Genomic DNA, 121,896 nt, shown 5'->3' with positions numbered 1-121,896 from the left:
GAAACCTCCTCAGCCGAAACCGGTCTGTGGACTGCACAGAAAATATCAGATCAAACTGCCCTCCCAGGAGGTCCCAGGTTCGATTCCGGTCAAGGGCTTGTACATTGATTGCGGGCACATCCCCAGTGGGGAGTGTGCAAGAGGAAGCTGATTGATGATTCTCTCATCAATGTTTCTAACTCTCTGTCCCTCTCTCTTCCTCTCTGTAAAAAATCAATAAAATATATGTATATATTTTTAAAAGAAGGCCCCCTGAAAACCATCGCAGACAGCCCAATCCATGATGCTCTGCTTTTTCCCTGGTCTCTCTGCCAGAGCTGGAGCTTGGCCCCCAGTCTTGCTCACGACAGGGCAGCGTCTGTGGTGAAGGTCACCTGTCCTTCTGTTCCAGCCCCGCACCTCCACTCACAGCTTCTGTGTCCTGGGACAGAGTCTCAAGCTGTAGGAACGGACTGATTGCCATCAGTTCCATTTTCCACCTAACTCCAATACCCAAGGTGGGGTCCCTTAGCCCAGACGTGTCTACCTAAGCGAGGAGAGGGCATTCATGACAGAAGAGTCCGAGCTTTTGTTCTCTTCAGTAAGAAATCGTTCATCTCCAGGATAAAGGAATTCACAGCTGTGCAGCACCACCCCAAGACCTAAGAAGGTTAGCTCATATGTTATAGAATTCAAAGTTTCCATTAAAAAACAACTCATGCCCTGGCAGGGTGGTTCAGTTGGTTGGAGTGTCCTGTGCACCAAAATGTTGCGGGTTCAATTCCCGGTCAGGGCATTTCTAGGTTGTGGGTTCAAATCCCTGTCGGGGTGCATACGGGAGGTAACTGATCAGTGTTTCTCACATCGATGTCTCTCTCTTCTTTCTTTCTCTCTCTCTCTTCCCCTTCCTCTCTCAAAAAAATCAGTAAAAACATATTGTTGGGTACAGATTAAAAATAATAATAATAATAATAATAATAAAGACAACACATGTTTCTTATAAATATATAACTTTATATATTATATATATTCACAATATATACAAGTTACAAACGTTTTGTAATGTAATACTAATGGCATGTTTTCAAAACAAAAGATGGGTACGTCCAATGTGGTTCCTGATTCCTCCACATCAGATGGTGCCCCAGGCCCAGATTGCTGTGGAAGTGAAGGGGAAGAGACGGGTTGCTGAAGCCTGGCTCGCACACCCGTGCCCTCCCCAAACTCCACTGGCACCAGCCAGCATGGCCCAGGTGCACCCTCAAGGGGGTGATCCGGGGGCCTCGGCATGGCACCCCCATGGGCACGGAAGCCTGTGGAGTGCCTGAGTGCTTTTAACCACCATCTCTGAGGCAGCATCTCCATGACCTGGAGTCCTCAGTCATGGGGCTCAGGACAGTCTAAAAGCAGAGGCGTTAGGTGTTTTCAGTTTATCAGTAAAAACAACCTGCACATCCACGCGCTAAATAAATTAAGAGTGAGCTACAAAGTGCCGTTTCTTCCTTGTGCTGCGGAATCCGGAAGCCACCGTTCCCAGCACCGCTTATCTTCCAAAAGTTTCCTCGCACTCCACTAGCTCATCGATGGTGCGCAGCAGGTCTTCAAAGGAAGGCCTCCCTTCAGGTTTCTACAATTAAAAACCAAAGAGAAGCAGTGGGTTCCAGGCTCTATTCCAAAAATGATTTCCCAAACTCATATAACGGAGCGCTCTAGAGCAAGGTACTCGTTGCTTTGGGACTGGAACATGCAGGCACCTCCAAAAGGGTCTGATCCAGCCTGCATGTACTGCCACTGGCCTGCATCCTGCTTCTGTTTTTGTGCTCCCACTCAAGAACCGACTGCAAAATCAAGTCCTGCTAATCAGCTCTCTATAACCTGCCCACCCCCACCTCCTTGGGACCAATTTCATTTCCCTGAAAAAAACGCTCACATGGCCTCTCTGCTCAGTCAAACCAATCTCCACCCTCGAGTCCACACACCAGGGTCATTACCACCTCCCTGCCTTTGCTCATGCTGTCCTCTCTCCCCCTGACCACTCCCTGGCCAGAGCCTCTGCCCATCCTAGTCAATGTGCTTAGGAGGCTTATGGCAAATGACTGGGAGCTTTGGAGTCAGATGGGACTCAGGTCCTCTGTAGCCAGGTGGCCTCATCAGCTTCATGAGTCTTGGCGTTCTCATCCAGAGTCATCACAGCACCTCCAAGGGTTATCTTTGAAAACTAAATCTGAAGCATTTAGCATATGATACCTGGGAGCTGATGTTATTATCTTTAATTATTGTCATCTTTCAAAAGTCATTTTGGTCTTTAATCTCGTCTATAAGATGACATTTCAATGCAGTCGGAAGGTAAACTTCCAAAGAATGTGAGTAAAAAGACCCGAGAAAGTTGAGGGCTGGAGTCAGGAACCCTCACTGGAGAAAGAGTGATACTTCAACCATAAGAGACTCCCAATGAGAGAAGAGCCCCCTCTGCAGGCTGGTTCCTGGGTCCCTAACTCAGAGGCAGGGTCCGCACTCCGTCGTGGGGCAGCCTGAATCCATCATCTTAATTATTAGTATTTTCCACTTCTCCCAATTCTTCTTCTCATTATTCAGAACTGAGTCCAGTTCTGAGACTTGGTTTCCTACCTAAGCTCAAACCACGTAAAACATGCACTCACCCACAACTCACTGAACCATAAAGACTATACGTTATTCATCTACCAAGACAAGATCCACCAATGGTTTAAAGATTCCAAAATTAAAAGCACACAAAAGAAATCCCATACCTCCTGCCAACATCTCAGCATCACTTCGTAGACATATTTGGACGCCAGCTTGGGCCGGTGGAGGCGGTGGCCGCGAGTGACCATGGTCACCACCTCGTAGTTGGTGTTCTTCTCGAAGGGCATCCTGCCCTCAGTGAAGACCTCCCACATGAGGACACCTGGAAGGGGCGCGGGTTACCACGGGAGGCACCGCTTCCCCTCCAGAGCGGGCGGAGGGAACGGGCCGGGGCTTACCGAAGGACCAGACGTCCGATTTGCTGCTGAAGCGGCTGTAATTGAACACCTCGGGCGGACACCACTTCACAGGGAACTTAGCGCCGGAAGAACTTGTGTACTGGTCATCCAGAACGTACCTAGAGTGAGAAAGACACAGCACCGGTTTACACCTCTGAGTTCTGATCTGCATCTGTACGATGTTCTTGCTTTCCACCACCCTCTCCCTCCCTTAGAATAAAAATGAAAAACACAGTTGGCTGAAGTCCAACAAGCATCCGGTGAAGCTGAATGCTTGCTTTGGTGGCCACGCCCGGTGATTTCCACCTCAGCTTTATTTACTTGGAATGGATGGACGTATCTGTACTTTCACTTTTGTCTTTTCTTTTTTTATAAGCAACAGAAGCAGAACACAATAAAAAGAGCTCGCAAACGTTTCTCTGTGAGCAGTTCTGGTACAGAGTTTTACCCAAAGGCCCCGCCTGTAAAACATCTGAAGCAAAGCTGTGCGAAAGGAAGTGGTGAAAGGCACTTGGAGACATACGTGGTTTTAGCCCCCACAATTCCGCAGAGCGCAACTTAAAACTACAGCGAATTAAAAAAGCAAATTGCAAAATGACATGTGTAAATGGTGGAGTATATATTCAAAAACCAATGACATTGCTCCTACACACACACACACACACACACACACACACATACACACACACACAACAACAACAACAAACTATTATATACTTTTTCTATGGGCACATACTTCTATCTTTCTGGAAGAACAGATTCAAACTGATAACACTATGTCTTGGGAGAATCCTTGATTGGCATGGTACACATGGGAACTTCAGCCCTTTCTGTCACGTGTTCAGTATGTATGTACAAGAGGAATGTGTTTGTGTGTTACATAAACATAGAAAGTTAATTTCTAAAAGCTCCTTGTTCCTGGAGGAAATATTCAAACCATCGCAAGGGGCTCCTTTGCTGTATAGACAAAGATGGTGACGATGCCACCAGGGGCTGGATTAACCTGTCTGTCCATCGGAGGAGACTGAATTTGTGTATAATGAGTGTGTTAGAGGGGCTGACACAAAAGCACACATTTTCTGAAAGCCAACCACATGAAAATGGAACATGAAGACCTGCCTGTCAGATACAAAACATCTTTGTACAAAGCAAACCAAGAGCAGTGGGTAACTAACCCCCTGACTGCCAGCAGTCCCGATCCCTTATATTTTATTGATTTTTTTACAGAGAGGAAGAGAGAGGGATAGAGAGCTAAAAACATAGATGAGAGAGAAACATCGATCAGCTGCCTCCTGCACACCCCCTACCGTGAATGTGTCTGCAACCAAGGTACATGCCCTTGACCGGAATAGAACCTGGGACCTTTTAGTCCGCAGACTGGGGCTCTATCCACTGAGCCAAACTGGTTTCGGCAGTAACAGAGCTTTCTAACCTCCCAGGCCCCGAGTCTCCTTAGGAGCTGACCTTGACCTGTATGTCTGTTCCTGCGTCCCTTTATTGTTGCTCTTTGTGCTGGCCATGGGCGAGCCACCCTGGCTCTTTCAATTCCTTGGCCAAGCTTGTCCCAGATTCCAAACTTTTTAAAAAATATATATGTGTTCTTTTCTTTTTTCCATCATCATCCCCCCATCCTCTCCTCCACCTCCACCAGCTTTCAAACTTTTATACTTGCTGTTTCTCCACCTGAAATATTTTACCCTCAGGTTTTCACCATACTGGCTACTTTCTGCCTTTTTTGGTTTCATTTAAATATCTGGGTCTCAAAGAGGCCTTCCGGAGTGCCATCACCCCTCCCTTACTTCATCACCCAGCACCTGCCTCACCTCCAACGCCAAGCTTCTCTATCACAGGGGCCAGCAAACTTTTTCCACAAAGGGCCAGATAATGAGTATTTCCGATTTTGCAGGCCGGTTTCTGTCACAACCACTCCACTCTGCCTTTGTGCTGTGAGAGCAGCCACAGTCAACACAAAAGCACAAGCAAGGCTGTGACCCAGTCACGCTTTACTTATGGACTCTGACACCGAATGCCAGAAAACTTTCACGTGTGTATTCCTCTAATTCTTTCCCAACCATTTAAAAACGTGCAGCCCTAGCTGGTCTGGCTCAGTGGACAGAGTGCTGGCCTGTGGTCTAAAGGGCCCTAGGTTCAATTCCAGCCAAGGGCACATGCCTGGATTGCAGGCTCAATCCCTCCCCACCCCCCACTAAGGGGTGTGCAGGAGGCAGCCAATCAATAATTCTCTCTCATCACTGATGTTTCTATCTCTCTCTCTCTCTCCCTTCCTCTCTGAAATTAACCAATATATATATATATATATATATTAAAAATAAATAAGATAAAAATGTGAAAATTGTTGTTGACTCACAGGTCATACAGAAAGAGGGGGAGGTCAGATTTGGCCCAGGGGCTGTAATCCGCTGAACCCCTGCTCCATCACATCACTCCGTCCTCTGTGTTTGCCCCTCTGTGTGTCTCAGGTCCTAAGTCTCACCTTCCTCTTGAATATAAACTGCATGTGGGTGGGGACTCGTATGTCTTCCTCTCTACTATGGTTCAGTCTAACACTGTGCTTGGAACATAGGAGGCACCTAATCTCTTAATGATGGATACATGGATGAATGAATGCAAACAGAGGAAGAAGGACAAACTATAGAAGGACAAATTAAAATTTCAAAAATTAAGCAAATACAAACAGAACAGATTTGGGTATTCTAAGAACTTTACCCCAAAACAGATTTCTGTGAAAACAAAAGATTCTAAAAATCTAATCCACACCAGGGAGAAAAGAAAGTAGTGTATTTAACAGGCTATACCACCACCTAGTGGGGAGGATTAACAATAATTAACAAAAATGTATCCACATTTTAATGAATATATGTGTCTCAAAAGAGCCAGCTAATAAGCTTGCCTTTCTGCTTCATTAGTGCAGATTATCCCCATGCTTATTCATTCTACATGCCAATATGAACATCACATAATAAAGCATTAAGCAATCATAATTTCTCAACAATTTGTTTACCTGAGGAAAAGCCACAGCTAACAGTAATGGACACGCTCAGCAAAGAAATCTTCCAAAAAGGCAAGTAATTTATTTTATTAGCTTATATAATAAATACTAATAAATGGAAAAATCAATTAGTTCCTCTATAAAAAATGAAGGGTACTACCAATATTTTTGCTAATGTAACAAAACATGTGGTTTCAGAACAGCGCTTACGAAGGCTTCCGAGGAAGAAGCTGACAGTCAAACTGCAAGAAAAAGTCAGGCTTTCTGTACTTTCAAGGGAAAGGTCACAGTTTCACATTAATTTAATCCAAAAGTTATAATAAAAATGGTCACATATACTCAGACTTACCTGGCCATTCCAAAATCAGATACTTTCACAACTCCTGCCTCATTTACTAGACAATTTCTGGCAGCCTGGGAAACAACAATATAATGGTATGTTAGTTACAAAGTTCTACAATAACAGTGGGAAAATATAAGTTCTGTTTATATTAAGTTTAGGATGGCCCAGTCAGCATCTGCAGTGGGTGGAAATGTCTTCAACATACAGTTGATCCTTGAACAACATGAGTTTGAACTATATGGGTCCAGTTACACATGAACTTTTTTTTCAATAAATACATAGAGTACTGTAAATGTATTTTATCTTCCTTACTATCTATAATAATAAAAGCATAATATGCTAATTAGACCAGACATCCTTCCAGACAACTTCCGGACAAAGCCGGGGCTACGAGGGAAGCCGTGGGTCCCGGGTGCCAGAGGGAAGCTGGTGCTGGCAACCAGGGGAAGGAAGGCCTGCTCTTACACAAATTCTGTGCACTGGGCCTCTAGTTTTCTTAATAAGATTTTTTACTAATTTATTTTATTGTAAGAATACAGTAAATAATACATATAAGATATGTATTAATAGGCGGTATGTTATTGGTAAGGTTTCTGGTCAACAGTAGGCTATTAGCAGTTAAGATTTGGGGGAGTCAAAAGTTATACACAGATTTTTAACTGTGTGGGAGTGGGATTCCCCTAACCACAGGAGGCAACCAATCAATGTTTTGTTCACACATCAATGCTTCGCTCACTCTCCCACCCCTCTTCCTCTCTGTCTGAAATCAGGAAGGAAGAAGTCAAATTGTCACTATTTGCTAACAATATGATCTTACATATAGAAAATCCAAAGTCAATAAAAAAAAAAAAACTGTTGGAATTAACCAGTAAAGTGGCAAGTTACAAAATCAACTTATAGAAACCAGTGGCATTCTTTTACACTAATGATGAAGCATCAGGGGGGAAAAAAAACCTATTCTCATTCACAATAGCATAAAAGCCAATACAATACTTAGGAATAAATTTAACCAAGGAAGTGTAAGATCTGTACAATGAAAACACATGATTTTGCTGAAAGAAATAAAAGAAGACACAAACAAGTGGAAAGATATCCCAAATTCATGGATTGGAAGAATAAATATTGTTGAAATGGTTATACCATCCAAAGCCCTTTACAAATTCAACACAATCCCCATCAAAATAACAAAGGTATTACTCATAGAAATAGAAAAAACAATCCTAAAACTTGTGTGGAACCACAAAAGACCCTGCATAGACAAAGGAAAAATGAACATAGCCGAAGTTATCACCCTTCCTGATTTTAGTACAAAGCCACAGTAATAAAAACAGTATGGTACTGCCATAAAATAGACCATGGAACAGATCAGAGAACCTGGAATTAAATCCTGGCATTTACAGTTAACTAATATGCCACAAGGGAGCCAAGAATACCCAACTAGGGATGAATAATCTCTTCAACAAATGGTGCCAGGAAAACTGGAGAAACACACAAACAACAGTGACATTGAACCTCTATCTCACACAACTCATAAAAATTAACTCTAAATGGATCAGACTTAAACATAAGACTTGACAACATAAAACTCCTAGAAGACAACCTGGGGAAGAAACTCAATAATATTGGTCTTGGCAAATTTTTTTTTTTTTTTTTTTTTTTTTATAACACCAAAAGTACAAACAACAAAAGCAAAAATCAGCAAATGGGACTATATCAAACTCGAGAGCTTTTGGATGGCAAAAGTAATAATCAACAAAATGAAATAACAGCCTACATAATGAGAAAAAAATGTTTGCAAACCACATATTGGATTAGGGTTTAATATTCAAAATATTTAAAGAACTTAAAAAAATTAAAAAATGGGCAGAAGAAATAAATAGATATTTTTCCAAAGACATCAAAATGGCCAACAGGAACATGAAAAGATATTCAACATCTATCTATCATCAGAGAAATGCAATTCATAACCACAATGAGATGTCTCTTTACACCTGACAGAATGCCTATCATCAAGAAGACAAGAGACAACAAGTGCAGGCAAGGATAAGGTGAAATGGGAACCCTTGTGCATGTAAATTAATGGATGTAAATGAGTCCAACCACTATGAAAACAAAAAGTTAAAAAGAGACCTACCATATGACCTAGCAATTTCACTTCTGGCTGAATACTCAAAGGAAAGGAAAACAAGATTTTGATGAGATACATGAGCACCCATGTTTATTGCAGCATTATTCACAATAGCCAAGATATGGAAACAACCCTAAGGCTCATCAATGAATGAGTAGATTTTTAAAAAGATGCAGTATATTATATACACAATGAATATTATTCAGCCCATGAGAAAGGAAGATATTCTGGCATTTGTGACAATATGTGTGGACAGGTACCTTGGATATCACTTAAAAGTGGAATCTAAAAAAAGTCAAAACTGAAAAAAAAGTTGAGAATAAAATTGTGGCTTTAGGGGAACTAGTGGTTCTACCAATAGACACATTTTGGAAAATAAGCAGAGAAGAAAAAGAGAAAGAAAACAATGAGACAGAGGGGGCAAATGAGTAAGAGAAAGTAAAAATAAGGAAGTGTCTCCATCACAATCATTTATAACCAATAATAAAAGATTTACTTTTTCTGGTATCTTCAGGAATTAACATGGGTTCCATCTTTTGAGAGATTAAAACAATAATAATAAACCAAGGATTTCTGTTATATCCTTTCTGCTGGTAGTGCTTAAGGTAGAAAACAGCTTAGTATTTAGTTAAAACATGAATCAAGCTTAACTTCCTAATTTACCACCATTTGCAAGTCCTTTTGTGTCTCTAAAGTTAATTTTATCTATAAAAGAATAATGGTCAGAAACACTCTCATGATTAGCTATTTCATGAGATTCTTATGGAGATCAAAGAATCTATGCATGGTAACTTGCTGGGACATATTACCTTTGTCATTATGTATTATTTATACAACTGCCTATGTACCGTATTTTTCAGACCATAAGACACACTTTTTTTCCCCCCAGAGGTGGGGTGAAAAAGTCCCTGCGTCTTATGGTCCAAATATAGCCTACACATATACTTTAAAAAAAAAGTTTTTTTACTTGCCCGGCTCTGTGTGGTCTCTGTGTGCTTGCCCTGCTCTAAAATGGTTCTAAATGCTGCTGTTTACTTTACAGGGTTGATTACATGTGTTTATGACTGTGATGTTGGGTTTTAATGCACATAAAATATTTTAGGACACTATTTGTTTCAGAATCTTTTTTTCTTCATTTCCCTTCTCTAAAAACTGGTGCGTCTTATGGTCCGGTGTGTCTTATGGTCCGAAAAATACGGTAATTATCTATATAGATAAAAGCCCAGCAACTGGAACAGTGTAATGACCAGAACGACTGGCCGCTATGACATGCACTGTGGTGGCAAACGGGACCCATCTGGGCCCCAATCAGCCCCCACAACCTCCCGCTGCCCCACCCCCCAGCCAGCCCCGCCCCCAATAGGGGGCAGAGCCAGCTGACTAACTGCCCTTGGCCCTTTCCCCGGAGCTGCCCCCCCCTCTAATCAGGGGAGGGGCTGGCCAGCCAACCTCCCACATCCCCTCCCTCATCCTAGCCCCACCCATTCACGAATTCATGCACCAGGCCTCTAGTGTAGCATATAGAATTTTAAAAGATCTTTCTGTTAAAATTATGGCACATTAAACTTACCAAGTTTAAAAATAATAGTGAAATATTGCTGACAATAAAAATTGGATATTAACAGATTATTGCTCATTGGCAGACCCCACATTACAAAGGAATTTGGACAATGAAGGGGAATTGGATGGCTCATAATTTACCAGATCTCTGTGGATGAAGCTGTTTCGCTCCAGGTACTCCATCCCTTCGCACACATCTTGGCACATGCTCAGCAGCACATCTCTACTGAAATGCCCTTGCCTCTGCCGGAGGAAGTTCAGCAGGCAGCCCCTCTCCATGAACTCGGTAACGATGTAAATCGGCTTCTGCTGGGTGCACACGCCATAGAGCTGCACTAGCTTCGGGTGTGTCAGTTTCCTGGGAGGGAAGTCAGGCACACACACTGTTACTACAGGAAAAGGAACCATCGGGGCTCAGGCCGCGGAGGGGACACTGTTTAGTGCAAAAAGGGGAACCGGAAAGAACGCAGAAACTTACATCATCACTTTGGCTTCTTCTATAAAATCTTCCTCACACATCGCGCCTTCCCGAATAGCTTTGATCGCCACTTTGTACTGAGCTCGCCACTTGCCGAGCCTCACCACTCCGAACAGTCCACTCCCCAGCTCCCTCATAAAGGTCAGCTCTGAAGGGTTGATCTCCCATTTCTCTGTGAGACAGACGGGGAAAGTGATAAAATCTCATAAAGAGAACAAAGCACACATCAGTGGGAAATAAAGAATTATAGCTCATGTCCATCTCATAGTCACAGGGTGGAGGTCAGTGTATTAACAATGACTGGTAAAAAAAAAAAAAAAAAAAAAAAAAAAAAAAAGAGTAAACTTGCAGAAACCAGTTTGGCTCAGTGGATAGAGCTTCGGCCTGCAGAGTGAAAGGTCCCAGGTTCGATTCCAGTCAAAGGCATGTACCTTAGTTGAGGGCAATCCCCAGCCGGGGGTGTGCGAGAGGCAGCTGATCGATGATTCTCTCTCATCGATGTTTCTAACTCTCTATCCCTCGCTCTTTCTCTCTGTAAAAAAATCAATAAAATATATTTAAAAAAAAAAAAAAAAAAAAAAAAGAGTAAACTTGCAGCCTGCATTGAAACTGCATATGTGTCATGGACACGGACAACAGTGTGGTGACTATCGGGGGTGGGGCGGAGGTAGAGGAGAGTAGAGGAGGACATATGGTGATGGACAGAGACTTGCCTTGGAGTGTGAACATACATTGTGCAGATGACATGTTGTGTAATTGTGCACCTGAAACCTGCACCATTTTGTTAACCAGTGTCCCCCCAATTGAAAAAAAAAATTTTTTTTTTAACTGCAAATGGTGGCTCTCCACTCTCTGATGAAAGTGTACCTCTTTCTAAGTTGTCACAATACAAGCAAAGTGAACTGATCAAGGCAAGAAGATGCTGCATAACAGGCTAATCACAACAGAGCTTGAAAGTTAAACCTTAAAAAAATTCCTCCTTTACCACTCTTTCCCCTCATATATTTTTGTTGTTGTTGTTTGGTTTGGTTTTGTTTCCAATTCCAGCAATTCCTGCTATTTAAAAGTTTTATGCTGGAAGCAACAGAGACAATCGAGTGGAATGCCTTCTCTATGATCACCATCCTTACTTTTCTGGGAGTAACCAACAAAGCCAGTGAGAACCAGGAAAGGCTCTGATTCGTTTTAGGTGTAAGATGGTAACTAATGCCTATTTTCCATTGACAGAGAGTTTTCTGTCGAAGTATGTCTATGATGACAATAGAAAACCGAGGGTAACTACAGCTGTTAAGTATACTACTGTAGTAATCACCTAAAAACCCAGACTACAAAACTTATCAAAACAGCTCTGCTGTGTGGAATGCCACTCATCTAAAAGGCCTTGCGCTGATGGCTTCTTTTGAGGGAAACCTGGAAGGGCAAGAACAAACGCGAGTTACCGTAGCTGAATCCCGCAGTGGTGGGTGCCTTCTTCTCCTTTGCACTGACAGGGTACCGCAGCCTTGTGACAAGCCCTAGAAATCAAAGAAAGTATTGCCGTCAAATTCATTCATAATTGACCTGCATGGCCAAGTGGGAAGCTAAAATACATAAAATCCATTCGTTTAGTCACCCAGTGCTCGTCCTCTGTGTGTGCATACAGCTCTGTGCCATATCCTGGCAAGAAGAAAGAGGATGAGCCTACTGTCTGAGCTGACAATTTCATATTTTTATGTAGCAGGAAAAACTTGAATATATATGTATATCCACACTTTTATTAATTCAATAAACATTTTTAAAAATACTACAGTGCTTATCAATATGCAATCTGTACTATGAAAGGGAACTACAATATTTAATAATAATTGATTCTCTGGCCCGGTTGCTGTGGCTCAGTGGATTGAGAGTTGTCCCATGGACCAGGAGGTCCTGGGTTCAATTCCTGGTTAGGGCACATGACCAGGTTGTGTGCTCAATCCCCAGTAGGCGGTGTGCAGGAGGCAGCCAATCAATGTGTCTCTCTCATCAATGTTTCCATCTCTCTCTCCCTCTCCCTTCCTCTCTGAAATCAATAAAAACAAAATATTTTTTTTTAAATAGATTACCCAGAAATAATATTAGGAATCTTAACATAAAAAAATCAGGCTCTAAAATATCAACAACTGGTAATACCAACTACTGGAAATCAATGAGGAACATTAAATCTTTTCATCTAAATTGCTAAAACACCAAATAAGAAGAAATGGCAGATATCTCTCCTATAAACACCCATTATACACTGTATTTTCTCTATTACAGCATATCTCATACTAACTTAATATCATTATATACTTCTCTGCCTCCCCTGCCAGGTGGTAAGATCTGAGAGAGACAGAAGATCTGGGAGAGACAGAATCAATGACTACCTAATCCACCATAGTCTCCCTAGAACCTAGCACATTTCCCAGCATGCACTAGACAATACATGTTCATTAAATGAATGGAGATAATGGTGAAAGAAATAGTGTTATACAAACACTGAAAATAACATAATATAGTCTAAAAAAAAGTCCTTTGTGGAATATATTGATAGGAAATGTTCAACATTGAGTTACCAAATGACCCAGAAAATCCATTTTACCAAAGGAAAATGAAAGATATTTCCATGCCAAGACTTGTATACAAATATTCATTGCAGCATTATTCATAATAGCCAAAATATGGAAACAACCCAAATGTCTATCAACCGATGAATGATAACAAAATGGATAAACAAAGACCATACAACGATTTATTACTCATCAATAAAAAGGAATCGAGTACTTATATAAACTACATAATAAACTAACATCAAAAACATTATGGTAAGTCAAAAAAGGTAGTCACAATTGAGCACACATTGTATGATCCCATTTATATAAAATATCTAGAAAAGGCAAATTTGTAGAGACACAAAGATCAGTGGCTGCCCAGGGCTGGACTGTTGAAAGGATACAAGACTTCTTTTGGGGTGATGGAAGTTTTTTATAGATTATGGTGAGAGTTGGCACAACTCTGTAAATATTTTAATGACCACTGAATTGTACACAACTCTGTAAATATATTAATGACCACTGAATCTCAATAACTGTTCCAGTCATTATCTGAGAAAAGTGAACAGTCACAAGTAGAAACAGACTTTGTAAAAGGTTCCTTCAAGCCGAAACCGGTTTGGCTCAGTGGTAGAGCATAGGTCTGCAGACTGAAAGGTCCCGGGTTCGATTCCGGTCAGGGGCATGTACATTGGTTGCGGGCACATCCCTGGTGGGGGGTGTGCAAGAGGCAGCTGGTCGATGTTTCTCTCTCATAGACATTTCTAGCTCTCTATCTCTCTCCCTTCCTCTCTGTAAAAAGTCAATAAAATATTTTTTTTTTTTTTAAAAAAGGTGCCTTCAATAAAATTTCAAAAGTTACTTTTTCATAAATTGGGTTAGACACTTGGCTATCCCCTGTTCGTTACATCTTTGAAGTCAAAGGCTAGACATGTTTCCTCTCTTACCCTGTGAAGCCTCAATGGGCATAAATGTGGTTTCTGGTGTTTGGTTAGTTCCCACTCTGCATGGTGAGGGTAGCAGAGATCCGGGAAGAGGGAAACTCTGTCTGGGACATGATTACTCTTATCTTTGGAAGCCTCTAGCCCAAGCCTAAACCCTGAGCTTGTCTGGAAGCTTCTGTGACAACTCTGACATATATATATCTCGGATTTTATTGAAAAAAAGAAAAAAATCCAATGACACTTCGAAAAATGTTATGGCAGGCTTCATTCAGGACCATTGTGATAGGATCAGAGACCACAGCAATGGGATTTTAGAGTCAGGGAGACAGGCTGGAATCAACCCCAAATACAACATGGGCAAGTGGGAATATATATCCAGGAACGGGATGGAGGTCAAGAGAAACATCAGAGGTAAGGGAAGTGGGCAGTTCTGGCTAAACCAATCTAACAGGATCTTGTGGATGATGAGGAAGTTGCTCAGATATTGAGGGTGATCAGACATCAGATATCGAGGGTAGGGGGTTCTGGTTCAGCTGACTTAGCAGACCTCCAGCTAAAACTGGATTTTACAAAAAGCGCATGGCCTAGGACAGCAGTTGCCAACCAGTGGTCAGTGAACTGCTGGTAGCCCATGAGGTCCGAAAGGCTGGCGACCACTGGCCTAGGCGACAGTTCAGAAGTCTGACTACAGTCTGGTCAAGCAAAAAATCTTTGTCAGTACCAAGGATATAAACCCCAGAAATGTGACATTTACCATACACAATAAAAATAGCTCATGCCCTAAGGTCCAGACTGAGCATTTTATGGGACTTGATATTATTTCTGATTTTTCTTTGTATATAGCACTTTTTAAAAATATATTTTTTTGATTTTTTACAGAGAGGAAGAGAGAGGGATAGAGAGTTAGAAACATCGATGAGAGAGAATCATCGATCAGCTGCCTCTTGCACACCTCACTGGGGATGTGCCCGCAACCAAGGTACATGCCCTTGACCAGAATTGAACCCGGGACCTTTCAGTCCTCAGGCTGATGCTCTATCCACTAAGCCAAACCGGTTTCGGTGTATAGCACTTTCTTAATATGCAATAATTTTAAGTCAATCAATCACATTCTACAAGTAATTACAAAAAACAACTGCTCAGTGAAGAATTCATATAAATTCTGATCATTTTAACCTCTCCCTCTATTGAAATGGGCTCTAACAGCTCACCTACCTGCTGCATTGTGCCTGTGATATTCAATGATCTCAGGAATGGAACCAAATGCGTGTTTTTCAGCCAGATAATACTTCTTGGGGGAGGTTGTTGTTTCCTTTATATGATAATGCCTGAAACCCGATGAGCCTTCTCTACAACAAAAATCAAAGTGTGTTAGAACCAAGCTGGAAGAATGTAACTTCACTCTGAAGACATGTTCTACCAGGTCACCACAGGGTCCCTACATATGGCCCCTCCTACTTGCTGCACACATTTTGTTTCTCCCCATGCCCACCTTAGCTTTGCTTTTCACATGTAAAGGCAGAGTTTTTACAGTGGTCACTGATAACATTATTGGCCCCTTGCCTGAGATTGTAACAGAGAGCATTTACCAATTTTGTTTACCAGCAGTTAAAGTCTTAACAATAGCTATTAGCTGGCTACCTCTGTCTGTCCCTGTTGTTGGAGTAAAATTGCAAATATTTAGAGGACTTACATCCACTTAAAAGTGAATAAACTAGACTCGTAAAAAAATGTACAAAGTTCTATTTTAGATATCTTTCTAGAACACAGAGATTCTGCAGTCATCTCTTGCTAATAATATTACAAAGATAACTCTCACTGCCCTTAAGATAAAGCTCAGACCCAGATGATGTGGCCCAGTGGTCGAGCTTCCACCTATGAACCAGGAAATCACAGTTCAATTCCCCATAAGGGCACAGGCCCAGGATGCAGGCTTCATCCCCTGCAGGAGGCATGCAAGAAGCGGCCAGTCAATGACTCTTTCTCATCATTGATGTTTCCATCTCTCTCTCCCTCTTCTTTCTTCTCTGAAATCAATAAAAATATAATTTTTTAAAAAATATATAAAACTCAGACTCCTTGACATTGACATGACCTATCCTCCACGTTTATTTCTCAGGTTCTCTCTCCTCTCTTCATCCTGTCTCCCTCATTCTACAATCCAGCTGCAACACTCTTGTCAGTTCCTGGTACTCATTCTATCTCCCCGCCCCCCCCCCCAACCCCCCTCGCCCCCTGCTTCTGGGCTCAGGCAGTTTCCTGGGTCTGAAACATTCTTTCCCCTCCCTCCAATTTTTGCCAGCCTCACCTGTCATGTCTGTTTGAATGTCACTAGACAACATTAACAACTAACTCAGAGGTGTTGGGCTATGTACCTCATTTTCCCCATCCTACCCCAGCACACAAGCACTGCCCTCCTAGCATAGCACTTATTCATATACTATCCTGACTGTTACCTTTTCTGAAGCAAATTTGCTCACTGTATCTGCACTGGTATCTGTAGTGCTTAACACACTGCTCAGTAATTATTTGTTTAATATTGCTAACATTTTTATAGCTATTCTCAACATATATATATGAAGCAAATTATTGAAATATCAATTAAAAATTTTTAAAGTACAGACTTTAAAAATCAAGTTCAGATTTTCTTTTTAATGTTAAAAATTAGGAATCCATACGAACTATAGAGGAACTTCATACCAAAACTATAAATTTAAAAGAGAGGGAGAGAGAGAGTAGGATTACTTACCCTCCAAACTTTGTATAAAGGGAGACTGTGTACATGCCCGGTTGACTGGAATCCCTTACCATAAAACCGCCTTCTTTATCCTGAAATGCAAGTGAAGAGAATTGTTTCAGTTCAGTAACACATACCAATGCCATAGAGAAGAGTCAAGAACCCAATCTTGAACAATTATTAGCTTTTATCTAGAAAATCTGCTTTGGAGAAGCACAGCTTCTAGGAGGTTTCCTCCACATGACTTCCCACGAGATCAGAGAAAGCACACCCACAATCCCCCATCCACAATCACACACTCAGGATGAGAAGTCTCAAAAGGATCCTCTCTCGGGGCCCTTTCAGAGCAGCAGACCAGATTCTGCGACTCCTTCAAGACCTGGACATGAGGGGGGACAAGTTACTGAAAAATGTATTTCTTAATGATTGGGTTTCATTTCATTCATCTTTAATATCTGCTAAAGGTCTGATCCTGACCCAATATCCTCTTCTATCCAAACAGCATTTTTTTTTCTGTAAATATCTCAGTGCTCTTTACAAACACGTGTTAAAAAATCCTGAGTTCCCCTGGAAATCGGTGTTAAATATCATTCTTTACAAAAGGAGAAATGGAGGCACAAGTGATGTAAGCAGAGAAAACCAAAAGGCAGAAGCGACAATAAGTGACTCAAGGATAAATCCTCATAGGTTCCTAGCCAAAGAGCAAGAGAGACAATGGAGTTAAATAAAACCCCACAAATATTAATAAATCTGATAAGAACAATTAGGGACAATGGTATAACATTTCTTTGGTAAACAGAATAGTAGCTACCATATGTTTACTAAGAATTTACTCTATTTTAATATGTTCTAATCTGTGGATTTACTTAATCCTCAAAACAGTCCAATGAGTAGGTACTAATGCTACCGTGTTTCCCCCAAAAATAAGACATCCTCCGAAAATAAGACCTAGCGCATGGAAAGATAAGACATCCCCTGAAAATAAGACCTAGGGCAACTTTGGGAGAAAAAATTAATATAAGACACTGTCTTATTTTTGGGGAAACAGGGTATCCCTGCTTTACTTCACAAGTAGGGAAGCTAATAAGTAGCAGACCCAAGATTAGAACCCCAGGTCGTCTAGCTACCCACTCCCCTAGAGTTGCTGCTAATTGTGGGGTCACCAGGGAGGCATGTAAGAATCCTGCAAGAAGTCACGTGGTTAGGTGTCATTTGAATCAAGCAAAGTCACCTGCTATTGCTCTCTCAACATAAACTATAGAAACAATTGCCCAACAAAACCTTGACTGGTGGGGAGAAGCAATAGATAAGATGAGAAAGCATGAGTTTAAAAGACTGGAAACCATTCATAAATGGAATAGCAAGATACAAAATGCAGAGGTCACCTCCTAATCCAACTCCTCACCTCACAAATGAGAAATGGGCTAGAAAAGTCACTGTTAGACTTGGGTCACCTTACTTATTAGCCTATTATAGTTCCCTCGATATTACATGTTATCCTTTCATGTTAACCCTTTTTAAAGTGTAAGAATTTCAGCACATTTATCTCCAAAGGCAACTAAATACTTTATAAAAAGCTAATTTCTAAAAGCTATCATGTACTTGTCACTAAGGGAAATGTGGGTCTCTGACTCCATCTTGTCCAAGGCTGTCTGTTCCTTTGGCCTCAGGCGATTAGCCCTGCTTTGTTGCATATGGACATGCTAATCACTAGAAGAATTCTGCTAGCCCCTGAGTTTTACCAAAAACAGCCCCTCCCATTTCCCTTTCCCTGGACATAAAAAAAGCCTGAACTCTCTACTTTCTTAGGATGAATTTGAGGGTTGGTCTCCCATCTTCTCGGTTGGCACTTTTGGATCAATAAAGCTTTCCTTACTCCAAAGTCTGAGGTTTTGAGTTTTGGTCTTTCAAAGTATCAGGCACACAGCCTTTGGGCTGGTAACATACTATTGATATTAATTATTTTAAAACAAATAACTTCAAATAAAAAAGGAAAAACACATTCTAGTACCAAAGCAAACAATAACTCAGTAAAAGAGTAAAGAAAACGTTACCCATCTATAGCTATTACCTACTGTTATGGGTTTAACCTATTGTTAAAAGCTGGGTGGAGTCCTAACCCTCAGGACTTCAGGATGTGACCTTATTTGGAGACTTACAGAAGGAATCAAGTTAAAATGAGGTCATGCAGGGCAGCCCCTACTCTTAATGACTGGAGTCCTTAGAGAGGATAAATAGCGACACGAAGCCAGACATACACAGGGTGAGAAGCAGAGAGACCTGGAACAGCTCCTTCCCTCAGAGCCCTCAGAAGGAGCCAACCCTGCTGGCACCTCGATCCCAGACTTCTCGCCTCTAGAACATGAATGAAATAAGATATTTCTACTGTTGAAGCCACTTGGTTTGTGGGGCTTTGTTACAGAAGCCCCAGGAAACTAATACACCAGTGTTCACTATTAAATGGTTAAGAAAACAGACCTTATACTTACAGTATTTTTTAGGCTTTAGGGACAAGAATACATTAAATGATTGGATTCATTACAATTAACTAGTGCTAAAACCAAAACCATGAAACAAGTATAAATACTTACTTCACTCCTGAGGAGTAGTTCAGCTTTGCTTCTATTCATATTTCTGCAGTACCATCTGAACAGAAAAAGATACATTTAAGACCTCAGATTTCTTAAATTATTTGCTATTCTTTTTAGACTTAGCAAGGTGATATTTCTCATTTATTACAAATACAATAAATAAGAACAAGATATTACTCATAATCTCAGTAATACAGACAACCACTAGCAACATTTCATGTATATACTTCCAGATATTTTCTACCCATATTTTTATGAAAGTGGGATCAAACTATATTTGTTATAGCATAACCTAAATTTTTCATAAACTGCATGACTGACATCTTTGCAAAAACAATATAGTTCTATGTATCATGGTATGGCTGTGCCATAATTTACTTAAGCTATTCTTCCTTATTTAACATAAAAATGATTTCCAATTTTTCACTATTATAATAATAGCAAGAATAAAATTTCCTCCACCGACTCAAATGTGCAGGAATGTCACTTAACATTATTGTCTTGAATTCAATTAAATCTTATCCCAAGCCCCCATCTCACCAATAATCAATAGATTTTTAAAAATATATATTTTATTGGTTTTTACAGGGAGGAAGGAAGAGAGATAAAGAGCCAGAAACATCGATGAGAGAGAGACATCGATCAGCTGCCTCCTGCACACTCCTCACTGGGGATATGCCCGCAACCAAGGTACATGCCTTTGACCAGAATCGAACGTGGGACCCTTGAGTCTGCAGGCTGACACTCTATCCACTGAGCCAAAACTGGTCAGGGCAGTCAGTAGATTTTTATCTCAAGTCATCATGGAGGCGTCCCCATTGAATTTCAGGAAGAGTCAAAAGAAACAGAGCAAAACAGAAGAGCAGGCTTCCTGCGTCCTCCAGACTCACTGGTTCTAGCCCTGGAGGTCCCCAGAGGCTCTGCTGTAGGAATCCGCCATGGCGAGGCAGCAGAGCCTGCCCTCCGTGCCACAACCCCAAGTGCCTGCTGATCTGTGTCACTCATTAGCCCTCAGGAAATCTTTCCTGAGGAAAGATGGATACTGCCATCGCCCAACTCATCCTCAGAGGTGCTCCACACTCTCTGCTGCCCCACCCCAACCTCTCCATGAGATATTAGTTGACCCTTGAACACACACACACACACCTTCTCACCCCAGAAGTCAAAAAAGTTATTCTAGTATAACTTTTGACTGTTCCAAGACTTTACTAATAGCCCACTGTTGATCAGAAGCCTACGGAACAGTCAATTCATACATATTGTATACATTATATACTGTATTCATACAATAAAGTAAGCTAAGAAAAAAATGTTACTCAGAAAATTATGAGAAAATACATTTACAGTATTTAGTGTAAAAAAAAAAAAATCCGTGTAGAAGTGGACCTGCGCAGTTCAAACCTATATTGTTCAAGGGTCAACTGCATAAGCAAGGAGGCCAAAGAGCATGAACTCAGATTTTCTTTGGACTTTTGTTTTAAACTTAACTTCTTTTGTTTGTTTTTAATGCCCTTCAGTGGGCAAAAACTCTCTACCAAGGTCATATTTCCTGAGGTTCCAATGTTATGAAATCAGGCTGGCCCCTCTGGACATCTGAATTTTCCACCATTGGGTCGGCCTTTTATTAAAGAGCCAGCACCTGAGACAAGCAAACACAAAGGCCTTCCCAGATGGAGGAAGGTAAAGATACAAAGAACAAAATACAATACAAGGTCTTTCTTGGTCTGGGTTCTTTTATGCAGCTGTAGAAGCCAAACGCAAATTACGAGCTGATGACTGTTATTTCACTGGGAGCCTGAGGTGATTACCCGGATCTCAACATTATGGGCACCGAGATCTCACTGCGAGGACCGCACTCTGTGAACTGAGCCCAAGTTCAACAAAACTGCAGTTCTGATCAATCAACTTCTGAATGCAATTAAGAAATATAATAACTGAGAAGAGAATGGATCCTCTCCCTAAAGCTTTTCCATTGATACAAGAAACATTGTCAGATGCCAAAAGCAGTCACAAAAATTAATTAAGGAAAGATAACTGGAGCTCTCATTATGCATTATAAATCAGCAAAAAGGTTGAAAATAAAAAACAAAAATCGGCATCACAACCAAACAACTGGTCAGAGGTGGGACCCACAACTCTGTAAGGTGCAGAGGGTCTGGGCCTAGTGCAATTTCATGCGCTGGGCCTCTAGTTAGATATACGATACTCAGAGAAAGAAAGAGGCCTTTCCTCACCCAGTGTATTCAAGCTCCCAGGAAAAGATAAAGGAAATAAGGAGCAAACAGCATTGCTGTTCTGAGGGGTTATTTTTATGCAAATTCCCCAAAAAGTCCATGTTCCCTCCCTAGGTATCAACTCAGAGTTTTAAGGATGCGATGAAGGAAGAAGAAAAGGAAGATGTGGTGAACACACAAACAGATGAACCAATTAGTGGTGAGTATTTCCTAACAATTTCTGTGGCTTCTCTCCCTCTTCTCTGAGACGTACCACCAGGCAATAGTGACTCTGCTGAATCAGTCCTGTCAGGACTGACATACACACAGGGGGATAGTGCGAAGGAGCTCACGTGGCGGGAGAGAGTGCTGACACACAGATGCCCGCCCACGTAAAGCTTGCCCTGCCTGTCACAGAAATGCCTCTGTTAGGGGGCATTTAGCCTTGCTTAGGGAAGGAGCTATACTAGAAAGCAAGCCCACGATTTGTAAGTAACTTGTCATCCCATTCTTAGGTATCACAGCCCCAATGTGAACGATGTTGGCAGATCGGCTAGCCACTTCAAAATCCCCCAGGTGAACAAGATGTCATAGCGGTGTTTGAGCCTGCTCAGAGAGAACGGAGTAGGATCCTGGCCAAGCTTCTTAGGTAGGGTGGGTTGGGTAAATCATAAGAAGAAAACAGGTATAAATGAAGAAAAAAAAAAAATAGAAAACACTCAACGAACCAGCTATCAACCTTTGTCAGTTCTTAATTTGGCCCTTGCCACCTATGCCACCAACTCAAAGCCTTATTCTAGACTTTTTATTGTGTAAGGGCCCTTTCATTCTTGTCACCTTCTTCCTTTAACATTTTTTTAAAATTTCTTTAGTGATTAAGGTATCACATATTTGTCCTCAACCCCCCATTCCAATCCCCCACTGCACTCCCACTTATGCCTCACCCCCCTATTGTCCTTGACCACTAGTTAGGTTCATATGTATGCACATAAGTCCTTTGGTTGATCTCTCCCTTTTTTTCCACCCTCCCTTTGAGGTCCAACAGTCTGACCCATGGCTCCTTATCTCTGGGTCTGTTCTTGTTCATCAGTCTATGTTGTTCACCATTTCCTCTAGATGAGTGAGATCATGTCCTACTGGAAATATACTTATAAGAATCAAAAATGAGACAAGCAATAATCGTTATGCTGAAAGGCATATGAATCAGTCTGCAGAGAGCTTCTTTCTGGGCCACCAGTTCTTTTGAGACCCAATTTAAATGTCAAACAGTTCCTTATGTATACATGTCCTTTAACATCTTTCCATCAAGAACATCTTATTGACCATCACAATGAACCCACTTTCTTTCCTGCAGCTGTTCCTCTGAGCATTTCCTCCCCAAATTGTAACCTGAGAGTGGAGGGAGCCCCGACTAGGATTCCGACAGGCCCAGGAGCTTCAAGCCAGCAATCCTGAGTCTAGCCCAATGGACTGGGCTGATCCTAGGCCCAAACAAACAGCAGAACTCTTGACTTAACAGCTGCCAACAAGGCGTTTACCTTGGGGACCTTTAAGAGCGGAAAGTCAGCAGGAGAAGAAGGGGAACTCTGGCTGTCACATTAAGAACAGGTTTCCCCTTTTCATCCGGAGGCGTGGCACGATGCCATGTGGAATCCCTGACCTCTGGCACGTGGCTGAGGAGACGCCCACGCCGAGACCTTACATAAGCTCACTTAGTCACACAGAGGAGGAGTAGAAAACCTCCGAGGAGAGAACATTTCCATCATAAGACAGACCCAAAAACTCATGGCACTGAATCACAAACTTCGTAAAATCCTTACTTGTAATTCCGTGAGTCATAAGGGAGTTCTCACATTTTAGGGGATTATCTGGTTGTCAAGTGCACCCCTCTCCTCAAGGTCCCAAACCTAGCCAGCCCTTATGCCTAGGTTCACAGCCCTTCCTAATACTCCATGATGCTGGTCTTGAATTCAAAACTTCATGGGATGTTTTAAAGAAAGCACTACTTCAGAAAAGTTAAGGTGTTGGGTAAAAATATCCACCACTCCAATACCTCAACAGTCCATTTCATAGGAGACAGTCCTTGACCTGCTAGTTCTCAGATCACTTTAAAATCAGGTCCAAGTTTTCATCTTTTAGTATCTTCCCTAATTCTAAGGATTTGGCTATATTTTTCTAAAATATTTTTTAATATGTCTTATTGATTTGAGAGAGAGAGGAAGGAAGAGGAAGAGATAGAAACATCGATGAGAGAGAAAACATTGATCGGCTGCCTCTTGCACCCATACATTGATTGGCAGCCTCCTGCACCCCTCTACTGAGGATGGAGCCCGCAACCCGGGCATGTGCCCTGACCAGGAATCAAACCAGCAACTTCTTGGTGCATGGGATGATGCTCAACCAACTGAGCGACAATGGCTGGGCTCCAAAAATATTAAGAATAGAAACACTATTATTTATAATTTTCATTCCCTACTTATAAACAACCTCGAGGGATCATACCACTAAATGCTGTCACTTTTGAACCTATTAATCTTTTTTAGATCTTCAAGGTATTCTCATGTTCTAAAAAGTGACATGGTCAGAGGAAACAGCTTTTCGTTGTTGTTATTATTGGTAGTAGTGTTTTTAAAGAAGTAAATGGAAACATCAGTACATTTCCTTAGTATAACCACAAAAGAGAGTTTGTTATATATAAGCCTCTCATTAACACCTGGCCATGCACGGCCAGTGGCATATGAATAGTATGCCCATTGCTTTCTTTGTAAAGTAATCTGACTGCATTCACTATGGGTCTTAACCCATTCATAACTAGCCGTTAGCCCAGTACATTGATTTTTAGAGATCTGGCTTAAGACAGTAAGCAGGAAAAGGGTTATCTCAGTTATTTTTACATATAAAGATGCCTACACAAACATAATGCCACACAAATAAGAAAATGATTATGTAAATTACTGCATATCCATATGCCACATGTCTGGCTATACCCCCCAAGGCCTAACACAGTACCTGATACATGCTAAGGTTTCAGCAAATATTTGATGAATTTATTACAAAGAAATATAATGCAGTTATAAAAGTGTTTCTGAAGAGTTATTAATGGCATGAGGAAATAGATTCATAATGTTCTATTAAGTGGAATAAACACAATCTAAAAAAGTTATTTACAGCATGATTCTATTTTTTTAAAAGATTGAAGCAAAATATGCTAATGTTGACAGATCAATTCTGTTATTTATGAGTAGTTTTTCTAATTTTTTAATATTTTTCAAACAATTTTAAAACAATAATCATATATTATTATACTTAGAAAAAAATAATCAAACATGTTTTTTAAAGGCCACTCTGAGAAACTATATTCTGATTTTTTGAATGCATGAACAATGACGTGCATTTCAAAGTCAGTTAACGTGTAATTTGTTTAAAATAAATTTAATTGTATTGCTTGTATAAAACCATTTATACACAGTACCTTCAGGTAAAGTGTATTATAGAAACTAATTCTCTCAGCATCTTTTACAACCTAGACAAGTAAGTGAAGCCTATGTTAGTACCACCTTCTAAAGACAATGAAAGATATCCATTAACCTCCAAGATTCCTCACATAATTAGAAAATGAAAACATTTTCTGGTTCTCCACATTCACAAAATAAACATTTACTTACTCATATTGATCTAAGTTGTTTGATTTCTTTCCTGTTACATAATTGCTTGGGATATATCCTTCACTCCTAGAAAGAAGAATAATACTTTAGGTAAACTGATATTATCTTACTAAGAGGTTATTAAAAGAAAGATTATTGCCTTCTTAAAATAATGAAAGTATAATATTGCCTAAAGCTTATAAGAAAGACCAGCTGACCTTTGGTAAGTCAATATAGCGAAAGCATTTGATGCTTTACAAAGTACTTCCTCATTTGATACTCACAATAAGTCTGAAATAGGCAGGCATTTTGTACCTACTTTCTGGTGGGGAAACCAAGGCTTAGAAAGATTAAGGGACTTTCTCAAGGTCCCAAACCAGGAAGAGGATTATCTCAGTTATTTTTACATATAAAGATACCTACACAAAGCCAGCAACACGGCCAGCAATTGATCTCATCTCTAAACTAGTGACTAGGTTCAGGGCCCTTCCTAATATTCCATGATGCTAGCCTTGAATTCAAAACCCCTTGGGATGTTTTAAAGAAACCATTACTTCAGAAAAGTTGAAGTGTTGGATAAAAATACCCACCACTCCGATATCTCCATATAGAACATTATTTCATAGGAGGTAGTCCTTGACCTTTCACATCAATATTATCTGGAGTGCTTGTTAAGGCAAATTCTTGTGTCATACCCCAAGAAATCTGAATTGAGAAGGTCTATATGAGGCCAAGAAATCTTTGATTTTTACCCCATATGACTCTTCTTTTTTTTTTTTTTTTAATATATTTTATTGATTTTGAACAGAGAGAAAGGAAGAGAGATAGAGAGCTAGAAACATCGATGAGAGAGAAACATCGATCAGCTGCCTCTTGCACACCCCCTACTGGGGATATGCCCGCAACCAAGGCACATGCCCTTGACCGGAATCGAACCTGGGTCCCTTCAGTCCCCAAGCCGACGCTCTATCCATTGAGCCAAACCGGTCTCGGCCCCATATGACTCTTATACACATTATAGTTAAAGAAGAATTCATAATAGGTGGAATCTTGGTAGAAGCTAAGATTCTCCACATAAGAAGGAAGAGATACATGTGTAAAATTTAAAAATTGAGTGAAAACCTTGCAATCTTCACTCTGAATTTGAACTATTATTAAGAACTCATAATACATTCACACCGAGTATGTATGTGTAGTCCTATTACATTGAGAAAGACCTAAGAGCAATGACAATCCAGTAACAGAATCCCAGCACCCCAACTATTGTCTCCAGGTATCATTTCTTGCTAAGAGGAGCTAGCACATGCCTGGCTGGGCAAGTATTTTATACATACAGTTACACACATGTAGATTCTCTCTCTCTCTCTCTCTCTCTCTCTCTCTCTCTCTCTCTCTCTCTCTCTCTCACACACACACACACACACACACACACACCTCAGGGTGTAAAAACATAAAAATGCAGGTTTTTTTCCAAGATCAAAATAATCCAATTAAACCTATCATGGATGAGAAAGAGACCAGTTTAATGCATTCTAATTTCTGGAAAGAAGTGGTTGATCCATTCATATTTATTGCAGAATTGATAAGAATCCATTGTGCTACTGCAAAGTAATAATGTTTAGTTTCACTTATGGCCAGCCAGCAGAACCAGTCTCCTTCCATGGGAGTTACACGTTACCCTCTTCTCCTCGGCACTTAACCCCCACCACCCACCGTGTGTCGTACTTACCCATATTTATCTCTTGCTCTCCACCAATGGACATCATTCTTCTCTAATATGATATACTCCTGGCCTCTCTCTAACCTGAGGTCATGTGCTTCTGTCGCTTGGAAATCATACATAGCTACCACTATTTCTTCGCTATTTTCTTCTTCTTCGGGTGGGATTGGTGGAGGAGGCCTTCGCTAAGAAAAGGAGAGAACGTTTGAAGTTTAGTCTTCCCTCTGTGAGCAGTAACACTGAGTGATCCACACATCACCACAGAACAGAGCAGACCCTCGAGTCTGCCTCAGATCATCTGGTGAACCCTCCCATAAGTCTGATGCTACTGGACCTCTCATGGGTTTCAGAATATAGGGCAGGCGCAAAAACTATCTTGAAACTTCAAAAGGCTTCTGCTCAGGGGCAGGGGCAGCGTTCCAGGAAGAAGGAAGGGTGATATGTGAGTAGAAACCAGAAAAGTGAGACCCACCGCACCATGCCTGCAATGGGGAAACACAGCATGGAGTGGAGATTTTTATCTGGTCTCCTCCCACCCAAAGGAATTTACATTTGTCTTCCTGTGTGCAAGACACACACTTAGTACATAATTCCCCATTTACAACTGAGGAAACAAGGGTTTAAGTAACCCACTCCAGGTCACTCCCACCAGAGTCACGTTGGATCGGGCCCTGTCTGGGTCCAACGTACCTGTGCTTCCCACCATATCCCACTCTCCAAAGGTGTGTCACTAAATCTGTGCCATAAGACTGCGGTTCTAAGACTAAAATATTTCTGTGAAGTCCCATACCTCTTACACAATTCTCTTTTTAATTATATATAATTTCAAAGAGGAAGAGGGAGAGAGGGAGAGAAACATCAATGATGTGAGAGAATCATTGATTGGCTTCCTTCTGCACACCCCCTGACTGGGTGGGAATCAAACACTGACCTGGTTCATAGGTTGACGCTCAACCCCTGAGCCACACCGGCTGGGCCTCTTGTACAATTCTTGAAGCCAAAATACAGGCAAAATGCCAGATGATAGTAGGGGCCCCGATGATAATATCTGACACACATAATACTATTTGATACCCCCAAAATCAAATAAGCTATAGCATATCTGTTTCTGATACAATGGGGGTGAGGGTGGGGCAAACAGCATCACCTGAAGGAATATAAACTTTCTCAATAAACTGCAAGTGCTTCCGAAAGTTAAAGGCCACCTACCTTCTTTGTTTCCGGTGCTGGAGGTAGTGCTTTTCTTATACCTGGAAATGACAGCAACAAGAGTAAGTCAAAATGCCATCTCCAATGATGGGACATTTTTAAAATATATATATTTTATTGATATTTTACAGAGAGGAGGAAGGGAGAGAGATAGAGAGCTAGAAATGTCGATGAGAGAGAAACAGTGACCAGCTGCCGCAACCAAGGTACATGCCCCTGAGCGGAATCGAACCTGGGTCCCTTTAGTCCACAGACCGATGCTCTACCACTGAGCCAAACTGGTTTCGGCCAATGATGGATCATTTTAAGGAAAAATGAAAATGAACACATTGGCAAGAAGTCCACTCTGACTGTCTCACTGTAGTGGTTGCTCGTATTAATATTTGTAACAGGATTTTAAAGATTTTAAAATGCTGTTCAAGTTGGTTTGTGTTTCTGTCTTTCTGAGCAGGTTGTAAAGGCTACAGGGAATGGGGCCTTGTTTAGTCTTTGTAAACAAGTAGGATTATATCAAACTAAAAATCTTCTATTAAGCAAAGGAAATCGTCAACAAAATGAAAAGGCAGCCTAAGGAAGAGGAGAAAATATTTGCAAATCATATATCTGAAAAGGGATAAACATATAAAATATACAAGGAGCCGAAACCAATTTGGCTCAGTGGATAGAGTGTCGGCCTGCGCACTGAAAGGTCCTGGGTTCGATTCCGGTCAAGGGCATGTACCTTGGTTGCGGGCACATCCCCAGTAAGGGGTGTGCAGGAGGCAGCTGATCGATGTCTCTCTCTCATCGATGTTTCTAACTCTCTATCCCTCTCCCTTTCTTTCTGTAAAAAATCAATAAAATATATTAAAAAAATATATATATATATATATATATCGAACTCATACAACTCAATGGCAATAGTAACAACCATCAAAAATGGGCTAAGGAGCTGAAGACATTTTTTCCAAAGAAAACATACAAATGGCCAACAGGTTTATAAAAAAATGCTCAACATCACTCATCTTTAGGGAAATGCAAATCAAAACTACAACGATGTATCACCTCACATCTATTATAAAGGCTGTTATAAAAAACACCAGGGATAAATGCTGGTGAGGACATGGAGAAAAGGGAGCCCTGTTGTTGGGAATGTCAACTGGTACAGTCAGTATGGAGGTTCCTCAGGAAAATAAAAATAGTTCTACCATAGGACCCAGCAATACCACTCTGGGTATATACACAAAGGAAGTAAAATCAATATCTCAAAAAGATATTGCCCTCCCATGCTCACTGCAGCATGACTCACACTATCCCAGGTAGAGAAACAACATAAGAGTGTTGAAAATGTGACATACAAGGTGTCCCAAAAACACAAATATACACTTTAACACCTGGTAGCTCAACTGATGTTTCATTCTTTTCAGCCAGACTAAGCTTTGAACAAAGGAATTTCGCCCAAAAACGCTACTGGAAGTTTGAAAATGCAGTGGAAGTACAAACACTGACTTTATAATGATGCAAAGTGTCCCAAATATGTATATGCAGTTGAACACCTAGTAACTCACTTAATTTTCACTTTTTTAAGTATAGCTGATTTGAAATAATGAGTGAACCAGACTAAGCTTTGACAAAAAAAATTTATCCACTGGACTTTTTTATGGGGACACATACAAGATAAAGTTTACAGTGCAAAACTGGCAATAGTTGACGAACTGAGGGCACACAGATGCCAAACAAAATGATTCCTGAATTTGCGATTCCACTGCTTCGCATTACCGGCAGAGCCTGGACCAGAACAGTCATTGGTTTGAGAACAGGCATTGACCAAAAAAAAGTATTTATTCCTGTAGATTCTTTCAAATTTTGAAAATGAACTGTAGGTTAATAAACACTGACTTTATAATCATTCAAAGTGTGTATACATTTTTGGGGGATACTCTATAGGTGTCACCCATATGGTATCAGTTATATGTGGAATCTTAATAAAAAAGTCAAACATCATAGAAAACTGAGCTGGAAATAGGAAAACAGGAATGTTAGTAAAAGGGAACAACCTTTCAATTGTAAGATGAACAAGGTCTGAGGGTCTAGTGTATACCATGGTGACTATAATTGATCTCTGTAGTGTTTTAAATGAAGTTTACGAAGCGAGTACAACTTAAACATTCTCACTCATACATAGAAAAGGGTAAACACGTGAGGTGATGGATGTGTTAATGGGAGGAATCCTTTCACAACTCTTAAGTTTATCAAATCATCATGTCTTATTCTTTAAATACATTACAATTTTATATGTCAATTATACTTCAATAAAGTTGATAAAAAGGTGATGGCGGTGCCATACTAGGCTCACATTTTTAATAGTCACTTTTAGCAGGCTTCTGCATTGTGATAAAAGGCCCCACAGCTGATTAGATGTTTGGATTCCATGAAATGGCCCCACTGCTAACTAAATGTAATTATTCTTACAAGTACACCTGCCCAATGTTTTCGCTGTGCTTGAAAGTGCGAAGGCCATACTTCACCAACCTCAAAATCAAAATATGTCACTTTCTCACTACTCCAATATTATGTACACCCTGAGCACAATATAATCATAGAACAAAACGAATACTTACTACTTTCAAAGAGATTGTATTTTTCACATCCAGGTGCTAGCTTTTCAGTTTGTCTGCAACACTGATAACTCCCATCTGCCCAAAATTTAGGATGATACTTAATCATAATATTATTGTTGTTCTTTATTTCTGCAATTCATAAACACATTAAATGATTAGTGAAATAAGGCAGAGATGATAACGTCTCCTTAGTAACAGTCAATCCTTCTTAATTTCTCAGTTTCCATATCTATTATGAGAACTCCCTCTAACATCATCCAGCCCAGCATTCAGAAAAATCCATGTGGCTCTCTTTTGCCTCCTTTTTTGGTGAAGTCTCCTTGTGAGCAGAAGCAATCTGGGCTACACCGTAATGGATAAGCAAAGAAGTCAACCCACCACCATTCTGTTTTACAGAAGAAGCAAGGAGGGTTGTATGGGACAAATCCCTCATTTAAATACTTTTAAGCAAAGTCAATTCACCCACACCGAATGTTGACTACCTTGTGAATGTCTTAAAAAATATTAGATCCCATTATCATAGAAACCAAGTGTTTTATCACTTTAAATATATCAGGCACTAAATAAAAGCATACTTTTCTTAGAAACTATGTATATGCCACTAGAAGGAATCAGATTATAAAAAAAAAAAAAAAAGTTATCTTCAATAAACAGATGTATCACTTAGGTAACAGAATGTCCTTGGAGAAATACTTATTGTATAGTAAAAGATTATAAATGCAAGGTACACTAGCTGTGTTTCTGTGTTAGTGATAATAATGGCCTGTGCTACAATTATATACATATTATATTCATTATAGGAGTTTTACCTTCTTTCAACTTCTTCACCCACTGGTCCCTGCTTTGTGCACTAGGTGCAAAAATGTAAAGTGTGTTAGCATCATGAACAACCTAAAATAAAAGATAAGACGGAGTTGGTGAGAAATACTCAGACACAGCACTTTGTCTAGCACAGAGCCCTTGGTACCATAGACACTGATAAATGATTCTGAAATAAGTGAATAAAAGTCAGTTACTTGGGACCCAAAGAACCTAGATTCCTGCCTCAGAAAACGCATCTGTTTCTTCATGTCTACATCGAATGGGATACAAGTTTTGCAAAAGGATGGGCTTTATAGAAGAAAAGGTTACAGAGGCCAGGATGCTTCCGTAATCCGGTTACTTCCCGTGACCTAATTCACTAAAGCTCCTTAGGTAAACCTGGTGTAACAGGGATGATTCTCATCCAGTGTTTTTCTGAATACTATTTAGGTAAATGGACCACTCCTGAGGCATCACTCCTGTACTTGTAACTGCAGTAACTAACGATTAAGCACTGACTATTCTAACTCTTTGCTAAGTGCTTTACACACCTTCACTCAAGGATTCCTACCATCAAGCCATCAGTATTTTATAGATGAAGAGACTAAGGCCTACCCATGGACTCTTCATGCCTGTGTAACACCAGGAGGCACCCTTCACATAGAATGCACTGCGAGCGGTACCCAGAATGCTGTGCTCCTTAACTTACTTGTCATTATTTGGCAGGTATTCCAGAAAGCCACAATCCTGATTCCAAAGCCCAAACTTCCTACCAGTGTCTCCGTGAGAGGTAACTTCTGTCGAACAACTAAATAGTCTTTATTACTCATGCTTTTAGAATCCTATATACTAAAGAGCTAATATGATAACTAGATCAAACAGCAGAGCAACTGTCCGGACAACCTTCTGGAAAAAGCCAGGGCTGCGAGGGCTGAGCCCCTTGCACGAATTTTGTGCATTGGTCTTCTAGTGAGTAATAACATTAAACCTGGGAAAGTAACCCAAGAATTTTATCTTTGGTCTTAATGTCTGTCACAAGGCAGAAACACCTTGATTGTGTAAAAAACATATATGGACAATGGAAAAAGGAGGAGACATATGTAATATTTTTAACATAAAGATTTAAAAACCTATATAATAAAAACCTAATATGCAAACTGTCCCCCCTCAATGGGGAGTTTGACCAGGGAGTGGGACCGGCCAGCTAACCATGGGAAAGGTGGCCCTGGCCAGCAGCAGGCAGCCACTAGGGACCCTACTTGTGCACAAATTTCGTGCACTGGGCCTCTAGTATCTATAATAATAAAAGCATAATATGCTAATTAGACTGGATGTCCTTCCAGATGAAGCCAGGACTGCGAGGGCCAAGGCAGCTGCCATGGATGCTCAGGCCATAGCTGCAAGGCCCGAGTCCCTTGCACAAATTTCATGCATCGGGCCTCTAATAAATATATATATGGCTAGCAACTTCTCTTCACCACATCCACAGCCACTGGATTGAACACAAATAGCCCTTTCATTGGTAAATGGCTGTTCCTGGACATCTTCAATAGGTAATTCCCATTCGTTTCTATCAAATAAACTTAGTCAAAGAGCAATGTGAGCACCATAGAACAACAGTGGTATATTTCATTCAGTGATGAATTCATCCATCTAGCATTTTGATGGGGCTACATAGATACAAAAGCGTATCCAACAAGAACCTTATTTTCAAGACACGGATAGAAATACTTTACAACAAGACAGAAAATGAGACATGATAGAGAGGTAAAGATAAAGCACTAAGAGAGATGTGGGGATCTGTGTTGCCTCGTTTGGTCCATGATTGTCACACCTGTGATATTGTGATTTATAATAAGTAAATAAATATCTATTTGAAATTCATCATGGTTCCTGGCACAGAAATCCTAAAACCCTTGGACTATCCAGTGCCTACTGTGACAAAGATGTCTTTTGTTGTGCTAATGAGGTAACTTCCGGAAAGTACCTAAGCATGAGGGCTGGTTGTCAATAGAGGCAACCTTGTGATTAAAGGGTTGGCACTTCCAGTTCCCCTACCCCACCCCACTCCAACTCCAGGGAGGGGAGAGAGACATCAGCAATGGCCAATGATGTCATCAATCACGCTTACACAAGAAAGCCTCCATAAAAACCCTAAAAGGAGCAGGTTCAGGGAATTTCTGGGTTCGTGAATACATGGAGATTTGGGGAGAGTGGAGGGCATGACCCCTCCATGCCCTTTCCCCAGGCCCTGTCCTATGCATCTCTTCCATCTGGATGCTCCTGAGTTACAATCTTTCATAATAAACTTGTGATCTAGTAAGTAGAATATTTCTCTGAGTTCTCTGAGCTACTCTATAGCAAATTACTCACACCCAAGGAGGAGCCTGAGGAAACCTCCAATCTATATAGCCAGTAGATCAGCAGCACAGGCGATACCTTGGGGTTGCCACTGGCATCTAAAGTGGGACTGAGCCCTTAACCTATGGAATCGATGCTATCTTTGGTCAGATAGTGTTAGAACTGAAACGAATTGTAGGACACCTAGCAGGTGTCAGGGAATTACTTGGTGGTGTGTTAGAAAACACACAATAGGGTGGTGAAGGCCTGGGGTGGGGTGGGAACTGGCTGGTGTGGGTCAAGGAGGAAAAAGGGGGGCGGGGGGAACAGCTGTAATACTCTCAATAATAAAGATTTTACAAATTAAAAATAGATACATATATATACACATATATAGAAAACACACATACATACATTGGAATTGGTACCCAGGTTCATCAATGCAACCAACTCTGTATCTAAGAATTAGGTAAAAATGTACCATGTAACAATCTTTCTGAATTGAACAGGGATATCTGGAAAGAACTGCTAGGGCTTTGAACCTTCCAGAAACCTGGGTGTGTGGTGATAATTCATTACAATAATCCACTTTACTGAGTCTTTACATCAGGCCACATACACTGGCCCATGTAATCCATGTGGCAGCCCATGTCTCTATTAGCAATAGGACCCTCATTTTTCCAGATGAGAAAACCAAGGTAGGTGAGCTTACGTCATCTGAGTAGGATCTGTTTGACCTCCAAAGGCTCTTCTTGTTCTTGTTTGCCCCAAACACCTTCACGGGGCTCCCTGACTAGAATCTGTCTTTTCAGGGTCCAGTCTAACTTCTCCTCAAAACTCACCTCTTGACAGTATGGTGAGCCTGTAACTTTGTTCAGGGTTGTTCGAGGCTAGCCAATCAGAGGAAAACCAATCCAAACACAGAGTTCAGATAACTAAGACTAATGCATTACCTAGCTAACTCGGGACATTTGTATTCCTATAGAGAAATATCTATAGACAGCACCCTCAACCCAAATGATAGCCATGGATGTGGCATCTCAGACAAGCCGGTGGGTGAGCTATCCGGGTCCAGTATCCTTCTCTCAGCAAACCCGGAGCACACCTGGAAGCCACCTCTGTGTCACCCCCAGGGACAGCTGACTGGGGCAGAGGGAAGCAGGGAGCCACAGGCCGCTCAGTATGTGCCTCATCTTCCGGTGAGTCATCCTGCCACAGCTGACAGTGTCAGGGAGGGAAGAGCTTTGCAGACCTCGAGGCACAGAAGCCAGTTCAATGAGGAAGAAATCACCACAGCACCACCACCACCCCCTTAGCAACAATGCTCAGTAGTTACCCTCCCTCCTATTTGCTTCTTCACTCGCTCATTCCTTATTCAAGAGACCTTCGCGGGCAATGCATCTAAGAGCTGTTAGACAGACAGATCTGGGTTCCAAACTCAGGAAAAAAATGCCGCCTCCTAGGGAACCCCCTTGCCATCAGCAGACTCAGCTAAGGAAGCAGCTGGCTCCTTCTCCTATGTCCTCTGTTCCTCCCCGGGCGAGAATATGCTGAGGTGGGAAGCAACCTCTTTTTCTTTCTTAGTGTCTTTTGAAAATGTCTACTTCTACTTTTCTTTTTATCTGGCATTGCATCTGCATGTGATACAAACTTCCACTGTGAAGATGTGAAACTAGAACCCAAACTTTAAGCTATACTTAATAAGAGAATATTTTCTACCTTTTAAATCTTGCTGGTTTAAATCACATAGTTAAAGCTCAAGTTTACCTCTTCTTCTTTTTTAAGATGGTTTTTAAATTTTTCTTGTATGTATTCATTTCAACAACTAAAAAATGGTTCTAGGTGGAATGCTTCCTGTTCTCATGTTTTCCTCATCATCCTAAACCGATCCAAAGGGTGCAGAGCAGATCTTTCTCTTGGAAAGCAAAATTCCTAATCCTGAGCCGAGAACATGAGAACCGCAGCTCCCCACACCCACCTGCCACCCCGCAAATGACTAGCAGCCATTGGGAGTGTGATAGGAGTGGTTCTCTGCTAACCTTCCAATCACACACACACACACACACACACACACACACACACACACATACACACACACACAATTATACATTTGCTTAACTTACTTAATCAAGAACAAGATTTCAACTGGGCTTCTAGATCTGAGGTAGGTGTAGTGTTAACAGTAGCAGTAAGAGAAATAATAATAACAACAACAATAATAACTATTACAGTAGTTAGTTAGTTAGTTAGTTAGTAACAAAGAAAGGGAGCAAATGAAATCAGACATTAAGCCTGATTAGCTAGGAAGGGCAGTTTCACCGACTCCCCAAGGGACAGCCGCTTCCTCCACAAAAGGGACTTAATCCCCAGGCAGACAGGAAGAACTGCTTTCCACACTCCCCGGGACAGCCTGCCAGTGCGCCGGGGTGGGATGGGGGCAGGCTGACACAGAGGGAAATGCCTCTCTGAGGCCTGCAACAGAAGCTAGATGAGATGACAAGCAGGAGTATATGCAGTGGGAGCCCAATGGCAACACAGGGGAAGGAGTCCAGCCTGGGGAGATGGGGAAAGGATAGGATAAAGGCAAAGAACGCAAGAAAATCCAGGAGAGGGATTGGGTGAGGGAGGGCCAGCACAAGCCGGAGAAGAATTAGGGAGAAGACTGGACAGTTTGAAAGAAAGCCTGCTTGTTACCCAAACCAAGACAATGTATGGAGGATGAGTAAGGGTCCCGGGGCAGTTGCTGCCCACCTCCACATCCCCGAGGGAATATTATTTCTTTTCACCCCGATAAAACTTGCCACTACACTTCTTCTACACGTGTGCCCTCACAACACTGCAAGGACCCGTTTTCTCTAGCAAAACAACAAACACTTAACTTGCTTTCACTGTGTATCTAAACTATTATACACCGAGTGGCCAGATTATTATGATCTCTGAATGCAGTGTATATCACCTTAGTTAATCCTCATACCAACTAGGAAGTGAATGCTAGTATTGTTATTATTCTCATTTTCCAGAAGGGGAAAGAGACACAAAAGCAGTTAAACTCGCACAAGGTCACAGAGCTCATCAGTGGCGAATCGGGTGGTGTGGCCTCTGATTTGCCTCTCTAAGCACCACACTGTCCCTCCTCTTCAAGCAAAGGAATGACAGACCTAAAGTGAGTGACTGGGAAAAGGGAAATTAATTGTAGTCCCTCCTCCTCGTGTGTTATTCTCACCTGAGTGAAAATAAGCCAGATGCCGCTTTAAAGCTTGAGTATCTTCATCTCCCCAACAGGTAAACGTTCATTTCAAATGTAAACTGGTAACTTCACAGTAGCCATGAAAAACACCCACGCTCTCCACTGTGCTACTATGTTGAAAACACTTTTGCAACTTTTCCCCTCAGCACGCAGTGAGACCAGAGCCCTGGGCACAGGCGACTTGCACTGGAGATGCTCATTGCCCGAAAGCATAGCAATGTCCTCGGCCAGGGGAGGGGTGGGTGGGAGCTGGAGAGAGGTCCTGCCTGTCTGCTTCCAGGTCTGAAGGCCAGGGCCCACCTCTGCACCCCGATTCCCAGGGCATGAGGGCACCGTGAGGGGCAAGGGGTGACCAGGACGCTCGGGATGCCCCACGGATCCTCCTGGGCGTGACAACACATGTGCTTTGTAGGGAAGTGTTTTCATTCACAAAAGGAACGTGGACAAGAGTCATTGAACATCTGTGAACCTCAGTTTCCTGTCATAAGTGAGAATAATGTATTTACCTCCCTTTTATATGAGTAGAAGAATCATTACGAAGGAAAACGTGAAAAAACACCACCTTTTTAGAAGGCACGCTTTGAGGGACAGGCAATGCTAATACACTTTGCATCACAGGCAGCCTTTGAATCTCATTTTTGTTCCCGGGGCTCGCACCTGCCCCTCCTCCGCTTCTTATAATTCACAGAAAACACCTCACCCCACCTTTTTCCGTCTCAGTCTCCACTCCCTTTCCTAACTACTCTATGACCAATCTGGATAATAAGCAGCATGTTAGGTCTGGGGCTTAGAAACTCGGGGCATTGGTAGAATCTAACAGACCGAAAACAAGAATAAGAAAATGTTCCAGCCTGGCAGGTATGGCTCAGTGGTTGAGCATTGACCTATGAACCAAGGGGTCACGGTTCGATTCCAGTCAGGACACATGCCTGGGTTTGGGGCTCGATCCCCAGGGCGGGGTGTGCAGGAGACAGCCAATCAATGATTCCTCCCATCATTGATGTTTTTATTTCTCGCTCCCTCTCCCTTCCTCTCTGAAATCAATAAAATATTCCTTTTCAACCAAGACTTAAAATGTTTATGAAAAAAAAAACCAAACAATTACTATCCAAGTACAAACTAAACTAAAAATCAACTACCATATGACTCAGCAAGCCTACTTCTGGGTATTTATCTGAAGGAAATAAAATCTGGATCTTGACGCTATCTCTGCACTGTCGTGGTCACTGTAGCATCGTTGACAATACCTGACATATGCAAACCACCTAGATATCCAGACAGATGAATGGAGAAAGAAAAGGTGTTGTGTCTATATACCATGGCATATTGTTCAGCTTTAATAAAAGAAGGAACTCCCATCATTCTTAACTAAGTGGATAAACCTGGAGGACATTATACTAACTCAGGTAAGCCAGACACAGAAAGATAAACACTGAATGACCCCATTTATGTGGAATTCGAGTCACAATCACAGAAGCAGAGAATAGAACAGTGGAAGTCGGGGGCTGGGAGATGGGAAAATGGGGAAATGTAGGTCAAAGGGTCCTGGGGTAGGCAGTTAGACAGACATGAGCAGATAATGAAAGACATGAAAGATAATGGGCCAGGTACATAGAAGGTCCCCAGGCGGAAAGCTCCGGGTGCCTAGCAACAGACAAAACTGCAAAAACAAGTGCCTGCCCCAAGGGTAAGCATTCCTCCCCTAGCAGACCCCTGGTCATGCAGTTTAACCCCTGACCTCCCATAGTGCCGGCCAGGCAGTTCGGGATCGTCCCCTGACCTCTCCTCCCTTGGCCTGTTGCTAGTCCATGTGGTAGATGCCCTGGGGGAAATGGATCAAGGGGCCAGAGAACAGCCCTTCAGCACTCAGGCCCCAAGACAGGAGGTTCTGACCCACGTCAGATACATCTAGGCCTCGGTGGTGTTTCAGCTCCAGGCCCAGAAAAGCAGCAAATCCGGACGAGGGATGCCACGGATGACATCAGATCCGGGTGCAATGACCAATCCCTGGTGCCAACCAATCAGTGGAGACCATGACCCTGAAAGGACTCACCTGACTATTCTACGGCAGCGGTCACCCACCTTTCAGACCGGCGGTTGGCGACCACTGTGCTATGGAATCCTCCCCTGGCCTCACAGAATTTTATCCTTAAGATGGAGGACCCAGCCGAAACCGGTTTGGCTCAGTGGATAGAGCGTCAGCCGGTGGACTCAAGAGTCCCAGGTTCGATTCTGGTCAAGGGCATATACATTGGTTGCGGGCACATCCTTAGTGGGGGGGTGTGCAGGAAGCAACTGGTCGATGTTTCTCTCTCATTGATGTTTCTAGCTCTCTATCCCTCTCCCTTCCTCTCTGTAAAAACTCAATAAAATATATTTTAAAAAAAGACAGAGGACCCAGTATGGCTCCCACTAGGTAGCATACCCACATCCCTATTTTGAGTTTCCCTTCTCTCTCTCTCTCTCTCTCTCTCTCTCTCTCTCTCTCTCTCTCTTCTCTCTCTCCTCCCCCACCCTCTTCTTTCTTCCATAAGCTCTAAGGGCCCCGCCCCTTCTTTTGCCTCTATACCTTGTTTCCTGAGCCCATTTCTTCTATGACTCACTTCTACTCCTGTGACTTTCTAAATAAACTTTGCTTTAATAGGCTGAGTCTTGGCTCTGAATTCTTTCTTAGCCAGAACTCAAGTGCAGAGGTTGCTGAAGCCAGGTCTGGTCTGACTCTACGGGTCTCACCCCTGGTGCCGTTATCGCCGCCAACAGTACCGAGTGTCTCGGTTACGCAAGACAAAGAGTCCTGGAGATCTACATAATGCACAGCCTGGTGGCCACAGCTCTCCATACCGTACTGGATACTTGAACTCTGCTAAGAAGGGAGCTCTCACGTGTTCTCACCACACAGAAAAGAATGAAAATGGTACGTGAAGTGATGGATGTGTCAATTACTTGGCTGTGGTGATCATTTCACAGGGTATAGACATATATCAAAACATCAGGATTTTACACCTTAAATATATACCATTCTGATGTGTCAGTTACACCTCAATAAAGCTGAACTTTTTTAAAAAAAAAAATCAGCCACTAAAGCAATGACAGGAAACAGTAATGTCAAACAGTACGACTAAAAGCCCAGAATTACACTAAAATGACTAAAATGCCACAGAACATGCCAGCTCACCTGAAATGGATATTTATTCTGACAGGGAATGACGCCGTCATCGTTCTTCACTACTTCCACACACTTTATTTTTGAAACATCAATAAATCCCTTTCTGTATTTTTTCTGTGGAAAGAAAGAAAAAATAAAGAACTATTACAATCGTCAGATACAAGAAAACGTGATTCATGGTAGCATTTGCTAATGAAATCACTGACTCAATATATTATAATTTTTAAAAAGTATTCAAAAACACTAACACTGTGAGGACTATCATCAAACTAATTAAATCCTTTAATTCCTAAAGATGAAATGGTTCTGTCCTTGCCCCCCCAAAACCTCTGGAACAGAACAACGGACTCCCTCTCATGGTTGCCTTCCCGTCTCAGACACGCATCTTAACTTCTTCAACTTCTTTTTTTAATTATTCTTCATCGTTGAAAGTTTTATATATGTCTCCTTTTTCTCCCATCGACCTCTCCCCGCCCACCCCCGCACTCCTTCTTCAACTTCCTGATCAGAGCCCCCAAAAGACAGCATCAATGACAGAACCAAACGCTAGCCAGGTACCGCTCCCCTCCAGCACACGGAGCCAGGAGGGCACAGGGTGGCCTCGGCCCGTCCATGTGAAGCCTCCGCTCAGACTCAGACTGAAGGCTCCACTTTCTCCCCTATGGCCCCCTCCCCTCCCCTTCCCCCTGTACCCCTCACTGCAAATCTCCCTGCAGCAAACACCTGATGGCATAGTGAGACACCCCTCCCCCCAAAAAATCACTCATACCAATAGAGATTTCTCACATGAGTAAGCTCAGATTTGACAATTCATTCCAGGAAAAAACCCAAAGGAGTACATAGTACGTGCGAAGATAACTTGACATATTGTACATTAAAAATATTGCAAATACAACGTAGAAATAAAGAATGTTCGCTGAATAATATTAACTGATACATGCCACAGATAAAGCTGTATAAAGACTAAGGCTACTTAGGGGACGGGATGGGGGGATAGATATACAGAATAGAAGAAGAAATAGACAAATGAAGAAGTGTAGTGGGGGGGGGGGGGGGATCTCAGCCATTCCCTGGCCCCAGTCATTCAAAATTGCTTCATCTAATAATACTTGGAAATGCCCCTCTGGCCCCAATCTGTGGGCCCCCTGCCCGCTCCCAGGAACCTGCTCAGCACCCTCACTGTCACCAAAGGACTTTCAGACCTGCCCACTGTCCCAGCCACCAGCTCCCATCGGACTAGACTGCTCTGGAGTCATTTCACCAGTACTTCCCCCTGCCTTGCCCTCCCTCCCGCTTCTTCTTCTGGCTCCCTCCCCTCCTCCCCTCCTCTGACCTCCTCCCCCCTACTCCCCCCCCCCACCCCCGCCTCACTAACCCCACACACATCCCTTGACATTTCTGCAGCCCCTATTCATGCCTCTCCCTGTTCCCGCATGCCGGGCTGCAGAAGGTCCAAAGACAACACTGTCTCCTTGACGCTTGGCCAGACCTTCTCGGCTACCTCTCGGTTCTTCTGTGCATCTCCAGCAGAGAGACCTGGTTCTTTATGGAACCACGGGTCTCATCGGAACACAAACCCTTCCCATTCCCCTGCTCGCAGGGGACAACCGCCCAGGACTTTATGGAGAAGAGAGCCTCCATCCCACAGGCACACCCCCAACCCCCTCTCCTGCAGGTCAGCCGCATTTTAAGGTCTCCCCTTTCCTCTTTCATCCTGTGTCTAAGAGAAGACTAATAGGATACAACAGTTAAGATGTTGTAGGTGGTACTTCGCAGAAGACGTTTCACTTTAGTGCTCACAAATCCCCCTCCTCTCACAGATGAGGGACCTGCCGCTCAGACTATGGACTCACATTGCCCAGCTGACCCCAGCGCCACCCAGACCCTGGATGCCCAGCTGCAAGCAGGTGACAGGATTGGTGGAGACACGTCCCCAAGGAGGCAGCAAGGCTCCTGGGCATGGACTGAGCCGTCATCAGGAGAGGGAGAGGGACACTCTCCTCCCCAGCCATGCTCTTCCAACCATGGCCTTCTCCTGCCAGAGCCTCCTTCTCTCCCAGCCACACCGAGGGCCCTTCTTCCGGCCCCGCCACGGCCGAATGCTTCTCTTCCCTTCCTGCAAAGACATGTGCTCGCACCCTCAGCCTTTCATTTCCTTCCCGCCCACTCCTCCTTCACCACGTGCAACCTGCCTCCCCCACACACCCCCACCCCGTCACCACAGCCGGCTAAAGCCGTTCTCAACAACATCCCGTGAACAAACCCAACCTGGGTGGTCATCAGCTCACACCTTCCTGAGACATCGGGGCATGCTGACACCCTTCGCCTTAGTGGTCCTGCCATGGGGGCCTCTGTTTTCCCTTCTCGTCCTCCCCTCAGTCTCCACAGGACACACCTGCCCCGTGTCAGCAGCTGTGTCCAGGGACACACCAAGTCCAGATCGGGGAAGCACACGTCCTAAGCGGAGAGTCCAACTACTGAGTCGTGTGCTCCTCAGAGCCACTCTGGGAGGTCAGCGACACTAGACACCTTTCACAGAGGGAACACGCTAAAATTCCGCAACTGTCCCATCTCTACCTCTGAGACAGAAAAACAGTATTTATTAAAAGTAGGTTTACAGTCGTGAGCATGCGAAACACGGAGTTTACCCTTGTATTATTACTGTATTATTTTCCACACAAACAACTGTAAACCTATTTTTGCCTGAGCCTGTAAAATACAGGGAGTACTGTACATTAGAAAGATGCTAAGAGAATACAGAGGAACTCTGGCTTAAATGACAATTTAGGCAGAGAAATCCTGATGTATGATGGGGTGGGGGGGATGAACAGCACACGTGAAGAAAAACATACTTCAGAATGACCTCAGTTGCCTCTTCTGTAAAATGGAAATTATAATAGTATCTACCTCATCGATACTATTGCAGAGCTGTGAGAATTAAATGAGTTCTTGCGAAGTGCTTAGAAGAGTGTCTAACCTGTAGTACGGTATCTGTAAGTGTTTGCTACATAAAATAAGTAGCAAAAACAACAACAGCCGAAACTGGTTTAGCTCAATGGATAGAGTGCCGGCTTGGGGACTGAAGGGTCCCAGGTTCGATTCCGGTCAAGGGCATGTACCTTGGTTGCGGGCATATCCCCAGTAGGGGGTGTGCAAGAGGCAGCTGATCGATGACTCTCTCTCATCGATGTTTCTAACTCTCTCTCTCCCTTTCTCTCTGTAAAAAATCAATAAAATAAAAAATAAAAAAATGCTTTGACGGCTGATGCACAGGTGCATGCAGCAGGATGGGGAGGTGCTCGATCGGGGTCAGCTCATAAGGAACCCGCAGCCCTGTGCTGAGAGGTCTGGCCAACAGGGACACACATACACACACACACACACACACACACACACACACCAGTCCCTGGGGCCGGCACCTGTCAGTGGGCAGGAGGAAGTGCCAGAGCCCCACCCTCCTGTGAGCGCATCACACATCACTGCAGAAGCCTCAGAAAACACTGACAGCAACAGAGGGCCAAACGACCCTTTACCCCCAGCCCCGGAGGACATCACTGCTGCATCACCGACTTTTCCAGACTTTGCTCTGGGATCCTGGACCACCCGCCAGCTCTCGCAGCCCTGGAGCCTCAGGCTACGTACACTCTGCTTCCAGGACACCCACCTCCACCCACCGCCTGCCCCCAAGACTAAAGGCAGCTGTTAGATGCAGTCCATCGATACAGAAAAGGGGGTGACTTTTATAGTGAGTTTACTTACACCCCCTAAGTCCATGTTCCGTGATATAGAATTATGTTGCTGTGCTAGTATTTGGGCTTATGGATGCAAATACCTTGCTATGAAGTTGGAGGATAAACGTTCAAATTCAGGTTGCTCCTTCCTGATATTATCCATCCCACCAGCAAGCACTGATGAGACACCCAGCACCGCGGCTTCCAAGTTCTGGAAGGGATGAGGGTCTCCTCTGGAGGGGTTCACAAGAGCGTGGTGGATGGAGAAATTGGGGGGATGATCCGGCATCGAGTAATGATGAAGCCAGGGAGCACGTGGCGGGCTGGGGAGGAGCAGCGGCTGGGCCAGGAGAGGCTGAAGACGTTTCGGGGAGGAAGTGATATTGGGATTTGGTTTTTAAAGGATAAGTAGGACAGTTTCCTGTGGAGAATGTGAAGAAGAGTTCTAAGCCGAGAGGAGAGAGGGATGGGGGAAGCATTGATTTAGAGAACGGAAAGAAATTCATTATGACTGAGGTTCAGAGTGGTGCAGGGGAACTGCAGGAAATGACACAAAAAAGGCTGAGACCACCCTAACCAGTTTGGCTCAGTGGATAGACGGCAGCCTACAGACTCAAGGGTCCCAGGTTTGATTCCGGTCAAGATCATGTACCTTGGTTGCCGGCACATCATCAGTAGGGAGTGTGCAGGAGGCAGCTGGTCCATGTTTCTCTCTCATTGATGTTTCTAGCTTTCTATCCCTCTCCCTTTCTCTCTGTAAAAAAAAATCAATAAAATATATATTTAAAAAAAAAATAAAAAGGCTGAGACCAAGTTAGAAAAATGCTTATATGCCAGACTAAGGAGTTTGGTTTATTCTTAGTGGATCTAAGCGGGGAGTGAGGAGTGCTGAACTGAGGTTTGTTTTCAAAAAGATTAATGGCCATGTGAGGGGCAGGTGCAGACAGGTGGCCAGCTGGGAGACTGCTACAGGAGTCCAGGTGAGGACCCGGCTGGCCCAGCTCAGTGGTTGAGGTCCATCCTATGAACCAGGGGGTCACGGTTCGATTCCCAGTCGGGGTACATGACCAGGCTGTGGGCTCAATCCCCAGTGTGGGGCGTGCAGGAGGCAGTTGATCAATGATTCCTCCTCATTGGTGATTATTTCTATCTCTCTCCCTCTTCCCTTCCTCTCTGAAATCAATTTTTAAATTTTTTTTAAAGAGTTCAGGTTAGGGATAGTGAGGTTGTGAGCCCAATAAGTAAGGTGGGAGAAGCAGGGATGCCAGAATATTAGGAGGCAGAGTCCACATGACTTTGTGGTCAGTTAGAGCTGGTGATTCAGAGGGGAGAAGCAGGTAGGGAGCCTCGGGGATTTTGAGTTTGAGTGCTGCAGACAGATACCGGACTCCTGAGGGAGGATCAGGTTTGAAGGCAAGGCTGGGAATGCTGGTGGAGCTGACTATTGGACACCAGGTAGATATGTTTGCAGGGAGCTGCTCAAACTCAGACATGCTCAGCACTGTCTTTATATAGTTCAAGAGGATTCTGCTTTTCAGAAGACATTACAGTATAGTTAGTAGTACATGATTCCAGACACACCTCGGGGTTAACGCTGAGAGGTTAGGCGGGAGCGAGGAAGAAAAGGGTGGAAAATTTAAGAAACCCATCCTAGGAAACCCCGAGTTAACAGAAAAGCCACATACACCCCAAACACCTTGCTTCTTCACACCTGGCCCTCACACTCTGGTTAAGCAGTTAATTCCGAGAAAGGACACACAGCACAGTTTATCTCCACTTCTTTTCAGAATTCTTCCGAGGAGAAAATTACTTCATGATGATTGATATGTGCTATATATTATTGTTAACTGCGGCCCAAGAAGAAATATTCAAGATCATTGCTCTTTTCACGTGAAGAACCCTCCTTGGTCTCGTGAGGGCATCAAAATGGTGTGTCTTATTTGCTACCTAGGTTATAACGTGTCTGCAGGTAGGACGTGTATCCCGTATTTCTTTTCTTCTTGCTCTGGAGGCTCTGACATCCCAATAGCTGGCAATCCTGGAGGGTTCCCGGCCAACAGTTATTTTAAATTTCAGGCAAGATATAGAAGAGTAACCACAGGCAAAGCATTGTCATGATCTGTCAGAGCTGCAGGATGCCAAACAGGCTGGTTCCATTCTGGACTGGATAGTTCTGTCTTGCCTAATAGGAGGTGATTAGAAGCAGACTGGCCAATGCAAGTGATGGCAAGAGTATAAAAAAGCGACTTTAAATAGAAAGATAGAAGGTTCTAGGAAAGAAAGGTGTCAAGTTAATTAACTTTATGGAAACTTAAGTAAACAATGTAAGCAACAATTGGCGAGACTGCTAGAATCTCTTTGCCCACATAAACTTTTTAAGACCTTATGGAATATGCCACAATATTTTGAGTATTGTTGGGATGTTTTAATATAACCATCAATGTTTCATATAGTTCAGAGCACAACTTCAATGTCAGGCAGACCCGTGTTTAAATGCCAGTTCTGTGGCCCCATGCAAATTCATTAACCTCTTTGTCTCCACTTCCTCGCCTGTAAAATGGGGGGACACTACAGTAAAATAAGCTCTCCCCTAGATTGCTGTGAAGACTGTAAAACACTCATAAAGCACTCAGCATAATATCTGGCCCAATGTAATCGCTAAAACAAGTTATTTAGTTAATTGTTTGTGCCTTTAAATATAAGAATTCTAAAATCTTTCCATATTAAACCCTATTTCCTCCACAATAGATCCTTAGTTTTTTCAACCATGCAGTCTCTAATTTGTTATAAAACTCATCTAGAAAAAAAGGGTTTAACAGAGATCTTTTAAATATTAGTGGTTTTTACAGTTTCTTTAGGTTAATATACCAGGTTTGGGGTGTATTTTTGTTTTGTTTTGTTTCATTTTATCCTTGGAGGAATTCAATAAATATTCCAAGAACTCAAAAACTAGTAGACAATTAAACTTGACTATAGTGCATAAAATATCACAGAACTAGAGAAATAGGATAATAGCAGAACCACTCTTTCTCTTGAAACAAAACAGTATTTTAAATAACTATTTTTTTTAATTTTTGTACATATACCATTGCCCACCCCCTCCCATTCATGCCCTCCCTCCCCAGAGCTTTGTGTCCATTAAATAACTATTTTTAAAAATAATTTCGTGCTATCTATCAATTACCACAGAAATGCAGGCAGAGTCCAGACTAGCAAACTACTTGGGACAATGTTTGCTGAGCATCTACTATATGCTACATAAGGTGCTAAACACAACAGATGTGAAAGTTAAAAAACACAGCTACTGTATTTACCCAAGAGAAATGAAGGCCTCTAGTCACACAAAGACATGTACAAGAATATTAATAGCAGCTTTATTTGTAATAGCTGAGAACTGGAAACAACCCAAAAGTCCATCAACGGGTGAATAGATAAAAATCTGTGGTATGGCCAGACAATGGAATTCTTCAGAGTAATAAAAAGTGAAATATTGGTGAGACAAAATGGATGTACTGTGCGTGGAATCTCATTTCTCGAAAGTCTCCCATCTCGAACAATTCGCTTCTCAACCGGAAAACCCTTTCATGTTGTTGCTTGTGTGATGAATCACGCACTCTCAAGTGACAAAAGAGAGAATGCACAAACGTGAGTCCGTTTATCACTGTTAAAATCTCAGGATATTGTGCTGTGAATATTTTCATGGGTTATTTTTTATTTTTATTTTTTGTTGCTGCTTATAATTATTGTTACATTTTCATTTTTTACTGTACATTTCCTTTCCTTTTGTTAAATTTTCATTTACATTTCAGGTCCTTTTTGTTTTTAAAGTGTTTATTTATAGGTTAAACAGTACATTAGACATGTACTGTATATAAGAAAGGTTAAAACAGGGAATCATTTGGGGGTCTGGAATAGATTAATTCAATTTACATTATTTCTAATAGGGGGAAAAAATGATTGAAACAGCCTTCTGGAACCTTCTTGAATTAAATTCAAGGAACAAGACCCCACTGTATTTCAAAATACTCTGCTGGATGAAAGATGCTACAGCATTTTAAAAAGAACACATGCTATATATGTTTATTCTAGAATTCTGGTATATCTGGACTAATCTATAGTATCAATAATCAGATCAGTAATTACTTAGGGAGAGTGGGAATGAGAGGGGAGGTATGAATTACAAAGAGGTATGAGGATATGGGTATGTTACGAGGTGATGGATATGTTCATTATTTTATGGTAGTGATGGTTTCACAGCTATATACATGTCATAATTTATCAAGCAATACAATTTAAATATAGGCAATTTACTGCCTTATTGATTATACCCCAATAAAGTTGAAAAAATATGGCCCCTGCCCTCAGGGACCTTGAAACCTGGGAAGTGTTGGAAACTATGAAATTCTTTGCTAGAACTTTGGTGTTCTAAATCACAGACTTAAAAAAGAACAAACAACAAAAAGAGTGAAGGAGAACAATAGGTACAATGGCTAAACAAAATAACTTAAGTAAATAATGGGCCAATCAATCAACTCTCAGTTAAATGAAGGCTCTGCCTTAGGATTTATTCCAAGTGAGAGAGAACTCATCCATTCATTTGATTCATCCAGTATTATATGAATTTCTGGTTAAAAAATAAATTGAACATCCCCCCTCCTTCCCCCCAACTGATGCCTGATCATATCTTCTTCTTTCTTCCTTTCTCATCCCGCCTTCTTTGAGTCAGGCATGATAAAGCTCAGTGAAGACATACCCTCCTCGGCACCAACAACAGGTAGCCTAGCACATGGCAGGGGCCCCATGACTTTGTGAATGAGCCAAGGAATGAAAGAGGACATACATGAATAGGAGGGGCGTAGGCTAAGCAGGGAGGAGGCCTTCCTGGGGTCTACTTTCACAATATCCAGTCACAGCCATCGCTTTTTCTTGGCTACACTATTTCAGAGAAGAGCTGCGGCTGGCTTATTTGTGCCATACCAGGGGGACACCGGCATGCCAAGAGTCTCCAGGACCTCAGAGGCCCCGCTTCCGCTGCCCTTGGTTCCACCGCCATGTCGCAATCCTCAGAGATGCTCATCACTACTGTCAGCGACCCTCCTCAACCACAGAGATGGTAATCATTGGATGTCACTGCAAATCTCGACTTGTTTTCTCAAGCAGCAAAAGAGAAGAAGGAAGGCACTTTAACCTAGATTTCAGTTCTTGGGTTTGCATGGTTAACACTTACTAGTAAGTAGCACTTTGCATCTGCACTACGGATTCTGTGTGCCTGGGTCTGTGTGAGTGTGAATGTGTGTGCATGTGCCTGTGCCTGTGCGTGAGTGTGAGTGTGAGCGTGTATGTGCGTGTCCCGAGGCTCCCCAGCGGATACTTCAGGTGCTCAAGATGCATTTGTTCTTTAATGACACTTCAGAGCTTTATGAAAGTGGAAACAACTACAACCACACAAACACCATCTCTTATCAAGAGGAACTTGGGTAGATACACTTTGTAAGTTTCTGGTGGGTGAGAGCTACAGACAGCAAGCAAAGCACAATAGAAAAGTCCATTTCCGAAATGCGTGGTGGGTGGCAGTGACAAGTCGCAGTGCAGACACACGGTGACGAGCTCTGTGGCTTGTACGTGTGGCACGCACCTGCTGCTGCAGCACCGTACCCCTGGGCCAGTATTCCGGTCATGGTCACGTGGATTGAAGAAGGGATGCAGAGGCGTGACAGCTCTGGAAGCGGAAGAGTCTGTGACCATGGCCCCACTGCCTCACCCTAGGAGGCTGAGCTAGGACTTACAGGCAGGACTGGTCTGGGCAGTAGAGAATTTGAAAGGCTCAAAGCCTCTAGGGAGTTTTACCTCCACACGACCCACACCAGAGGAGTTCCTCCACTAAGAAAAACCCCTCTCTCTGCTTATCTGATGTTAATGGGAGGCAAGTATGAATTGGAAACATGATCGATTTAAAATGGAACTGAGCTTTGCTAGGGTCCTAAATGGGGGGGGGGGGGGAGGGCGGGGGGATTAACCTGATCTTTTTTAAAAATATATTTTATTAATTTTTTTTACAGAGAGGAAGAGAGAGAGATAGGGAGTTAGAAACATCAATGAGAGACAATCATCCATCAGCTGCCTCTTGCACACCTCCCACTGGGGATGTGCCCGCAACCAAGGTACATGCCCTTGACCGGAATGGAACCTGGGACCTTTCAGTCCGCAGGCCGACGCTCTATCCACTGAGCCAAACCGGTTTCAGCTAACCTGATCTTTAAGTGAGCTTCTACTAAACCATACGGAAGGTTTCTCCAGTTCTCTCCGTGGTAAAGGGATCGCACTGCAGTCTGCTTTCTAAATATCTCTGCGTGTTATTCAACTGCACGTCTGAGCAGCTTCCCTGCACTGCTTGCTGCCCCAGAGGGAGCAACAACCCCTCCTAGTTTTCCCCCAAAAAATGTAAGTGGCTGCGCTGGGAAAGTTCCTTCTTTTGCTTCTAAGGGGATCTTGGGGAATGAAAGGGGGAGTGAGTGGGAGAGTGAGGAGGTGGAAATGGGGACAAGGAATCACCATGAGAACACTGGCCAGAAAGAGAAAACATGAACCTTCGATCGAAGTCCCGAGTAAGAGAAGATGAATTGGCCATCAGTTCTCCTCTCAGTAACACATTCAAAGAGGAATACACAGAATTGCCTAGTTCTGTGGATTTCTGTGGGCTCAATGGGTTCAAATCACTGCTTTTATTAGGGTTTCTATAGGAATATTCACTTTGTGTTATAATGGATCAATTTCTGGAAAACTTCTGTAGCACAGCCCCTCAAGTGGAAACATTCTAGGGATAAAATCATCATCATCATCATCATCATCATCATCATCATCATTATTATTTTGGTTAATCCTCACCCAAGGGTATTTTTAATTGTTTTCTTTTTTTTTTTTTAAGAGACGAGTGAAAGGGAGGGGGAGAGATACAGAGAGAGAGGGGCATCGATGTGAGAGAGACACATTGATTGGTGGCCTCCCATGAGCCCCAACCAGTGCTGGGGATCGAGCCTGCAACCGAGGTACATGCCCTTGACCAGAATCAACCCAAGACTCTTCAGTCCATGGCCAACACTCTATCCTCTGAGCCAAACTGGCTAGGGCTAGAGATAAAATTATTTTTAAAGCAATTTCATCCATGATCTGAATGACATCAAGGAAGTTCCACTGATATGTTTTGAAGTGTGGTGACAGCATTACAGTTCTACTGAAGATAATGAAGGTGGGGGAAGTATGAGTCAGAGTTATTAGGGGATGGTGGGTCCATGGGGTCATTGTACTATTCTGGCCTCTCTTGATATGTCGGAAACTTTCCATGATAAACATCAAAAATACTTCCTCCCATCACACTTTTTGAAATTCTGATCAAAATTGTAGTTGGGTTTACTTACAACAAATTTTTAGGAGACTACAGAAAGAAATTTACCATTTTAAATTGGTAAAAAGTGGGGATGTGCACATTACTTATCTACTATTAGTAAAGCTTTGGCCAGGCTGTGGTAATGTGCACCCTGGATTCAGAAGAAGAAACAGCAATCACTGATGTTTACACAACCGTCTCAGAGGTCATGTTTACATGCCTCTTGCAACCATCGATCTCCATAATTAATTATATATACTACTGACCCTGATGAAATCATGAGCTATTCAGCATCTGCATTTTGCAAATGTGGCACTAAGGTTAAACCAATTGACCAAGGACAAGTGATGACCCAGAACTCCAAGCTGCAGAGCTCTGTTCTTTATTGGCTATCCCAGCTGGGGGCCACGATTGAACTATCCGTGCACTCTCAGTTTGCTATTACTGATGCATTTAACTCTCCAACACTCTAGTAAAATTAATCCGAGTTGCAGAATATATGGACACTCCAAGAGATGCCCCTCGATGCCAATACAAATCCCCACAGCCCAAGAGCCAGGCCACTCACTGCCAGCCCAGCAGCACCTGCAGTGAGGGCATAATCTGTTGAATTTTCTCTTACTTGATCCCTTCACCTCCCTTCCAGCAGTGCAGGTAGCACATCACACCACTGTGATAGCAACCAGTCTTGGAAGGCTTTCGAGGAAACCTGTAGGAGTAACCGTAGTAACTACACTGAGTATATCTGAAACCTCCATATGACCAAGCACAGGCTTTCAAGTGGATTCAGAAAGAGAGTTTCTATTGGCTTTTGTTATCTATTCACTAAGGTAAATTAGGTCAAACCATAAGAAACTGCCATTTTTGTAAGTCAAAAATGAACAAAATACTGGTGATTTCAAATGGTATGCACATTTAGTACCTTTTATTCCTTCTCAAATGTCTCACACTCTGAAATAGAATCCACCTGTACTTTTTCTAATTACTGCATGTCATGTTAGGAAGACTCTTTTGTTGTTGTTGTTGTTGTTTAAAGTATTAAAAATAAAAACAGTATGGCGTTTCCTCAAAATATTAAAAATGGAACTGCCATTTGACCCAGTAATACCACTTCTAGAAATATATCCCAAGAAACCAGAAACACCAATCAGAAAGGATATATGCACCCCTATGTTCATAGCAGCACAATTTACAATAGCTAAGATTTGGAAACAGCCTAAGTGCCCATCAGCAGAAGAGTGGACTAGAAAACTGTGGTACATTTACACAATGGAATACTATGCTGCCATAAAAAAAGAAGGAATTCTTACCATTTGCAACAGCATGGATGGAACTGGAGAGCATTATGCTAAATGAAATAAGCCAGTCAAAGAAAGATAAATATCACATGATCTCACTCATTTATGGATAATAAAGGACATTATAAACTGTTAGTGAGACTCTTGTTGGACATCTGATGCCCACAGCAGAATGAATGATTCACTGGTACAGGCATGTAGTGGGGTCACCACCAGCACCCAAACGGTCAAAACTCAACCAATATTTGGTGTGGACAATCCAGGAAAATATTAGAATTTGAATTTAACACAGCCAAATTAAAACATTAGACAGTTAATCTAGAATAACAGCATTTTGTTATTGTTGTCATTTTTTTTATATCAATACTATTTTGATTGCCAAGTGATGTTTCACGGATGTCATGATTGTGAACTTCATAATTTGTAAACTTTTTAAAATATATTCTTATTGATTTCAGAGAGGAAGTGAGAGAGAGAGATAGAAACATCAATGATGAGAAAGAATTATTGATTGGCTGCCTCCTGCATTACCCCTACTTGGAATAGAGCCTGCAACCCAGGCATGTGCCCTTGACCAAAATCAAACCCAGGACCCTTCAGTCCATGCTCTATCCACTGAACCAAAATGGCTAGGACCAATTTGTAAACTTTTAATTCCTTCTTGGGAAAGGAAGCAGGTCACCTTGAATAGTTTGTGTCCTGAAATTTAAAAAAATCTTATACTATGTAGACAGGATATTAAATGAAGTCAGGAATCAACTCAAATCTCCCCACATGTTTCTATTAACCTCCCTACACCTCCTAACCCCTTCAGCTCTTTTAGTCAACATTTCTGTAGCATCTGCTCTAGTCCTCAGGAATTGCCAACTGAATGGGAAGAGATGACTACTCACGGGCAGTGTGAAAAGCTCATCACGAACAGCATGCAGTGGAACACCAAGGTAGAAGCAGTTAATTCTTCCCAAAGAGGAGTCAGAGAAGACTGCACCAAGGAGGTGCCTCTTTGAGCTGAGCCTTGACTCATGAATAAGGGCTTTCTCAGCAAAGAGAGGAGAAAAGGGAACATCGCAAGTAAAGACGTGTAGCTTCCAGCCAAAACCGGTTTGACTCAGTGGTAGAGCGTCGGTCTGCAGACTGAAAGGTCCCAGGTTTGATTCCCGTCAAGGGCATGTACATTGGTTGTGGGCACATCCAGGGCAGGGGGTGTGCAGGAGGCAGCTGGTCGATGTTTCTCTCTCATCGATGTTTCTAGCTCTCTATCCCTCTTCCTTCCTCTTGATTTTCCTGTGGAAAATCAATAAAATATATTTTTTTAAAAAAGATGTGTAGCTTCCAAAGAGCACAGGGAGTATGGGGATTGGATCACAGTGTGACAGTGTGTTCAAATGCACTGAAGGACACAGGGGGCAGAGGCAGGAAAGGAGGCAGGGAGGGCGGGATGGGGCCAGACTCTGAAGGGCTCTGTATATAATGCTAAGGGGATGTCCTCAATCATCAGGGCAATGAAGAACCACGACCTTCAATAATTCTATGTTGTCATGCATGGGCCCAGACTGTTAAAATAGAAAGCGGAGCCTGGCTCTGTTACTTGGTATGCTATTATTTTTTCAGAGGAAGAAATGCTGGGTAGCTTTTAAAAATATAAATAGCCCTAGCCAGTTTGGCTCAGTGGATACAGCACTGGCCCACAGACTGAATGGTCCCAAGTTTGATTCCAGTCTAGGGCACATACCTGGGTTGCAGGCTCTATCCCCAGCCCCAGTCGGGGAGCATGAGGGAGGTAATCAATCAATGTGTCTCTCTCACATCAATGTTTCTCTCTCTGTCTCTCCCCCTTTCTCTCACTCTCTCTCAAAATTAATGGGAAAATATCATGGGGTGAGGATGAATAATTAAAAAATAATAAGTTTAAAATAGAAATAAATGGACAAATCACCTTACTTTGTTTTCATATATTTTATATCTCATTAGATTAAGAACCAGCAGTACTCTAACAAGAGTTTATTGCTTAAGAGCAAAGACTCTGAATACAGAATGCCTGCGTTTGAATCTCAGCTCTGCCACTTACTCCCTGTATCTCCTTGGAGAAGTTACTTAATGTCTTTGTGCTTTATTTAGTTTCTTTAGCTACACAATGGGACAAATAATAGCCCCAGAACTTTATTAGTTTGTGTTGGAATTAAGAGTCAATTCATGTTAAGCCCTCAGAACAAGGATGACAAATGGTAAGGGCTTGATACATTTAACTATTATTATTTTTCAAATAGTGCTAGTCCTCTTAGGGAAAATAAAAGCAAAAGCCACTAATTTTGTTTAAGGAAAGACCCTCACACCTACCATCTAAAAGCCAGGAAAGATCTTAGAATTAATGTAAAATTTGACTGTGTCTTATAAATAAAATGGCATGAATGAAATTCTTCCTTGGACCATGACAAACATCAGTTCCCTAAAATTACAGGAGGCCATAATAGAAATAACCAGTATCTACCAATATCCACTCTTTTCAACAACAACAAAAATTAACCTTTACATCATGGGCCTTAAAATTCAGTTTTGAAAAAAGGACGGTTAATGCTTCATGTGACTGTACTATTTTTAACCTTTGGGGGTGTTATTTTAGCTGTCATACAGTATGAAACCAATACTGAATCAGCAAGCAGCTATATTAACACTTCCTCTTTACGTTAGAAACAGTTCATCTGATAACTCACACCTTAACACAACAGAGCAGAGAGCACCTTTGGTTAAAAATGTCTCTTCCTTGGAAGTATAATAATAATAATATTACAAAAACACGCTTTACCAATTCGTTAGGCTTTCTTGATGGCTTCGAGTATATAAAGCTTCACTTTATATAGTGAATATAAAGATTAATATAAGCCAGCCAAAAAGGACCACAAAGTTAGCCGGAAGCAGTGCAGTACGGCCGAGGCTGGGTTCCGGGCTCTGCCACATCCTGGCTCTACAGCCCTGGACGAGGCTCTCCATCCACCTCCTCATCCTTCAGTTTCCTCTTCTGTAAAATGGGAATGCTAACTGCATTTACCTTACAAAGTTAAGATGATTAAAGTTAATACTTACAAAGCACAGAAGACCATGGTGAGCACAACGGAAGTATTTGGTAAATTTAAAACAGCCAACAAAAAAAAAACCTACAATAGGCCCCCCCATCCTTCTGTTCCTCAGACCAGAGCGCGATCTTGATTTTCACTGTGCAAAGGGTGTGCGGGCACTCAGGAGGACCAGGAATATGTTGGCCATTGTCTCTGTTTTTAAAGCAGGATTATCTTTCTTCTTAACGTGTTTTTTGAATCAAACAAACAGAAGAGCTTATAATAGTCTATCTGCATACAAATGGCCTGGCAGGATTGGTATCTTCGTTTACAGATACGAAATAGAGACTCAGAGAGTTTCAGCAACTGCCCACTGTCAGAGCCAATCAATGAGAGACCCAGAATTCGGAGTAGATCTTTCTGGCTTCAAAGCCCATTTCCCTCAGGAAAATGCCTCCTTATAGTTTGATAAACAGCATTGAATGGACTACTAGATCTGATTACTACAAATTTACCTCTCTAATTCCAACTCCTCACTTGTGCTGGATCTTGCATCTCTGACTACTTAGCAAGATATCTCTCCTTATGTCTTCCCCTTTCATGATTTAATGATTCAAAATAAACCCATCCTATCCAGCCTTAAACCTGGATCCCACTTGGTTATTCAACAGTCATTTATGACTTACTACAGGTCAGCTAATGGGCTAAGGGAGATAGGGAGGGAGGGAATGGGGGAGGGAGAGAGGGAGGGACGGAAGGAGGAAGTGAAGGAGGGAAAAAGAGACTGGAAAAATAATTGTACTAATAATTTACCAAATAGAGATTGGTGGTACAAAGCAAAAGCATAAGGTGATATTATGCAGGGAAAACTGATCTAACCTGGAAGATCACGAGGTTGTACTGAGGAAGTGATGTTTAAACTGAAACCTGAAGGAGAAGTAGGAGAACCTGGATTCTGAACAGAGAACACAGTATTCGCTCTAGGGTGGAAAGGAGCCAGCTGCCTTCAAGGAGCAGGAAGACTGGTAAGCAGGAAGGTTGGAAGTGAGGAAGAGAATGAACTGCAGATGAATGCAGACAGGTGGGCAGGCTGGACCACAGGCCATGAGGACTTTGAGATTTAAACTGGGGATCATGAGAAGCTCCTGAAGGGTTTTAAGCAGGACAGGGACGTGGTCGCTGTAGCCACTGTGTACAACAGACTGGAGAGGGCAGGAGTGGGAAGAGGAGCCTGTTACAATGTGCAGAGACTCTGGTTGTCCACCCACACACATATAACCTCTCCTCGGTAACATAATTCTGACTCTTCATTGGTCATGTGCATACTCAGAATAAATGACTCTTTCTTAGCTCCCTTTGCAGCTTTGGAGGGCCATGGGATTAGGTACCAGTCACTGTGACACAGGCAGAAGTTCTGCGTGGAACGTACGGGAAGGCTGTTAAAGGGAGCTGACTCAGAGGAAGACGTCCCTGCTTGCTTTTCTGTCTTTCTTCCTTCGTCCAGCCTGCAATTCAGACAAAATGGCTGAATTCAGCAGCCATATTGGGCCAAAATAAAAATTATAAGCTAGGATGATGGAAGGGAAAGTCAGAACCCAAGATCCACCATACCAGTTGAGGGCAGCCTGCCTCCAGTATTTTAATTTTCATACATTGGAAGAGGGGAAAAAAAGAAAAAAAGAAAAAAAAAAGAAAAAGAAAAAGAAAAAAAAAAAAAAATATATATATATATATATATATATATATATATATATATATATATATATATATATATATAGTTTAAGCCACTATTATTTACTGATTTTATAGAATATACAGCCTAACTCAATCTAACGGATACAGAGGCTGCTGTATTCACCCATGTCGCCAATGGTGGCTTGGGTCATGGCAGCAGTAGAGTTGGGAAAGGGTGGCAGCAATGAGATATGTCCAGAATGTAGATCAACAAAACCTGTTGAACATGCAGACTTGAGAGAGGGTAAGGGAGAGGGGTAAGTTTAGACCAAATCCCAGGTTGGTACAATTCCTGTGCTAGAAATGGGGAGGGGGGAGTCATCGTGAGTTTCTTTTCAGATATTTTGAATTTGAGCTGCCTGTATAAACCCTTAGACATCAGAATAGACACCAGGCTGGGAGATAAAGACTGGAGAAGTCATCAGGACCTAGATGCTAACCCGAAGCCACCGGAATGGATGGTGTCTCGTTGGGCAAGTGCAGAGTGAGAAAAAAAGGCCCCAGAACAGAACTTCAAGAAATCCCAACTCTTGAAGGAGACAAGAGGGAGTAGCCAAAAGGAAGCAGGAGCACCATGGGGGTCACAGGGGGAGATAAGCGACAACTGTTTGCTGCATGAACAACAAGGGCTAGGGGCCGTCACAGAGGAGGGAGGTCACTTCCTGCTGGCCTTCCAAGAACAAGGAAGCAGGCCCAAGAGACTCAGACGAGCCAGGAGGAGAAGGAAAGAGAAAGGAACATGGGAAGCAGAATGTTCTGAGAGGCTGGCATGGGGGGGAGGAGGTTACCGGAGAGGGACTCAAGAGGGGCCTCCATTCCAGGAGAGAGCGAGGAGAAACCATCCCCTCCGGGCTGGCCCCCAGAGCCAAGAGCCCCGTCAGCAGCTCCTGAGCTCAGTCAGGGACAGTCACAGGGGGACCCCGGGCGGCCCAACTCTGGCCGAGTGGCTTGGTTGAAGGTGGACAGACTTTCATTCACCACACTGAAGCTTCTTTCAAACACTGTCTTAGTTTCCCATTGTTACTTGAATGAAGACTTAAAGGAGTGTAGAATAGAAATAAGGGATTTTATTTACTCAAATCTGCATGAGCAGTCAAAAAGAAAGAATCGATCTTTATATACCGAGGGTTAACAGTCACAGTAATGTTACTAACTTTTCTTCAAGGTCCACTATTTGGAGGTTTTGCTTTAAATTCATTTAAATTCAACTGATCACCACAACAACACTATGAGGTGGTGACTATTATTCACATATGAAGAAAATGGCAAAGTCGTTTTGTCTGGTGTCATATAGCCTAGTGAGTGACAGAGCCCAGGATCTGAATACTGTCCCTCTGACATCAGAACCAATGTCGCCTGTTTTAGTAAGAAAATCTTTTTCTAATGCTAAAAAAGAGCATTCCGAGCCATTACGGTGACTCATGGAAAAATTAAAATTAAAATTAAAATAATTTCTACTTCACTTGAGAACCGAGGGAACTGGTCAGAGACGGTGAGTTGTTTTTGTTGCTCTCACTGGTCTGTCTGGTAACTCAGAACGAAAGGAACCTGGTCTTAGTCAGCTCATGGTAGCCTGGCCTGCTGGTTCCCAGGCCTGTTCCTTTAAGGCAGAGCCTCTTCCATGTGCCTATGACAGCTGGAGACGGTTCAGACAACACTGTCAGTTCTGCCCACGAGAACAAAGCAAGAGGTCGTGACCCCGCATGTGACCCAGACACAGAGGAGGTCAGGTGGGCGAAACTGTTCCACTTTTAGTCAAAGTTCACCTATGTAAAAGTGAGTCTGAGGCCGTGTGTCTGGGGCCCTGGAACAAAAGAACCAATATTTCCACTGAAGACACAAATAGACCCCAGTGTTTCAAGTGAAGGACCTTCAGAAGCAAAACATCACTGAGAATCCAGCGGGGGTGATGAAGCTACGCTGAGGTGTCTGGGCTAAGCAGTCATCATGATGTGGAGGTTCTGGATTAACCCAGACATCGGCAAGCGCTTCTCAGGCACAGAGGCTCTTCGCTCCCCACACCCAGACACACGTGGGCTGGCAGTCAGCGAGGCTCTGCACGAGGCCATGAGCGTGGTTAGAAACCCACCATGTACGGATCGTCCCTGCAGGCGCTGGGACAGGGACGGGGGTGTAATGACAAGCAGAAGAGGTCTCTGCCTTTTTCGGTTTCCTTTCCTATTTTTGCATTTGGTTGCTGCGCAGAAAAGAGCAAACACAGCAGGCTTACAACTGCTATGTGAAAAATTTTTTTAATATATTTTATTGATTTTTTTACGGAGAGGAAGATAGAGGGATAGAGAGTTAGAAACATAAATGAGAAAGATTCACCAACCAGCTGCCTCTTGCACATCCTCTACTGGGGATGTGCCCGCAACCAAGGTACATGCTCTTGACTGGAATCGAACCTGGGACCTTTCAGTCCACAGGCCGACGCGCTATCCACTGAGCAAACCGGTTTCGGCACAACCGCTATTTGGCTGGCCACTGGCTGGCACCTGGGGACTCGGACTTTAGGAAGTGCCCGTGGTTCCCAGCTCTGATAAGAACAGCTCACTGTGCCCAAACTGTAGGAACTGTATGGTTTATGCAGAACATCTGCTTCTCCTTCTGAAGTCTGAAATTTGGGTGCATGCTCGTCAGAGGGTGCCTATATGACCTACCAGCCTCCAATGAAAAACCTCGGCCCATGGGCCTCCAGTGGGCCTCCTGTCGTCATGTGTTGTCAGTATTTCACATGTGCTGTCACAACTCATTGCTGGACGTGTAGAGCACGTCCTCTATGGCTCCACTACCAAAGGACTCTCGCAAGCTTGTGCCCGATTTCCTCCGGACTTCACCCTCATGCCTTTTGCCTTTGCTGATTTTATTGTCTCCTTATTGTAACAAACGATAGTCCTGAGTATAACAATATGCTGAGTCCTGAGAGTCCCCCTCACAATTAATCAAACCGGGGTTGGCAGGGTCTTGGAAAGCACCCCCGATCCTCTAGAGTAGGGGTGTCGAACTCAATCAGAGAAGGGGCCAAAATCTAAAATCCAGCCTAAATCGCGGGCCGAATGGTTTACTGAACAGTCATAAACTGACAATGTCATAAACTGACAGCGGAGTGCAGTGATGACAGCGCGGTGCGGGCCACATTGCAAGGCCTGGCGGGCTGGATTTGGCCCGCGGGCCTTGTGTTTGACACATGTGCTCTAGAGCATGTGGCAAACTGGAATGAGCTTTGGAGTAAGAAAGACCTGATTGATATGCCAATTTTGACACTTACTAGCTGAGAATCACTGAGTTCATTAAAATCCCTACGCCTCGGATTTCTCTGAAAATCAGAGAGTAAAACTTGCCTCAGATGATGAAGGTGGTGAGGATTAGTATGTGGTAGATGCTCAATGAACATTATGTCTTTGTCTCTTTAGACTAACCTGTGAATGGCACCCCTGTGGTTGCGCAGGGCAATACCAGGCAGCCCGAAGGAGGCTCGCTTTACCATCCTTCCTTCCACTGACGTGTGTGGAAGTCGTTCATGCCAGCTCCTGAGAGGCTATTGTGTGTACCATTTCCCTGCTGCACTTTCAATGCCAAGGTGGTGGCTGGAAACCAGCCATGGTGGGAGTATTTACACCATAGAAACTGGCAAACCCTAAAAATCAGGACTTCTTCCTCTACTCCCAGTTACTAAACATCTACCACTACACCACTATCCCCTTCCTTTAAAAATCAAATAAAGCCGAAACCGGTTTGGCTCAGTGGATAGAGCGTCGGCTTGGGGACTGAAAGGTCCCGGGTTCGATTCCAGTCAAGGGCATGTACCTTGGTTGCGGGCATATCCCCAGTAGGGGGTGTGCAAGAGGCAGCTGATCGATGACTCTCTCTCATCGATGTTTCTAACTATCTCTTTCCCTTCCTCTTTGTACAAAATCAATAAAATATTTTTTTTTAAATCAAATAAAGCTGAAGTTTCTCCCAGACAGGTTTTATTGCCTAACCAAAGACAGCAGGCAGATACGCATTTCTTGTTTTTTCTTTTTTTTTTTTTTCTTTTTTTTTTAATATTTTATTGATTTTTCTTACAGAGAGGAAGGGAGCGAGGGATAGAGAGTTAGAAACATCGATGAGAGAGAAACATCGACCAGCTGCCTCTTGCACACTCCCTACCGGGGATGTGCCCATAACCAATGTACATGTCCCTGACTGGAATCGAACCTGGGACCTTTCAGTCCACAGACCGACGCTCTACCACTGAGCCAAACAGGTTTTGGCCAGATACGCATTTCTAAAAAGAAACAGACTACATGAAAAGATCCTCCATGTTATCAGGCATAAGGGAAACTCAAATCAGAAACACAAGGAGATACCAGTTCACACAAACTAGGGTGGCTGGAATAAAAAGAGATGATAAGTGTCTTAAGGAGGATGTGGAGAATGAGAGCCCTCCTACACTCTTGGTGGAAATGTAAAGTGGTCCCCCTTTTTTAAAAACCCATTGTTTTTCTTTCTTGGTTTTCCTAGTACCCTGTTTCCCCGAAAATAAGACAGTGCCTTATATTAATTTTTGCTCCCAAAGATGCGCTAGGTCTTATTTTCAGGGGATGTCGTATTTTTCCATGAAGAAGAATACGGTACACATTTATTGTTAAGTGAAAATAAAGGAAATTTATTACCTGTATACGGTACGGTAGTACGGTAGTTGTCAACACAAACCAGACAAACTGTGGATCCCACAGTATCAAGAATTTACTCATTTGTTCAATGACAATCATGTCATCATCTTCTGGAACATCATCATAACAATCCAATTCCTGAATTTCCTGGTGAATTTCTTGTGAACTCCATTTCTTTTAGAATCAGTGGACCAAATCTCTCATGTTTAGCCTTGGGGGGGGGGGGGCCTTATTTTCGGGGGGATGCCTTATATTTCACTCAGAAGGAAACCTGTAAGTAGGTCTTATTTTCGGAGGATGTCTTATTTTCGGGGAAACACGGTACCAGTCTTTAGGACTCTATGCCTATTCCTTTACACGGGCAGTTCATCCCTTTGAACATTTTAGTGACCCTTTTTAATAATTTCCAGCTGCTTTTTCTTTGTCTCAAGGAATGGTTAAAGCTATATGCAGTTTTCCAGTTGTTAATTATGTAATTTTGTGCCATCTGAATTTATATGATCTAATAGTTTCTGACTTGGCAGATGATTTATGGATCATGGCAATCACATCAGCATCAGTAATAACTAATTATTTTAAAGCTTCAAAATGTCTTTACCACCTTTTCTAATTAGATTTTTACAATTGTGTGAAATAGATAAGGCAGATGCTAAAGGTAGAAGTGCAGATGTTATGTGTAAAGTTTAGTAATTTAAAATCATGGAATAGAAAACAAAGAAACTAAACCTCTTTCTGAATAAAAGTAAAACAAAATATTTCTGGTGGTGTGCCAGAGTCCCCGTGGAGGAAATGAAAGCTACATGCTGACATGTTAAGTAAGGGTCATTTAAGTTTCTTTTGTGTAATCTTTGTGAAACTCAATGCTGAAAAAATTTAGGAACCAATAGATTATCTGAGAGTATGGAAAGCAGCTCACTTTTACTTTCAAAAGATCTTTTAATGACTTTATAAATTTACTGTAAAACCAAGGAAACTATAAATTCTACATTATTTTCTTTTTTTGCTCTTGATCACTTTAGTTTTAATTTTTTTTTTTTTAATATCTAATTTCTTGCCTGATCGGCATGGCTCAGTGGTTGAGTGTCAACCTATGAATCAGGAGGTCACAGTTCAATTCCCAGACAGGGCACATGTCCAAGTTGCAAGTTAGATCTCAGTGTAGGCAGGCAGGAGGCAGCTGATCAATGATTCTCTCTCATCATTGATGTGTGTTTTTTTCTCTCTCTCTCCCTCTCCCTTTCTCTCTGAACGGAATAAAAAATTTATTTATTTATTTAATTTCCCATTCACCCATTTCTTTCACCCCCAACTTCCACCTCTGGCAACCAATCTGTTTTCTATATCTATAAGTTTGTTTTCTTGTTTAAGATTACACATATAAGAGAGATCATATGGTATTTGTCTCTCTGATTTGTTTCACTTAGCATACTGCCTGAGAGGGTCTATCTATGTTGTCACAAATGGCAAGATTTCAGTCATTTTTATGGCTCAATAATAATCACATCTCCTTTATCCATTCATCCATTGGTGGATAATTAGGTTGTTTCCATATCTTGACTATTATAAACAACTAGAGGCCTGATGCACGAAAATTCATGCAAGAATAGGCTGCCAGCGTCAGCTTCCCTCCGCACCTGGGACCCGGGCTTCCCTCCTCCAGCAGGTGGCAGGCACCCGGGACCCAGGCTGGCTTCTCTCTGGCCCCGGTTTCATCAGAAAGAACATCCAGAATGATGTCCAGTCTAATTAGCATATTATCATTTTATTATTATAGATGCTGAAATGAACAGCAATATATACAATGGGGTTATATATCTTTTTGAGTTAGTGATATCATTTTCTTCGAATAAATACCAGAAATGGAATTGTTGGATCATGTGGTAGTCCTATTTATATTTTGAGGAACCTCCATGCAGTTTTCTATAGCAGCTAAACCAATTTATAGTCCCACCAACAGTGAACAAGGGTTCCCTTTTCTCCACATCCTTGCCAACACATTATTCTTGTTTTGGGTTTTTTTTTTTTATAATAACCATTGTAACAAGTGTGAGGTGATATCTCATTGTGGTTTTGATTTGCATTTCCCTGAGTATTCACGGTGCTGAGCACTTTTTCATGTACCTATTGCTCATCTGTATGTTTTTTGGGGGGGAAATGTCTATTGAGATCTTCTGCCCATTTTTTACATTAGATTTTTAAAACATTTTGCTATTGAATTATATGTGTTCTTTACGTATTTTTGAATTGAATATCAACCTGTATCGCATATATTATTTGCAAAAACTTCTCCCATTCAGTAAGCTGCCTTTTCCTTTTTTGGGGGGTTTGCTATGCTGTATAGAACCTTTTTATTTTGATGTAATCCCATTTATTTACTTTTGCTGTTATTGCCTTTGCTTTTGGTGTCAGATTTAAAAAATCAACACCAAGAACTATGTCAAAGAACTTATGCCAATGTTTCCATTTTTAGGAGTTTTATGGTTTTAGATCTTACGTCCAAGTCTGTGATCTATTTTGAGTTTATTTTTGTGTGTGATATAAAATAGTGGTCTGATTTTATAATTTTGCATGTGACTTTCTAGTTTTCCCCATGTCATTTATTGAAGAAACTGTTCTTTTCTCCATTGTGTATTTTTTTTTCCTCTTAATTAGCCCATTGTATATTCTTAGCTCCTCTGTTGTAAATTAAGTGACCATATGTACATGGGTTTATTTCTGGGTTTTCTACTCTGTTTCATTGATCTATGTGTTGGTTTTTATGCCAATACTGCCTGTTTTAATTACTATTGCTTTGTAATATAGTTTAAAGTCAGAGAGCATGAAGCCTGCAGCTTTGTGCTTCCTACTCACAATTACTTTGGAAAGTCAGAGTCTTTGTGGATCCATACAAACGTTAGGATTGTTTATTCTACTTCTGTGAAGAATGCCATTGGAATTTTGATAGGGATTGCATTGAATTTGTAGATTGCTTTTGGTATTATGGACATTTTAACAATATTAATTCTTCTAATCCATGAGCAATAAATAGTTGTAGTTTTCAACAAACAGGTCTTTCATCTCCTTGGTTAAATGTATTCCTATTTTTATGTTTGTTATGCAATTGTAAATGGAATTGTTCTCTTAAATTCAATTTCTGATTGTTTGCTATTATTGAATAGGAATGCAACTGATTTTTGTGCATTGATTTTATATCCTGCAACTTTATCAAATTTGTTTATTAATTCTAAAAGTTTTTTTAATATTTTTTTATTGTTTAAAGTATTACATGTAGTAGTACATATATCTTCTTTTCCCCCCTTATTGTTAATGGAGTCTTTAGGGTTTTCTATATATAATATCATGTCATCTACAAACAAGAACATTTTTACTTCCTCCTTTCTAATTGGATGCCTTTTCTTTTTTTCTTGAAGAATCCTTCTGGCTAGGACTTCCAATACTGTTGAATAAGAGTGGTGATAGAGGACATCCTTGTATTGTTTTGATCCTAGGGGGAAAGCTTACATCTTTTCACCACTAAGCATTATGTTAGCCATGATCATCATTACTTTATCCTTTAGTTTGTTAATGTGATCCATTACACTAACTGATATGCGATGCTGAGCATCCTTGCATCCCTGGAATAAATTCCATATGATCATGGTATATGATCCTTAAATTCACTTTGCTATTATTTTTGTTGAAAATTTTTGTATCTATATTCATCAAGTCTATCAGCCTATAAATTCTCTTATAACATCCTTGTCTGGCCCTAGTTGGTTTGGCTCAGTAGATAAAGCATCGGCCTTTGGACTGAAGGGTCCTGGGTTCGATTCTAGTCAAGGGTACAGACCTCGGTTGCACGCTCCTCTCTGGTCTGGGCTTGTGCAGGAGGCAACCAATCCATGTATTTCTCTCTCATCGATATTTCTCTCTGTCTTTCCCTCTCTCTTCCACTCTCTCTAAAAATCAATGGAAAAATATCGATGTGAGGATAAATATAAAATAAAATAACATCCTTGTCTGGCTTTGGTATAAGCTAATGCTACCCTCATAAAATGAGTTGTGAAGAGTTCCTTTCTCTTCTGTTTTTGGGAACAGTTTGAGAAGAATTGGTATTAATTCTTCTTTAAATGTTTGGTAGAATTCACTAATGAAGTCATCTGGCCCTGGACTTTGGTTTGTTGGGAGGTTTTGATTACTGATACAATCACTGTTCAAATTTTTCTTATTTTTTTTCATGACTTAATCTTGGTAGGTTGTATGCTTCTAGGAATTTCTTCTAGGTTGTACAATTTGTTCATAGTAGTATTGTATGATCATTTATATTTCTGAGGTACTAGTTGCAATTTCTCATTCATTTCTAATTTTATTTATTTGAGTTCTCTCTTTTTCCTTGGAATTCTAGATACAGGTGTGTCAACTTTATGTTTTCAAAGAACCAGTTCTTAATTTCATTGATCTTTTCTATTGTCTATTCAGTCTTTATTTCACTTGTTTCTGTTTTAATCGTCATTATTTCATTCCTAGTACTAACTGTGGGCTTCATTTGTTCTTTTTATCCTAGTTCCTTGAAGTGTAAAGTTAGGCTGTTTCACATGTTTCCTGTTTCTTGAGGTAGGCATTTTGTGCTCTGAACTTCCCTCTTAGAACTGCTTTTGCTACTTCCCATAAATTTTCATATATTTTCATTTGTCTTAAGGTAATCTTTTATTTCTCTTTTGAATTCATCTTCACCCATTAGTTGTTTAGTAGCATGTTATTTAATCTCCACATATTCATAATTGTCCTGTGTTCTTTGTGTGGTTGATTTTTAATTTCATACCATCATGGTTGGGAAAACTGCTTGATATGATTTTAATCAACTTAAATTTATTAAGACTTGTTTTGTGGCCTAACATGTTATCTATTAAAAAAACAAAACAAACAAACAAAAAAAAAACAACACAGAGCTTCTCCCAGAGAACAGCTTACGGCTTATATACTCACCTGGAATCCCAATTTTTGCCACTGCTACCTAAGGCACACTTCCAGATTGCCTGGCTCTGGTAGCCAGCAGAGCTTACGCTTGCAGTCCCATAGGACTGGATATATTTGCATACTTTAAGAAGTTGCTGCCCACCGAAACCGGTTTGGCTCAGTGGATAGAGAGTCGGCCTGCAGACTGAAAGGTCCCAGGTTCGATTCTGGTCAAGGGCATGTATCTTGGTTGTGGGCACATCCCCAGTGGGGGGGGGGAGAGGGGGTGTGCAAGAGGCTGAACGATGTTTCTCTCTCATTGATGTTTCTAACTATCCCTCTTCTATCCCTCTTTCTTCCTCTCTGTGAAAAATCAATAAAATATATTTTTTTTAAAAAAGTTGCTGCCCTTCCTGGTTTGGATCAGTGAATAGAGTGTCGGCCTGTGGACTGAAGGGTCCCGGGTTCGATTCCGGTCAAGAGTACATGCCCAGGTTGTGGGCTCTACCACCAGTAGGAGGTATGCAGGAGGCAGCCAATGATGCTCTCTCATCATTGATGTTTCTATCTCTCCCTCTCCCTTCCTCTCTGAAATCAATAAAAATATATTAAAAAAATAAAAAGTTGCTGTCTGTGGATCTGACTTCTAATCAGCTTGTATAAGTGCCAAGATCCTCCCTTTAGGACACTGACAAACTTGGCACAGCCTCGTCTATGAGGAGCTATTAAAAATACAATAAGCTTCTTGGACAAAGATTTGACAGACAACTAAGAGCTGGGCAAAGGCTGGTGGCAAGGTTCATCTCCTGCATGAATACACTTCTTCAGGACTGACTGGGAGAGGTGGTTGTTTCAACTATTGCATAAAAACCAACACAGAGAGTCAAGCAGAATGAAACAAAGAAATATGTGCCAAATGAAAGAACAAGACAAAATCTCAGGAAAACACTTACTAAAATGGAGATAAGCAATTTACCTATAAAGAGTTCAAAGTAATGGACATAAAGATGCTTACTAAACTGGGGATAAGAATAGATAAACACAATGAAAACTTCAACAAAGGGATGAAAAATGCAAGGAAGTACCAAGAAGTCACAGAGCTGAAGAAAACAATAAATGAACTGAAAAATACACTACAGGAGTTCAACAGCAGACTAGATGAAGCAGAAGAGTTCACTGAAGGGTCAGTGAACTCAAAGACAAGGCAATGTCCTTAAACAAAATGTAGACAAGATTGACTTAGCAGACATATACAGAACATCCCAAAAGCAACAGAATATACATCCTTCTCAAGTACACATGGAACAAGCTCAAGGTTTCTGTTTGGGGTGATAAAAAAGTTTTGGAACCAGACAGTGATGACTGTTGCACAATATTATAAAGGTACTTAATGCCACTGAATTGCACACTTTAAAATGGTTTTAATGGACAACTTGTTATGTGTATTTTGCTGCAATAAAAGGATTGCTTAAGAAAATTAAAAGACAAGCCACAATACAAACATGTATTTGAAAAGAATATACAAACAATGGGTTTGATTCAGAATATATATTTTATGTATTTCAAAAACAAATAAGACAGAACACCTAATAGGAAGAAAAAAAAAGGGAGGGTGGGATATCTGAACGGGCACTTCAACAGAGTAAATGCCAACAAACAATGAAAATATGTAGACCTGCTCATCCTCCTTAGTAAACAGAGAAATGCAAGTCGAAAAAAACCAACAAACAAAAAACAGTGAAACACTTCTACCACCCAGAAGCAAGAGCGAGGCTCAGGGCTGAGAACAGGAAAAGTCCAAAGTCTGAACACAACGTGAAGAAAGGCAAGTGTCCTCTCCTATTCCACAGAGCCAACAACTACTGCAAATACATCTGAATGCTTACTAACTGTTTTAAGATCTGAGAATTACATTTGGCCATGAGAGAATCTAGTGACCACATAATCTACCTTCTTCATGTAGGGTGGAACCTGAGGCACTGACTGGATAACTGACCTTCTTCCCCCCTCCCCCCCCCCCCCCCCCAATCACATTACTCTAATCCTTTTTTTTTTTTTTTTAAGAAAAAATGTATTTTTATTGATTTCGGAGAGGAAGGGAGAAGGAAAGAGAGATAGAAACATCAATGATGAGAGAGAATCATTGAGTGGCTTCTGCAGCCTATAACCCAGGCAGGCATATGCCCTGACCGAGAATCGAACCGTGACCTCCAGGTTCATAGGTCGACACTCAACCACTGAGCCATGCCGGTCGGGCCTATACCCTAAACCTTCTAACTGCTAATTAATGTTCTACTATGCTCCAGCGTCTTGATGTATAGGAATATACGGGTCACATTTTGTCACTCCCCACTCATAATCCTCCAGAATCTGCCTATCACGTTAAAAAAATCCAGAGATTTTTCCCAGGGCCCACAAAGCCATCCATGCATGATCTTCTTGCCCAGGTATCAGGACTCTTCCCCTACGCCCCACCCCATTCCACTTCAGCCCTTCGACCTCCAGGCTGCTTCTTTAGCAAAGAATCACCAGCTGCCTCCCTTGCGTTCCTGGCTTCTCTGTTACAATATCCTCCCCTAGGCTTCAAGGTGTTCATCCTCCCTGAACTCCTACAAAAACACACAGAACACAGCCAGGCAACGCCCCGTCCTGTCCTGCTTTCCTTTTCTTGGTGGGCTGGGAGACACGGATTGGTACAGCTGTACACGGTCTGTCTTTCTCCTCTAGAAGGGAAGTTCCCTAAGAGCAGCACATTCTCTATACATACCCTTGTGTCCCCAGAGCCTAGCACAGTACCTGCCACGAAGTAGGCACTTGAAGTATTTTTGTTTAGTTAATTAATTAAAGTAAAAAACATCTTTGGCTAAAGTTAGGGTAGAGATATCCACGAAGGCCTTCCTAGGCCTGGATTTGCATCCTATTACCCCACTAATGGTGGTGCTTATGAAGTACAAATCTAGGTTTCTCTACTTCTAAAAATTTATATTTCAGGTGATTCAGAAAGTTTAATGTTATTGGTTATGTATGTTCCTCCACCATACCCCTGTCCAAGACACAATTTATAACTTTCTAGGCAAAGAAAGATTTCCTCCCAACCTTTTAAGTATCCCTGTTTAAAATTTAAAATGCTTTTATTTCTTCTAATATTTTTTATTGCTTTCTCCTCATAATTTGGGTTAAATTTAATTTAATAATAAGTCTTTTATAGCAAAGTTGGGAACAGAATATCATATCCTTATGTAATATTTAGAAATAGAACAGTATACCAGTTGCTTAAAAAACAGATATAAAAATCAAGAGCTTGATTATATATCAACAATATCTAATTACAACAAACATATCACGAAAAACAACCTAGTCATAAGAGTAACTACAACCATAAAATATTCAGAAAATTTTAACATTTAACAAAAAAAGTATATAATTAAAAAAAAAAAAATTCAGACAATGGGGTGGTGAGGCCTGGGGAGGGGTACAAAGTGAGCTGGAAGAGATTAATAGGGGCGAGGCGGACTTATATAATACTTTCAACCATAAAGATTTAAAAAATAATAAATTAATTGAAAAAATAAAATTACAAAACAACTCTGATACTATTAAAGGGGAATAAATTAAATGGGTTATAGTAGACATATGCCACTTAGCTCTTGAAAGAAAAACTTTTAAAAATATAAACCAATTACAAATGTGCTTGTTTTTAGCTGGTTTACAGGGGAGATGCTTGAGGGTATTTCACTGGCAAAATCGATAGATATTATCAAATATTAGAACAAAGTAAGTCTTATGCACTCCTCAGAGGTAGATTCAGGTTTTGAATGACCTGAAGCTTATACACTTTGGGGAGAAGGCTCTCTTTTTTCAAGTGTAAAATTATGAAACAAAATTGCTAGGGCTCTTTTGGGCCCTAGAAAAAGCTGTGGGATTGAAAGGCTCTATGCTTACTCTTCTTTAATGTGATCCAAGGCAGATCCACCTCTGGTGTTACAAAAATGTAAAACTAAAGCAATACCTTTATCCCAACCAGCACCCTATCATATGCCCCATAGATCAACATCCAGAGAAAAACACCCAGAATCCAGATCAGATAGTCCCCAACAAGAGTTTCACCAACATGGGCTCAGAGATGCTGAGAATGGCAAATCATCCTACGCCAACATTCCCCTTCTTCTCCCCCGCAACCTCCCCACCAACAAGATCAGTGACCCATTTAAAGTGCGAATCACCTGGAATTGGTGGCCTACCAGGAGAATGAAACCATTATGCTTATTGCAAATATGGGAAGAGCCACACACAAGAACAGAAACTCTGAAATACATTATACAAAAAGATAAGTCGGCGATGATGCAACCTACCCAGGATGGCAGCCCCGCTGATACTTACAACGGAACTTAACTCTATGCCAGCAACAGTCCTAACTATTTCATATCCATTTACTCCTCACAAAAACCCAGGGGGAAATAACATCATTTGCCCCAGTTTATTCTTTTTTTTTTTTTTAATATATTTTATTGATTTTTAACAGAGAGGAAGAGAGAGAGATAGAGAGCTAGAAACGTCGATGAAAGAGAAACATTGGCCAGCTGCCTCTTGCACACCCCCTACCGGGGATGTGCCCGCAACCAATGTACATGCCCTTGACCGGAATCGAACCTGGAGACCGACGCTCTACCACTGAGCCAAACCAGCTTTGGCTTATTTGCCCCAGTTTAAAGATGAGGGAAATGAGGGAGATTAAGTAACTTGTCCACGGTCACAGCTAATAAGCAGCAAGTTTGGAATTTGAACCCACGCAATCTGGCTCCAGGATACAGTGTCCATTCTAACTCACGGAAGTTTTACTAACTCAGAGGTGGACCTTAGACTACAACCTGAGTTCCCTATAATGAAGAAGGAACAGAAAACAGGTGAAAAGCTGGTTCTCAAACCTCAAGGAAAACTTTATCTCACCCAGTGGATGTTGGTCTTGTTTCCTAGACATTTTAGTCAGAACATGTATCCTTTGAGAGTGATTGCTGAAAATAAAGGAATGACCCTGTTTCTAAAAACTTCTGAATTATATGTTTGATTTTTAGCATCAATCTACTCAGCTTTTTCTAAGAAAATTCAATTCTCTACCAGGTATTTTGATATTGTACTATAATCAAACAGGTCTGAGTTCATCTAAAAATCTGCCTGGCCGGCATGGCTCAATGGTTGAGCATCAACCTATGAACCAGGAGGTCACAGTTCAATTCCTGGTCAGAACACACGCCTGGCTTGCAGGCTCCCCAGAGTGGGGCGTGCTGAAGGCAACCGATCAATGATTCTCTTATCATTGGTGTTTCTCTCTCTCTCTCTCTCTCTCTCTCTCTCTCTCTCTCTCTCTCTCTCTCTCTCTCTCTCCTTCTCTCTTCTGAAAGCAGTAGTAAAATATATTTGAAAAATAAATAAGTAAATAAATAAAAATCAGCTTACTTAACTTTTTTGAAGTGCTAACCTAACTTACTAATGTATTGTGGTATATTTGTAAGCGGCTTTTTCACTGTGATGATACGCTCTACTGTTGGGATAGACTATGAATGTAATAAATTCATCTTTGAGTTGCTTGTGAGTTTTCTCTGTCACAAACCATTTCACGTATCTATGAAATGCATTTTTGTTCCTATTACTTAACCAAAAGCACTTTGAAGTTCTTAGTAGTTTCAAGCTAAGTATAACCCTTTTCAATTTCTCTCATAGAAGTATTCATAGAGAAATTTCCCTGCTATGGGTCTCCTTTCTGCACAACTCCCACTGACTGGAATGCTCAGGGCTCCCACAGCCTGGCAGGGTGCAATGAGGGCAAAACAAACACCAATGAAAAACTGTCACGGGCGCTCTTTTCAAGCCGGCGAAGGGCAGGAGGAAGGAAACACATGCATAGAGGTGGTCAGTGAAGCTACTGTTTAAGGAAGTCCCCTTGTGAGAAGTAGCGGAGTGTGGTTTAACAGTACAGTAGCCAGCAAGATAAGACATTTCGCTTCATCTAGTCAAATGGCACATGTGTCACTTCGGGGAAGGAGCCTGACTGTCCCTCAGTGCCTTCACTTGTAAATTACCAGTTGGACAAATCTGATGGGTATCTACTTTATAGAGATGCTAAGGAGAACAGAGCATGGCAAGTAGGTGTGCAAAAACCCCAGTACTTTTGTGGAACCCATGCAGTGAAAAATTGAAGAATAGACGGAAACCTTAAAACCCTGTAGGTGGAACTACCCATGTTACACCTGGTAACCCAAGGGCCAGAGAAGTTAGAGTCCGGAGTAATCCAGAAATGCGTGCCGAGTGCAAAGAGCAGTGGCACCTCAGGATAAGAACTCTGGTCTCAGGAGGCCCCCTCACAAGAGAGTAAATGCAGCATAAGAGAGTCTGCTGGACCCATGAACTGTGGCTTAGAACTATGGCTTAATCAGACTGCACACTTAACAAACCAGAATCACTCATCTTTTAATTCCTCTATCTTAGCATACTGTGTGTACACTCACTAAATCTTTGTGGTACAGATGATGAATAGGCTAAACCAAATGAATTCTATATAATAAGTAAAAGTGTATAGACTCTGTTCTGTCAGGAAAGATAAGTATAGATACAGATATAGATGATAGATGTAGATATAGACATAGACATAGATACAGAAACAAAGTATAGATACAGATATAGATGATAGACGTAGATATAGAAATCGACATAGACATAGACATAGACATAGACATAGACATAGACATAGACACAGAAACATAAAGTATAGATACAGATATAGATGATAGACATAGATATAGACATAGACATAGACACATGTATTCCTCTAAAGAAGTAAAATTCACATGCTACAATCTCACTAGCAGGAACTTACATCTATCCATGTTACTTTTTGCAGTGGCAAATAAAAGTAAGAAACATGCTGAAACCGGTTTGGCTCAGTGGACAGAGCATCAGCCTGCGGACTGAAAGGTCCCGGGTTCGATTCTGGTCAAGGGCATGTACATTGGTTGCGGGCACATCCCCAGTAGGGGGTGTGCAAGAGGCAGCTGATTAATGATTCTCTCTCATCGATGTTTCTCTCTATCCCTCTCTCCTCTTCTCTGTAAAAACCCAATAAAATATATAATTTTAAAAAAGTAAGAAACAGCTATATCTGCATGATTATTTGGGATAAAGGCAGAATAAAAAACGTTTTCTCATACAACTAGGATAATGGGGAGAGAATTCCTTTCCCACAATCTACTAAAAATCACTAGAGATTTCAATAAAGTCTCTTACATAATTTCATTTAACAAAAAAGTTATATTGCATATATTTTGTGCAATTTTTCACTTCTGGTGATACCAATTGGAAGCATGCAAGTATTAGAGATAGTTCTCTAAGAATAAAAAATAAAAAAGGTACATGAAAAACTGTGGTGAAAAGACAGTAATGAAAAGGCAGTTTTTAATTCTCTGAGATAGTTATCATGAAACTTAAGTATTTATCTCAGAAATGCAATATATTTATAAAACCCAAAGGCTAATAAAGGCAGACATTCTCCTAAAAGTCATAGAATTAATTGCTGAATAGCACAGGCACTTCTAAGCTCCCTCTGCAGATAACTCTCTACATATACATGACCACCACCAACCAGTGGCTAAGAGTTAGTGTCCTAAACAGTTTTGGAAACAACTCAAAATACAGTTTCACTTTCTCTAATTGTTATGTGATTTCTTCTGACAGTTCATATCTTGATTATTTATAATATCCAATTTTAATTATGGGGAGAGGTTAGTACTAATAAATACCAAATAAAAACACAGTTGTACTTCTAAGCGTAGATAAAGCATCTCCTCAAAAAGCAAAATGGAGCCCTGGCCTGTCTTGCTCAGTGGTTAGAGTATTAGCTCATGGACCAAAGGGTCATGGGTTCAATTCCCAGTCAAGCGCATGTTCTTTGGATGCAGGTTTGATCTCCAGCCCTGGTCAGGATGCATGTGGGAGGAAACCAGTTAATGTGTCTTTCTTACATCATTGTTTCTGTCTCTCCCCCTCCTCCCTCCCTTCCACTCTCTCTCTAAAAAATCAATGAGAAATATATCTTCAGATGAGGATTTAAAAAAAATAAAATAAAATGGAGAAAAACTGCATGGGAAGTCACTATCGCAAGGTCTCTCAAGATCTTTTTGCTTAGTCAAATACTAACTGATCATCACCATTGTAATTTTCACCAACAAAAACTGTTGGAGGCCTAATAAGTGCAAGGTATCATGTGCTGTGTTTAAATTATGAGGCAACAACCTCGGCCCTCGTGATTATTATGTAACTGGTGAGAGAAAAAACACAATAAGAATAATACATCAGTTTAACAGTAATTCACAAAAAGGCATTTGCAACCAGAGAGATGGGAAGGGACTCCCATTTAAGAAGACTTGTGATGGAGATTGGGTAAATGGAGGAGAGAAGAACTGTTAGTCACAGCAAGAGCAAAGCTCCAAAAGCAGAAAAGTTACAAGTATTTTAAGCAAAGGGGTCTGAACAGTCACTAAATGGTGTCCACGTTGTGAATAGCAATATTGTTTAAGCTGTGTAAGTGCCCTCACCAGCGTGGACATCCATTCCAGAACCAAGGCGGTGCAATCAGAGGCGGACCCAGAAACATTTGGGTATGAGTTTTGGTCCGGCCTTAGCAACCAACCGGCTTATTGGGTGACCTAGGCAAATAGCTCCTTATCCTTGTTTTCCAGAAAGGAAACATTTGGAGGGTCATTCTTTAAAGTTCCTTCAAGCTCTAAAATTCTATCATTCTTTTTTATTACTACCTTGTTTCCCCGAAAATAAGACAGTGTCTTATATTAATTTTTTCTCCCAAAGTTGCGCTAGGTCTTATTTTCAGGGGATGTCTTATCTTTCCATGCACTAGGTCTTATTTTCGGAGGATGTCTTATTTTCGGGGAAACACGGTAATAAAATCAATTATCCCCTTGTATGGGTTAATTGTCAGTTATACAAATCTATATAGGTCTAGAGCAGAACAGGTCCACAAATACACCAAGCTCCCTTTAACCTCAGGGCCTTTGCACATGTTGTTCCCTCTGTATCAAAAGGGCTTTCTCTGCCCACCATTGCTTATACACTAATGTTTCTCTATGTGGAGGTCTTCCCCAATCTCTCCTAATCTCTACCACCCCCCAAAACTACATAATCTAGACTTTTCTACCTAAGCTTCCTCCACTCACACAATTTGTTCTCTTTTTTAACTGTCCCTCAAGAAAAAAGTAACATATTTATCCTCATCAACAAACACTTTAATAGAAAATAATTACAGAAGTAGCTTCAAAGATTTCTAAGAATCCGCAGACCAGTAGTTCATGATGCAATAGAGAGAAATAAAACTCGGGTTGCAAAATTGATTATGTCAAATATATATAGTTATTTTCTAAAATAAAAATTGCAAGCCCAGCCAGCGTGGCTCAGAGGTTGAGTGTCAACCTATGAAACAGGAGGTCACGGTTCGGTTCAGGGCACATGCCCAGGTTGCGGGCCCAATCCCCAGTGTGGGGTGTGCAGGAGGCAGCCAATCAACAATTCTCTCTCATCATTGATATTTTTATCTCTCTCTCCCTCTCCTTTCCTCTCTGAAATCAACAAAAAAATATTTTTTAATTAAAACAAGTTATACACACTTCCAATTAAGGCAAGTTTCTTTCAAAATAGGCAGGTAGGAAAAGAGGGCGAAACACTATGTTTATTTCAACTATAATGCCATTTCCCAAGCATTCTGAGAATTGTTCTTTCACAACTGCCTTCCCGGCCTTCACAGCACAGTCCTTTGAATATAGTCAGTGGCAAAATTGCTAAATAAAACTTTGATGGAAATTTTACTTTTGGATATCACTAAAAATTGTTAAGAGCTAAGTCTTATGAATAAAATAAACTAGGTAATGTCATTTCTGAACAAAACACTGGTTTTTTTCTTACAGCCTTTTGTCTCTCTCATCATCATACAAATAAGCAATGAATAAAACAGAATTATCATAGCCAGATATAACACCTACAGTGTTTTTCAAAGTCTAAAATCTTTGTATTATTTCTAGTTTTAAGTAGAGCATGAGAACCAAATATATTCCTCATGAAGTATTTTATATGCCTAACAACTGTTTAACACAGAAAAATAACAAGTTAAACCCAAGGCAAGAGTCAAGATTGGAAAACAGGAATGGTGACTTTTACTCATTGTAGTGGATCAGGCTACAGTAAACAATTTCTTTGGTGAGATATTATGACCATCCTAATGACAACCATGAGAATGAGAGTAAGAGAACAGACTATAATAATTTTAAACCTGACTTCATGTTTGTGGAGTCTCAGACAATCGTTGACTATTCATGAGATAGCTGGCATTTTATAGCATGCAACAAACGACAGCATTTCTTCCTTACATTTCTTTTCTTCCTCTCACCACCGACATTTAAAAACTTTATGTCTTGACCAACTAAATGCAACAGGTGATGAAGGATTAGATCCTCAACTTGGCAAGGGAAGGAAGTTGAGAAATAGCTATGATGATATTAACAGAAAAATAAATGAAATTTTTGACTATAGACTACAGACTCAACAACAGTATTGTATCCGTGTTTAGAGTCTTGGTTTTGATCATTGTATTGCGATTATAAAAGAGAATGGTCTTGTTCTTATACAATACATAATGACCTATAAAGTTGATAAAAGGGGCAACATCTACAACATACTCTCAAATTGTTCAGAAAATAACATGGAGAGAGGGAGAGAGAGAGAGAGAAAGAGAGAGAGAGAGAGAGAGAGAGAGAGAGAGAGAGAGAGAGAGAGAGAGAGAGAAAGAGAATGATGGAGCAAACTGGACAAAACTATAAGCAAATTCATATATCTGAGTCCAGGTTACTTGAGAGTCTCTTCTATTCTTGCAACTTTTTCAAAAGTTTGAAACTACAGCAAAATAATAAGTTATTAAAAGATTTTTTTCAGGATCTGGATGGAAGGAATGGTACCCTCCCACCCACCCACCTTCTGTTTTAAGTAGGTTTCTGCTTCCTAGAGAGAAAAAACACATAGTAAAATGTTATGAAAATGAATAAATTGGTAAATTAAGATGATGGATCAGATCCTAGTAAATGATTAATAACAAGGAAGTTCAGATCCAGGACAGTAGATTAAGAAGGCAGATATGAATCAGAAGAAGAGGCATAAGAAAGGAAATTGAGACACAAGAGAGGAAGTGAATACTGCCTTATTTCAGAAACAAAGAAATTCAACTGCCTACAAGAAAATGAGTTTTCACCCTGGCCAAATAGCTCATTTGGTTAGAGTGTTGTCCAGATATGCCAAGGTTTCAGGTTCCATCCATGGTCAAGGCACATAAAAGAAGCAACCAATGAATGCATGGATACGTGGAACAAGTCGATGTTTCTCTCTCTCTCAAATCAATAAATTAAAAAATTTTAAATAATGAAAAATAATCTATACTAATAAAAGGGTAATATGCTAATTTAACCAGGAAACCTTCTGGGGGACCTTTCAGACAAAGCCATGGTGGGGGGCTGAGGCAGAGGCAGTTAGGGGTGATCAGGCCAGAAGGAGAGGGCAGATGAGTCTGGTAGGGGGGGGTAGTTGTGGGCAAGCAGGCCAGCAGGGGGGGCAATTGGGAGCAAGCAGGCTGGCAGGGGAGGGAGGGGCATTTAGGAGTGACCAGGTGACAAGGGGGGCACAGTTGGGGTTGACCAGGCTGGCAGGCAGAGTAGTTAGGGACAATCAGGCAGGCAGGCAGGTGAGCAGTTAGGAGCCAGATGTTCAACTGCTGGTCAGACATCCTCCAAGAGGTCATAGATTGGAGAGGATGCAGGCCAGGCTGAGGGACACAACCCCCCTCCCCCCATGCACAAATTTTGTGCACTGGGCCACTAGCTTAAATAATAAAAGAAAAAAATTCTGGGATAATATAGTTGAGAATTTTCATAGCCAAAAAAAGTTTCCTTGTACAATAAGCACTGTACTGCCTCCATTTAGTGTAAGAACTGTATCATTTTTTACAAACTACTGAACTATCTGGTAACCTAAAGTGTGATGCAAATGCTTCCAATTTCCCTATAGTAAACAAAAGAAACTTTTCCCACCCCACACCCATTCTCCAGAATCAGAGGAAGTGCTGAAAGATGCAAATCTTCAGGTACAAGTGTCCTGGAAACCTATGTTCCCACTGGGAGGTCCATGTAGTGTAAGGATACAACCAGGAGAGAAACATGTGATCATCCAGGACTTTAGGAGGCTCTTATCTCTATATCACAGTCTCCAGGCTCCCAGGGCTGGTCAAGAAAACCATCCTCTGACCCAGAAGACTCTATAGCACATGTGTCAAACACAAGGCCCGCGGGCCAAATCCAGCCCGCCAGGCCTTGCAATGTGGCCCGCACCGCGCTGTCATCACTGCACTCCGCTGTCAGTTTATGACATTGTCAGTTTATGACTGTTCAGTAAACCATTCGGCCCGCGATTTAGGCTGGATTTTAGATTTTGGCCCCTTCTCTGATTGAGTTCGACACCCCTACTCTATAGAAATAGGAGAGTTTCCCCAGGATATTTAAGAGACTTGTGTCATGTCATACTCGTAACTGATTGCTTCAACCATCCTGTCAGTTATCCTGGGTAAAAGACTAAAATTTTGCTGAGACCGGATTTGCTCAGTGGATAGAGCGTTGGCCTGCGGACTGAAGGGTCCCAGGTTTGATTCCGGTCAAGGGCACTTCCCCAGTGGGGGGTGTGCAAGAGGCAGCTGATCGATGTTTCTCTCTCATTGATGTTTCTAACTCTATCCCTCTCTCTTACTCTCTGTGAAAAATCAATAAAATATATATTTAATTTTTTTAAAAAAAAGACTAAAATTTCAAGCATCTCATTACAATGTTCAATTTCAGTACAGCTGGAATTAAATGATAAGGGATGCACTGGTGGCATTGTGGAAAAAGCACTGAACTTAGAGTCAGAATATCAAGGTTCAAATTCTGACTCTTCTACTTGCAGTGAGACCACCTTCCTGGTTATCATGGTTCGTTATGTACTAGGATGTTTAGGATGAACCTGCCCTGCCTGTGTCTAAGAGTATGGTCCCTCCATCTCTCCTTCCATCCAGCCAGCCCTCCTCCCGAGTACCCACTGTGCACTGATCCCTCACAAATGCAAAGATAAATAAGCTGTGGACCCTGCCCTCAAAGAGTTTAAAGTCCAATGAAGGATGCAGATATATAAATAGTCAGACAACCAAGATGCCATGATAAAAGTGTTTACAGGGCCCAGAGGGTTGAAGTGGGGTGTGGATTCTACCTTTAGTGGGAAAGAATAGGAAAGGCTTCAGAGGAGGTAGGGAGTGAGCTGAATCAGGAAAGATGACTGGCACATATACTTGCAATTGCCCTTTCACATGGTGCCTTTGTTACTACTGGTATTGATCCATCTACTTGGAGTGATATCCTTCTCTACCTTCCTGCCAGGCACTCAACAAATTTTTGGTGGCTAAAAGAGACAGTGGGTGGAGAGATAGATCCTGGCAGAAAGGTAGAGAAGGATATCACTCCAAGTAGACTGATCAATACCAGTATTAACAAAGGCAATGAGAAAAGGCAATTGCAGGTATATGGCTGAGGCCGGAAGAAGAGGGTTGGCAATTAGAAAGTTGCATTATGCACCTTGAATTCCAAGCTAAGGAGTTTTAACTTGATCCTAGAGAAGACACAAAGCTACAGGTTTAAACTATCTCTCTGAAGACTCTGTAAACAAAAGATAAATATTCAAGAGTGGAATCAGGTACAGCAGTAACCCACCTAAGAGAATAGGGTGGGGAGCCACTTTAAAGTTGTAACAAAGGGAAGGAGAATTCATGGGACCTGGTAATAGATGGGATGAGTGCTAGGGTTGAAGCAGAGATGACAAAGGAGGAGTTCAGAGTATAAAGAGATAGAAAATGTATATAAAAGTAATTTCTAAACTATACACTGAGTGGCCAGATTATTATTATCTCTGAATGCATAATAATCTGGCCACTCGGTGTACATCCAATAGAATAAAAGGCTAATATGCAAATTGCCCCCTCGACCAGAAGTTCGACCAGCAGGCAGGCCAGCCAACTGTCCATGTCCCCTCCCCCTGGCCAGGTTGACAGGATCCCACCCATTCATGAATTCATGCACTGGGCCTCTAATATATATATACACACACACACACACACACACACACACACTGAGTGGCCAGATTATTATGCATTCAAAGATCATAATAATCTGGCCATGCGGTGTATATACAAATTGAAGAGCATTGTTAACAGTGTCCAGGTAGATAGTGGCAGAGCCAGGACAAAAACCCTATCTAGTGTTAATGTTCTTCTATTGCAAAGAAATTTTTAAAAATTCATAACTGAAAGTAATAAAAATATACTTTTTTTAAATTCAACTCTACCTGTATTACAGAAAGATTTAACAGATTTTTTCCACTTTTTGGAGTATCAAGGTGGTTTCAAAGATAGGCTTTGAAGAAAACAGCCCTGTAATTCATTAGGTGTATGATCTTGTGCAAGTTTTTAAACTTTCTAAGCCTCACATCACTCATCTTTTAAATGAGGATACTAATAATACAATTTCATTGTTTTGAGGGGGAAAGTAATGCATGTGAAGTATTTAGCACAGTGCCTGACATACATTTGGTGCTCAAAAATTTTCATCAGTATTACTACTGATTTGCAAAAAAGAGTTAACATAGCTGGCCTACGAGACTACTATCTTGGGAAAGGCCTGCTTTTCAAGGGTTGGCCCTGGGCTTAAACTTGAACTCTGGGAGTGCCCTGCCATTCTGAGCACCCATCTGAATAGCTCACTGAGCCTAAACTATTTGTACAAACAATATGTTTAAGCTGAGCACCTGCTTTCCTTGTGGAGTCTTTAGTGTTGGTACATGCTAGGCAGAGGGCACCTATGTGATCAGCCTCCAATGAAAACCTTGGCTACTGAGTCTCTAACGAGCTTGCTGGTAAGAGACTCACAACTCGATGCCGGAGGGATTGTGCACACCCTTTGTGACTCCATGGAGAAAGAACTCTTACAAGCTTATGCCTGGTTTCCTCCTGACTTGTCCCATTTGCCTTTTGCTTTTGCTGATTTTGTTTTGACTCCCTTCACAGTAATAAACAAAAAAAGCTGTACCTGAGTGCAACTATATGCTGAGTGCCGTGAGTTCTCCTATCACATCATCTCACCTGGAGGTGGCCTTCGTGATCCGAGCAGGCTCCCTACTCCCAGACTTTATAAACCATTTGCCAGTATCCATACTGGAGCAGCATTAGAGAAAACACACCAACCAAATTAGCAGTACCTAAGTCCGGTTATAAAAAGTTCCTGATTTCTTAGCTAGCAATTGTTGATATAGAGATTTACTCACTACTTGAAAATTTTTTATTCCACATCGCAACATAGAGAAATCTTTCACCCCTTGTTTTCTCACCATTATTTAGTGGCCTTTTTCCTGGTTAACCCCCAGCCCTGTGCTCCCCTGGATTCCCTCGCAATACCACACAGAGCGTCCCTGGACGTGTCAGATCATCTGACCTACATTTAGTTCCCTGGGCAGAATGCAAGATCACTGATGAAACCCGCTTTGTTCTGCGTTATTATGAGTAAGATCAAACAACATAAATTGCCGGGAAGATCAATTACCAGTTCCTTAGAATATGCAGAAATGTGAGCTAATTGTGAGTAATAAGAACAAGGAGGGCACACCAAAGAGTGGCCGGTCACGGAAACTGAAATACAGGTTTTCCAATGTCAGAGTTGGAAGAAGGTTTGGCTTGCCTGCATTTCCACCACCCAGAACAGAATTTCTCAACACACTCCCAAAGACAATAAGCTGTGCTTAACAGGAAGAATTTCAATAAAAGCTTATTGCCATCATATTGGAGGAGCCTGCGGTCCAGAGAACCAAGAGAGGGCAGAGGTCTGTGCCACTTTATGATGAATTGATGCAGACACAGTTTCTACATGTTAAAGAAGACTTTGATATGTAATACAGTAACTTATGGGAAAGAGCCATGTATTCAATATACTTAATGAATTCCATAAGGATTTAATTTGTTTTCATTAACAGATTAATGTAGTAGGCTGATATGTAATGTTTACCCATATATACCAAACCCATAATTAATGAACTTATGAATAATTTATATCCACATCCTAAACTTTATCTTTCAAAACCAAATAACATTACCTTTACTTCATTATTAACTTCCTTAATCTAAAGCTTATTCCATAAAATGGGAGGAAGTATTACAAAGTAGTAACAACACAGAAATCAGCAAAGCACATTTTGGTTGTCTCCTACCTCTGCTCGACCTTCATAGTAGGTTAACATGGACTTCGTCAGCACAAAAAGTCTCTCTTTGTAGTTTAAGGGTGATGTCTTCTTTCTCTGCTGTGACCGTTTAATGAGAATCTCTTCTAGAATAGTGTTAAAACTCATCTCGGTCTTCTGATCACTCTTTCTCCTGCCATTGAAGATTCCAGTATTCTAAAAAAAAATGAGCAGTTGAAATAAAATGTGACATTTTAATTTTCCAAGGATGTTGTCATTTCAAATCACCAAAAGAGCCTTTATCCTCCCCTCACCCAGAGCCAATAAATGTTATTCTACACACCTGGACTGAGAATGCCAGGTCACAAAAGCTCAACCTCCATTCTACCTCCAGCCTCATTCTCTTCACCCATACCACCCAGCATTTTATAGAAAACCTAATCAAGGTTTGCCATGATGATGATCCTCTCCTTTGTACCTCCTTAGGCATCCCTTAACTTTCTGGCATGCTCTTCTGCTATTTGATTGCAAGAAAACAAACATCTCGGATGGAAAAGTACAATTCATCACCTGCATGGCTGATTTAAGCTTCTATTTGAATGCCCCAGGGTGTTGGTACACAAAATGGACAAGCACATAGATAAGGTAAATGTGTGAAGAAAGTGAATTACCACAGTGATGGCTATGGTTCAATCTCCAGCTCTGATAAGGATGCAATCTTGATCAAACACCCTAATCACCAGAGCCATGAGGATGTTCTCTCATGTCTATACTACTACAATCCACAGTTCTCTTCTCAACCACCAGAGAAAAGGAAACCCAGTCACAGCTAACCTACTCAGCCCATATTTGAAGTCCCACGTCCAGACTAAACCTTCTAATATTCAACAAAATATCTGAAAACTCAGGATACACAGAAAAGGCCTAAATATTCTTATTTGAGACAAGTTGAATTGGTGACAGCCATTTCTTCCCTTCCTTCACCACACCTTTATAAGACATCATTGTATATCAAACCATAAATGCAATGGAAGTGGGTGAAGCAGCAACCTATGAACCAGGAAGTCATGGTTCGATTCCCAGTCAAGAGTCAGCACATGCCCAGGTTGCGGGCTCAATCCCCAGTAGGGTTTGTGCAGGAAGCAGCTGATCAATGATTTGCTATTATCATTTCTATCTCTCTCTCTCTCCCTCTCCATTCCTCTCTGGAATAAAAACATATTAAGAAAGAAAGAAAGAAAGAAAGAAAGAGAGAGAGAGAGAGAGAGAGAGAGAGAGAGAGAGAGAGAGAGAGAGAGAGAGAGAGAGAGAGAGAAAGAAAGAAAGAAGAACATAAGGGTTTACTTGAGACCACAGCCAGAGATTTGACACTGAGTTAGCCACTAAGGAATTCCACCCAATCCCCATGCATAAAATCATGCACCGGGCCTCTGGTATATTAGAACAACCTAAGATTTTCTTCTTTGTTTTTCTTTTCTTTTAATCCTCATTGGCAGATATTTTTTCCATTGACTTCTGAGAGAGAGTAGAATTGAGGGGAAGAGACAGAGAAAGAGAAACATCAATATGAGACACATCCCACAGGCCCCAATCAGAGTGGGGAAGGAGCCTGCAACCAAGGAATGTGCCCTTGGCAGGGAATCAAACCCACAACCCTTCAGCCTGAGGGCCAATGCTTTAACCACAGAGCCAAACCAGCTAAGGCAAGAGTTTTTCTTTTTAATGTACATGTCCAGGACCCATATACTTTTAAATATATTTTTATTGATTTTTTTACAGAGAGGAAGGGAGAAGAGAGAGTTAGAAACATTGATGAGAGAGAAACATTGATCAGCTGCCTCCTACACACCCCACACTGGGGATGTGTCCACAACCAAGGTACATGCCCTTGTCCAGAATCGAACCTTGGACCTTTCAGTCCACAGGCCGACACTCTATCCACTGAGTCAAACCGGTTAGGGCGAGGACCCAGATATTTTTATTCAGCTGTTCTGGGGTGAGGCCCTGGGCATCATAATTTAATGTGCAAGCAGATTTGAGAGTCACTTCCTTAAAGAAAGAGCTTGAGGTCTGCCACTAACTCTTTATACCATTCTTGCTGTTTACAGCAGCCTCTGAGTCAATAGTTGGATAAAAGACCTATTAACCCATTAGCTAAACTAAGATGAAAAGTCAGAAAAAAACCTCTTGTTCCTTTTGCAGCTAAGTTGGTCTTCCTTATTCTAAATTAAAAATTTGGTGTTCTCTTTTCCTTTTTTCCCGCTGAGAAGCTGATGATCGGTAAATATCACATCCTTGGACATTATCTTTTCATCTTTGTGCAGCACATCTTCAACACAGGGTGAAAACAATTTACAAAAATTGACTGTAAGAGAAAAGCAAGCTATGCCCTGGAAAACAGGCCATATGCAAATTAGTTCCCAGCCCAGTGAGTAACATGATAGTTACCAAACGGAAAGCTTTTGGAAGTCCTGGAGGATAAGTGGGGTGTGGCTCATCTGCAGCTCTAGAGGCAAAAGGTCTCAACACCAGGGGCAGGTGATTCCACAAGCTTAAAAGTGGGTTTCATAGAAAGGACTGAAATTCAGAGTGGCAATCATCAAGGGCAATACAGGATGATGGAGAAAAATCCCAAAGGAAACTGGTTTCTAACCCAAAATTCTATAGTCAGCCAAACTAGCAATGCAGTGACAAGAGAATAAAGGCATCTTTCAAATATGCAAGACTTAAAAATTTTTACCTCCTATTCAGCCTTCTCAAAAAGCCACTTGAGCCAAAACCGGTTTGGCTCTGTGGATAGAGCATCGGCCTGTGGTCTGAAAGGTCCCAGGTTCGATTCTGGTCAAGGGCATGTACCCTGGTTGCGGGCACATCCCAGTGGGGGGTGTGCAAGAGGCAGCTGATCGATGATTCTCTCTCATCGATGTTTCTAACTCTCTATCCCTCTCTCTTCCTCTCTGTAAAAAATCAATAATATATATATATATCTATATATATCAATATATATATATATATATCAATATATCAATATATCAATATATATATATATATATATATATATATATATATATATATATTTTAAAGCCACTTGAGGATGTACTCTACCAATAGAAAGAAGTAAGCCACAAAATACATGGAAGACAGGAAACAGAGGTTCCAACACAAAAGAAAGGTAAAAAGAATCTCCCAGACAATGCTGAAGGGAAAACCTAAAATGACATTGAGCAGCAGGCCAACAGAGCAAATAGGCCAAATTAGATCAAGTTAGAGTTTTTTTCAGGATATGAGCCTAAAGGTATTGAGAGAAGATCTACAGTTAATCAGTGAAAACTTTGCCAACTTAAAAAAATAAAATAAACAATTCTCTAAAGAAGACAGGAATATTTTCCTGGTTTTTTTGTTTGTTTGTTTGTTTGTTTGTTTGTTTGTTTTTAAGTTTCAATAGACTTTTAGGGGAGGAGAGTAGAGAGCATATACCTTTCCATTGCCATCTTCCAATAATTTTCTGATTTTCAGAGGCAAACATTTTTATTTTTTTATTTGTTTGTACCGTCACTCTCTAAGTAACCTACTTATGTTGCTACTTCTTGGTTTTTCAATTTGAGGTATGCTCTAATGACTTCCTACTAGTACTGCGAAGGATCTAGGTCTTTCACAATGCACTCCCCACCCACACACAAGCACGCTTCCTGAACTCACTTATCCTTAATATATTTATATGAGTAGTAAGGTTACTATTTTTTGTTTACATTATTATGATGTTCTAGATCAGCGGTCACCACCAGTGGTCTGTGAGGTCCGAAAGGTTGGCGACTGCTATTCTAGATGTATTCCACAGAGCTGAACTCGGTAGAATACTGAGATTATTTTTCCTTTTCAGCAAAATTCTTTATTTTCCCTGGAATTGATTTATTTTATTTTTTATTTTTTATTTTTTATATTTGTAATTAAAGTGTTATTACAACACTGCCATACTCAGTTATTTACATATTGCCTGTAACTGCTTTCACACTACAATGGCAGCGGTACGTCGCTGCAACAAAGACCTTATGGTCTGGAAGGTCACTTGTTTTAACTATTTTTATTGTTAACACTATTAGAGATGTTCCCATTTCCCCCCTTTGCCTGCTCGCACCCAGCCCCCCCACCGCCCTTCCCTTCTGCTGGCCATCACCACCCTGTTGTCTGTATCTATGACAAGAAATAAGTGTGGCAAAGGTGTGAACAAAAAGGAACCCTTGTTCACTATTGGTGGGAATGTAAATTGGTGCAGCCACTATGGAAAATAGTATGGAGGTTCCTCAAAAAAAAGTAAGATTAGCATTCCCATATGATCCAGCAATCCCTCTCAAGTATACACTAGTATAGCTGAAAAACTTAAAAACACTAAGTTGAAAAAATTATGCAGCCCTATGTTCATTGCAGCATTATTTATAATAGCCAAGATATGGAAACAATCTAAGTGTCCATCAATGGATGAATGGATAAAGAAGATGTGGTATATGTACACAATGGAATATTATGCAGCCATAAAAAGAAAAAAATATTACCATTGCAATAGCAAGGATAGACATTGAGGGTATTAAGCTAAGTGAAATAAGTCAGACACAGGAAAAAAAATACCATATGATATAACTTTCATATGTGAGTTCTTTAAAAAAAAAAAAAAAAACAAGCTCATAGGCCGTGACAGGGATTAGAGGGTGGGCCAACTGGGTAAAGGAGATCAAAAGGTGCCAATTTCCAATAATAAAACAAATCAGTCCTGGGAATGTGATGTACAGCATGGTGATTGTAGTTGATAATACTAAACTATATATTTGAAAGTTAGTGAGAGTAAATCTTAATGTTAACTAGACTTATTGTGATCATTTTTCAATATATTCAAAAATCCAATCATCATGTTGCACAACTGAAACTAATAATGTTATATGTCAATTTACCTCAATCTTTAAAAAATTAAATTTTTAAGAAGTTTAGAAAAGATAACACTTTAGTCTTTGAACACCAATATTCTTTTTATTTTATTTTATTGTTTAAAGAATTGTAAACAGTACTACATATGTCTCCTTTTATTCCCCATTGACCTTCCCCCGGCCTTCCCTACCACCCCCCTCTGCCCCCACACATGCCCTCACTGTCCGCCTCCTTCCCCTGCCAGGTTATGCTTATATGCATGCATTCAAGTTCTTCAGTTGATCTCTTACCTCCCTTCCACAACCCTCCCCAGTCTTCTCGCTGTAGTTTGACAGTCTATTCGATGCTTCTCTGCCTCTGTATCTATTTTTGTTCATCAGTTTATAATGTTCTTTATCTATAAATGAGTAAGATCATGTGATATTTCTCTTTCTCTGAATGGCTTATTAGCATAATGCTCTCCAGTTCCATCCATGTTGTTGCAAATGGTAAGGATTCCTTCTTTTTTATAGCAATGTAGTAATCCATTGTGTAGATGTACCACAGTTTTCTAATCCACTCATCTGCTAATGGGTACTTAGGCTGTTTCCAAATCTTAGTTATTGTAAATTGTGCTGTGAACATAGGGATGCATATATCCTTTCTGATTGGTGTTTCTGGTTTCTTGGGATATAATCCTAGAAGTGGGTCACTGGGTCAAATGGGAATTCTATTTTTAATTTTTTGAGGAAATGCCATACTGTTCTCCACAGTGGCTGTACCAGTCTGCATTTCCATCAGCAGTGCACGAGGCTGCCTTTTTCTCGCATGCTCTCCAGCACTTGTTTGTTGATTTGTTGATGATAGCCATTCTGACATGTGTGAAATAGAATCTCATTGTTGTTTCGATTTGCATCTCTCAGATGATTAGTGACTTTGAGCATGTTTTCATATGTCTCTTTGCTTTCTGAATGTCCTCTTTCGAAAAGTATCTATTTAGGTCCTTTGATTGGATTGTTTATCTTCCTTTTGTTAAATTGAATGAGTTCTCTGTAAATTTTGGAGATTAAACCCTTATCGGAGATAACATTGGTAAATATTTCTCCCGTGCAGTGGGCTTTCTTATTGTTTTGTTGATGATATCTTTTGCTGTGCAGAAGCTTTTTATTTTGATGTAGTCCCATTTGTTTATTTTCTCCTTAGTCTCCATTGCCCTAGGGTCTGTATCATTAAAGATATTGCTACAACAATGTCTGCTATTTTGCTGCCTATGGCTTCTTCTAAGATTTTTATGGTTTTCCATCTTACATTTAAGTCCTTTATCCATTTTGAGTTTATTTTTGTGTACGGTGTATGTTGGTGGTCTAGTTTCAATTTTTTGCAACTATCTGTCCAGTTTTCCCAACACCATTTATTGAAGAGATTGTCTTGACTCCTTTGTAGGTTCTGGCCTCCTTTGTCAAATATTAATTGAGCATAATGACTTGTGTCAATTTCTGGGTTCTCTGTTCTGTTCCACTGTTCTGTATGTCTGTTCTTGGAGCACCAGTATTCTGAAGTAGATAATGGAAACTATCACAGTTTCATCCATGAGAAACCCAAGCCACCAAGAATTTATATTCCTGTCCAGTGTTGCAAATCTGAGTACAAGTCTAATGATTCTAGTTTCACAGTTTGGCAATTTTAACCAAAAGATCTTAGTACCTTCTTCACCATAAAGGGATAGCAGAAGCTCACGGCAACAGGCAGGGCAGCTCATGGTGGCTCACAGCTCACATGGGCAGGCAGTGGGCAGAAAACAGCAGCGAGCTCTGCTCACAGGATTTCATGCGCTGGGCCTCTAGTATAGTCGATATTATTGTAATAACTATGGATAGCAGATGGGTACCAGACTTACTGGGGTGATCACTTTATAAGTTATATAAATGTCTAACCACTGTGCTCTACTATTCCCTCAGATCAGTAGAGTTTAGTTAGAGCCCTCTGTTTCAGAATTTCTACTCCTACCTGAAACTAATATTACATGTCAATGGTAACTGAAAAATAAATGTTTGGTTTTTTTTAATATCTAGTAAAACCCTTACCTAAAGAGATGACAAAAGGCCAAAGTTACAGAGGCCAGCTGACTTCTCTTTCCTGGTAATGTACCCTGGATCCCAGCTCACTACCATATGGTGGGTGATTGGACTAACGGGGCAGGTGAACCTGGAAACAGACGGCGCAGTGCTGTGCGGAGAAGAGCTGTTCCATGTTGTCCGTGTGACACAGGGATACACACAGACAGCAGGTGCTCTTCAACACAGCGTGGGTCCCATACTGCAGTTCCCCTCTGTGGCCTTTGGCTGCCACTGGGGTTGGGAACCTCACCATTTACAAAGATGGAGAAAAAAATAGTAATAAATGGAGGGAAATGTTTTAGAAAATAAACCATGTGCAACACTTCCAAGAATCAACACATATACTTATTATACATGAGATCCATAGTTCAATGGTTCTAAAGAGAAGCAAAAGTTATCATAACATAAAAATGGTCATTTATCAACAGACCACCTAGGCCCCCAGGAAATATCCCTTTCATGTTACGAGGTTCTGCTTTGCTGGTCTTTCTCTCTCACTGAATGAGAGATGTAACAGTCAATGATACAGGTGCCAATGAACTAGGAAACACTCAAAAGATGAGGATCAAGACGTTAATGAGAGCGACACTGGAGAATTGCTGAGTCACACTAAAAAATAACACAACAGAAGTGTCAAAACAGAATACAGAATGATTTATAATCAAAATAGTAAGATACACACACGGTACAAAAGTCCTCTTTGCTCCCTTTTCCACCCCCCCCCCCCCCCACACACACACACACACACATCCATTCTCCCTTCCTGGACATATGGACTAGAGATGATATTTCCCAGCCTTCTCTGCAGTTAGGTATGGGCATCTAAGTTAAAACCTACTAAAGAACAAAATTCAATTGAATATGTTTAGGTATTTAATTGGCTTTATATAATGATTTATGCATTGGGCAGTATCCCATCTAGCAACCAGAAGGGCGCTCTAATGAACTGTACAAAATAGAAGGTTTTTAAGGCAAAAGGAAAGAAGGAAGGAAGGAAGGAAGGAAGGAAGGAAGGAAGGAAGGAAGGAAGGAAGGAAGGAAGGAAGGAAGGAAGGGAGGAAGGGAGGAAAGGAAAGGAAAGGAGGGAGGGAGGGAGGGAGGGAGGGAGGGAGGAAGGGAGGAAGGAAGGAAAGAAGGAAAGGAGGGAGGGAGGGAGGGAGGGAGGGAGGGAGGGAGGGAGGGAGGGAGGGAGGAAGGAAGGAAGGAAGGAAGGAAGGAAGGAAGGAAGGAAGGAAGGAAGGAAGGAAGGAAGGAAGGAAGGAAGGAACTGGAGGACTAAGAAATTAAGTGGAGTGTTCAGGCAAGGACAGCTTCCCTAAGGAGAATGCTGGGGTTTTATCAAACAGATCACCTCACCAGTGCTGATCAGGAGATTCCACTCCTGGGAGAGTCTGGAACTGCAGTTAAGCTAGTTACTGCATTTTGGTTTGGTGACCTAGCTTAAATTGTTTCTTTCCTCAACAAGCCTAAGGGGTATGTGCAGAAGTGAGATATGGATCGTCTTCAATTTAAAGACAAGTGACCTCCCCTGGGTTTAGAGCATTCTCCGCTTTCCCACCAGCTGGAAAGTGCGGAGGGCAAACCCAGCTTTCCCTACGTGTTCCAGGTGTGAAGGAAAAGAGCCACATGCTGACCTGTCAAGCTCAGGAGAGGCCTGCGTGGCAGTCTTGCAAACTCAGAGACCTAAAATAACCACAAAAGATGGTTTGAAAATTAAATATCTAACTACACACAGGTTATAGTGGGTAGTCATGTTCTAGGCCGATATCTCACCTGACAAAGATCAATTTAGATCTTCTTTACTGAGCCCATTGGCCTTCCTGCCTCTAAGATAACATATCTATGAGATGTCTGGGTAACTTGTAACTTCCCTTTTTCCGGAGCCATGGAGCACAACCAATTGTGGTGGGTGCCAGGACAGATGCCTCAAATTCCTTCGTTATCATGTTAATTGTTCCTGCACTTCTGCCATTTTACTTTTTATCCAATCCCAGGGGTTTCCCACTGCTTTGCTTTATCCCACCTCCTTACTCCATCACCAATGAATTTCAGGTAACCCACCTATGTCCCTTTTTTGATTGCAATGTATAAATAGAAATGTAACCCGCCATTCTTTGGAGCATTATCTCAATCCATTGAGGTTCTGCTTCACGACAGTTTGGCTCAAATAAACTCACTAAAATTCTTTACAGATTTCAATGGTTTTTGTGTTGGGTTTTCTTTTCCGTTAACACTATACATTCCAGGCAACAGCCAAAGGAGCCAAAGGAGGAATGAAATGGAACTGGAACCTGGTCTTTGAATGATTTCATGGAGCAGAGCGGCCCCTCCCTCCAGCCTAGACATTGTAAGAAATAAACACACTTCTACCTTATTTTTGAAATTACACATAATTGTTCTTTGTTATGGTGGTTTACCCTTTATTCTACCTAGTAGACACACCCATGCAAAAACTGATTAAGCTTTCTACTGCTTTTGAAAAAAAAAAATGGCCCTCTTTAGATTGTGCTGACAAATTCAAATGAAGTGAAGGAAGTAAAAGTTTATCATGCATTTTCATCAGAAAAAAACTATCTCAAGAAAACAATTAGTACTTGATTCACTCTTTGTTCTAAGAGTTAGCAAGCATAATCTAAGTGGTGCCATATATGAGATAAAATAAACATGTTAAAAGTCTGAATCATACTGGGCTTTTTCTTTTCTTTTACTGCTTGCTATGATATTTAAGTGGATTCACTTTAAGTGACAATATTCTGGCACTAATCCTCTCCAGATGCGGGAATTTCTGACATAAAACAAATACTTCTCTTTTTGCTTCATGCTATTTCAAAGGGAAACAATAACCATTGAAAATAGGCATAAATAGCAAGTATCCCAAGTGAGTACCTTTTACTTGAAGAAAACATAAGAATAAAGAAATTTGGAAATTGTATGTAAAATAATCAAATGCCTATATGTGTTCCTTGACTGCAGCATTCGAAGTGGTTTTTAATGAGGAACATATGTCTATGTCAATGTATTTTTTCCCTTATGGTTTTTAAAATAGGAATAGAGAATCCAAGGCATTATTGTATTCAACTGTTTTTACAAGAATGAGAAAGCTTTTTAACAAAATAGTTCAAGAACAAAAAGAATGACTGAGGAGGATTCAATGAAATTTAAAAGTCCTGAGACAACTCAACTAGCTGAAATGTGTGATGAGACACTATGGCAACACTAACTGGATATTAATAACATTATGGTTTTTGTAACATTGGTTTCCTAATATTAAGATTTGATAAAATCAAGATAGTGTTGAGCCCTGGCTGGTTTGCTCAGTGATTAGAGCATTGGCCTGTGGACCTAAGAGTGGCAGGTTCAATTCCAGGTCAAGGGCATGTACCTTGATGGCAGGTTCCCCAGCCCCAGTAGGGGTGCAAGCTGTAGGCAACCAACCTATGTGTTTCTCTTACATCGATTTCTCTCTCTCTCTCTGTCTCTCTCTCTCTCTCTCTGTCTCTCTCTGTCTCTCTGTCTGTCTCTCTCTCTCTCCTTCCACTCTCTCTAGAAATCAATGGAAAAAAATATCCTCAGATAAAGATTTTTTTTAAAAAGATTGTGTTATGCCTTAGTTGGTTTGGCTCAGTAGCTAGAGTGTCAGCCTGAGGACTGAAGGGTCCCAGGTTCAATTCTGATCAAGGGCACATGCCCAGGTTGCTGGCTCCATCCCCAGTAGGGGGTGTGCAGGAAGCAACCAATCAATGATTCTCTCTCATCATTAATGTTTCTATCTCTCTCTTTCTCTCCCTGCCTCTCTGAAATCAATAAGAAAATATTTTTTTTTTTTTAAAGATAGTGTTGGGTTGTTTTAGAGTTTTTTGGGTGTGATAATAGTATTGTGTATTTTTTTAAGAATCTTCTTTTGCAGCTACATACTGAAAATTTTAGAGGTACAATAATACCTGTGATTTGCTTCATAATTTGGTAAGGGGTAGGTGGGTGTACAGACAAAATAAAATTGTTCTTGAGTTGATAACTAGTGAAGCTAAGAGGTAGATACAGGGGTTCATTATACTACTGTTCACGAAAACAAAACAAAACTGAAACCTGTAAAGAATTTTTGTGAGTTTATTTCAGCCAAACTGTCAACATATGCCAGGAAGCGCAACCTCAATGGATTGAGATAATGCTCCAAAGAATGGCGGGTTACATTTCTATTTATACATTGCAATCAAAGGAGGGAGATAGGTGGGTTACATGAAATTCATTGGTGATGGATTAAGGAGGTAGAAGAAAGCAAAGCGGTGGGAAACCCCTGGGATTGGATAAAAAGTAAAATGATGGACACTTAGGTGGGTGCAGGAACAATAAACATGATAAAGAAGGAATTTGAGGCATCTGTCCTGGGCCCACCACATTTGGTTGTGCCCCAGGGGCTCCAGAAAAAGGGAAGTTACAAGTAACCCAGACATCTCATAGATATGTTATCTTAGAGGCAGGAAGGCCAATGGGCTCAGTAAAGATCTGCCAAAACTGGTTTGGGGTTTGGCTCAATGGATAGAGCGTCAGTCCATGGACTGAAAGGTCCAGGGTTCGATTCTGGTCAGGGGCATGTACCTTGATTGTGGGCACAGCCCCAGTGGGGGTGTGCAGGAGGCGGCTGATCGATGTTTCTCTCTCATCCATGTTTCTCTCTATCCCTCTCTCTTCCTCTCGTAAAAAATCAATAAAATATATTAAAAAGCCGAAACCGGTTTGGCTCAATGGATAGAGCGTCGGCTTGGGGACTGAAGGGTCCTGGGTTCGATTCCAGTCAAGGGCATGTACCTTGGTTGCGGGCACATCCCCAGTAGGGGGTGTGCAAGAGGCAGCTGATCGATGACTCTCTCCCATCAATGTTTCTAACTCTCTATCTCTCTCCCTTCCTCTCTGTACAAAATCAATAAAATATGTTTAAAAAAAAAAAAAATATATATATATATATATATATATATATATACACACACACACACATATATATATATATATATATATATATATATATATATATATATATATTTAAAGAAAAAGAAGAAGAAGGTCTAAGTTGATCGTTGTCAGGTGAAATATCGGTCTAGGACACGACTACCCACTATAACCTGTGTGTAGTTAGATATTTAATTTTCAAACCATCTTTTGTGGTTATGTTAGGTCTCTGAGTTTGCAAGACTGCCACGCAGGCCTCCCCTGAGCTTGTCAGGTAAGCTGTGGCTCTTTTCCTTCACACTACCCTATTTTTGTTTGAAATTTTCCATAACAAAAAATTTTTAAATATGTTGAAGAGCTTTCCTTTAAATGGTTTTCCATGCCCCTGTCATCCAACACTTTAGCACTGAGAATAGAATAAGTCGAAAGGAGAAGGACAAGGAGAAAGGGAACCAAGGCAGACAAGTGAAAGTAAATAAAGGTGGGTGAGCTCTCCTTTATAAGAATGTCTTCCTCGCCCTAACCGGTTTGGCTCAGTGGATAGAGTGTCAGCCTGCAGACTGAAGGGTCCCGGTTTCGATTCCGGTCAAGGGCACGTACCTTGGTTGCAGGCACATTCCCAGTAGGGGGTGTGCAAGAGGCAGCTGATCGATGTTTCTCTCTCATCAAAGGTAACCAGCATAACTGAAATCACAGAGCATACGAAAACAAGAAGGCAAATTTGACCAGAAAAATAGTTAACCTTACTTCTAAGGCTGGTGGAGCTCAGTTATTAAAGAGCTGTTATATACGTGATCTCTAAGAGGGAAACAAACAAACTGACAAAAATACTAAGTCCATAGAAAACCTTCTCATATATCACTTAAAATAAATAAAAATTACAAACTACATTCAAAAAGTATCAGGGATATAAAGCAAATAAAAATGTGTGGCTCCTGCCTAGTTCTTTTGGACTCTCACGCTTAAAGCCCAGCAACCAGAGTGAGGGAAGCTTGCGCCAAATGGAAAAGCCACATGCAGGTGTACCAGTGGAGAATTCCAGCTGAACTCAGCTTTCAAGTCACCCCAGCCTAGGAGCCAGACATATAAAGGGAGAAAACTTTCAGGGGATTCTAAGTTGTCTGAGTCACACCCAGCTATCAAGATTTCAAAGATAAGAGCACAAACATTGTGGAGTCGACATCTTGTGCTGTCCAATCCTTATAGATTCTACTAGAGGTCCAGTACATGAAATTTGTGGATGGGAGGTGGGGAGGGGAGGTGTAAGAGTCCCCTCAGCCCAGCCTGCACCCTCTCCAATCAATTCAAGACCCCTTGAGGGATGTCCGACTGCTGGTTTAGGCCCGATATCCCTCTAACAATCGGCAGTAGGATATCCCTCTCACTATCCTGGACCACTGGCTCCTAATCACTCACCTGCCTACCTGCCTGGTCACCCCTAACAACCCCCCCGCCCCCACTGCTGGCCTGACTGTCCCTCACTGCCCCCCCTGCCAGCCTGGTTGCCCCTAACTGCCCCTCATTGCCAGCCAATTCGCCCCCAACTACCCCATCTCTGCTGACCTGGTTGCTCCTAGCTGCTCCCCCCCACCAGCCTGGTCACCCCTATTCCTCTACCTGCCAGCCTGGTCACCTCTTACTGCCACCTCCTGCAGGCCTGGTCATCCCACACAGCCTGCTGTTCAGTCGTTTGGTCATCCCTCACTAAACACCCCCCCGCCCCTTGCTGGCCTGGTTGTAGGCAGCCATCTTGTGAGGGTATGAGGGTCAATTTGCACATTACCTCTTTATTACATAGGATGAGTATGATAAAATGGTGGTTGCTGTTGTATGCCTTTACGTGGAGGGTGGTTTGTTATGTAGTAATAGATAACTGAGACATATGATACTATATAATTTTGTTGTTGTTGCTGTTGTTTGTATTTTTTTACATAAAGATTGTTAAATTTATTGGGGTAACATTGGTTTACAGGATTATATAGGTTTCAAATGTACATTTCTATGATACGTGATCTGCATATTGTATTGTGTGCCTACCACTCAAAGTCAAATCATCTTTAGTCACTTTATACCTGGTCCCTTTTATCTTTTATTACCTCCCCCCCTACCTTGATAACCACCATACGTACCCACGGTACAAAACACATATCCCAGGACGGTTGATAAATATAGTTATTAAATACCACCAAATGTACACTTGAACTTACACAAAATACATTTTTTTTTTATATTTTATTGATTTTTTTTACCAAGAGGAGGAGAGAGGGACAGAGAGCTAGAAATGTCGATGAGAGAGAATCATCAACCAGCTGCCTCTTGCACACCCCCTACCGGGGATGTGCCCGCAACCAATGTACATGCCCTTGACCGGAATCGAACCTGGGACCTTTCAGTCCACAGACCGATGCTCTACCACTGAGCCAAACCAGTTTTGGCACAAAATACATTTTAAATTGCCATTTAATACATTTGCTTTACATTACCCTTTAAAATTGAAGTTTCACTGGCTTTAAAAACACAAAAAAAGCAAAATTTCTATCACTTTGCTGAAATCCTAGAATGCGAACCTTGTCTAGGATCTACTGAACTACATTAGCCAACCATCCTAAAGTCTGCTAGTCTATGCAAAAAAAGTGATATTACCTGCCTTGCTGGGTGAAATTGGTACTTTATATTTATCAAAACATCAAGTCATACTGGTATAAAACCTGAACAAGGAAGTGGCACATTAATTCATACTCCCTTCTTAGCTCTGCTCAGAACCTGCCCAACTTGCTATCCATATCAAAAATCTAAGAAACTGAATTCACCAGTTTCACCATCATCATAAGAAACACTGAGCACCACCTACAGAGCAGAATGATTCCAAAACGGTACCTTCTCCACAATAGTAGCTGAGTGATAAGCCTAACACAGTGGCACTCAACCTGCCCAGTGTGACAACAAAACTCAGATATGTCCCAGTCCTGGCTGTGGCTGAAACTGTCCAAATGGTGGACATATCCTTTCATTACAAAATTAGAAATAAAATATAGAATGCAAATTTCTCTGAAGTAAGTAATATACAGACTGGTTTATTTTTAAATTCTCAATCCCATCGTCTCTTGCCATCTCAAACCTGGCTGGCCTACTGTTTCCCCCTCTCTTTGATGCCCCTGATCCCTCTATTGGGTCATCCCCTTTGGCAGAGTAGCATCACTTACGTGCCCGGTCATAAACCATTCCCCTGACCTACATTCACCTCCAAATATCAAGTCACTTCTGTTTCCCTTTGCAGCACCAGCTCTTAAAAAATGGAATTAGGATTGCTATCCCTACTTCTCATCATGTGCTTTCCTCCAAACCCTCCAGTTGGAGTTCTATCTCCAGCATTCCACTATGACCGTATTTGTCGAAGTCACCAAGGACCTCCTTCTTACCAAACCCATTGATTGTTTCTCTGTTATTTTACTTGACCTCAGTTCTTTTTTTTTTTATTTTTATTTTTTTTTACCTGTTCTTATCTGACTTAACACAACTGACCATCCCTCTCTTTGAAATGCGTAACTTTTCTAAGTTCTCTGTGACACCAAGTTTCATGGATTTTTCTCTGATCTCAGAGGCTGTATCTTACGTTCTCAGTCCCATTTATTGGCTTCTATTTTTTTCTGCTTTACTTATAAACACGGGTGTGTACCAAGGCTCTATCCTGGGCTTGTTTTGCTTCTTCATTTATATATTCCTCTCAGGAATGACCTCGTCCAATTCCATGGTATGAAATACCATCTGAAATCTACATTTTTAGCCCTGTCCCCAAGAACTTCAGATTTATATATCCAATTGTAAACCAAGCATCTTTATTTAAATCTCAACAGGTATCTCAAACATAAAATGGCTGAAACACAACTCTAGATACTCCCCTAAAACTGGTTCTTTACCTACTCTTTACCATCTGAGCAAATGATCTGACCACCTCTCCACTGCTCAGCCAACATTTTTTTTTTAAATATATTTTATTGATTTTTACAGAGAGGAAGGGAGAGAGATAGTTAGAAACATCGATGAGAGAGAGTCATCAATCAGCTGCCTCTTGCACACCCCCTACTGGGGATATGCCCGCAACCAAGGTACATGCCCTTAACCGGAATCGAACCCGGGACCTTTCAGTCCCCAAGCCGACGCTCTATCCATTGAGCCAAACCAGTTTCGGCATCAGCCAACATTTTAAGAGTTACCTTTGATTTATTCCTCTCTTTCATACTTCAAATCTAATCCATCAGCACATTCTTTGGACTGTACCTCCAAAATATTATAACCCTTCACTCTTCTCCCATTACACAATAGATTGATTGTACTACTGGCCCTGTGTCTTTTCACATCGCTTTATTCCTGTCCTTGAGCAATGCCCTTCCACAATAACTGTGGGTAAACCATGTCACTTTCTTGGTCCAATGGGATAGCAGCAAACTTAACACAAGTTAAGGCTTAAAAATCTGCCTGCTTGTTTGTACTTTTTCTCTTACTTTTTTTGTGATTACCATGAGTTTATGACCCGGCTAGCCTATTAGAGAGATGTAACATAAACACAGAGGAGAGCAGAGTTGTCCCAGCCATCTTAGCTGAGGTCATTCTAGACAGTCAACAGCTATCTGGCCCCCCCAAATACATCAGAAACCCCAGCAACATCACAGAGCTGCCTACCTGACCTACATTTGATTAGAGACTCATGGGCAAGACCAGTCACAATCAGCTGAGCCTGGTACAGATCAGCAGAACTACCCAGACGTCCCATTAACTGATGAACAAAAACAAATCCTTATGTCTATACACCACTGAGTTTCTGGGGATGTTTGTTACTTGTCATTACTGGGGCAATTAATTGACATAGCCACCATCATCCCTAGTCAGGACTATTGCAATATCCTCCTAAGAGGGCTCACTATTTCTTTCTTCATCTTCTTATAATCCTCTCTCCATTTCATCAATCAACACAACCTTATAAAAGCATAAGTCAGTTCATGTCCTAAGTCCTCCAATGGTTTCCTTGCACCTAGACTAAAACCCAATTTTTGTAACCTAGCATAACACCTGCTGGTATTGTGATGTATTTATTTTTGTTTTTAAGAGTTCTTCTTTTGGAGCTACATACTGAAAATTTTAGAGGTAAAATAATGCCTGTGATTTGCTCTATACTCTGGTAAGGGTATTCCAAATTGTCCCTTCTCCCCAAAAAATAGAATGAGCGTAGACCTAGAACCAAATGAGCTGGGGTTCTGACTCTGGTTCTGCCCCTAACTAGCTGGGTGACTTTGGACCAAGTAACCAACTTCTGAGGCCTAAAAGTTACCTTGTCATCAGCTATGTCTATGCCGAAGGCAGGAGGTGCAGGAAACATTCTTCAAAGAAGTGGGGGCACTGGTGTAACATGGAGACATGGGGGCAGAGAGACAGGCAGTCAATCACTCCATTCTGTTCCAGAGCACAAACAAGAATATCTAAACACCTTAACTCAAGGTTTCCCAAATTGTGTTTCTCAAAACCTGTCAGATTATACCAGACTGGGGCAATTAATTGACATAGTTTGCCTAATCCCCTAAAGGCCATGGCATTGGCTGATTTTATTCTCTTTTGTGGAACCAGTGGCCAGCACAGTGCCAAAAACATACTATCATAATATGTGCTTACCACATGCTTGCTGAATGAATGAATAAATATATTCAGGTAAAGCTGGGTTGAACAATGTCAAACTGGTTTCTTGTGTGCATTTTTGAGCCTTTAATACATGAACAGACTCTATGAATCATACAGCATGCAGCGTTTCCCAACCTTATTTGATCATAGAACGCATTCTATTTCCCTTGAACCTTATTTATATCTCCAGTAGTTGTAGTCTTCTATAAATCAGTTTGAGAAACATCTTAAGCTTACATAATTTAAGTCCCTTTTACCGTCATGAAATAAAGTTCCCTATCTTTATGCATAAGGTAATTAAAAGACCAACTAATTTGATTCATATCTACTATGCAGCTGTTTTCTCCCAGCATCCTACAACTTCAAATCTCCCATCACCAGGCAGGGCCTCAATCTCGCCCATCTCCTAAGCAGCAGGTGTCTAGTCAGGTTTCTCAACTCTGCTCCCTGCCCCCTCACAACCAGTCTGCTCTGAAAACCCTTACACCCCTTCTTCCCCTACCGTTCCTCTCTGCCTCTGTAGTCATATTATGAACTTTCTTAAACTGTTTTAATTACTCCCCTTCTCCCTTTACAATCAACCCAGCAAACTTCTGATCTTGTCATTGACAATATCATCCCACCTCTGAAAAGTTTCCAAAGTACTTCTTCTCCCTTTTCTAGAAAAGTCTGTTTCTTCCTTTGCATTCTCCTTTGATCATTCCTTAATTTTAAGTAAATTCTTTAATTTTAAGTCATATTCCTCTTCCCTTCCTACCATTTATTTCAAGTGCTCACACAAGTAAATACACAGACAGTTTCATATCTCCATGCTTTTGCTTGAGTTGTTCTCTCTGCCTAAAAGATCACCTGTTGAAATCCTATTCATTTTTTAAGGTCCAGATCACAAGTAATCTCTTTCGTGAAGTCTCCCTTATTTTCCCACTACTCGTACCACAATGAATGACTCCCTTCTACTGCCCCCAGGCAACTGCACCACTCATCTTAGACATATAAAGTTAGTCTTAGACATATAAAGTTATGGATGCAGAGATGGCAGAGTTGGGAGAGAAGACCAGGAACCAGGTGAGTCTCCAGGGACAATGCCCAAGAGGTTGGTGGCAAAGGGGGAGACCAGGAGGTTATTTGCATGAATCGCTTGCCCTCTAAATTAGGAAAAGGGGCTTTTCATGACCTGCAGGCGGCACAGCGAAGCCAGAGGAAGGCCACAGCAGAGAGAGCTGCAGAGAAAGAGTGTTCTCATTCTGTGCGGAGGCTGGGGGTGTGGGAGAGTTGATTCACAATGGAACAATGCCCTCAGAGGGCCCCTGGAAAGATTTGGGAGGAAGCCAGTAGAAGGATGGAAGTTCAGAATCATAGGGGAGTGGAGAGCACATAAGAAAACAGCTGATCAGAAAGGTTGGGAGACAAGGAAAAGAGGCAAAACCATGGCCAACGCTGGCTGAGATCCCAGCTGGTGTCAGAGGCCAGATGAGTTAGGCGTTCAACAGTTTTTGATCAGCATTCAAAAGGAGGCTGATGAGTAATTTTTCCAATGTCTATGAAGAACAGATTTCTCTCATGCTCATGGCACAGTTCTTCACCTTATGTGTGGGCTGTGCCTCGGTGGGAAGGGTGGAGGGCGTGTGAGGAAGGGTTAGGTGTGGTATCTCCTTTCACTAGGGCAGGGTTCAGAGGCCTAAAAGAGAGGAAGTCCATCAGGAACAGTTCACAGGGATCCCAGGCCTCCGGGCACGCTGCAGGCAACAGCAGGCACCAAGGCCCAAGGAGGAGTGAGCTCACCCAAAAGTAGACAAAGAATGGCCGTGTGGAATCCACGACAGAAAAAGTCATCTTCTGAAAAGTATGCATATCCGGCAGGCTCCTTCAACTGCAAGTAACTAGGTTGTAGCAGACAACAAAAGGAAATGGCTAGCTCACGTGACAGAGAAGTCCTGGAATGCTTCTGGCCACACCTGAATCCTAGGATTCACATGGTGCTGCCTGTGCGCCCACCACCACTCCCTGCTGCTCCCCACTGCGTGCCGGCCTCAGTCATCCTCCCCTACTTCCAACAGCTTCCTGTGTAGAAGGGAAAGAGGGCCCCTAGGAGCTCCAGGGTCCCTCACTCTAGCAGCAAAAAAATTCCCAGAAGAAAAAAATGCCTCCTTTCCTAAACTGGAGCAGAAAAGGAGCCTGGTTGGAGTGACCCTCCGCCATGGGCTAACCTCAGAACCAACCACTCAGTCAGGGGGACACCATTCTCAGATTGGCCAAAGCTGAGTTAAAGGGCCACGCCTGGGGTTAGCGTGTACACGCCACCCAAACCACGCGGACTGGGAGGAAGACATGCCCCAGAGGAAGGAGTCTGGGAAAACAGTAAGTCCTCCAGAGTGGTCACTTGTCAGTCAGGTTCCAGATCCCAAAAGAGAAGCCTCGTCCTGCTAGTTAAAGAACAGAAGGGCTTTGAAGTCAGACAGAACTGGTTTTAAATTTTAGCTTTGACACGTAATAGCTGTGTGACCTCGGGTAAATTACTTCATTTCCCAGTGCCTCCGTTTCCTCCTTCTAAAATGGGGATAATAGTGCCTACCTTCTCGAGATGCCTGGAAAGATTAAATGAAATAATGTACATAAATGGCTAGGCGTAATGCTTGACACAAAGTGATCAATAAATGGTAGTTCCTCTTAGTAATAATAACAATAATGGAAATTATTTTTATTTAGGACAAGGGTATACCACATGAAGGGTGAGCTGTGATGAGGTGAAAGACAGCCATGTCGGCATCTGGATAAATCAGCCCTGGGTCACGTTTCACTAAGGGAAACTGAGGGCACAATACAGGGGCCTGAGTGGACACTGAGATACAAATCACATCGATAAATGTGTTAAGCACCTACTATGTATCAGGAACTAGGGATACAATTATGAATAAGACCTATGGCTCCATTTCTCTCTCACCAATATTTCTATCTCTCTGTCCCTCTCCCTTCCTCTCTCTTTAAAAAATCAATAAAAACATAATTTTAAATGTTTTTTTTAAATAAAAAATAAATAAAAGCTTTTAAAAAAAATAAAAATAAAAGACATACGACTCCAAGGTAAACTACCATGAAGAGTGACTACCATGAAGCTTTGTGACACTATTTGGGGGAGAAGAGTACAGGTTGACTGAAGTTGCTTCCTTACTTTCAACCACAGGATGTGGGCACTGGGTCAGTGCTGAGTGTACAAGAGAACAATGCCTGGGCCCAACTGTTGGAATGCTGGGAAGGAACAGAAGGGCTACAGTCACCCCGAACCCCACTCTATCTCACCCCCCAAAAAACCACATTTGCATGAATTAGAAAAAAGTATCTCTTCCTTTAAAAAGTTTACTTCCATCTTGCCAGAAACTGCCATAGTAAATAAACAAGTCTACCATATGGACAATGTGAATGGCACCCCAGAGTTTTGCAGTGTATAACTAGGCAGGGAAGATGAGATGGGGGTTGAGAGAAGTTAGGGGTGCTGATGGAATATCTGGGAATCCCTGAGCTTTTGGAATCCCTGAGCTTTTGGAAACAAAATACTAACTTTTTTTTTTTTTTTTTTTTTTCAAATTATAAGAGAAAGTTTATTTAGAAAGTCATAGAGGGTCGAAACTGGTTTGGCTCAGTGGATAGAGCATTGTCCTGCGGACTAAAAGGTCCCAGGTTCAATTCCGGTCAAGGGCATGTACCTTGGTTGCAGGCACATCCCCAGTTAGGGGGTGTGCAGGAGGCAGCTGGTTGATGTTTCTCCCTCATTGACATTTCTAGCTCTCTATCCCTCTTCCTTCCTCTCTGTGGAAAATCAATAGAATATATATATATATATATATATATATATATATATATATTTTTTTTTTTTTTTTTTTTTTTTTTTTTTTTAAAGAAAGTCATAGAGGAAGAAAGAAGTGAGACAGCATGGGCTCAGGAAACAAGTTACAGAAGTAAAAGAAGGCCCTTGGGGAAAGGGGTGGGAAAAAGCTCAAGAGAGGAGCATGCCAACAGAGAATAAAATAAGTTCTGCTGTTCAGCTGCACTGTTCAATATGATAGCCACACACCACAAACGGCTGTTGAGCATTTGAAATGTGGCTAGCACAACCCAGGAACTAATTTATTTTATTTTAATTAATTTTAATTATAAATGTAAAGCGGAACTAGTATAAAATATTTTGCCATTAGCCACAAGTTTATATTGTTTGGTAGGACTACAAATGATATTGTATTGCACTGTATTGTATTGCTCATATCCTGAGTTGCTTCTAATATCTCATTAGTAATTTTATATAATTATATAACATTATAGTATTTTTTATATAGTGGGTTACACAAAGCACATTATTAAAATTAATTTTGCCTATTTCATTTTGCCTTTTTAATATGGCTACTGGCAATTTTTAAATTATATTTCTGACTCAGAATATTTCTATTTGACAGTGCTGCTATGAAGACATCTTAGATCAAGAGGGTTAAGGGACCGAAACCAGTTTGGCTCAGTGGTAGAGCATCGGTCTGCGAACTGAAGGATCCCGGGTTCGATTCCAGTCAAGGGCATGTACCTTGGTTGCGGGCACATCCCCGGTGGAGGGGGGACAGGAGGCAGCTGGTTGATGTTTCTCTCTCATCGACATTTCTAGCTCTCTATCTCTCTCCCTTCCTCTCTGTAAAAAAATCAATAAAATATATTTAAAAAAAAAAAAAAAGAGAGAGAGAGAGAGAGAGAGAGAGAGAGAGAGAGGATTAAGGGGCTTGGAATGATACCCAGAGGAAGAGGAGAGAATAGCTCAGTGTGTGCAACTCAGTCAATACCCTTTGGAGACCAACTGTGTTGATTCTAGCTCCATCACTTAACAAAACTCCCTGCATCTCCTTGTGCTCAGGCTCTTCCTTGCCTGGCACATCTCCTGTGCTCCATAAACACTAACTATTGAGGGAGGGGGCATTATGTGGGAGTAAGGAAGATGCAAATGAACAGTCTCCCTGGATCACTAGCCTGAAGAGTTGCATGAGGGCTTTTACTCAATCTTGAATAAAAAACATATTTGCTTTTCTCTAAGTTCATTATGTCTTTCAAGCATATCAATGAAACTATTTTAAATGCTGAAGCGTCATGAAAACAGGATATCATGGCATTTCTGAGTTATTAGTTGGTTTTCGTTTTTGTTCCAAGTCATACACTTACTAACATCTTCAGTTAAGAGTTTACAATGAGCCGAAACCAGTTTGGCTCAGTGGTAGAGCATCGGTCTGCGGACTGAAAGGTCCCAGGTTCGATTCCGGTCAAGGGCATGTACCTGGGTTGCGGGCACATCCCCAGTGGGGGGTGTGCAGGAGGCAGCTGGTCGATGTTTCTCTCTCATCGACGTTTCTAGCTCTCTATCTCTCTCCCTTCTCCTCTGTGAAAAATCAATAAAATGTATTTAAAAATAAAAAAATTTAAAAAAAAAGAGTTTACAATGACATCTGGATCTCTTTCTTGAGAAAAAACTGGATGCTCATCTGCATGTAAAAATGGATTTTTTCCGTAAATGACTTCTTCACCACATCCCTGCCATGTTGCATGGAGCTGAGACAAGCAGTTTGACGTGTTAAGTGTCCCAATAGGTTCACGTTGACAGTAAACTTAAGAGTTTACACCATGTACTCCTTCTTTTGCATTATTTTTTAAAATAAAAATAACAAGAAGACTAGTTTACTCACATTTATATCCTGAAAACTGTCCATCCACACCTGTCTTTGTCCCCTCCTGTTTGGCAAAAGCATTTCTCCCCACCTCCCACTGACACAATCTGTTTAACAGCCTTTGTGGAGTCTTTCCAAAGTCACTTTGAAAATCAGTTTATCCCCAGCTTCTGTAATTACTTAATGCTCTTTAAAAATTCTAGTAAATTTGTCAAACATGATTCTTCCCCCCCTACAAAGAAGTAGCCTTCCCACTAAAAGTTTGATTTGCTTAAAAACTGTTAAATCCATTTTTCTAACAAATAGACACTCACGCAGAATTTATTTTCGATTCCACTTGTTCCACAAAATCCAGGAAAAAATTCCTTGGATACATACTACCTTAAGTTTATCCTCAGGTTCTCAGCAAGCCATTAACCTCTCTGGGGCTCACTTTTCTCATCTATATAATGGGCGTGCTATAGATGCCCCTTGCCAAACACAGCAGGCCATCTCATTATTCATGAATGTGTGTAAAACACTCTGTGAGAAAAGCTCAAAGTCCTTTACAAGCAGGAGGCCATGAATCTTTCTGAAGTGAACTGTTAATTATGTGTCATTATGCTTTGTTTAATAGGTGGAAAACCTGAGGCATGGGAACACAATACCAGTTAATAGATGACTTAGAAATCTAGCCCAATCTCCAAACATTAAACAGAAAGATGGGGGTGGGGGGGGGGGAGAGAAGAGAATGTAATTAGGAATTCACTCTGCTCTAGTTCTTTATCAAGACTCGCTATTAATGCAAAATTCCCTTACCTTACTGGCTGCCCTGCCCCTCCCATTTCCTCCTGAATGCCAGGAATGGGGAAATGGGTGGGAGGATTGGAGTTCCCTGTGGAACTATAATGCCCTCCCCGCTGCTTACTGGAAGGTTCATGAACCCTAGACCAAGCGCTAAGGTCAAATATAACATCATCACAACAGATAATATAACCACCTCTCCACCTTTTGTTACTGATTCCTGCACACTTTTCCTACCAAACATCCAACAAATGAAATGAGACTCTAGACATACCCTGTTTCCCCGAAAATAAGACAGTGTCTTATATTAATTTTTGCTCCCAAAGATGCGCTAGGTCTTATTTTCAGGGGATGTCTTATTTTTCCATGAAGAAAAATACGGTACACATTTATTGTTAAATGAAAATAAAGGAAATTTATTACCTGTATATGATACGGTAGTACGGTAGTTGTCAACACAAACCAGACAAACTGTGAATCCTACAGTATCAAGAATTTACTCATTTATTCAATGACAATCATGTCATCATCATCTGGAACATCATCATAACAATCCAATTCCTGAATTTCCTGGTGAATTTCTTGTGACTCCATTTCCTTCAGAATCAGTGGACCAAATCTCTCATGTTTAGCAATAGCACTGTCTTTAAATGAGTACTTCTTGTCAAGGTAGCCTGCTCGCAGTGCATTTGCAATGCAACTGTCAGTAATTTTCTCCCATGAATTCTTCACCCAAGTCACAACTTCTTGCAGTTTAGGTTTCACAGTTTCCACGCTGATTTCTCTCCATTCTATTTTCAATGTCATTAATTTCCATGCGCAAATTGTCTTTGAATGGCTTGTTTATTGCAATATCAAGAGTCTGGATATAGGCCTTATTTTCGGGGGATGCCATATTTCACTCAGAAAAAAACCTGTAAGTAGGTCTTATTTTCAGAGGATGTCGTATTTTCGGGGAAACACGGTAGTAAGAATGCAGCTGTACCCTGGCTGATGTGGCTCAATGGATAGAGCGTCAGCTCATGGACTAAAGGCTCCAGGGTTCGACTCCCATCAAGGGCACACACTTTGGTTGCAGGCTAGATCTGGGCCCTGGTTGGGGCACATGCAGGAGACAGCCAATCAAAGTGCTTCTCTCACATCGATATTTCTCTTTGCTTTTCCCTCTTAACTCTCTGAAAATCAATGGAAAAATATCCCTGGGTGAGGATTAACAAAAAGGAATGCAGCCACAGCAAATGGCCCTGTCACATGACCCTGGCTTTATCATCTGACCTATAACTGGGTACATAAAGTGGCCTCCATAGCTCCAGCTAAACCTTGTGTGTTCACATAAAATACTATTGAGCTAAAAGGTCAAAAAAGATGAATAAAAGCTTCACACCCTGGCCAGTGTTGCTCACTGGTTAGTGTCGGCCCACGTACTGAAGGATCTTGGGTTCAATCTCCCACCTCAGTTGGGGCACGTGCAGGAGGCATCTAATCAATGGGAGACATCGATGTTACTGACTTTCTTTCTCTCTTCCCTCCTACCTCCCTCCCTTCCATGCTCTCCAAAAAGTTAATGGAAAAAAATATCCTCAGAGGAGGATTGTAACAAAAAACAAAAACAGCCCAACTGGTGTGGCTCAGTGGTTGAGCATCAGCCCATGATCCAGGAGGTCACCGTTTGATTTCCGGTCAGGGTTGTGAGCTTGATCCACTGTGTGGGGCATGCAGGAGGCAACCGATCAATGCTTCTCTCTCACCATTGATATTTCTCTCTCTCTCTCTCTCCCTCTCCTTTCCTCTCGGGAAATCAATAAAAGTATTTTTTTTAATTTTGAACTCATTAGACTAGATAACCTAATCAGCACAAACTTCCCTGTATACTCCAAAAGCTACTCTTCTTAGCCATAAGAACCAAAACAATCACAATACTATGTTAAGAAGAAATATATGGATGGGAAAATATAATAATAGTAGTATACGTTGTCCTTTCTAGAAAGTGTTTAATGAAGAACAATGAGAAGCAATATATTGGGGAAATTTAAAATTGAATGCTCTCTGCTTCAGTCTACACAGCCAAAGTGAAGTGAAAGTCTAATCAACAAATCAACTAAATCTAATCAAATGTAATCAATTGGATACAACTTGAATAATTATGACTATATATATATATATATATATATATATATATATATATATATTGACTTCAAAGAGGAAGGAAGAGGGAGAAAGAGATAGAACATTGATTATAAGATACATTAATCGGCTGCCTCCTGCACAGCCCCTACTGGGGATCGAGCCCACAACCCAGGCATGTGCCCTTCGCCAGAATCGAGATGGGAATTGAGACCAGAATGGAACCCGGGACCCTTCAGACCGCAGGCTGACGATCTATTCACTGAGCCAAACCAGCCGGCCAAATACCTTTCTTTTTTTTTAATTAACTGCCAAGTATCCACAATGATCTGAATGATCTAGAATATTCATTCGGTGCATTAAGCATTGACCAAGCACTATGCTCTCCCCTAAGAGAGTTTACAATCAGCTAAAGACAAAAAGAACTTATGTGAAGCACTTAGCACATCAGAGCGAAACTAGGCTGCATGGAAAGAGAGTTTGCAATGGCTTCTAAGGTTTCATTTAGTGAAGGAAGAACACCTGTGGACACACAGAAGCAGGAAGGAGCACTGCAGGTAATCCTGTTGGCCACGCTTTCATTCCTGATGGTCCCTAGTGGGTTCTAGCAAAGTACATGTTTTCCAACCATCTCACCCTTCACTGTCACCCTCCAGAGAGCGAGTCACTCCTGCACCTCCTGCTCCATAGCAAGTGCAGCCCTGGCGTTTCCTGTATTCCCAATGCATAGCCACCACCCTGGGAGCAGAGCTTGGCTTTTTCCTTACAGATAAGGAGGTTGGGGAACAATGCTCTTCCTATTTCAGTGGAAGTTGACTTGTCATCGTTCCTCTGTGGGCAACCATAAAGTCAGGTTGATAGTATCCAGCTGCTAGTGTAGAATGCCTTTAGAAGTCACTGTGCCCTGAGGAATGAATGACTCAACTGGTGAAACAGGGTTGGGAAATGTGTGATGGTCCGGAGGAGCAGTCTTCTCTGCTCAGAAACAGGAACTTGGTGCACATTCCAAGAAGGGCATGAGCTTTGAAACAGGAAGAGAGGGTGCTGCTGCTGCTTGTAAGGCAATTGTGCGACAAAGTGGCCTCCAGAAGCAAACAATGATAATTTCCATCGGGGCCACAGGGCCACCCATGACACCAGGCCCGCCTTTATGATTAAAATATTAGAGTGACCGAAGCTGAGCTCCCTCGAGAGGCTACAGAGTCGGAGGCCGAGGTGACGGGATGAGTCCTCATAGACAAAGTGAATTTGAGAAATAGGAACAAGGGATCTGTGATCAATAACTATATACTTACAATCTAAGCTAGGGCTAGAGAGCTTCCCCATGACAACTGTGACCGATTGGGAGTGGATGCTGAGAATGGTAAAAGAAGGAATCTGAGGTCCCACCTGGACTCGGAGAGAGACTCAGAAAATGTTGATTACTGGTAAAGGCAGGGAAAAGGGCAGTACAGTGCCATGACTGAACCATGCTACTCTCTCTCTAGAGATTAGTTGAGAAATCTATAATTCCTCTAAACAAAAGAAAATGTAATTTTCTAGACCACAGTGACTGTGGTCATCTGAGCTCTGAGTTGAGTAGTCAAAGGTGGTGGGAAAGTTCATAGTTATAACTCCATCCAAGGAAGGACTGGTTGAGCTAGGATAGAGGCAATAAGTTGAGGCCAGGGGAACACAAGTTTGGAGATGGAGGCAAGGACTAAGCCCCTCACCGCTGGGTTCTTTTCAGCAAAGCTATTCTCGTGGCACAATCACATGGTGCAGAGTAACTTTACAACTGCCAGCGACCATGGGCCAATTTCACTTCTTTCTAACAGTTTATGACCCTAATCGAACCAAGGCAGGTACCCCCCTAAGCAGCTGATCTGAGTTCAATTTCAGTTGCTCCACTTTGCTTGTGTAGCCTGGGTAAGAGGAGGGCATTAGTAAAGGCTCTGAATCAAGTGACACTGTTGTCAGCAGAGAGTTAACTGAGCACAAAGCTTGAGGATCAACACTCCTGTCAACCATGTGGACCAAGTCTCCCTGTCCTGTCCAATAAGGTGATTCTCCCCAAGGATGGCAACGGGGGGGAGAGGGGGGTGCGCACGGGGCAAGGAGCTGGAAGAGCGGGAGGAGGCACCAACCCCATATACCTGGGGAACCAGTAGGCAGAGATGTGCTTGGAGTTCCAAAGCCCAGGCTTCCAGCACTCTGGATGCCCAGAAGACGACCAACAATTCTTTCCCAAGCATAAAGGTGTCCAGACACTGCCCACAATCCCTTCAACCATCTTGTCAAGGGCCAGCTTCAGGGAGAGTTAGGACACCATTCGCTGAGCTTTACTATGATTTGATAAAGCATGGCCCCTGCCTGAGAGTAACTATTAGCTGAGAAAACATGACTGTCTTGGTCTTGATACAGAATAAATAGGCAGAGCATCCTTTATAATAAAGAGGTAATATGCTAATTGACCATCACATCCTCACAAGATGGCGGTGCCATCCCTCAATCCTGCCAGCAGTGAATTTTCATGTAAACATTAACCTTTTAAGAAATTCTTACCCAAGGATATGATTATTTCTTTTAGATCATCTGTTCTCGGGGAACAGGCCTAAGCCCGCAGGTGGGCACCCCCCAAGGGTCCCAGACTGTGAGAGGGTGGGGGCTGGGCTGAGGGACCCCGTATGCATAAATTTTCATGCACTGGGCCTCTAGTACATTAATATCCTACATTCTAATCAGGGAGATATGAAAAGTATAGTTTAAGGACCTATGTAGGGCAAAGGTGTTGCCAATTAAGCACAGCACTGATTTGCATGTGTTTACTATACAGTTCCACAAGCCATCCTTCTGAGAAGAATCAAGTTCATTAACAGAAACACACTGCAGTAAGCATGAGTTGGCAAGCGTAGCAATATATTGAGCAGATTAATTGGAGTATGGGGAAAGTATAGGTCTTCCCTAGACACTGAAAAAGTAACTAAATTTAAAAAATACTTTCAAATACATAATGAGAAGATTACACACACTTCTCTTTTCTCCATATAAATCATAGCATTCCGTACCACTTGTGATCCTTGCCGACTAAGGAGCTACGAGTGCCACAAATTAACCTGCTAATCCTAAACTCATTTAGGAAGCTCATTGGTTTGTCGGGGTTGTTTTTTTCCTCCTCAGCTCTTTTAAGGGGAGAACCATCTGGAAGAGAACAAACTCTCAGAATTTCCTAAGTGGAAAAATGGGCACTCACTGGAAAAAAACACAGGCTATATGCCCAAAACGCTTAACTGTCTTGGATCGCCTTCAAACCCATCCCGTTGTGACCAGTTCCCACTGAGATCGAGCCGTCTCATCAGATATGCCGGTTTCCAACCAACGAATGACCACAGAGGAGACGGTTTCCAAACCCTGAGGTTAGGATTCGAGGAAAGGGGCACACTCCTGGGTCACGGCCCTAGTTTTTCCAATACATGCATTTCCCCGAACCCCTGTTCTTTGTTTGTTTTTTAATGTATTTTATTGATTTTTTACAGAGAGGAAGGGAGATAGTTAGAAACATAGAAGAGAGAGAAATATCGACCAGCTGCCTCCTGCACACCCCCCACTAGGGATGTGCCCGCAACCAAGGTACATGCCCTTGACCGGAATCGAACCTGAGACCCTTCAGTCCACAGGCTGACGCTCTATCCACTGAGCCACACCGGTTTCGGCCGAACCCCTATTTAAGATTCAAATACAACTTCCCAGAGAGAGAGAGAGAGAGAGAGAGAGAGAGCGCGAGCTTGGAGGGGCGAGGCGCTCGGACACGTGCAGTGAGGAATGTCTCCGTGGATGCTGCCAACTTTCACCCTCTCCCCCGCCGCGCGGCCGGGCAGCGAACCCGGCGCTGAACTCGCCCGGAGCAGAGCGGCCTCGGCCGGGGAAAGGGGCGGCTGCTCCTGGGAGAGGCCAGCGCCGGAGGCCGGAGGCGGAGAGGCGGCGGCGGCCGGGGCCGCGCACCTGTCCCGTCTCCGGACCTTCGGGGGCCGGGTCCCTCCCCGGGGTGCCGCGCCCGCGCTCACAGCTCACCGCTCACCGCGGGGCGCAGGAGAGAGAGACGCTTCCTCGTTCCACGAGGGTTGGTCCCTGGTCAGTCTCTGAGCGCGAGAAAGCCATCTCGCCCCGCGCCCATCCCCGGCCCGCGTCGTCCCGTCCCGACCCGTCCCCGTCCCTATGGGCCGCAGCCCCCGCCCGGGCAGCCCCGCGGACCGCGGCGCCCTTACCTGGCTGGAGCGCGCCGGCTGCGCGGAGGCCCGGAGAGTGTGAGGTCCGGCGGGCGCCACCGAGTCCCGAGCTCGGCGCTCGCCAGCCCCGCCCCCGGCCGCCCCGCCCCGTCCTCCATAACCCCGCCCCTTTCCCGGATGCCCCGCCCTGGCCCCCAGCCGCCCCGCCCCGTCCTCCCATAGCCCCGCCCCTGCCCCCGGCCGCCCCGCCCAGTCCTCCTATAGCCCCGCCCCGTCCTCCCATAGCCCCACCCCCTTTTACTACTGCGGGCGGGACCGGTTCTCCGCCCCGCCTGCCGCCCCTTTGAGACCTTAGGCCGGAGTGGGTCCCAGCAGCGTCCCGGCCCGCAGGTCTGCCTAGGTTTTGGGGAAGTCCCAGGAGCGTCCCCGGTGTTCCGGGCTCGACGCTGGGCCTCCCTGACCGGGCCTTTCTGCCCCAGGGGAACCTCCCCGCGAGGGCTCGGACATCCCCGGCCTGAAAGAACCCCGAGCAGTGCCACCTGGGGGTGACAGGGGACTTCTGTCTAATGAGGGGCGCCGCCTCCCCTTCCGCTGAGCACCGAGGATGACAGTGCAGCGGGACGCTGCAACCAGTTTTACCTAAAAGCGTAAGTCTTTACATATGCGGAAACTGAGCATATCTGAAACAAAAGATCAAGTGTCCTCATAGCAATGTCTTAACACTCCATTCATTGAAGAGAAGAGAAGAAAAAAAAAAAAAACAGCGTAAGACTCACCATGGGCCGAGCACTGTTCAAGGTACGTTACATGTTTTAACAAATCTGTGCAGTACACGTTATCAGAGTCCCTCATTTTCACTGAGAAGCTTACCTGCCGAATGTCACCCACCTAGTAAATTTAAAATCTGGGTTTCAAAGCCAGCTAGACTTCAACCACTGCTATCCTGACTCTCCAAAATTTGAGCGTCCACCAGGTCCCAAGAACTGTAGCCATGTGACAAGTTTAGGGGATATAAGACAGGGCTCTGCCCTCGAGGACTTTTATTTTAGTGTGTGAAGAGACTCAATCAGTAATCAATAAGCAAGCAAAAATGAAACTATCAAGCCATTTGTGAGAAGTGCCTTGACTAAAATAAAGCAGGATGGTGGACTTGAGAGTGATGGGGAAGGGGCGCCTCTGGATCTGGTGGTCCCGCAGGCTGCTCTGAGGAGGTGACAGTGGAGCTGAGAGCCGAATGATGGAACTGGCAGTCAGCATGAAGATGAAGAAGGAACTGGCAAGTGCATTGAAAATGATCATACCTCATGCTTGTTTGGGACTTAAAAATATGTCTTCCTATATTATCTCTCCTGTAATCATATAAAAACCCTGAGAGGAAATCTAAAAAGATTCCATTTTACACATGTTGACTGGGTTGACATAATTTCCCCCAGAGCATGTGTTCTCTGAGCAGAGGTCAAGAACCTTCTGAAATAGTATGCAAAAAAAAAAAAAAAAAAAAATGTGTGTATGTGCTGAAACACAGAGACAGAGACAGAGACAGAGATAGAGATAGAGATAGAGATAGAGATAGAGATACAATTATGTGATTGTGGTAATAAAGTTAGTTTTTTCCCCAAAAAAATGCTCATATACATATAAGCATAAGAGAGGACTTAGAACTTTCATCACATTGATCACAAAAACAACTGTCTTGAAGGGGCTCATTGATATTGCAATAACTAGAAAAACTGATTTCTAATTCACTTTACCTATGCTGGTTAGGTGATTCTGGTGGCTCACATTTCTGACTTAATGGAAATGAGGCTCTCAAAGTTTATGAAGTTTGATTGAAAGGGAAGCAAATCCTTAAAGTTTAAAATTGAAAGAGAAGAGAATGTTGATATTGTCTCTCTTAGTTCTCAAGAAAACCAGCAAGGACTGATCCACAAACAAATCATCTAGATCAACATAATTACTTATCGGTGATAATTGGGGTAGTTTCCATAACTACCTGTCTCCTGAAGAAAGCATTCATGACATTATCAATCAAACAGTTTAAGTAGGCAGTTGCCACAGCTATGTCACCCCCGGGGCATGTCTGGAAGAGTACTGGCAGTTGTTCTCAGCAGGGAGTTGTTGAAAAGAGAGACAGAGACAGAAAGAGAGAGACTTTTAGAGAATTTCAACAGCATCAGTGAAAAGGTGTAAAACTAAACTCAGGATGTGGTAGGTTAAAAAAAAAAAAGGCTCAATCTTTATTATTTCTTATGTGAAAAAGTTCAATACTTTAACAGAAAACAGAGCACAACGTTTGGGCCTGTATAACTCACTTTTACGTTGAGCACCTGTCAAAGGAAGAAATCTGGTGGTGGAATTTTAAGACTTCTTCTCCCTCTTCCTCCAAGGAGGAGATTCAAACAATGTGATTACTGCCTTCTTTATTTGAATAAAAGTGAGATCCAGAGCGGGAAATGGGACATTTGTGACTTCTTAGAGACAGGGGCTTCCTTCTTACATGATATCCCCATAGCTTCTATAAAATGTGTATGTTTAGATGAGCAGTATCAGGTTGACCATCGCTGCATGAGCAGGAAGCTGAGAAAACATTGGTGAACAATTGCAACAAAACTCCCTGTCATAGTGGAACAAACCTCTGGTGAAAAGGACAGTCATTTACAACACCATTTATGCAGGGACCGGTTTGGCTCAATGGATAGAGCTTCGGCTTGGGGACTGAAGGGTCCCGGGTTTGATTCCGGTCAAGGGCATGTACCTTGGTTGCGGGCATATCCCCAGTAGGGGCTGTACAATAGGCAGCTGATCGATGACTCTCTCTCATTGATGTTTCTAACTCTCTATCTCTCTCCCTTCCTCTCTGTACAAAATCAATAAAAAAAATAAAATTAAAAAAATGCCACTGGGATGCATAATTTAAAATAAATAAATAAATAAATAAGACACCATTTATTACCCATTGCTGCATCTACTGGGAGAATGAAGACCATTCTCAACAATCAGACTACTCAACATCCCAGAAAATGAGAACATCACTCTGAAGGACGCACAGTTATTGTGAGGGTCCCTAGAGGCACCCTGGGGAGGGACTTCAACCACATCCATGTGGAACTCAGTCTCCTTGGAAAGAAAAAGAAGAGGCTCCTGGTTGACAAATGGAGGAGAAATAGAAAGCAACTGGCCCCAGTCACACTATCCACAGTCACGCACAGAACATGAGGGCTTGTGTTACAAGATGAAGCTGGGTACGCTCACTTACCCATCAACATCGATCAATCTTCAGGAGAATGGTTCCCTTGTTGACATTAGAAATTTCTTGGGCAAAAAAATACATCTGTAGAGTTGCAATGAAGTCAGGCATTGCCTGTTCAGTATCTCCAGCAAGACAAGTTGATGCTTGAAGGAAATGACATTGAACTTGTATCGAATTCAGCTGCTTTGATTCAGCAAGCCACAGCAGTTGAAAACAAGGATATCAGAACAATCTTGGATGGTATCTATGTTTCTGAAAAAGGAACAGGTCACCAAGCTGATGACTATGCTCTTAAGTCATCCAGCTATAGAAACACCAAGATGCGGAATGATTTGTCACACGTTGCAATTTTTTAAAGAGGCGATAAAAGCCTCGTATTGGTTGGGGGCAGGGGAGAGGAATAAAATAAAATAGGATTTATCTGCCTCCTCTTGTGGTGGACTGAATAAAGGCCCCTCAAAGATGCCTTTTTAAGGTGACCAGACGTCCCGATTTTGGCAGGACGTCTGGTCACCTTAATTTAAATCCCTGGAACTCATGAATATATTAACTTACTTGGCAAAAGGGACTTTGCATATGTGATTAAATGAAGGATCTTGAGATAGGGAGAGTATCTGGACTATTCAGGTGAGCCCAATGTGATGATGAGGGTTTTTTATAAGGCAGGCAGGAGGGTCAGAGTCAGAAAAGGAGACGTGATGATAGATGCAGAGGATGTGCGGCAAAAGAGAGACTTGAAGATGCCACAATGCTGGCTTTGAAGATGAAGAGAGAGACCACACGCCGAGGTGTGCAGGCAGCTTCTAGAAGTTGGCAAAGGTGAGGAAACAGGTTCTCCCCTAGAGTCTCCAGAAGGAACCAGCCCTGCTGACATCTGGACGTCAGCTCAGTGAACTGATCTTGGGTTCCTGACCCCCAGAATTATAAGAAGGCATTTGTATTTTAAGCCAATAAGTTTGTGGCCACGTATTACAACAGCAATGGGCAACCAATAGAGTCCTGACTAATAGTTTATTGTTGTCTGTGTATGAGAAGTCAGAGTCAGACTGGCATGATGTTCTATAGTGTCAAGGCGCCAGGTCCTTCTATCTTTTCACCAAGGTGAGAGAACCTAGAAGGAAACATAAATATCTCCAGGACTCCTGGTTTGGGTATACAGGTCACATAGTCACCCATATCGGTGTTTCTTAAACTTGAATAAAGTATGAAGCCCTTTGAAACAAGACATCACCATAATTCACTTAAATCATATATATATATATATATATATATATATATATATATATATATCCTATCAAATAAAAGAGAAATATGCAAATTGACCATACCTCCATACACCCACAAGCTATGCTTGCCAACCACACCTGCCAGCCAATCAGGAGTGAGTATGCAAATAAACCCAACCAAGATGGCTGCAGCCACAGAGAGCAGGAGGGAGACTTGGGTTTCCCCAGCAATGGAGGAAGCCAAGTTTTCCGTCTGCCCTTGCTGGACTTGGCCAGGGGGTGGAGCCGAGCTATCAGAGCCAGCTGGGGTTTTCCTGCCTAGAGCCAGAGGCTTTAGGCCTTGGCAGAGGTGGAGCCAGAGATCGGAGAAGATAGGTGTGAACTACAGAGGAAACACCTTCTCTGACCACTCATTGGCTAAGCTCCCTGTATGCTACTGGTAGTATTCTTAGTAACTTGGGTATAAGAATCCAAAAGGTGATCTAGGGCTTTTTCCACCACACTCCTGGAGAAAAAAATGAAGGTCTACTGCTGATAGCTAAGAAATGTCATATCCTGCCCTAGGCGGTTTGGCTCAGTGGATAATGTCTAGGTCTTCCAACCACAGGGTTTGGGTTCGAATCTGGTCAAGGGCATGTACCTAAGTTGCAGGCTCCTCCCTGGCCAGGGCCCAGATCAGGGCTCACGCAGGAGGCAACTAATCAAAGTATTCCTCTCACTTTGATGTTTCTTTCTATCTTTCCCTTTCTCTTCCACATTCTCTAAAAATCAATGGAAACATATCCTCAGGTGAGGATAAAAAAAAAAAAAAAGAAAGAAAGAAAGAAAGAAAGAAAGAAAGAAAGAAATGTCATATCCTATGAAAGACACAGCTTGAAAATGCCTAAAGAAAGTTGTCATTTTTTCATGGTGAAGGGATTGGAGTTCGTGTTGATGAAAACACCTTGGTGGCTGCATTGTCTGGCAGTGGTTGCAGCAGCAGGGTGATGGGGCTGGCGCCTTCTCCAGATCAGTCTGGTTGTCTCCCTAATAGGAGTGGGCCTAAGCCATCAGTAGGACATCCCCTGAGGACTCCCAATAAGTGAGAGGGGGCAGGCTGGGCTGAGGCAACTCCCTCTCCCAGTGCACAAATTTTGTGCACCGGACCCCCCCAAAAAAAAAAAAAAAAAAAATATATATATATATATATATATATATATATATATATATATATATATATAGAGAGAGAGAGAGAGAGAGAGAGAGAGAGAGGACTGATGCACAAAATTCATGAAGAGTAGGCCTTCACAGCCATGGCAGCTGCCTCAATCCTGCGGCTTTAGCTCCAGCTTCATCCAGAGGACATCCAGGTGGCCATTTCATCGATTTGCATTATATATATATATATATATATATATATATATATATATGTAAAACTAGTTATGCATTGTTTATATTTATAGCATTTCATATGTACAGGCAAAATAAATTTGCTAAATAGATTCTATCAAGACTACAAAACCAACTATTTTTTAAAAAAAATCTTTGTCTTTTTTTAAAATATATTTTATTGATTTTTTACAGAGAGGAAGGAAGAAGGATAGAGAGTTAGAAACATCGATGAGAGAGAAACATCAATCAGCTGACTCTTGCACATCTCCTACTGGGGATGTGCCCGCAATCAAGGTACATTCCCTTGACTGGAATCGAACCTGGGACCCTTCAGTCCGCAGGCCAGTGCTCTATCCACTGAGCCAAACTGGTTAGGGCCAAAACCAACTATTGAGACCGCACACATCCCCACCCCATGAGTCACCGGAGGCCACATGGGAAGCAATAACAGGACATTTCTATCCCTCCCAGCGGGGGAGATATCTTTGGAGGCCTAGTCAGGAGCTGGACTGGAACAACCAAACCCAGCCAGCAGTAATGAGGAGCACGCCCCCCTGATTGTCAATGCAGGCAGTGGGAGACCTGAATTTCTAACCCCTACTGGTAGTAAATGGTGGAGACAGTGCCCCCTTCCTCTGCCAAAGCAGTGCCAGAGAAGCCAGTTAAAACAGAAGGCTAAAATAAAATCCAGAATTTCATAACATAATGTACCAAATGTCTTGGTTTCAATTGAAAATAACTCTTTACCAAGAAACAGATCTCAAACTAAATGGAAAAAAAAGATAATCAACAGACACCAATACCAAGACATTAGGGATGTATATTAGAATTATATGAGAATACTTTGAAAGCAGCCTTCATAAAGCTGATTCAATGAACAATTACAAACATGCTTGAAACAAATGTTTTTAAAAACAGAAAGTTTCAGCAAAGAAACAGAAAGCCTCAGTAAAGAAAGAGGATATAAAATGAATCAGATAGAAGTTCTAGAACTGAAAATATTGTATAATAACTAAATTTTAAAAACTCCAGCAGAATGGATAGAACTGAGAAAGAATCAGTGAACTCTACATAACAATAGAAGTTATTCAATGAAACTATGAACAGTTCTCTGAGACTATAATAAAAGATCTACCATTTTTGTCATCAGATCACCAGAAGAGGAGAAAGAGGACTAAAATGGTACTCAAAGAAATCATAGCAAAACACTGTCCGTATCGGTCAAAATCTGTAAGATCAAGAAGGTAAGCAAACTTCATACCCCAAAAAGGCAAAGAAATCCATACTAAGACATCACAGTCAAACTTCTTAAAACTAAAACAAAGGAAAATAATATTTAAAACAAGAAGAGAGCTCAACTGACATGGCTCAGTGGTTGAGCATCGAGTTATGAACCAGGAGGTCATGCTTCGATTCCCGGTCTAGGCACATGCCTGGATTATGGGCTCGGTCCCCAGTGAGAGGCATGCAGGAGGCAGCCAATAAGTGATTTTCTCTCATCATTGATGTTTTTATCTTTCCCTCTGCCTTCCTCTCTGAAATCAATACAAATATTAAAAAAAAACAAAAACAGGAAGAGAGCCATGACTCCTTGCCTATAAAGGGCAAACAATGCCAGTGATGGCAAATTTCTCATCAAACATTGTGCAGGAAGAGACAGAAATATTCCTCGTCTTGACTGTATCAATATCAATATCCTGGCTATGATATTGTACTATAGTTTTGCAACATGTTACTACAGAGGGAAACTAGGGAATGTGAGATCTCCCTGTACTTTTTAAATTACAACTGTATGTGAATCTACAATTATGTCAAAATTAAAAACTTAATTAAAATTTTAATTAACAGCTGATAATGACAATAGCCAACAATTATTGAGTACTTAACACTAAGTATGGTTCTGAGCACTTGATCCATTTAATCCTCCCAACAGCCCTATGATATAAGTACTGTACAGTCATTAGTTGCATTCTTATCCACTGATGTTACCCACCAGGTCCAGTAGACATTTAAGTTTTTTGAGCCTAACATTACCCTGTGCCTAAAAATAAAAAAGCCATGGAGAAAAGATTAAAATGACATTAATTTAAATGTAACAAAGAACAACAACTATTAGAATTAATATAAAGTCTGAATTGTAAAATAATTTTAAAGTGACTATAATAAAGCAAATGCAAATAGGTACTGCTGATATTGCAGCATGTTTATTGATTTTTATT

At 41.8% G+C, this 121,896-nt stretch overlaps 1 protein-coding gene and 1 pseudogene across 3 annotated transcripts; one reads left to right on the top strand and one right to left on the bottom strand.

The window, feature by feature from the left end:
* Positions 1-972: 972 nt before the first annotated feature.
* TEC (tec protein tyrosine kinase) lies at positions 973-113,959 on the bottom strand. 2 transcript variants are annotated; one of them, XM_084899978.1, is made up of 18 exons: positions 113,870-113,959; positions 83,432-83,617; positions 40,271-40,375; positions 31,517-31,598; positions 30,708-30,836; positions 28,108-28,148; positions 26,908-27,083; positions 25,200-25,265; positions 19,322-19,376; positions 16,743-16,822; positions 15,209-15,342; positions 11,940-12,014; positions 10,501-10,672; positions 10,164-10,380; positions 6,341-6,405; positions 2,982-3,100; positions 2,748-2,905; positions 973-1,606 (listed from the first exon to the last, which is right to left on the bottom strand). In XM_084899978.1, exons 2-18 carry the CDS (start codon positions 83,567-83,569, stop codon positions 1,523-1,525), a joined length of 1,896 nt encoding a protein of 631 aa, XP_084756104.1. In that variant the 5' UTR covers positions 83,570-83,617; positions 113,870-113,959; the 3' UTR covers positions 973-1,522. The 2 variants fall into 2 exon arrangements, with proteins under 2 accessions (XP_084756104.1, XP_084756103.1); XM_084899977.1 differs by lacking the exon at positions 113,870-113,959 and adding an exon at positions 100,685-100,745.
* A 2,847-nt stretch (positions 113,960-116,806) lies between these two features.
* LOC311612695 (large ribosomal subunit protein uL6-like) lies at positions 116,807-117,436 on the top strand (annotated as a pseudogene). Its single transcript has one exon. The product of its transcript is annotated as a large ribosomal subunit protein uL6-like (transcript).
* The last annotated feature ends 4,460 nt before the right edge of the window (positions 117,437-121,896 follow it).

The sequence above is a fragment of the Pipistrellus hanaki genome, assembly GCF_964339955.1.
Source record: "Pipistrellus hanaki genome assembly, chromosome: 1".
NCBI lineage: Eukaryota > Metazoa > Chordata > Mammalia > Chiroptera > Vespertilionidae > Pipistrellus > Pipistrellus hanaki.
This window is presented reverse-complemented; position numbering and strand designations above follow the sequence as displayed.

Excerpts from the sequence above, each read along its gene's own strand:
- TEC (XM_084899977.1), bottom strand. The coding sequence starts at position 100,732 with ATGTTTCCTGCACCTCCTGCCTTCGGCATAGACATAGCTGATGACAAG. Across the intron at positions 30,837-31,516 it reads GGTGAAGAAGTTGAAAGAAG|AAATAAAGAACAACAATAAT; the intron begins GTAAAACTCCTA and ends TATGAATTGCAG. Across the intron at positions 1,607-2,747 it reads TGCTGAGATGTTGGCAGGAG|AAACCTGAAGGGAGGCCTTC; the intron begins GTATGGGATTTC and ends TTTTAATTGTAG.